This window comes from Corvus hawaiiensis, chromosome 9 (assembly GCF_020740725.1).
Source record: "Corvus hawaiiensis isolate bCorHaw1 chromosome 9, bCorHaw1.pri.cur, whole genome shotgun sequence".
NCBI classification, from domain to species: Eukaryota; Metazoa; Chordata; class Aves; order Passeriformes; family Corvidae; genus Corvus; species Corvus hawaiiensis.
The window spans coordinates 24,435,696-24,573,508 of record NC_063221.1 but is presented as its reverse complement, the minus strand read 5'-3'; the positions used below and the strand labels follow the sequence as shown (position 1 = coordinate 24,573,508).

General features: G+C 48.7%; 8 protein-coding genes and 1 long non-coding RNA gene across 13 annotated transcripts; 5 read left to right on the top strand and 4 right to left on the bottom strand.

Annotated features, from left to right (window-relative positions):
• The first annotated feature begins 12,943 nt into the window (after positions 1 to 12,943).
• On the top strand, positions 12,944 to 39,500 carry DMBX1 (diencephalon/mesencephalon homeobox 1). Its single transcript, XM_048313501.1, is given in 6 exon segments — positions 12,944 to 13,041; positions 13,043 to 13,097; positions 27,252 to 27,417; positions 30,673 to 30,851; positions 32,044 to 32,398; positions 32,849 to 39,500. Coding segments are annotated over 6 exon segments (1,254 nt in total). The 3' UTR covers positions 33,250 to 39,500.
• A 24,423-nt stretch (positions 39,501 to 63,923) lies between these two features.
• LOC125330321 (fatty-acid amide hydrolase 1-like) lies at positions 63,924 to 72,275 on the top strand. The gene is made up of 15 exons (XM_048313340.1): positions 63,924 to 64,121; positions 65,163 to 65,276; positions 65,990 to 66,133; positions 66,436 to 66,569; positions 67,580 to 67,786; positions 68,188 to 68,228; positions 68,774 to 68,898; positions 69,065 to 69,190; positions 69,412 to 69,509; positions 69,874 to 69,973; positions 70,274 to 70,314; positions 70,698 to 70,737; positions 71,283 to 71,391; positions 71,702 to 71,847; positions 71,937 to 72,275. The coding sequence occupies exons 1-15, from the start codon at positions 63,957 to 63,959 to the stop codon at positions 72,063 to 72,065; spliced, it is 1,719 nt and encodes a 572-aa protein (XP_048169297.1). The 5' UTR covers positions 63,924 to 63,956; the 3' UTR covers positions 72,066 to 72,275.
• A 2,482-nt stretch (positions 72,276 to 74,757) lies between these two features.
• On the top strand, positions 74,758 to 86,477 carry LOC125330375 (vitamin D3 hydroxylase-associated protein). The gene is made up of 15 exons (XM_048313423.1): positions 74,758 to 75,268; positions 76,240 to 76,353; positions 76,693 to 76,836; positions 77,184 to 77,317; positions 77,593 to 77,799; positions 78,320 to 78,360; positions 78,955 to 79,079; positions 79,448 to 79,573; positions 80,288 to 80,385; positions 80,866 to 80,965; positions 81,522 to 81,565; positions 82,712 to 82,751; positions 84,856 to 84,964; positions 85,787 to 85,932; positions 86,204 to 86,477. The coding sequence occupies exons 1-15, from the start codon at positions 75,059 to 75,061 to the stop codon at positions 86,330 to 86,332; spliced, it is 1,767 nt and encodes a 588-aa protein (XP_048169380.1). The 5' UTR covers positions 74,758 to 75,058; the 3' UTR covers positions 86,333 to 86,477.
• Positions 86,478 to 91,565: 5,088 nt separating this feature from the next.
• Positions 91,566 to 102,069, top strand: LOC125330134 (vitamin D3 hydroxylase-associated protein-like). Its single transcript, XM_048312997.1, has 16 exons — positions 91,566 to 91,601; positions 92,219 to 92,530; positions 93,864 to 93,977; positions 94,297 to 94,440; positions 95,681 to 95,814; positions 96,198 to 96,404; positions 96,873 to 96,913; positions 97,129 to 97,253; positions 98,381 to 98,506; positions 98,888 to 98,985; positions 99,157 to 99,256; positions 99,357 to 99,400; positions 99,846 to 99,885; positions 100,328 to 100,436; positions 100,694 to 100,839; positions 101,508 to 102,069. Exons 1-16 carry the CDS (start codon positions 91,566 to 91,568, stop codon positions 101,631 to 101,633), a joined length of 1,902 nt encoding a protein of 633 aa, XP_048168954.1. The 3' UTR covers positions 101,634 to 102,069.
• Positions 102,070 to 102,623: 554 nt separating this feature from the next.
• On the bottom strand, positions 102,624 to 106,410 carry NSUN4 (NOP2/Sun RNA methyltransferase 4). The gene is made up of 6 exons (XM_048312996.1): positions 106,261 to 106,410; positions 105,214 to 105,635; positions 104,916 to 105,070; positions 104,595 to 104,749; positions 103,787 to 103,911; positions 102,624 to 103,050 (listed from the first exon to the last, which is right to left on the bottom strand). Exons 1-6 carry the CDS (start codon positions 106,408 to 106,410, stop codon positions 102,777 to 102,779), a joined length of 1,281 nt encoding a protein of 426 aa, XP_048168953.1. The 3' UTR covers positions 102,624 to 102,776.
• A 2,291-nt stretch (positions 106,411 to 108,701) lies between these two features.
• Positions 108,702 to 110,028, bottom strand: LOC125329957 (cytochrome b-c1 complex subunit 6, mitochondrial). Its single transcript, XM_048312532.1, has 4 exons — positions 109,911 to 110,028; positions 109,804 to 109,824; positions 109,401 to 109,562; positions 108,702 to 108,958 (listed from the first exon to the last, which is right to left on the bottom strand). The coding sequence occupies exons 1-4, from the start codon at positions 109,932 to 109,934 to the stop codon at positions 108,926 to 108,928; spliced, it is 240 nt and encodes a 79-aa protein (XP_048168489.1). The 5' UTR covers positions 109,935 to 110,028; the 3' UTR covers positions 108,702 to 108,925.
• A 196-nt stretch (positions 110,029 to 110,224) lies between these two features.
• Positions 110,225 to 118,593, top strand: LRRC41 (leucine rich repeat containing 41). Of its 3 annotated transcripts, XM_048312526.1 has the most exons (10): positions 110,225 to 110,366; positions 110,452 to 110,538; positions 110,860 to 110,930; positions 111,690 to 112,824; positions 113,237 to 113,482; positions 114,359 to 114,523; positions 114,858 to 114,956; positions 115,432 to 115,554; positions 116,431 to 116,506; positions 117,649 to 118,593. In XM_048312526.1, exons 1-10 carry the CDS (start codon positions 110,240 to 110,242, stop codon positions 117,881 to 117,883), a joined length of 2,364 nt encoding a protein of 787 aa, XP_048168483.1. In that variant the 5' UTR covers positions 110,225 to 110,239; the 3' UTR covers positions 117,884 to 118,593. The 3 variants fall into 3 exon arrangements, with proteins under 3 accessions (XP_048168483.1, XP_048168484.1, XP_048168485.1); XM_048312527.1 differs by lacking the exon at positions 114,359 to 114,523; XM_048312528.1 differs by lacking the exon at positions 110,225 to 110,366 and having other exon boundaries at positions 110,528 to 110,614.
• On the bottom strand, positions 117,125 to 117,652 carry LOC125329958. The gene is made up of 2 exons (XR_007205337.1): positions 117,551 to 117,652; positions 117,125 to 117,506 (listed from the first exon to the last, which is right to left on the bottom strand). It is a non-coding gene; the product is annotated as an uncharacterized LOC125329958 (long non-coding RNA).
• On the bottom strand, positions 118,591 to 137,011 carry RAD54L (RAD54 like). 3 transcript variants are annotated; one of them, XM_048312529.1, is made up of 18 exons: positions 136,927 to 137,011; positions 136,717 to 136,806; positions 135,562 to 135,681; positions 134,754 to 134,814; positions 133,061 to 133,196; positions 132,216 to 132,285; positions 129,762 to 130,050; positions 129,215 to 129,339; positions 127,352 to 127,502; positions 126,071 to 126,197; positions 123,875 to 123,949; positions 123,336 to 123,466; positions 123,126 to 123,236; positions 122,858 to 122,981; positions 122,464 to 122,542; positions 122,179 to 122,358; positions 120,594 to 120,757; positions 118,591 to 119,464 (listed from the first exon to the last, which is right to left on the bottom strand). In XM_048312529.1, the coding sequence occupies exons 1-18, from the start codon at positions 136,927 to 136,929 to the stop codon at positions 119,263 to 119,265; spliced, it is 2,238 nt and encodes a 745-aa protein (XP_048168486.1). In that variant the 5' UTR covers positions 136,930 to 137,011; the 3' UTR covers positions 118,591 to 119,262. The 3 variants fall into 3 exon arrangements, with proteins under 3 accessions (XP_048168486.1, XP_048168487.1, XP_048168488.1); XM_048312530.1 differs by lacking the exons at positions 136,717 to 136,806; positions 136,927 to 137,011 and adding an exon at positions 136,495 to 136,515; XM_048312531.1 differs by lacking the exons at positions 132,216 to 132,285; positions 133,061 to 133,196; positions 134,754 to 134,814; ... (1 more) ...; positions 136,717 to 136,806; positions 136,927 to 137,011 and adding an exon at positions 130,550 to 132,209.
• Between the last annotated feature and the right edge of the window lie 802 nt (positions 137,012 to 137,813).

Here is a 137,813-nt window from a genome sequence, read left to right as displayed (position 1 = left end):
CGAATGTCAGACTAGATGTGGTGGATAATGAAAGTTCTTCACACGAGGTGCTGAGATATAAACCAGAGGAAGAAACCAATGGGTTTAACTGGTTTCCTGCAACACCCAGAGAACACAACGGGAGTGAGACAGGCACCTGCTCACTGCAGCGGCTCAAACCAGCAAGGTCCCCAGGGAACCACAGTGGTTCCCCATCATTCCTCCAAGCCCAGCACTTTCCCACATCTGAAGCCAAGCAGCGCTAAGCCTCACACACTTGCTGAGCCCCCAAGTCAAACTGTAACACTTCTACATCCCACAGGGAAGAAAAATTCAACATTTGGTTCATGTTTGGAGTGAAAGCTTGGCCTGGCTGTTTAAGAGCTTGATTTCTCCTCACTACCATATTTACACACACCCATCCTGAAATTAATAAAGAACTATCTTTAATGCAAAGTGGTTTCAGATGTGAGCCACTTCCACGGCCCATTATCAGCATCGTGTTTGTTTTTCCATATTGACCATGTGTGTAATATAATCCTTGTTTATGATAATTGATTTTCCTTGGACTGCCTTCCTGGGAATAATATGCACACTTTTTAACTCTCTCTTTAAAGATCAAATGGCATTTGGGCCTGGTGATTTGAATCTGAGTTGGTCAGAGCATTTAATACAATAAAAGTGAGCTTAAAGGAAAGCAGTTAAACCCTGGATATTTTTCTTACTGCATAGGCTGAAAACCCTTAAATTGAGAGGAAAGTTTGCATCTATTTTCTTGTCGTCTATTTTAAAAGCTGTCAGAGTTGGTTAGTCTCTCTTAAAATTAGTCCTTTGGATCATCTTCTTACTAAAAACAAAATCTGAGCTTTTTTTTTTTTTAAGCGATAGCGGATTAGGGCAAGAAGCTTTGTTTAGCTAAAGCGAGGGATTAGAGGAGATTTGCCCCCATAAAGTTGTGGTTTGATGGTGCTTTTATCCCTGGATGTTGCTAAAGCTGTGTTGCTTCAGGATTAGGAGCATACAAAGAGTCTCCTTGTGCTGTTTCACAGCCAAGAGAAAGACGGGAGGGAGAGGGAGAGACAGGGGAACACATGCAACAGAATTGGGAATTCCTTGGTCACACAAATCTAAAGTTTAAACCCCCTGACACAAACTTTGCTGGACACGTTGTGAATGCGAGATGGCCAGACCTGTAGTGGGAACAGTGGATGCTGCAGTGGAGGGGGTGAGGCCGCCTGAGCCGCCACGTCCCAGGCTCCTGCCATGGATTCTCCTCCAAAATGAGCAAAGTTCAGCTGGGGCTGGCAAGAGAAGAGTGAGGGGAAGGCAAGGCCTCACCATGGCTTGGGCAACATTTCTCCTGAGTGGAACTTGGACCATCATCAGCAAACCCTGGTGAAAGGAAGCCCCAGCACTGCTCCAGACACGCTGGAGCCCAGCACTGGGAGACGAGGGAGTCTCGTTCATTCAAACACCAGCTGGCTGTGTAAGGGAATGGTGATCCTCAGCCTTCCCACCTTTGGGAGATGCTTAAATCTTGGCATGTGCTGGTGAGATGTCCCCATCAGCCAGATCCAGGTCCTCTGCCATGACTCTGGTAGGAAGCAGAATAAACTGGAAAAGCCTCATATAATGATATAATGATATCCCTGCAAAAAAGCTGTAAGTAGAACAGAAATAAATCAACACCAGGCAGCAAGTGATTACGGCACTTCATTTTCCCTGCCAACAGGACTTCCAAGCATTAGAAGACAGACTGTGGGAGTTTCTGGCAGGAGACAGAGAACCTCTAAAACCCTAAGGTTTTACACGTATGGGAGATTTACCCCTACCCAAACCAAAATACAAAGAGGCGTTGCACTTGACAACCCCTCCTGCATGACAAGATCATTTCAAAAGCAGGGACGAGGAGCAAGAAAAAAATAAACCCCAGCTTAAATCCAGCAAGACTCCTGAATGACAACTTATTTCCATCCTATGGCAATTTATATATGTCCCCAGCTCTTTCTTTATTTTGGGGGACATGGGATCATGCCTTGATACGCGTAGCACTTGTAGCAAAGCTGTGAGACTACAGATGTAACACCACATTGGGCTGTAGGGTCTAGAGGATCCTCATGCTCCAAACCCCAGTGTGTGTAACCCTGTGCAGCTGTGCCAGAATGAAAAAAAGAAGTATCCTTGTTTAAATGGAATGAGGGAATCAAGCTCTTCCCTCCAAAACAGGAAATTGCATTTTATTAAAAGACGTAATACCTGTGGATACAAAAATGCTGCTAGCAAGGATTTTCTTGCTATTTTCCAAGTCTGTGAGAGACTTTTCTCTCTCACAGAGATAGTAACAGAGTTCTGTAAACAATGAAACACCTGCAACCGTGAAAAGTCTTGTTTATAGTACAGTAGAAAAATATTTTGACAATGGATGTTTTAGGATTTTAGCCAATCACCCCCAAGGGGTGGCTGATCCTTTGTCCAATTAGACTATGAAGAAAAAAGTCTACAAAGGAGTTTGTAAAATAATTAAATAAAACAATCTTGCTGCACAATTCCCACTGGAATTGTGCTGGATCTTCTCTCCTCCTCCCTACGGCTGCAGGACATGGTAATATACCCTAGGGCATTTTAATAAATACCCATTAAAAAGAAACCCTAAAAATCCCTCTTGTCACAAGCAGACTATTATATCAGATTTTTCTGGAAAATCAAGTGACGCAGAAGATCTTTGACTTTATCAAAGGACATAAAAAGATGATAAATGTTGTAGTCTAAAAGCTGTAGGTCATACACTTGTGCATGAATTTGTACGTGGGCACACAAATATGTACATATGTACTTTTTAAAGCAATCACCTTTGCTCATTTGATACCAAATGGCTGATGGAGAAGTTTTGTTGAAACCAACGGGATGATGAGCAAAACTCTGTTCCATTTTGCTTTCCCCTTTGCTTTGCCATAAAGGGAGAATGGGATGGGAGCAGGACCCTGGGTGGTCTGGCTGACACTGAAGTGACCACATGACAGGGTCCCGCTGCACCAGAAGTTTGCAGAGTGGCCAGAGGTGGTGGGATGGGTGGGAAGTGCATTCCAGGGTGGGTGAAAGGTGTTTGGAGAGATGGCTCTCTGGAGGAAGGGTTTTCCTCATCATTCTTGCTGGTGCCTGGCTGCTCCTCCCCACCTCTCCATGGGGGAATGCCCTTCTCCTTGGCTCACAGGAGGCTAAATAAAGGCCCAGGCTGATGTGGAGTACAGATGTTCAACTGTTTCTTGCACATCTAAAGTCTGTGCTTTTAGCCAAGCAGCCCTGGCCTCCATGGATGGAGCAATGTCACTTGTTCCCCTCTCTGAGTCCATCCTCCCAAGCGCTGGAACATATGGACATTTCAGCCTGAGATTATTGCTTTATTGACTAAGTGCTCTATCAGCTGCAAGAGGAGCCACAAACCTGAAGGATAACAAAGCCTCTGTGGCTGGGAAGAAGAGGCAAAAGCCTCTCTCTCCTCTGCACCAGGCCAGTGGCATTTTCCCTTCCTTGTGGGCCACTTGCCAGCTGCAGAGCACTGTGACTCAGGCACGAACCTCCCTAAACAACAAGCATTTCCTCTCCAACATCTTTGCATCATATGACCTTCAAAACAAATCAGAAGATAAAATAAACACATAAAAGCAGCCAGGGCATTTGGCCTGACTGAACTCCATCAGGGCTGTGGAGCTGGAGGAATGCATTATCAGTTCTGAGCAATTTTTGATTTTTCCCCAGTGTGGGACTGCAGAAGTGGCCTTATTGAAAGGCCAGAATTTGCTTCCATTTCAACCAGTGACAGGTACATTTATATTAAGTTGATTCCCCCTTGAAATTATCCAAGTTTAAAGAATTATCTGTCTGCAAAGGGGGAAAAAGAAAAAAAAGAAAAGAAAACCGTGCACCAGCCGTGGCTGTTCAGGATGATGTTCTGGGTTTGGAAATTACCTATTTAAGTCAATAAATGGGTTAGGAGGCAGAGAAGGAAAGGAAGGTAGAGTTTGGGGTTCTTAATCATAGCTTCGCAGGCTTTAGCTGCTCTCCCACTGTTGAAAAATGTTTCAAAAAGCAAAATAAATGATCTTCTAGTTACTAAAGTATTGATTTTGCCTACATCCAGTAATAAAGAGCAAGTCACCTGTAGGTAAAACTCTTGTAAAATATATTTGATACTATAATAGTCTGGAGATAGAGTTACATGCAGCTGAGAGAGGCAGAGGGATGACAAATCATTTCTAATAAGGTGCTTACCTAACATATTTCATGTCATGTGTTACACAAAACTGAGCAGGGCCCATTTTCCTTTCCCCTCCTCTGTCACCCCCTCAGAGAAACCCACTGAGGTGGGGTGGCACAGGAGATGGCATGGCCTTGGCTGGTGCCCGCAGCCAACACATTCCCAAAACCAGGACCAGTGCAGGGAAATTGGGTTGAAACACCTCCTCCAGCTGCTCAAACAACCCAACACAAGGGCTGGAGCCTCTGGTGCACAAGTGCTGGTGGAGGTGGCCACTGGGCCATGCTCCTGATCCAGGAGGAAAAGTTCCTCTTCCCCAGTCCTCTTATGTCCTTGAAGTTTCTGCTGCAGAAAACCCAGCCAGCCTGGCTGTGTGCCTGGGAGATGGATTTTATCCCCCAGGAAACTTATCTGTCATTTTGCTCAGAGGTAGGAACGAAATAAATGCAGTCATGCATTTGAGCATCCGTTACCGAAGGACTGAACTTAGTGCTAAATGATGTAAATCTAGATAAATATCATTGCTTTTGAATAAATTACTTGGGGTTTACACCAGCAAAATAGCACTGAACTGCATCCAGCCTCACTGCCAGGACAGGCAGAGCCTGCACTAGTGTCCAAGAGATCAATGTTTGGGCTTCTTCCTGAAAAGATGGTTAGGGAGATCCAGCTCCAGGTCTGATCTGCTGGTGAGGGACAAATCCTTGGTCCCTGTGGCAAAGCCCTCCTCTGGTTTTGGTGCTGGGAAGTTGGGATAACCCAACTCTCAGCATAAATCGAGCCTGAGTGCCCACTTAGCTGCAGCCAAGCTGCAAGAGCAATGTCTCTCCTGAGGATAAGGAGAAGCAGCTCTCTGGGGCACAAACCACAGCAGAGAGTGATGGTGGATTCAGAGCACCCCACAGTGCAGAGCTGGACCTTGGCTAATGGAACAGAGAGCTGACACAACAGTGGCTTAAGGGTTCAGAAACATCAGGGTCAGAAATGCCTTCATTGCCCCAAACCTGTTGCACAACTTGTGCCCACACAGGCAGGCCCGTCGTGTTGTTCCCAGAGGATGCAGGTCGTCTTATGGATTTACCTTGTGCTCTTAAAACAAATTAAAAATCCCCTCAGCTGCTGACAGCTGCCCAAATTATGGGGTGCTGCAAAGGGAAGCCAAGCAGAGACTGACTTGCTACTTCACCACCTTTGCTACTCATGTGGGGAGGGTCTCAAGCTAGAAATTTCAGTCTCTCCATGCCAAGCCCATGGGGAGGGCCTGAATTTAAGCAACTTCCTGGAGTTTCTGTTCAGCTTGGATAACACTTCCAGCCCTCCAGCAGCTGAGGAACAGGCTACAGGAGCTGTAACATCCCTATCACAGCCTTCCTCCACATCCACATTTCTTTTCACGAGTCCCATCAGGGTCTGAATAACAAACCAGAGCGCAGTGGACAGGTGGAGAGCTCTTCACCTCTCAAACAAGCAAGGAAAGACTTTTCTGGCAAGGAAACACCGGTCAGAGGAGAGGCAGCATCCCTTCATGCATCGCATGAGTGTGGAGAATATTAAAATTCCAGGCAGACCCAAGCCATAAAGGATGTCTGTGAAGCTGCGTGGGTGGATATGTTCGTGCCAGGTTTCAGTACAACCATTGTAAAACCCCAAAAGAGTATTTCCCCCTAAATTAATCTATGGGTGAGACAGACACCAAAAAAAATCTCCCACCCTTCACAAAGTGATTGGGCAGATCAGGCTTCCATAGTGCCTCCTCCAGCAACAGCAGATGAGCTGAGCCTTCAGCCCATGCTCGAGCTCTCCTAACTACAGGCCTGACTGAAAAGTGGCTTGTTTTCTAATGTTTCACTGCCTTTTGTCGTAAAATACAGAAAAATGTTAAAAAGAAAAAAAAAAATCAGCACAATACAAAGGATGAAGGGTCTGCATTGACTTTAGGTTGTCTTTTCTCCAGCCTCATGGGGAGGAAGAATATTTTTCTCAGAAGATCTCAAAACTAAGGAGCTGCCAGGTCTTTTTGGCCATGTGGTGGCTGATGGAAAAACCTCCCACCCATGCCATGTCCCCCACATGACCTGGGTGATGTCACCTGCCCCCAGCACTCCATCCTCAAAGAACAAGAGATGTTTCATACCCAAACTACAACTGCAACACACCACAGCAGCAGGGTCAACTCAGAACCACCCACATTTCGTCCCTGGTTGGATTTTTTTTCCCAGGCTATTGAGTTACCTGGAGAGTGCCTTCAAATTCCTGATAAAAACCCAAATCTTCTATTAGTGGCATGTTTTTAAAATCACCTCCACTCATTTATATAACCTTTTTCAAGCAAATAATGACATTTCACTGGCTGTAGACTGATGGATAAAAATTGCATGAGGATAAGGAGTAGCTTGGGCACTGAATGGCCCCAGACCAGAATAAAGCCACAGATAAAGGGCTCTGAATCCAACCCAGGTGTTAACACAAAGGCAATTTTTGGTGCATCAAGTCAGAAAATAAAATTAATAACATTTTAAATTAAACAGGAACCCTTCTGACATATTACTGCAAAATCTCGATTTTGCTGGTTCCTTCTAGGCAGTCTGTGAAAAGACAGGAGGAGAGACACCTGTGCCTTTGTGACAGAGCAGAGCAGAAGAGGAGTGTCCCCAAGGCAAGATGGACCCTGAAATCCATTTCTCCCAGGAGGGCAGGGACTCGGCTGAGGGAGGCCTTTCCTCCTGACTCTGCCTCTGCCGGGCACATCACTGCTCTATTTATTTGCCTTTTCTCATCACCTTTCCTGCTTATCTCTTTTGCCCTGGATGCCCTCCTTCATCTGCAGCTCCTGGGCTGGAGAGGGCCCCCTGTTTGGCAGGAGCCTCTGAACACAGCTGGGATTCACTGAATAAATAAATAAGTAGATCTGCCTGTCATAACTATACTTTAAATTCCCTGCACGGGAGAGACTTCCCCTTTACATTCTCTCAGCTAACACTTTTACCAGGAACCACAGGCTGAAAAAATTGATCTTTTTGGCTGTTTTCACCTAATGCTCTTGGTAGATTTGATTCCTTACAGGTATTTTTTTGAAAAATAGGCTAAACTGAGGAATGGCTTATTACAGTTACAAACTGCAGTTAATGGCAAAAAAAAAAAAAAAATTCCTTGGCTGCATTTGAGAGAAGGTTGAGACCAAGGAGGGAATACGAATCATTTTTTACTCAAAAACATAAAACTAGTTATTATCCCAATTAAGAAAAAGCGGAAATGGGAGGAGGAGCTGAGCTTGCTCTATATCTTGTAGTATTCAGCTCACATTCTCCTTGAGGGGCAAAATTATAAACTCACATGCTTCTGCAGCCAAGGTATAAAGTTTAGGTCTAGATGGAAGTGTTCTCTAACTCTTGCCAGAGGAATGAAGGGCTGGATGAAGAATTGGAGGGAGTGTAAGAAAGCAAGCAGGAGAGAGAAGGTGTTGGGTTCCCTTTAAAGCAGGTACCTAAATCTGAGGATTTTTTTTTTAAACCCTCTTTAAGATGAAGGCTCTGCTAATAACATGTCCAGAAGATGGCTCCTGGCAAATTGCTTTGTTATTCTTGTCAAAAAAAAAAGTCCCTTGGAAGCAGTCAATTTTAAACCATATATCAAAATGATTAATTGCCCTTAAATGAGCAGATGTTGAAGTACCCTTGAATGGGGCTAACGCTTTTTGGATTGCAAACATAATGTATTCATGGACTTGGAAAAATATCATTAGGGCTATTAATTAGCTATAAGCACCAAAAGCTTTGGTGACTCCAAGGTGTTCACTTTCTTTTTTTTTTTCATCTTCTTCTTCTTTTTAAGACTTAAGGGGGTACAACTGGTTTTTCTGGAATAAGGTTAGCAGGTTTGTTTTTTTTTTTTGAATGCAGTGCAGGAAACCTTGTCAAGTAGCTCGAATTGGAAAAACTGTAAGAAATACTGGCTGACCTCTAGATATGGGTAGGAACCAGCCCCAGCAGCCAGGACTTAAGGAGGGAGCACTGGTGGGGCAAAGAAAGAGAAAGGAGGGAATAAAAGAAAGAAACCTGACATTGCAGGAGGCTGCTTAGAATATAATTCTGCCCTCAGCCATAGGAAAATGTGCTAAACCGCAAATATTGCATGAAGGTTTGAGTCGATTTGGGGGGGAAAAGGTGCTTTGTGTCCTCTTAATTTGGGGAGAAAGAAACTTTTATTGCATACTTGACCCCAGAGGAAAAAAATATAAATTCCTCTTCCCACTAATCTCACTTTCCTCCAAACCTCCAAGAGCAAAAGGAGAAATGTAGCAAGCTGTGGCTTGAGACTTTTTAGTAACAGAAAATCCTTAACTGTGAGCCAACTGTGAGCCTGTTTTGGTCTCTTTTCAAATACTGCATCGAATATATTTTCAATGAATTCATGAAAAAAAAAAAAAAAAGGAGGCAGAGAAGAGAAAAAAAACTTTTTAAATCTGTTTAAGTTTATAAACAAGATTAAAGAAACAATGTCAAGGGTCTTATGGAAATGGTGATAGTGCCCCTTTAAATAAGAGCAAGTGGAGATTTTCTATATCACTGTGCAGTTTAAATCTTTCTTGATGGACCGGACACTAGTCCTCCTTAAATCCTTCAGAAAGCTGCTTTAAGGAAAAAGGCTGCGAGGAATTTCTTCTCGCTTTAATTGCTTAAGAAACGGTTCCCACAATGAGCTGTGGCCTAGATTTGCCTCTCATTTAAGTTCTGATTTTTAAAAGTTCACAAGTTAATCCCCTTTCGGTCTCACACGAATGCGGTTGGCGTCGGGGACAAAGTACTGGACAATGTCTGGAACATTTCAAACCCCCAAAAGATGCCCCATACCGAAAAAAAAAAAAAAAGAGAGAGCGAGAGAGAAGTGGGGGGGGGATGAAGGGGGGGAACCCCAAAACAATCCAAAACAAAACCAAGCAGCAAAGTGGCCTTGATTTAGTTAAGTAGCTATTTTAAGACCTTGTTGCCATTATAATTTGAGGCAAGTAGAAATGTCTTGCACTGTATTTGCCATAGATCCAGGGGTAAGGAGGTTTGTCAGTGTTCTGAGTTTTCTTCCTTGTTCGTCTTCCAAAGATGGAGCTTTATCTCTCTTTATTCAACCTAAAATTAAATTTTCACTTCTCTAACACAGTTTACTGTCCTGGCAAGAGGTGTTATAAAATTCACCAAAAAAAACCCAAAAAAACCCAAACAACCAAAAAGAAAAAAAAACCACAAAGAGAGAGAAGGAGGGAGTTAATGCATTGGCTGTTTAAAACATAACCAGCCTGGCTTTGATTTTAGTTGTTCTGGAGGAAACAACCACGATTTCTGTGCAAATGCATACACATTATTCTGTGGGGATGGGGATGGGGATGGAGGGGTGTGTGTTCAATACCCGAGATAGGAAAATTGCATGTATTTCTAAATAAAATGAGAAAACCACCATTTTCTTCCAACAGTATCCCCTGATCGTTCCGCTGTTTTGTTGTTTTGTTAGGTTTTTGTTTGGGTTGTTTTTTCCCCACAAAAAAAAAAAAAAAAAAAAAAAAAAGCAGTTTTTCAAATTAAAAGTAGCAGCTGTCCTTCCCGTCATGCAGGTGAGGGGGCTTAGAGCCTACATGGAAACCTGAAATTCACGGTTTACTTAGGAAAGACATAAAAAATGGTCTTTGAAGGGGATTTTTTGGTACATGTATAGACCTAGACAGTTTGCCAAAAATATTACCGTCAATATCACGGAAACTTAAAATGTCGTTTCTAAGTGGCAAACTAATAAATTCCTCCCACCCCGTCTTGAAGTGTGGGATCAAGTCTGGGTGGCAGATTTATTTATTTCCGTATTTCATTTTGTTCTGTGAGGCAAAACTCACAGAGAGAAAAAAATGCCCGATTTCTACCCTCGTCTCGCCCGATTATTATTATTACTATTATTATTATTATTATTTATTGATTGATTTTGGCAGGGGTGAAAAGCACCATTTCTCTCCAAGCCGAGCCGAGGTTTTGTGTCGGACACGGTGGCGGACACAAGTTTGAGGAGCCCGGCGCGGACGGGGAGGCTCGTGGGGGGAGCGGGGGGTTCCTGGGAGGTCCCCCCGCTGCCAACAGCCCCTTCCCGGGGCTCCCTTCCCTCCTCCTGCGCATTCCGCCTCTCTCCCTCGCTTGCCCGCGTTTTGGAGAAGAAACCCCTGTAATCTGGACACGACTGGTGCCGATTCCCTGATGCTTTGCCCCATCGATACCTCGGGGCGGGGGGGAGATGCGATAAATCTGTTCCGCAGACAAACTGGGGTCACTTTTCCGAGCTGCGCTAAATGCGCTGTTTACTCGTTTCTGCGAAGAAGAGCTGAATTAAGCGCAATTATTTATTTATAGGGACTGGTTAAACGGCGGAAATCCCGTCGCTGGAGAGCTCGGGAAGATATTCTGAAGACAGAGGGAAACTCTAATTATTTCTTCGAGGGGAAGGGGGGAATTAAAACAGGCTTTTTCCTCGAAGTCATTGCAAAATCTCCCGTGCTCTCAGCGAGCAGAGAGTCGAGACAATGGTGACATCGCTGTCGGAGGGGTTGGGAATTCGTGCCTGGCTGCAAGCGACAATTCAGAAACAACTGAGAAGACGCGCTGCCCCCACCCCGGGCAGGCACAGCCCCCCGGCACACGGGGAACCCCTTCCCCGCTGCACGGAGCGCAGCAGCCCCGCCAAGTTTGCCGCGTTTGGAGCAGATTTTTGCCCCCCGGGGTTGATGTTTGTGCCCCAGATCCCGCGAGCTACAGGTCCGCGGGGCTGCTCCCAACCAGGTTTTGAGGGGCGAGGAGGGGATTCCAGGGGGGCCGCTGAATTTTGGGAAGCGTCGCCTGCTGGGTCCCCGCCGTCCCCCGTTCCAAATCGTTGTGATTAGCGCGGAAGGGAAGGTGCCGGTGGCAAACTCGGGGGGCGGTGGCAGTGGTGGTGTCCTCTGCACAGTCACCACAGGAAAAGCAAGAAGGGCCACTCCGCGTTGGTTTTGCGCGGTGATGCCCAGGCCAGCCCGGGTTCTGGTCCCTGAAAAACGTCCCCGAAAAGCGATCACGGCGATCAAAGCGCCGAGTTTCGCCCAATCGGTTTCCTGGCCAAAAGCTGGTGGTTGGTTTCGAGGATGTGGGGGGAAGGCACAGGGCGAGGGGTTCTCCTCGCTCCTGAGGGCGAGCGGGACGTCGGTGGAGCGAGGGCAGGAACAGGTTGGAATAGATTTCAATAGGTTCACCCCCTCCTTCTCTTTCCCGAGACGATCATTTGGTACCCCATAACCACTGGTTTAAAAAAGAATAAATATGTATAATAAAAATATATACAAGAAAGTGGCACTTGGAGCCTTCTGGTGTCCCGAGCCAGACCGATCCCTTCTTTTTTTCTTTTGGTCAGAATTTGTTCAAAATATCAAGCTCAAATTAAAAGGTCCTCTCCCCCCCTCTTATTCTTTCTTGTTCCCTTAATTCCTGTCTAAACGGTTTTGCTCTGGGAGAAGAAATCTTTTCTATAGGAGGGAGAGAGGAAAAAAAAAACCTTCAAGAAGAGAAGGGTATTATTGTTTTAATCCTCTTACCCGCAGTCATTTTAAAACAGGGTGTTTTGGAGCCTGAAATGGCGTCTCGTCTCCCAATCCCATCCTAAATCCTCCTGGGCTGGGAGAGAATCTAAAGGCAAGGAACTGGCATCTATTAGCAATCTCTCTAAAGGCTTTAAACTGCTCTTTCTGCTGCGAAGGCATGGCAAAGCTGAAAAGCAAACACAACCACCGCTCCAGTTAGTGAGCTCTGCCAGATAACCAGCCCGGCCGCTGGACGGGAAGATACCTGCGAAAATCCCGCAGAGAGAGTAAAAAGGGAAAGAAAAGGAAATACAAGAAAAGGAAAAGCTGGTTTTCCACTTTTTATATACCGAAGGGGAAAAAAAGTATTTCGGGGGAAAATATAAAAAAAAAAAAAAAAAAATCACGAGCGGGGAGATTCTTGGAGGATGCTCCTTCCTTCCCCGTCGAAGCTCCTCGGGGTCCCCCCTTGCCCGCTGTCCCTCCCTCTGCCTTCCCTGGCTCCCCTGTCCCGGCAGGGCCGCCCGTGGGCTCCCGGCTGCCGCAGCGGAGCTTCCCGGACGGGGCGGGCGGCGAATCCTTCTCCCAACGCTCCTCTGAGCTCCTTCCACGGCTCCTATTTTATCTCTCCGAGTTGTGACCGTGCTCGTGCCCCCAACCCCCCATTTTAAAGAGTAGTCGAGGGGTGCAGCAGGCTAAGCTGGGACAGCGAGACGGCCGGGAGGAGGGTGGAGGACCGCGGTCGCTCTATAATTAAGGTTAGGAGATTATCCCCCACTAGCATCACCACTCAGGGGCCGTCGGGGGAGAAGGAAACTTCAGGGTGTGATCCAGCGTGGTGCTAAGCGGGGGGCGCGGAGAGAGGCACGGCTTCCCTTCCCTGTGCCTTACGGACCCCACCACCCCCCTAGTCCTGGCTCTAGCCCTCCTCCCTCCGCCGGCATCCCGTCCGCGTTCAGGGATTTAATTAGGCGTTTACACCTCGGCTTGGAGTAAATGACTAGTAAGAAATGTTGGGGGGGGGTGGGGGTGTATCAGCAGCCCCGCTTTGATTGACAGGGTGGAGGACCATTGAAAATCTTGCTGGGTAGCTCCCGGGTCGCTATGAAGCTCCTTTTAAAAATCCTTCTCCAATGCTGACTCCCGGTAGATGGCAGCTCCGCCGGGCGCGCAGGCAGCGCGCAGGCAGCGCGGGCGGATGGAGTAGGGCGGGCCGGGGCGCAGCGCCGCGCTCCCACGCGCGTCCCCGCTCCCACGGCGGGCGGAGAGGCTGCCCCACCGCCCCAGGTAAGAACCCCCCCGGGCAGCGCGGGTCCGGGTGGGCTGGGGATGCCGAGCGGGAAAGAAGAGCACTTTGGGGATGGCTTGCGAGGAGGGGGAATCTGTCCGAGGGGGAATGCGCGGCCGGCGGAGGGACCGCTGGCAGGGATGCGCGCACCGCCGAGGAGGAGAAGCCTAGCCCGTGCTCCAGCGCGAATTATGTGGCCTCCTGTGCTTCTTTTTTTTTTTTTTTTTTTTTTTTCCCCTTTTTTTTTTTTCTTTCTTGTTTATTTGGGGTATACCACGCTTAAAAAAAAAATCCAAACCACGGCGAAAAAAAAAAAAAAAATGCAACCCCCCCACTACCAGCTCGGGGCTTCGTTCCCTACTGACTCCAACTCCGAGCCCGCTCCGGTGTGGGTTTAGGCAGCTGGCGGGGATGCGAGGGTTATAACCCGGCTCAGGGAGTGGTGGGGGACGCGCATCCCTCTGTCAGCCGGGCTCCGCAGGAGGAGAGCGCAACTTTCCCCCCATTTACATAATGATGTTTTAGTAAGCTACGCAGCCTGGGGAGAGCTGCCGAGGGCAGAAACACCCCCGAGAGGGGCCGGGAGCAGGGGACGATGGCGATGGCCCCTCTGGGGGTGGCTCCAGGATTGTTTTTTCTTTCTGGTGCGGCTGGAAGTTGACTGCGGAAGGGAGGGCGAGATGCCGGCAGCGCTAGGAAGCCTTTTTAGGACAAATCACACCCCCACATCACCCCGTTGCGAGGTTAGACGGCAAAACGGACGGGGACCCCCCGTAAGGAGCTGGCAGGCCGGTCTTTGCGGCCCCCCCCCTTCGCGTTCTCCCTCTTTAAGGGGTGTATAAATCCCGGACCTGCGCTGTCAGCCCTTCTTGATAAATTAAGGGCTTCGCAGTCGAAACCTATTTACACCTCCATTATAGGGCTAACCAAATGGGGATCCGCATGCATATTTTTACCGCAAGAGATCTCATACATCTCCGCCAGAGTCGCCCCTCGGGCCATAGGATAACAGATAGCGAAGGGGGGTGGGTTGTGCTCCGCCGCGGCCAGCACTTGAGCGGAAAGAAGTCCGTGTCCCCACTCGGTGCTGGCTGCCCGGGGCACCCGGGACCCGTCCCCCTTGCAGAGGGCAAGGAGAGGGCGAGGGTGACCTCCCCGGAAGCCTTGCTGGGGACGGGACACACGGGCTCCTCTAGTCCAAAGCAAGGCCCTCGAGGAAGTTTCTCCTCCGATGGAGATGGGGTTTGACGGCGACACTCGCCGTGCCGGTCCCTTTATCTGGGGAGAGAAGAGGCGAGAAACTCCCTATACGGAGCCATCCTGTCCCCGCGGTCGGCGGCTTTCCCGGCTGTGCTCTCCATTTATTTCCAGGCGGCGACCTTGGGCGCCTGTGGGGGGACCCGGGATAGGTCCTTGGTGTCCCCGAGAGTCGCCTCGGCGAGGCCGTCAGCAGAAAGGAGGGAGGGGGTAACATCCCCCGTTTCCCGGTGGGATTCCCGCACCGAGCGCTGCCCGCTCCCTTTCGAAACGAAACGCGGGTGGAGCGAGGTGGCACCGCAGCCCCAGACCCGAGGAGGGTTCGGCCCAACAGCCCTGCCCCTGGCTGGGGGCTTTGCGGGGTTGTCCCCGCACCCTCTGCTCCAGCCGGCCGCGCTCCGGCTGTGTCCAGCATTCCGGCTCCACTTTCAGCGCCGGGGAAAAGAAATGTCCCCGCTCCGCCTCATCCCGTCCCCTCCGGCGGCCCCCTCCAGTTCCACTTGGTTAGCTCAAGTTTTCCATGTAAATGACAGTAATAAATATCTAATCATGTCCCGCAGCTATCGGCGGCTCGCCGAGCAGCCGGCATTAATGAGACTTCCAGGGGAAGTGGAGGAAAGGAGAGGGGGGGAAAAAAAAAATAAAAAGGAAAGTTTTTCCGCTCTCCCTGAAATGGTTTCTAGAGGCGCGGCCCGGCCGAGGTGACGGGGGGATGCGAGGTGCGGAGCCCCTCGCTCTCCGGAGCGATCCCAACTGTGGGGTCGCGCTCAGGTTCAAACCCGTCCCCTCTAATTAACCCCCTCCCCAAAATCCCAGCAATTCCCCTCGAGGGAGGGGCGAATCCGATCGCATCCCCGGGCTAGGGGCTGCTGTCCCGAAAGCCCCGCGGAGACGCGTGTGCCCATCCCCGCCGTGATTCCCAAACAATTAACGGAGCTGCAGTGAGCTTTGAATGCTGACAGTGGGCCGAGGGGGGAAGGCGGTGGGAAGGCTGCGGCTGAAATTAAACCATGAGAGTTGGATTTGTTCGCCTAACGCTAAACAAATGGACTGATTACCTTCTTTCCAAACGCATCAGTCATACTACATTAAGTAGCAGAGAGCTAATTATCCCAATTAGGAGGCTGATTTATAATTAATGGCTTAGACCAAGTGATAATTGGATGTTAATGGATAACAGTTTTGTCTGAAGTAGCCTCCCGCTTCCCCAAAGGCAGGGCTGGAGGGTTCGGGGTTTATTTACCCTCCCTCACCTCTGCACAGAACACAAAGCAAAAGAGAAGGGAAATCTGCTTTTAGCTGGGTCGGGTGGGACCCTCCTTGGGCTGGGGGAGCCGCTGGTCGCTTCCCAGCCAGCCCAGGGCTCGGCAAGGAGGGCTGCAGGGGTAACCTTCAGCACCCACCTTCCCCAGCTTTTTCATGCAATATCTGCTGCTTTTTTTCCTCTCCTCCCCGAGTCTCCAAGCCTTGGAGAGCTGACCCTGCTGGGTACCTCAGCCACCTACAGGACGTGGGTCGTGTTCTCGATGAAGGGCAAAGGCTGAGCCCCACGGGGTGCCCCAGTGCGGATGAGGCTGTTCCTGTGCCCCGCCTGTCCTAAGGAGAGCAGGATGGGACTCACCCACCAGATGAGAGATTTTACACCCTCCCTGGCCCACACTCCCCATGCAATGGCAGGCAGAGAGTAAATCTGCAGTTTCTCACTGCTCTTTCTCCTGACCACATCTCAGAACTGGCTCGCTGACTGTTCAGCTTCTCCCTTCCATGTTCACTTTTCACCCATGAGTAAGTCGATGCAAGTCAATCCCTCTTCCTTGTTTGCCCCAGCCGGAGAGACTTGGATCTACAACCCTTTGGCTTTTGGATTGTGCTTCTAAGCTCAGTTTTCCCATTCTAACTAAGAACTGTAATGGGCACAAAATTCCTGAAAGGAAAAGTGACTTCAACTCTGAGTTACCCCATGACTGATGAGAGGTTGTATTAAATTATGCCCACATCGTCAATGCAAAAATACACCCAAAATTGTACTGTCAGTACACAGAAAGCCAGTTTAGATGAGCTTTCCAGCTTTTCCTGCTAATTTAGAGATCTTGATGTCTAAATGGGAGATTCTCCTCATGCTCATGCACATGAGCAGGGATCTTACTGCCATATCAGAAGGCACAGCTCTGTTTCACAGAGCTGGTGCAGATGTTGCTTTTCCTTAGTGCCAGTGTCTCTGCCTGCACCGAAGAAACTGAGTCAGAGGAGCTTCCCACAAATCAGAGAGAAGGACAGGCTGGCCAGGCAACTTTTTCACAATATAGTTGTAAAGGGAGTGACTGCAGTGGGTTTTGTTCCCAGTGTCTTTATCCTTTAAAGAATGTTTTGCCGAGAAAGAGGGAAATTGACTGAAAAGGAGCCAGAGCGAAGAGTTCTTTTTCCTCTGTTATTTTTACAACCAGCTCTGACAAAACAAAGGTGCTGCAGAGAAAGTCCAGGACCAAGCTCTTCTGATATAGCTACTTACTGGTTTTACTGGTGATGCTGTGGGTCTTAGCTAGAAGTAGTCAATGTTTTCTAAGATTCCAGTGGTTTTTCAGAGGCATCACAAAATTTAGCTCTTCAAGTGGAAAATGCTTCTGCTGAAGCACTGATGAATGTCAATGGGCCTGAAACCCTTTCAAAAGGTTGAGAGCTGATTTCCACAACTTGTGTCTGAACAGCACATTTATAGCTACCTTGCTTCTTCTGGAAAAACACAGGAGTAGGGAAAATGCTGAAGAACACGGATTCAATAAATCCCAAAATTTCCAATCCTATACAGCTAGTAATAAACTAACCTACTTCGGGGGAATTTCCATCAAAATATGCTGGTTGTGAAGAGGATGGAGAACTCGGAAATGTAGCCAAATAGGAATTAATTCATGGTGCACCAGGGTTAGCCAAACTCCGGGACTTTTCTCGCTAGTTTATTTCACTCTAAGAGTTATTGAAATAGATTTAAAAAAAAAAAAAAAAAAAAAAAAAAAAAAAAGTCCTTTTAACTTCATTAAGTTTTGGATCAGATTTCTTCTGTTTCCTAAAGCAGGTCTGGTGGAATTACAGCTCATGGGAAGGAGAGAGTCTCTGAGGGAGGGCTGGGAGCAGGATGGACCAGCAGTGCTCCGAAGGGAGGGAAATGGGTATTTACACCAGGAGTTGAGGGTAGCTGGCACAGCTCTCTCAGGACCAGCTGTAGCCTCTGTATGGCCAGAGCAGATACTGACTTGAGAAATGGTGCTGTAAAACTGAAAGCGTGAGTGCGATGCTTGGGAACTCCACCTGGATCTTCCAAAGGAAAAGGAACAGTTGCACTGGGGGAGACGAGCTGATGGATCTCGCCAGGGAAAAAATGCTCGAGGGAGCTGTGGAAACCCGATGTCTCCAGCCGTGCTGAGCAGCGGGTGGAGCGAGCAGGGCTCTGCGAGCCCTCGGTGTGTGTGTTAGCCCGAGGTGGGTAAGCGTGCCTCTGCTGCGGGACTCCACATCTCCCCACAAAACCCAGCAGACGTCTAGCAGCTCTGCCTGCTTTACAGCACACAGCTCTTTAGAGCACACATCACCTGCTGGTGGCCAAAATACATTGCTTACCTTGGCAGCCGCACTTCTTTCGGTGTAGGGATCCAAACGCTTACGGGAAAGGAAGCCTTGCATGTACCCGTGGTGCTCCCCAGCCCCTGGCACTGCTGCCACTAACTCCAGTTCGTGGCCCTGTTTTAAGGTGGCACAAATCTTTCCTCCACCCCAGCCCCTCCTTGTAAAAGCCACTGAGCTCGAGCATCTTTTTTAGTGCTAGGATGAAAAATGGTGTTACCACTTGCAAAGAAGAAAAACTTAGAACTTCTGGTTTATTCTTTTAAGGTATTAGAAATCCCCCACAATTGCATGGCTTGTGGAGATGCCTTTCAGGATTTTTTTTTTCCATTTTTGACCAAGGTAGGATTGTCTGTCATTTTGCCTTATAGCTGATTTAAGTCTGAGCAGGAGCAGTTGCCATCATGTGTTTGTGACTGTAAGAATCATCTGCAGCGGCAGAGGCAGGGTCCAGCTGAACTTGCAGGAACATCCTGAGTTCAGGCTCTCAGCTTCTGTTGCTTTTGAATTTTGCTTGCTCTTTATATCTCTCAAAATCACCTTCAAGTAGAATTGCACTTGGCATCATAACCTCACAGCCTTCTATCTAATCACCTAAAAGAGCCCCTAGGAAAGTCCTTTTGTGCCAGCGGGGTTAAACTCCAGCAGTGTGGCAGAAACCACTGCATTTCACAAAGACACGCTGCTCCCCTCCTCGTGTGCGTACCAAACTCTCTCAACTTAACACTCAGAACTTACAGCTTCAACTTTTTACTTTCTACTAGATCAGTAGTGGTGGTGGTGGGTGGAGAAATCACCCTCCCTGCATGCCTCATCCCAGTGCCTGCCCGTGGAGCCCAGCATCTGGGCTGAGGATTGCACTGGGAGTGCCTGGAGCAAGCCCGCATTCCCCTCTGCCAGCCCGGCTTCCAGGCTTGCAGCACCTGGAAGCAGCAGGAATGGAACTGGGAATGTCTTAAACTGCCTCAGCAAATCTTTACAAAGCTCATCTATGCACTTCTTGCAGTGTTTGATCTCCCTTGTTAGGGCTCAGTGCTAGATTGTCAGATCAGTGTCGTGGTTGTGGTGCTCACACAGGTCCTTGTCACTAAAGGTCACAGGCTTAAAAACATATTTTGACACAGAACTGCAGATCCTTGTCTTCTTAATGAGACTGTCATGGGTAAAATCCTCCAGGATATTGCTCCATCTTCCAGGGAAGGGAGATCCCTGAACCAGAAGCCCCAAGAGGCTGCCTTCAAGACGGTCAGTTTGCTCATGGGAACAATCTGCAATCAAATACGCTGCAGGCAAAAGCTGTTTTGGGGGCAGAGAGCAAGCAGCAAGCCATCCTCCTGCTTCCAGCAGCCCTGGGGAAGGGCAGAGTGTGGGGAGTCTGGTTTGGAAAATTCCCTTTGCCAGCATTAGGGAAAACAAAATGCTTTTCAAGAGAGCCTTTTCCACAGAAGTGAGGCAGAGGGCTGAGCAGGTACTTCGGGCTTTTTTCATACAAACACCAAAGATAAACCCTTTAAGCAGCTCGTGAATTCAGTAGTTTGATTGCAGGGTACTTTAAGGTTACTCCAAGTTCTGAATTCAGGGCAGTCCAGAGGCAGAGATGCTGTAAGGTCTGGAGGGGGAAGCAGGTGGGCAGCACAGGAACATGCAAGCCTGGCTGCAGTGGGATGTGACCGCATTCCATATCCACGGATGTGGTGCGTACAGCATCAGTGTTGGCAGAGCTGGGCTGTAGGGTTCAGTTTCCATTCTGGTGTTAATGATAAGAAATCTTAAATGCAAGATTTTTTTGTTGTTGTTGTTGCTGACTGATGTGGAAGCAGAATGTGACGGGAAACCATAGTCAAAGTGATCTTCATATCAAGAGCTTTACCCAGGAAAATGTTCCACTTCAATATAAATTCCAAGAGCTTCTACTGAGGCTTGAGTGCTGCTCCAAAGGGGAGAAGGGAGGTTTGTCCTGGTTTGATCTGTAAGCACTGATTTTCTCGTGTAAATTACTACAAGCGAGGTATTTAGCACCCCAGTGATGTTTAGTAATGGCTCTCCTGGCTGCTGGGCTGCAAGCTGCTGGGCTCCAAGCCCTAAAACTTATCCCTCACTCAAAAGCAGAGACTTGGAGGATGTCTTTATTTTATTTTCTTCATTTTCGACCTAACAAGCCTGCCCTCTGAAGAATTCCTCTGCAAACAGAGGCATTGGAAAGTCTTTTGCCAGGAAGCATCTAATCAATCACTCGCTTCTGTTATCTGGGGCTTTTGGGTGAAAAATGATGATTTCCCAAAAGCCTTAAATAAAAATCACAGCAGCTGATGTGAGTTACCCCTGTCAGCCAGGGCCTGTTACCTCAGCCACTCACAGCCTGCTGTCGAGAGTTCGTAGAGTCCTGCAACAAAACTTCCTTGTCTCAGCAGGATGCTCTGAGGTTTGTTTTATAAAAATGACAAGCCCTCTCACATGCCATTATGTTTCCACTATAAAAAGATGAGCATTACAAACACAGTTTCTGTGCTCATCATCAGCACAGCCTCAAAGAGGCAATTATTTGACAAGGTCTACCCAAAAAATGGTGACGCTGTCCCTGACTGGAAGTATTTCCAGATTTCAGCTGCCAGCAGCCCTCCTGGTTTTAAGAAAAAGATCTCTTTATTTATACCAAGGTCACTAGGAATAGCTGAGTGTGAGCTGCAGGAATTGGTGTAATTGGTCAGGTTTTGCTTTCAGTGGGTTGTGACTTGTTTAACTAGATCCTCTTTAATTAAGATCTCTCTCTGCACTTAGAAATTAACTTCATTTAAATCCAGGGATTTTCACAGGTGTAAAAATATTTCAGGAAGATCAAAAATGCGGAGTCCTGAGGGGTTTTTTTGGGAGCTGTTCTCAATTCCTCATTTCAGTTATGAGGAAAGTCTTTTGGAAGCCTGTTTTTATGGTGCATGCTGCTCTTGGACTTTGACATTTGAATGAGAAACTATGATGTGTTGCAGTATTTCAAATTATTTATATTTCATCCACTACAAAGGTGAAATTGTTTCCTTAGACATTCAGTAATCTCACGTGAGGAACAAAACTGATTTATAACATGTTGGTTATTATCTTACATGATTTTGGGCCTTTATATATCTAAAAGATTTAGGGATATATTAGGAGAAAAAAAAAGAAAGATTGAAGAAAACCTCTTGCTAGGATCATTTATTCATAACCCCCCAGGTATGTAATTCATTTAGTACCAAATACATATAAACCCAATGTCTGTCTATAGAGTGAGCCTGTTTCCCTGGAATGTGAGTTACACAGAGTCAGAGATTTGTTATTTATCTTTCTGATTTGAAGTGTTTCTGAATAAGGAATTAAAGCATAAAATCATAACACAGAACAGCTCCAGGGAAGGTGAGGGGGGATATTCTGTTGTGGTTTTATTTTCAGTGGTGTTTATTGCCAGTGGTAATAAGGGGGAAAGGATGTTGCAGCACAAACCATTTGCTGTTATTCCCTGTTAGTAATGAACAGTGGGTTCCTGTGCTTTGCATAAACACCAACAGTGATTTGTAGCACCTTTGCAGGTGCTCAGGCTGAGGACCACAACTTTTCTTTTACATGACAGGGCTACTCCTATTTTTTTCTGTCACCTGCAGAACCCTGAACACCAATCAAGTGCACCAGATTTCTGTTTCATGCTTGGTTTTTTTTTTAACTGATCCTTTTCTTGTGTGCAAGCTGCGCCTTCCATCAGGGCACACACCCGAGGCTGTGCCGAGCTCTTCCAAACTTTAAATCCATCTGTGGTGAATCTCTTCATAAGCAATGAACTATGGTGTTGAAATTCCCTTCTCAAAGTGACTTTCTGAAGTCCAGATTTGAGGGTTTTTTGTACAGTTTATTCCCCATGTAAAGAAGGCGTCATACACCCTCTACACCATCACCAACCCTCCTGAGCTTTGATAAAGTGCTAAAGAAACACCTCACAGTGCCCACCAGTCAAAAGCAAACTCTGGTATCCTCTTCTTGAAACATCTAGGAATAATTCAGTATTTTTAACTCATAGGTTTTATCACCCCATTCTTCATTATGGCATCTGAGTGTTTTGTGTAGATCAATGAATTTAGTCTCAGTACTTCTTTGAGTTTGACATAACTCACTATATGAAGGGAAAAGAGAAAATGGTCCAAAGCCCCTGCAAAGCTACATGTCCTACATCCAGCCTCAGCGTCATCTCACCTGACAGTGTTTGCTTAAGAAGGGCAAAAGTCTTGTCCTAGGCATTTTTTTGCTTCTACCTCGGAAAACTGGCCAGAATAAGCTATTGAATAAAATTCCTCCATCTCACCTCAGTTTAGATTTGGGGAGCAAAAACAGTGTCTTGGTTTTAGAGCTCCGTCCCTCCAGAGCAGTGCTGGCACAGGGAGCTGCTGTGGATGCCCTAGTTCAGGACAGCTTGGGATGAGGATAAACTTGCCAGCAATGACAGGAGCTCTGTGGCCAGCACAAGGGACCCTTGAGTTTGCAGGATGCAGGGATAGATCCACTTCTCCATGAATGGGTTTTGTCAGTTCTGTAATTTTGCTGAAGACTTTGCGTGTGACTGGCAGGTGAAGCCAGGTACAGATTGATGATGTTTTGATGGGGGGAGTAAAGTGATGAAATGTGGACAGAAAATTGCCCTTATTTCAAATTGTTGGGTGCACTTAATTTAGCTCCAGGCTCCAGGGTGAATTTTGTGATTTTGTTGTGATGGTTTGCTGTTTTGGGGTTTTATTCCCTGATAGAAGGGAAAATATGGATGTTCTCTTGCCACGTACTTCTCAGAAAACTTCAATACCTCATTTTTTAAAATTGTTCTTAGGTCTGTTTCAATTCCACATACACAAGCCACTAGGAACAGGAGTTTTCACCTGCTGAGGAAATGCATGGGTCTCTCTTCGCATCTTCTCTCAGGACAGAATTACATGCAAAATTATACAAAATAGTTACCAGTTAAATAGGGAAACTTAAAGCCTTGTACAAAGCTGAGAATATTAAAACCCAGGGTCAGATCTCCCTTGTTAGGTGTTAGGTGGTGCATGATTAATTGCACCACTCTTGTGCTGGATGACTTGATGGGAACCTGAGGTTTTCAAGGCCAGTGTTGGGAAGGGACGGATGGGAGCCACGCTGGTTGGAGCAGTGCAGCTCTGCTCTGGGATAACGGGGTTCCTGTTTCCAGCTGGTAAATGTGCAAATTGTTTTGCATCAGATTGAACAGCAGCAGCTGAATACAGAGTGGTGGGGGTCGTGGATTAGTCTGGGATGGGCAGAATGCTACATTGCCTGGCCTCAAAGAAATGCAGGAATGGAGAAACCTGGATTTCTCACAGACAGCAGCAGTTAAAGCTAAGGGGAACCCCACGTCCTCTCTGTGCGGCTGGATCCTGGCAGGACACAGCCCCTGCAGTCTGAGAAGTCACAGGCTTGGGAAGAAAAATAGGCACAGCATCCATGAGTCTTCCATAGCAAAAATGTAAGTGAGAGGTAAAAGCCATGGAAGGGTTTTTGACACTGAGGTAGCAATGCCTGGACTGTAAGGACAGGAATGGGAACGCCGGCAGCGTCTGGTGCGGGGCATGGCGAGGAGACCTGACAGCCGGGTGCTGAGAAATGTGGGAAGCAGGGAGAGAGCAGGGCTTGTGATGCCGGGGGTGGGAGAGTCACTGCTGCTGCCCTGAGGGGCCATGCAGGAAGGGACCACCTGCCCCAGGAGGTCTCAGCCCAGGCACTGCATGGCAGCATCCCCGCCCTGTGCTGGGCAAACACTGCAGGACCAGCCCACAGGCTCCCAGCAGGGGCATTCTTCCCTCACCTACTGTTTTCCTGCACCTTTCCTCAGCTTCCATCTCCTTTCTCTGCTGCTCCTAACTCTTCAATGATCTCTGATGCACAAAATCAGGATAAGGATCCTTTCTTTCAGGATGGACCCTACTTTAACCTCCCAGTTTATCCACAGATGCTCAAGCCCATACCCTTCCATAAAGCAGGAGTCCAAACTTTGCTCTCATCCTCCTCCTGGCTGTCGCTGTTCCTGAGGCCCTCCAGCCATGCAGAGACATAAAAGATGCATTTGCAGATTTTGAAAATTAAGACCATCTATACAGCCAGTGGGAAAGGATCAGCTTATTTGGTTGCTTAATGAAATATAAAGATTATTTTAACCAGTGTAAGCACTATTCGACAGCTTGTGAAACACAGCAGTGGCTTGATGAATGGCTTCCTCCATTAAAAAAAATTGCTGCATGATGTCTTTTAAATATTTAATTTATTGGGGTTGGAGTGAGCTCAGAGCTGACAGTTAAACAGGAGCTATTTGTGGTCTCAGTTAACTTTGCTTACCCAGCTGAACCGTCTCGCTCAGTAAATTCCCTCATTTTTTACACTGAATCTGGGATGATACATTTGCTGCACAAGTGAGTAGGAAGTTCTGCCTGTTGTCTGCACTGCAGCGTAAAAGGCAGTTATCACCAAAGCTGTGATGGGCATTGACTCCCATCCTGAGTCCATCCCTATGAAGTCCTTCTCTTTTTTCTTTTTTTCTTTTTTTCTTTTTGATGCACTTTCTTCTAGGCCACCCAAAAATGTTCACATAAAATCATCTTTTAACAATCAAATACGCTGCAATATTCCTGGAGCAAGTGTTTCAGTGGAAACACTGAGCTCCAGACACAACACCACTGGCAGTGTCCTTGGAAGACCGTATAGTATGGGAAAATTCCCCTCCTCTCCCACTTCATTTTTCCTCTAATGTGCCAGCTTGCTGCACAGCTGACCACATGCAAGGGGGATTAGAAAAGAAAAACAGGCATTTCTGTGAGTTGGGAGTCAAAGACACTTGGCCTCCCCCGTATCTTCTGGCAAGGCTGAGCCCCGGTGTGGATTCTCCAGCGTCTGTTAAGGACAGAGGTCTGGCAGCAGCCCAGGGCAGTTAATAGGTTCTGTGTCCTCAAATGGTTTTCACGAAACACGCAGGAACTTAATAAGCTTTGAGACCTCCACCCTGCTGGCCAAAGCTGGTGCAACCAGCCAGCTGGTTCACTAGTGAGCTGGGAGGGGAGGAGGCAGAATGAAGCCGCAAATCTCTGTTTGACTGCCTGTGTTGGCCAGAAAAGCCAGGCCTGCCCTTGTCTGTCACAGCGAGGCAGTGAACAATTTTATTGGATGGGATGATGCTCTTGGGAACAGAACCACACCGAGGATGGGGTGAGGCTGCACCACAGATCAGTCTTTCCCAGGTGATGGCAGATGTCCTCTGTGGCCATGTCAGTGGTATATGTCACTGGGACATGTCCCTCAACACGTGCCACCAGCAGCAAAACTTTGCAGTCCAGGAAAGCAACATCACAGCTGTAATTTCGCTGTGAAGCCCATTGTGAGGAAAATAAATATACATGCCAAAAATCTGTTGGTGTGTGACATCCCTCACCTTGAGCAGAGAACCAGCAAACAATTTTGTCATTGCTTAGATCTTCCCTAAGCTGCGTTAGAGCAGAGCAGAGCTATGGCATTCTTGTATTTTGGTTGGTACCTGAACTAAAAATGTCCATTTTCACAGTTCAGCTTGGAATAGTGGGGAGTGAATGCAGAGAGGGTGAACAGGAAGACACAAAACAGAGGAAGTTGGCATCAGAGTGTGAGTCAGAACTTTGTGGTGTAACCACACCTGGACCTGTCACCCTTCATCAGCTCTCAGGGTTGAAATGATGCAGTGCCAGAGCATGAGGGACTTGGGGAAACAGCAGTGAGGCTGAGCACTAAATTCCCAAATTAGGGATTTATAGTTTACTGCAACCTCTTTGAGAAGACAATCCCAAAACCAGAACTCACGTTCATGAGAGTCATCCCTGAGCTGGCAGAGTGTTTGACCAAACTCCAGCTGCATGTTTCCCTCCCCTGTTCCTGGGCACCACAACGGAGAGAAGCCACAAGATGCCCCACACCCTATGCTACAAAATTCGGCTTCTTTTCCAAGAAACTCCAGCTTGGTCTCTGGCTATGGCACAGGGTCGCTTCATGTTTGTGTTTCTTACATCAAGGTGGAGAGTACAGGAGTTCAGAGCAGGAGGGGCAGTGGGACCAACTCATTTCCCTCTTCAAAGTGAGTCTGAACCTCCATGGTATAAATCATTTACAAGAAAATATAAAGGTCGTTTCTCAGTACAGAAAATACAGCAGATAATTGTTCTTCCAAGTTTTCACTGTTCATTGCATCAAGTTCCTCCTAAAACCATGGGCATTTCTCCTAAAATCATCACCTCCCTCCAGTGTTCAAATTGGTTTCTAAGAGGCTGCCTGAGAAGATGTCTGCTTTCCTTAAGTTAGTCCAACTGACCCTCTTTCCCTGAACGTTTGTTCATTGCACTGGCTTTCCAGACGGTGACTTGCTGATGTAAACGGTGGTTTAAAAAATTTATTTTGTGGCTAATGTTTCACAACTTCCTTTCTGATGTCTTACAAACTGCAGAAACGACGTCCTGGAGGCCCTCAGTCATTTACAACAGGGATGAATGAAGCATTGCTCAGCTTTTGAGATCAATATTAGCTCAGTTTTACAGATGGTCTGTAAGGAAAAAGAGCTTGAAGTTTCATGCAGAGCCCACACTAGAAAAAAAAGCCATTAGTTTTCTGAAATAATTTCCTTGCTATTGAGCTATGAAATGTCGGTATTTATTGCAAACCTTATTCCCTCTTTAGCCATAACATTTTTGGTGCTATTACATTGCAGATTTATTTTCTTTAACACCACATGCTTTTTTTTTTGTTCTTTCCCTGTATCATTTGTGTTTTCTTAAGAAGACCTGTAAGAAAAATGCATAATCAATGGAAACAAATTATAAATTAGTTCAGATGGGGAACATTATTTGACATTCCAGCAATGGGATTACAAAACAGTCTACTGTAGGAAATGATAGGGACAAAATCCCAGCTAACCCTGGGATAGAGCTAGGACAATGCATTAAAAGTCACTGTAATATGATGCGTTGTGGTATGCAAAAAATTAATTTCCCTTATTTCAATCAGCATGAGTAGGATGTATTCAGATTCTGGGCTTTCAGTTTAGAAGCCAGACTGGCGTTGATGGTGCTTTAGGAGATATTTGCATTCCCATCCCTAAACCTGTTGGAGCTGAGGGGTCGGACATGAGCCTTGCATGCAGCACTTTAATTTTGAGCTCAGCATTTCCAAAGCTCTCCTGAGACTCCAGGATGCTGGAACAGCACATCCCTAAGCCCGTTTCTCCTGTGGGTGATGTTTTGCAGGTCTATGTCACCATGCAGCACTATGGAGTGAACGGCTACTCCCTGCACGCCATGAACTCACTGAGTGCCATGTACAACCTCCACCAGCAGGCAGCTCAGCAGGCCCAGCATGCCCCCGACTACCGGCCCTCGGTGCATGCCCTCACCCTGGCAGAGAGACTGGCTGGTAAGAACAACTCATGGCTTTTGCCCTTCCCTGGCACTAAATACCCACCCAAACAAACAAAAAGAAACCACCAAAAAAAATCCCCTTGTTGCTTGCATTGAGTGAAACTCCTCTGGAGTGTGACAGAGCCAAGGGCATGGTGTGCTCTTCAGGACTGGCCCTGTGGCCAAGCTCTGCAGGTGACACCTGACCTCCAATGTTTGCTGGCAGCTTGCTTCAGACTGGCGCCCGATGGCTGAGAAGTGGAGGGAAGAGATGAGATGTGGCCCCACTATATGGGATATAAAAGAGAGATATATGGGATTGAAAAGAGAGAATAAAAAGACACTGAAAGGTGTTATAACAAGTGAACAGAAAGCAGCAAAGAATTTTACAGTCTTGTCAGTAAATAAGGGCAAAATGAACGTGATCACAAAGTAAATTGGATTTCCTGGCTCAGGCACCAGCTCAGGTCTTGCATTCCCTAACAGCCACCTCCTGCCAGCCCAGACCGTGTCTTGCTTCTCCACATTGTCCCTTAATGCAACCAGAAGTTTGAGGAATGTCTTCCCAGGCGGGCAATCCACAAAGGCATGATGATAAAGGTCTTGGACTCTTTGGATCAGTGAGCCACAGCTGGCTGTCACATCTTCATGTCAGCAATATTCCCTTATCCAGCTGCTAATTGTGATCTTCTTAACATGGTTCTCAATGGCCTGTGGGATCTTTGAGGAGGTGCAGGGCAGAGCAGGAGTCACTGTCCTCATCAATAAACAACCAAAGCGGAATTAAGGAGACCTGGACTCTTCTACTGGCTCTGCTGCTGGACTGCAGAGTGATGACAAGAAAGCACTGTCCTTGTCCCAGTCATCCATCCCCTTGTTCCCTGCCCCTTTCAGTATGCAGGTGGTCAGATGGGAGCAGATGGCCCTGAACTCTGCAATGTCCCTTGCAGACCCGGGGTCTCAAGGTGCCCCTTTTCTAGCTGCGAAGATCTCTTGAAAGATGTTTGTGATCTCCTGTATCTTTTAGAGTAGAGCATGGAGGATTTAATGTCTTTGGCCCTAACTAGAGTAAAGCAGAGGAAGATGAAAAAAGAATAAAAAAGCTATTCTCGTATTCTTGACCAGAAGATTCAATTGGTTTCCTGACCTCTTATCTTTAAAATTAATAACCCACCTGGAAGACTTTCGAAACTAAATCCCACAGTCCCCTTGTTTGCTTATCATTGGCTGGGTAGGCATTATACACCTACAAGCTGTTTCCTTTGCAGTTGCCTCACATTCTGTTACTTCTGAATATCTTTCAGTGCAGGTTATAGATCTCATTTGCCTTCCAGGGACAGCCAGAATAAAGCAGCACAAAAGCAAATGACCTTAAGTCAGAAAACAGAGGTTTCTGATTTTAAGTGCAAAGCCTCACCTGCAATTTATATTCTCCTTCTTGCACAAAGCCTGAAAACATAGTTAAAACATTAAAATAATTGCTGGTTGCCTCTTGCTGGAGTGGCCAAACTTAATGCATGAGCTGCTGCCTCAGGGGAGCTGGTAAGTCTAACCTCTACTCTAGAAATTTGGGAATATTCCAGCCTGCAGGTAGGGTGTTTAACCAGTGCCCTTTCTCCTGTTTTCGTGTACTTGAAACACAAATGTTAGCTTTTTAAAATGTTTTGGGGGCAGCTTCAATTTCATCTCTTGTGCTGGAATATCCCTTCTCCTCACCTGGCTGCACTGTGAGCTGTGCCTGGGTGCATCAAGGATGGTCCCTCTGCCTCCAAAGGGGCAGCTTTATCAGCAGCATTTGAACTCCCCAAGGAGCTCCAATACCTCAAACACGAGAGTCTCTTGTATGCAACCAGCACTATATTGTTGAAGACCTTTAGCCTGATCACATCTTTGCCAGGTTGCCAAAACCACGCAGCTCTGGCAATCCCCCAGAAGGGCGCTGCGAGTGCTGACCTAGAATGGAACAGCTGGAAGTTTTGGAAGAGGAATGTTTGAGCGGTGCAAAGCTGATTTGCTACACTCCTTAGCCAGTGGATCTGAGACCTGGCTGTGTGGTGCTGGGGGTGGCCCCGACAGCAGGTTTAGGTTTATTGTTTAGATTCATGTCACGATGCTCGTGACAAAAGCACAAATAAACAGCAGCCAGAGCCTTCATCAGGCTCCGTGCACTGATAGTGCCAGTTTTTCTCCCTGTTCCATTGTTTTCTCGTGTATTCATTACTCTCTTCTACTGGAAGTCACATTCTTAACTGAATTAAAAATGATACCAGACACTGCTCTTTCTGCATTTCCTCTTTGAGAGCAAACCTCTTGCCAGACTGCTTCATACCAGGGCTGTAGCACAGCATGTCCCAACTTGCATAATAAAGGGTAGGTTTTTTTCATTTTCAAGTAACTTATTTTCATTGATTTAAGATCTTTTTACTCCCACGAACTGTTGTGCAATAATAACGCCCCTGGTAAAATAATAAGCCCTTTACTGTTGGCCTCAGATTTTCCCCAGTCTGAATTTCTTCTCTGCTCTCAGTTTTCCAAGCTTGGTTTGCAAAGTCTGACCTTGTGAGTAGCTGCTCTGCTGAGAAGAGCTCAGCACATGAGCTCTGGGCTTGCAACCAGTGGGGCTGGACGTGGCCCTGGCTGGAGTTTCCACCCCAGATGCTGAAGAGTGTCTGTGCTCAGTAAAGGATGTGCTTTAGAGCTAAATGCACAAAAGCACGTGAGCTTAAATGCTGTCTGAACTGGAGCCCAGAACAGCTCTCCAATATCATGCCTTGAAGACTACAGTGAGCTCCACAAAAGACGTTAAAGAAGTACAACAGTGAACGTCCCCGCATCGTTTTTATTTGTGTTTCTTAATGAAAGATACCTATGCCATGGTGGGGTCTGGGCATCTGCATGTCCTGCCACACTGATGTTGAAGCAGATTGAGTTATTTCAACCAAATTCAGCACTGGAGTCTCAACAGCTTCCACAGATGTCACAGAAAGAAATTCTTTCTACAGAAACAGCTTTTAGAATCATAGAATGATGGGGGCTGGAAGTGATCTCAGAGGTCATCTAGTTTTAACCCCTCTGCTATGGTTTTGTCTCTTTGGACACATCAATTAACCAGTAAAATCCATATGTGTGTTTTTATTAGCACTAAAGCAATCGAAAGAACATTTTGTAGTTTTTTCTGATGTTAGCAAGTGCTTTATTCGACTGTCAGCATACAAATTCCAATAATTAAATTGGCCACTTTTCTTGTCTTCCAACGGCTGTACATTTCAAGACATCATTTTGGAGGCACGTTATGGATCCCAGCACCGCAAACAAAGGCGAAGTCGCACGGCCTTCACCGCCCAGCAGCTGGAGGCACTGGAGAAGACCTTCCAGAAGACTCACTATCCAGATGTGGTGATGAGAGAGCGGCTGGCCATGTGCACCAACCTGCCTGAAGCCAGAGTCCAGGTACCGATACCCTGTGGGTTTGCGAGTGGGGATGTTTAAGAGAACATAGCGGGGTTCCCAGAGGGCTGACAACTCCCTTGACCTTTCAGGATTCTTCCAATGGAACCAAAGATTTCGGGGCAGTGAAGTTGTCAAAGGCAGGGGCAGGGAGGATAAAATCATCCAAAGTCACACATCTGCTTAAGTAACTTCAAATCCACGCCCACATTTTTTAAATTTAGGATTGTCTGAAGTGCACAATGGTTTTCATTTGTCCTTTCACATTTCTTTAGGGGAAATTTTAGAAACAGCAACAGAAATCTACTTATTTATTTATTTGCAAGGCTTTTCTGGCTTTCTCAAAAAAGTAGAGACCCAAGTAATTCCAGCTGCTCATTTCCACCAGAGTCAATATTTGTAACGTCTCAGGCCAAGGTTTGTGTTTGCTTCTTGGTTTTTGTTTGCTTTTTTTTTTTAGTTTCAACTTGTGAAATGTTCTAGTTCATAACCTGCTGGTGAAGAGGTTCTTGTCTTTTAAAACGCAAATAGTCTTCATCGGAAAGAGAAAAACTACTGGAAAAAAATTAGTTCTTTGATATAAATATCAAAACATTCTGATCAAAAAGTGGTTTGTTTCCCTATCTAACCAACCAAAGAACATGACCAAGATCTGCAAATATATTTCTTCTAATCCCTGTCTGCTGATTTAGGTTAAAAAATATATGGATTCTCCCCTCCTTTCCTAAATGCAGTTGCCAGACAACAGCCTATGTCAGCAATGACTTACTTTGAGTGCTGCCATCGTAGTTTTGATACACTTACAACCCAATGGTTTTAGAAACGTAACAGACTGTAAGCCAATGTCACTTCATCAGACATTACAGCTGCAAGACGTTCTTTTTGGATGCAGCTGCCTAACCAATTCAGGGGGAAAAAACCTAACAAACCCCAGAAAACACCAGCAGTGGAGTGTCTTAAAGAATCAATATAGAGGCTAGGTATTTTTTAAAGTCTGATTGATACGTTATTTGTAGATGCACTGAAAACAGTCGAGTTCTAAGGTCCAGCAAAGTGGAATAGCCTTTGGGCGCAGTGGGCTTGCAGCACCTCATTACTTGGGGTTCCCCTGAAGCTCCCAGGCGGAATGATGCTGAATTTGGCACTAAGCAAGATTCTCACTGGTTTTTCTCCCCTGCTGCTTGTGGCACTGAAGGTCTGGTTCAAGAACCGGAGAGCCAAATTCCGGAAGAAGCAGCGTAGCCTGCAGAAAGAGCAGCTGCAGAAGCAGAAGGACTGTGAGGGGAGCCACAGTGAGGGAAAGATGGACCCACCAGTGCTGGAGACCCAGGCTCCCACCCCAGACACTGAGAAGGTCCAGAGCCTCCCCAGCGAGGCTGGCACAGACCTCAACCTGACCCTGTCGGAGCAGTCAGCCAGCGAGTCAGCGCCCGAGGACCAGACCGAGAGAGAGGAGGAGTTCAAGAGCACCTTGGATGAGGCCAAAGTGGACAAGAGCCCTGGTGTGGACAGCAAGGCTTTGAACTGCAAGAGAGCGAGCCCAAAAGCAGGTGAGGGGCAGCATCTTGATGGGGGTTGGTGTTAGGACCCCTTTCCAAGGGAGTGCTGGTGATTGGGTATAGTCCCATATTCCCTGTGGAGTGGGTGCTCACAGATAGGCTGCCCACGCTTGTCCTCTTGTCCTCAGCACTGAACAGGCCCCACAGAGGGCAGCATGTCCATTGCTAGAGCACTGAAAGAGCAAAGCCTTCTGCCCCAGTTAGACCTTGGGGAGAACAGTGCCCAGCAGCAGCAGAGAGCTCAGCCCCATTTCTGCACTCTGAGGTGCCAAGTATGGGAAAGGCACACATTTAGCTCTCATGGGCTGTCACACCCCCTCTCATTTGCCCTCCAATGCAAGAGACAAGCCCATGCTGCTGCCCGAACCCTTCTAGGGTGTGAATAAGCACCTGCATGCAGCCTGTAGGAATAACCCCCATCCCCTCTGTCTCCTGCTACAGAGTCTCCCATCAGCGCGACTGTGACGCCTTCATCCAGCAGTGGCCTGGCTCAGACTCACTCCTACTCCTCCTCGCCCCTGAGCCTCTTCCGCCTGCAGGAGCAGTTCCGCCAGCACATGGCAGCCACCAACAACTTGGTCCATTACTCCTCCTTTGAAATGGGGACACCGTCTGCCATGCCCTACTTGGGCATGAACGTCAACATGGCCCCGCTAAGCTCCCTGCACTGTCAGTCCTATTACCAGTCGCTGTCCCACGCTCAGCAGGTCTGGTCCTCCCCCATCCTGCAGGCCTCCAGCTCCCTGCCAAGCCTGAACAGTAAAACCACGAGCATTGAGAACCTGAGGCTCCGGGCGAAGCAGCACGCGGCGTCCCTGGGGCTGGACACCCTCCCCAACTGACTGCCCACGAGAAGATGCACCAGAGGTTGGCACTACACACGGCACTCCTTGGATCCCCACGTGCTCCCACCTCTTCCTGAAGTAAGGTGCTCCCATGCAGGGAAAACTTTGCATTTATTGACGTCTTACTAGCACCATGGTTGCGTCAGACACTGCTACTGGCTTGGTCTTCACTAAATGTTTAATGAGGAAGGGGGAGAAGATCTATGTTTAGACAGATGAACTGTCCTCTGGACTGCCATGAGTTAAGGCTGTGATGTTGAGGAGGAGCCCCCTGTCCTCATCCCCTCAATAAGGTGCCAACTGTGTTATATTCACTTTTTTGTTGTTGTTGTTGCGTTCTTTGGGGGAAGAAAGAGTCCTGCTTTGTCTTGTATATAGTTTATAATGTTGACAGCGCCCATCACCTGTGTGTTACTGTCAGTGTTACAGAACCATGACCTCTTTTGCTTTTATTCCCCTTTCCTTTTCAATTTTAGTAGCTAGTATCAGAGTTACAAATCAGCCATCCTCTCGACCTCAGCTGGTAGCTTGTTGCTCTTCTTGGGTCAGCATCCTAAAGGTGTTCATGGGGAAGAGAAATGATTGTGCACTTCACCTCTCCACTTCTCCCTTCTCTGCTGAAGATAATTTTTTAACAACTGGGAAATGACCTGAAGGTGAATTTCCTGTTTAGGCACTTCCTATAAGGCAAGCATTTTTTGTTTTCTTTTTAATAGCACTTGCTCAAAGACGACAAAATATTGGCCAAATGCTGCTGGCTGGGAGAAAATGAAGGCCGAATTTGCAGGATTATTTTTGATCTATTTTATTTCCTCTTTGATCTTCAATGAAGTGCAAACTTTATTTACAAATTACAGGGTTTTCTTTTTGGTGAGCATTTTGGTCTTACTTTGACTATAGATAATAAAAATTTCGTATGGACTCCTGGTGTGTTCATACACCATTAATTTTATGGTTCTTTGACGAAAAACTTGATGTAAGCTGTGTCTAGAAAAACTCTGATCACCAAATTCTATCCTCGAGCCCTCAGTTCCGAAAGTGGTTATCAAGCAAAAATGTAACAAGTGAAAAATGCTGAACTTCTGGAGGCAAAGCAGGTGTAAGCAGGGGCTTTATATTCTCTGTGGAGCTGAGGGGGGATAGATGAACTTGCCAAAAATGCAGGGTTTGCAAGTAACCAAAATTCACCAACCTCAGAATTGTTGCATTGAACAGTTTCAGTCTCATTTCATTGGAATGACCCATCATTCATCCTTGGGTGGTTTTCCTTGTTGGAAAGGAATGATTCTGCCAGTTTAAATCACTTTTTGGTTGTTGTTTTTTCTTTTTTGCCTAACCAAATAAACATTTTGGACCCACTGCTATTACTCTGAGCATTAGGGAGGGATGATATCCAGATCTAATCTCTAATATCGCCTAGGACCAAAAAAATCCAGAGTGACTCTGGGGCAGGTGGTCTGTTTGTATCCCAGGAGTGTCGACTGCGTGTGTCACTAACAGACTGGGAAGAGCTGTGCTGTCTCTCTGCAAATAATCATAATTGATTTAACATGAAGCATAGACCCATAGCCTGTGGCCCCTCTCACTCCCACCTTGCTTCATGCTGGGGCAACAGCCAGGGGTCAAATTACCTCTTTAAACATGGAAGAAAAGAGTGTTTTCAGCTACATCCATGCTTCTTGAAAAAACATCTAACTCCTGCAAATAGAGATGTAAGAATAGCCAAGTTTGATGGGAAATAGTGCTTTATCCCTCATAAAGCTGTAGCAGGAGCAGACCTCTGGGTGGGGGCAGCTCATCAACCGCACCAGCTTCCAAGGAAAACGGAGTGTCTTCCATAAATATTTCCATTGTGCCAAACACTTCAGTTTGGGGCTTTTCTCTCATGCTTTAGTTTTCCTGACTGTGTCAAATCAGCCCCCGTGACCGGCAGAATTCTCCACTTTGCCAAAACCAAATGTATTTGTAGGAAGCAGATTTTTGGCTGCCGCTTTCAAAGGAGTCTGAATAAATTAAAACCACCAAAGCACATTTACTCTGTCCAAAAAGAAAGTCCCAGCTTTCCTTTTTTGCAGCCTGTCACCCAAACCAAGGACACCCAAACAAAGCTTTAATTTTCCTCCTCCTTCCTCAAAAGGCTCTATTCTCCTATATTTTTTCTGTGCCCTGCTAACCTCTGCGCCTTTATAGGCTGTGGAATTGTTTTACCAGAGCAGAGCAAACACAAATTGAATTAATGCCCCTTCCAATGTTGTTCCCTGGTGCCAGTGAACAAGCGAGGCAATTGGGTGTGAGATCAGATCTACACTTCAGCTCTTTTTTAATTAATAAAAGATGCCCATGAAACTGCAGCTCATGCCAGTGGGTGTTTCAGGCAGAGAGCAGAGGGTTGCAGTCACTCTTGTACCATCCCAGGTAAGACAGGCATCTCTTCTCTGTCCATGGGGCTGGAATAGGAGGCATCAGCTCACAGCAGGGCAGGTACAGCCTTACCATGGAAGGTCAGAACGCATGGATTTATGGCCTGCTCCTGCAAAGTGAGGACAGGGAGCGCAGGAGATAAGCTCACTTGATCCAGCACTAGATTTGCTGTGATCCTCTGGAGGGAGATGAGACCTTCCCCACTGAGCCAAGGAGGGAAACTCTTCCCTGTGCCTCGGTGCAAAAATTCGTTTTAACATTCACAGCCTTCACATGTCTTGACCGACCCTGGAGCCTGACCCCTTTCATCCCTGTGTTATTGCTGATCTCCTTCCTCACAGAGGCTTGGAACTGCTACCAGGGCATCTCTCACACCATTAAAAACCAACATTGAGATGAGGCCAGCACAACTCAGGAAGCAAACTGGGAGAGGAGACATTCGGATCTCCATCAGTCCATAGGGGTGTCGGTTCAGTGCCATCCTCATCTGCCTCTGCAAGGAGCAGCAGCTGACTGAGGCGCAGCTGGTCCTGGACTGGGGCATGTGAATGATTCCCACCTGCAGATTAGTTCTCCCATTCTGAATCAGGATAAAAATATCTAAAATTTAAAAATAAGCAGGGAAAAAAAAATAGATTGTCTTAAATACAGATGAGCCCCTGAAGTGTTTTATGCAACATTTGGGGTTTACCTTGTTACAGTCAAGCTCAAACATCCATGAGGGGAGTGAGCTGGCATGAAAAGCCAGAATTGATCTGGAAATGCAAAGACACATGAATTTAGGCTCACAGCTTGCAAAAGATTAGTAGTCAATTATCTGTCAAAACGGACTCTTTCCTGTATATTGTTTTAAGGTCTCTGAGCTCTTGGGCTATTTTTGACCAATAGAAAATTATGAAAAAACATAGGGAGAAACTCCCCATTCAGTTTAATCCTGTGTATGTATCGGGAAGACTGAAGGGATGGATTCTGCATCATTCCTCTTTGAACTTTGCAAAGCTGGATGTTTCTCCAGGTGGGAAGAACCCCTGCGAATGTCCCGATTTGTGATGTGAGATCTGCTTGTCCCCTTCCCCTCCACCAGCCCCAGCTATTTAAGAAAATGAAGTCACTGATGAGTCTCAGAATCAAAACAGATTGAGGTTCCCTTCTCCTCACTTCTAGATGGAGGTCTGATACTTCTTAACAAACATTTCAGTTGGATATTACACAGCTTCTTCCATCACAGGCATGAAATGCTTGGAGTGTAACACAGAGATCCTACCTCATCAGACAGATGAACGATTACAGGGGAGAAAAAGAGCTACCCATCCCCTCTGGATGCTGTGCCAACCTGGTGCCAGGGCATTGCTGGGACAGCTTCAGCCACAGGGAGATTAAATGTAAAAAGGAAGCAACATTTTGTGTTCTGTGAGGCAGGTGTTCAAGTTGGTTTTTTAATGTATGGAAGGAATGCCAAACAAATGCACAGCATGGCACAGAGGCTGGGAAAAGAATAGGTCCAATCCTTTAAAAACAGTGCTGGAAACTCCGGACAAAGTCTCCCTAGTTCCTGTTTGGAAACAGGTTACAGATCTGGAGATGTCCTCTGCTAGTCTTTTCCCCTTCCTATGGTTTTGTTTACTTTGCCTCTGCTTGGTGAACCAACTCCAGCTCCAAACCTTCCCTAGTGAATTCATAAAGGTTTTATATATGGTCCTTGCAAGATCAAGGCCCAGGAGAAAACCAGTCACAATATTCAGGGCAAAAGTTTGCATTTAAATTTCTTCTACTCTGCAAGAGATGTCTAATTAGTATTAAATTTTTTTAAAAAAATAAAAAAAGGAGATATTTAAACAGTTCAGGAGAAATGCTAAATGAGAAAATATCCAGTAATGATGCTGGGAGACTAAAAGGAAACATTTTTTTTTTCTTTTTTTTGTCTTTTTTTTTTTTGCTAAGAATGGGAAACATCCTTGGTGGTGAATATGGGAATAAAGAGAGGTATGTTTTTTCCCTATATTTCCTCCATGAAAAATCATCATTTGCTGTGTAGGAAACACAAAGAATGCTGCCAAATATGAAAATAACCATCAGCAAGCAGATCCCTCCACATCTCCTTTCTCATTTAGGTATTTCACCATGTGAAGAATTTTAATGTGTTGCCACTGCAGCCAGCCAAAGAGATGCTTGTCTTTGCTGAAGAAATACCAAAGTGGGTGGACACAGAGGAGGAAACTGTAATTATTTCTGTCCCTGTGTTCCACGTGTGCTACTTCCATTGACATGACAATTTTGAGCAACATCAGGATATCTCTGAAGAGTTCATACGTAAAGGATTAAAAAAACCCCTCTAGAAAAGGAATGCAAATTAAAACCCACCATTTTCTATTAGTTTAATTACAGTAGCTATGAAACATAATTCAGTTAAGCTTGAAAAAAGCCAATTACAGAACTTTCCTGCTGGTTTTTACAAGCTGTGTTGATTTTTCTTTTCCTCCCTTCTTAGCCCTCCATGTGCCCCTTGCTGGCTTTTTATGATCTGTTCTAGAGCAGCATAATACATCTCCTGGGGTTTTTTTCTTCTGAGTGAAAACAAGCTATTTCTCTGCGTAGGTCTGCTCTCAGCCCAAATCCATAGTGGAAGGATAAGAAGAGGCTGGTGCAATAAACAGCAAAAAGGAAAACCCCCAAAAATTTCAACAATGCAAGATCAAACAAACAAAAAAAATCCCCTGCTCTGCCGTGCGGCTGCGACCTTCCCACCGTGTTACACAACAGGCCAGCAATGATTAAGGTTCCCTGTTTTCCACAGACTTTGCAGATGCTCTTTGCTTCCCAGCTGCCCAGGCAGCAGCCTCCACATCGTCCCTGGCTTTCCTGGACTCCTGGGGAAGAGATGCACACGCTGAGGTGCCTCCTCTGCATGTGGGTGTCTCCCCTTAACTCAGGCTCTCGTTAATGCCAACGCTGAGCTCGGCCCCAGCGCCTCGTGCAAAGGTCAGGATGTGTCCCAGGACTTGCTGGCTTCAGAGGAACCTGCTGGGGTTTGTAGAGTGAGACCCAGACATGGCACAAAGACAGACCCTCATCACTGCTGTGATGCCAGAGTGGAATTATTGCACCAGCTTCAGTGGAGCAATGCCACGGCTGAGGACAACACCTAAGCCCCACATTAATTTGTAAAGAATATACAATTTTTCATATACTAACCAAAAAAAAAATTCATTTATATTTTTAATAGTCTGGGTTCCAGGCTGGAAGGCCTCTTCAAAATCTCTTTAAGACACACATTAAGCCCGTAGCAAGTTAAATGGTGCAGCTGGTGCCCTATGAATGGCCAAAGCCTTTTCTAACTGCTCTGGCAATTGAGTGGGGCCATCTCATAAGGAAGAACTTTAGATGTGTCTGTGCGATGGAAAATAACTTTTTGGTTTATTTTCTCACACCAGGAGGCAATCAATCTATTCTTTTTTTCCCAGGTTCTGACCCAAGGTGTACAGTTAGCTGCAAAGTGTATCCGTGTTTGTATGTCAAACCCATCTTGCAAAGGAACAAAGGCTTTTAAATTGCAAAAAGGAAATCAAAGTAATATACTGTACAGATTGCTGTAAAATTGAGCTTTAGTGTAAGACCTTGTGCTTTAGAATTCACTATTGAGGAACTCAAATGTGTATCATATTTATTTATTCTGGTAGGTGAAAGGAGAAGAAAACAAAAAGAGTTTATATTCATTTCTGAAAAGCTGCAGCATGATGCTATGTACCGATTGTGCCAGTCCTGCTTTCTGTAAAATTATTGCCTGTTTTCATACTCCGCTAATAAAAAGGAAAAAACATCAAGGAAAATGCATTTTGTGAATCATTCATTAACCTGAGGCTGGGCCAACACGGAAAAAGCTGCACAAAAAGGTGCTGAATAACTGCTTCTTGCTGTTGGGGTCAACATCTCCAGCTGGGGTGGCAGGTGGAAATTCCCCCTTGGCCACAAGGCACCAAAGCAGTGGCTGCAGCATCTCTTGTCACCTTCCTGCACAACCCAGGGAAAAATTCCTGCCTGATGAGGTGATGGTAGGAAAGACCTGACCAGAGAGCACATCTCTAGACAGTGGTGCAGGAGAAGTTTGACCACTCTCAAACGACTGGGGTTTCCATGTGATTTTGAGGATGTTTCTGTGCCTTTGGTGGAAGACCTGTCCCTTTTTCTACACCTAGCCACGGGGGGCTGTGCTCCAGGAGATGGCAGAGAAGCTTCTACAAGCTTGCTGCTCTCCCTCCTTTTCCTTCAGGGTTAGTTTGAACCTAAAAGGTGAAACTACTCCTTGGGCCAGAGGTTGGTACTGATTTCATGGGCTTTTCACTTTGCCTACAGGCCCAGTTTGATGCCTGATGAAGCTGATGGGAAAAAAAAATATTTTTCTGAATTTATCAATATTTTCCTGAAGTCATCTGGTAACAAAGTTCCTTTTAAAAAAAAAAAATCAAATTATTCAATTTCAGAATGTCATCCCCCGTTAATACAATTCCCTAATTTCTGCTCCCAAAAGTAGAAACATTGTAGAGAAAAACACACAGAAATAAAAAGGGGAAAGTAATCTGGCAGGAAATGCAAGTGCATTTGTAACAATGATTAATAACTTTTCAGACATTCTCAAGAAAAGTGACTTTTTCTTAAACCAGGCAGAGAACCAGAACAGTGGGAATGTGGGCAGAGACTGGGAGCATCTCTGCCTGCATAAATATTAGTGCTAATAGTTTTGACCCAATTCCATCAGTGCCTTTGAAGACTGTTTGATCACATGCACCCAAAATATCAGCCAGCCACAGCTGTCCTACACTGCAGCCATTGCTATTTTTTTTATCCACAATAAGGGAAATATTAATCATTAGATCTCCTTTTTCACTGAAGTTACAGGTCTGCTTTGGATATTAAAAACCCTGTGGGTAAGGAGTGTCTGTGACCATCAAGGACACCAAATAGCTCAGTAAATTCCTGCCTTCACAAAGAGGGAAATAAATGGATGAACTATGATCACATCCTTGCATGTGGTCATCTTCAATTAATAATTCTTCCCTCACACAAGGTTGATGAGGTAAAGTCAACCACCAGCTAAAGCTGGAACCCAAACTTGCAGGAAGTTTAATGTGGTGTTTTGTTCTTGAAGACCCTGGCCTAAAGTTATCAGGAGGTTTGTTCCAGAAAAATACAATGTGAGGGGAAAAATAAGATTTGAAAGAGCTCCAGAGCTCAGTATTAACTGCACATGTGGCATTTTGATCCATTTCCATAAGGCATAACATAATATTTGCTAAAGAAGGAGGAGGAGGAAGGGGAAAAAAAAGACCACAGTTAATATTCTCCCTCGGATTCCCCATTTGCTGATTACTCTGCAAGCTGTGTAATTGGGTGTCTCTGGCAATATGATGAAATGTGCCACAAACATCAAAAAACGGTGCTATATTAAATCTGCTTTTCATAATCTCTTCTCATTTCCCAGACCTGAGACATTTTATTCAATTTTTCCTGACTAAGTTGATATGTAAAGCCATATAAACATATCAATGCAAATAAATACATATATATTTTTCAAATGCTCATTGAAATGCACTCATTACAAAGATTTGCATCAAGGCTCTCTCACGACTGGTAGCCAAAGAAACCAATTTCTTTTTAACATTGCATTATTTTTAAGAATAGTTTACAAAGGTACAGGCTACTTCTTTGTACTTCATTAACAAACCAAGCCCTATCTATCATGTTTCAGCCTTATCTTACCTGATTAGAAAATCATTTCCCTATTTGCATTAAAGGCAAAAATCTATGCAAAGTCGCCATAATGTTATTCAAGCCCCAGAACAGCAGTGAAGATCCTATTATACACTGGGGCAGCCTCTGTTTTCCAGAGCTGCAAGTCCAGCAGGGACCATGCTGGTGTTTTATTTTAACCTGCTGCAAGGCACACGACAGAGAAACCCATCTATTAATAATGCCTAAGTGACTTCAATACCTGCAGCTTTTGTCTGTATATCACTTGGGGGTTTTGCTTACATTTTACCTGGTGCCTCCACTATTTGCTGCCCCTTTTTGGATGAAAGCTGGCTTTTAGCTCGACCCTGAGGTGTTCTTCAGCTCCGACCCTCCAGGCTCTGCCACCACCAGGTATGGTCAGACCAGTACCCCCAGGTGAGGATGGGGGATGATGGGGGATGATGGGGGATGATGAATCCCAGCCTCTGCACTGTCAGACTGCAGCCTGTTCTTTCCTTTTGCAGCTGATGGAGGAGAATATTTCCATTCCCATCGTGGCAGGAGAGCATCCCACTCCAGAAATGGTAGGATTGCAACCCTCCTGCACCAGGCTCGCCAGATTAGACACAGAGCCTGGAAGGTGTTTAACTCTCTGACTTCCATAAAAATCAGCAGATGTCAGGGAAAGAGTTATCTCCAAGCCCTGATTAACCCAGGACTCATCCAGGTGGCTCAGCCAAGTCCAGTTAGACCCAGACTCACATCCACGTTGCAGGAATTGGAGCAGGGCGACCCTATTGCCCCCTTGCAGCCCTAACCCTGCTCCTCTTTCACCAACTTGCACTCCAAGTTGTTTTCCCACTGGGAGCAGGGCAGTGCTGGGATGGGCCAAGTCCATGTCTCAACTGTGCTTTTCCTGGAAGCCACCAGAGCAGAGACCACGCTTACAGACCTTGAGCTTCCAGCAGCATCCATTCCGCATGGTTTTCCAAATCACCTTCCCCAAAAGTGCTGAGCAGGGAATGCAGTGGCCTAAAGCAAAGTTAGTTCACTCACACACAGATGCAAAAAGCAAAGTACAGGCTTCCTTCAGCTCAGCTTTCTTTCCAGCACCTTCTCTCTGCATTAGCAAGGTGAAATATCAGCGTTGGACTGCACCGTGTCCACAAGGAAACACAAGGGCAGACTGATGCATGGGAGTGTGAGGTTATTTCAGCAGAACACCCCATCATCAGGAAGCTCAGTTGAGGCTATTCCCAGGCTGACTTTTAATATATTTTCATCTATTTTTGTACAGTGAACTTTACACCACCCCTTATTCCTAAGGCAGCTGCAAGCAGTTTGGTCTGACACGCAATACTTATGCTAATTTCCTGATTATTTCTTTCTTACGGAGTCAATGAATAGGTCATGAGCATCACAAAGGCTCTGTGAGTTAGGCCAAGTGTCCATCTTAGTGGTTTGGTGGCCATGGACAGGAGAGCATCTCTCCAATGACACCATGAAAAGAAGCAGAGAAACACAAAGCAGTTCCAAAGCCGCCTCAAAATCTCCATTCAGGTCTCCACAACTGCCCTGGGAAATGTGAGGAAAACTGAAATACACTGTGCTACCCTGGAAAAACCTGTGCTGATGGATTTTCATGTGTACAGTCTCATTCTTCAGTTAAAAAATGAACTTTCCTATAACAAGATAAATCACTTGCCTGGTGGAAGCAGCTCAGCTCCCTTCAGCTTGGCCTTGTTGAAGGCAAAAAAAATACTCAGAAGTTATTTGTCAGCTTCAGTTTTGCTTCATGTCACCAAAAAAAAAAATCTTGTCTGATACCTCATGTAGTCCAGTCCTCTCTTCCCCAAGGAGAAATGGGAGCTATTTAGTAAAACCTTAGGATTGCCCCATGGAGACCACCAGAGGTGAAACTCTTCCCCCAAGAGATTATCTGCTGTAGAGGGATCCACATGTGGAATTAAGGACATATTTATTGCTGTGTCAAGAGAAGAGAGAAGCACCACATCTTCCTGAACACCAGCCCTGCTTCGCCCCAGCCCTCCCACCCCAGAAACCGTATTTGCCTCACCTCCCCGTAACAGGCACCGTAAAGGAGAAAAAAAAAAGGCCTCTGATCCGCTCTGAAACATGAGATATCTCTCAAACCCTCAATAACATCTTAATTTCCTCTCCTCGCTCTCTGTGCTGGAGATGATTACACAGGCAGGAATGTTTCTGAAGACAAAAAAAAAATTACATTAGTGGGGAACAATAGAGGGGAGACCTGGTGGAGCAGAAGTGAATTAGTTTTGCCTTCAGAGACGCCCACAGAGAAAAGAAAGGTGTCTGAGTGACCTCAAAGTAATTCCTCTGCACACAGAGCTCCTCTAAACAGCTTAACCAAAGAGAGATGAGAGATGTGCTTTTGATTTCAGCCCCATTTCCCAATTTTGTTTGTTTGCTTTGCTTCCACTTGCGTTTTTAAGTCCCTGCACCTCCCAGGACGTTTGCAGGGCTGTTACCTGCAGGAATGTGTCGTCTCTCCATCAGGTCTCAGCACAGCAGTCAGGGGTGGGAGGGGGCTTCACCTCTGCCCACGTTCCTGCAGCTTTCAGAGAGAACAACTGCATTTTCCACATAAAATTTAAGGGCAAATTGACCTGGGGTATCCAAAACCAGCAGGGAGGGCTGCAGGGTAAGCAAGGGAAAACAGGAAAGCAAGGAAAGGAGAAGAGCTAGAGCCTTTCACACAGGGAATCAGGAAGGGCTGACATCCCAAATAGCTAGAATTTTATCTAAATGCCTTTTAGGTCCATTATTACATATTTTTCCCCATTTCACTTCATTTTTAACTTAAAAAAATCCCAAATGCTTCTCTTTAGCACTAAGTAGAACGTTGCTAGCGGAAAATTTTTTTTTGTTTTAATTTCCCAACAATACCTGCAAAAATCTCTGAAAAAAACCAAAAAAAATACAAACCCAAAACCTAAGAACTTGCTTTTCATTCATCTTTACTTGAAAAAAAATGCTGAGGTTAAGCCCTCAAAGCCTGAATCAGGACCTCAGCCTAGGCCTTCCAATTGGCCTTTAAAACATTGCTTTTTGGCACATTTCTGGGGTCACAAGGGGCTCCTACCTCTGAACTTTCAGACTGTCAGGCCAAACAAAAGTGAGCACTGCTCTCTTTTTCTTGAGGGTGAAGTGGAACACACACCAATAACTGGTGTTCAGCATTGAACACTGAAACACTGTACATTGAAAAATCCCTGTGCTGTCATGCTTAACAAATAAATTATCGAGCTGTGTAAGCAGGGCCAGGGATGCTCTTTATTTATTTATTTATTTGTTTGTTTAAGGGGGGGATGGGGGGGAAGAAAGTAGCTTGTCCATAAGTTGCTTGCAAAATGCAAGTGTCAAGCAGTGGGGGGAGGAAAAATCAACAACAAAGGAGCTTAAAGACAAAATATTAAGAATCCCAAATTGTGTGAAAATTGCTTTCTGACAGATATCACCTATTGCAAATGAGACAGAAATACAAGTAATCTTGTAAAATGAAAGCCAAGGACAGACTTGTACCTGCCTTAGATGAATAAGTATCCCATTATCTTGAAGAATGAGGGCCCCAGGCTGTGATTATGCCACTATTGTATTCTAAACAGCATGGTTTGTCAAATGGAATAAATCCTAGCAAAATCAAATTTAAAAAAAAAGGGATCCAATTTGAGGGCCAGCACACGATTTATTATTTTGTTTAATGTCACCCTCTCGATGTTACTGATTATTGGGCAAAAAGTGCCGTGTTTAAGCATGTGTTTAGAGTCTCCTGTCCTCCTTGCAGGCTCCCAGGTGTCCCCCTGAATGACACCCAGTACTGGCCAGCTGTTTGCTGCTGCCGATTGCCACCACCCAGCTCAACAGCCTTAGAATGGCTCTAGATGGCCATGGCCCAGGCCAGCACCATGGGGAAAGAAACTCAGTATTCGGGTTTCTGCTTGGATGAGTCTCGTGGTGACACCGAGGGATGGGGTGAAGAGCACTTTGTGCTGTGCTGGCGGTGGCAAAACAAGCAGGAGCTAAAGGCAGACAGTTGCATCAAAAATTTACAAGGTGAAAGGAAATTTCCCACTGATCTTCTTGTCCTTTATGGATTTGGGATAACAGTCCATCTCCCAGTGTATCTTGAAAAGGTTTCTCCTCTTCCAAAAGTGCCACTTCTTGTTTTATGATGTCTCAAGCTTGATTAACAAAAACGGAAAGGTGGTTAAGAGGACCAAACAGATTATACATGTTACGAGGTGTTCTGTGAAATACTTGATGTTGCTTTACCTGCTTGAGTCACAGGGTGGGACTGGACATGAACCTGCCTCTGCACAAGGTGGAGGCATTGCTGTAAAACTGCCATGATGAGTATTAAGGAGCCAGATCCAGAATCACAGAATCATTTATGTTGGAAAAGGCCTCTAAGATCATTTGGACCAATCATTAACCAAACACTGTCAAGTCCAGCCCTGCTTTGCATTCAGCTGACTTCCAAAAGCTGGAAAAAGTTTCCAAAAGTTGGAAAATTCCTCAGGAAGCTGACCCTGACATCTCCCAGTTGCACTCAGAAGTGGATGTTCAGGAGAAGCTGGTACAACCACAGGCGACTGCAAACGGGAGGGAAGCTCTTGGAAATATTTCTGGGCAGCAGTTTGCTGAGGAAGGAGCATTCCTGTACCCTGGCTCACCTCAGGGAGTTACTGCAATTCCTTGACTTTTCTTTGATGGGGCTCTGATTTCCTCAGCTGTGAGAGGAAGGTAATAACACTGCCTTTAACTGGCATAATCTATTCCCTGTGTATAAACCCTCGAGTTACGTAAAAAACACTGAGCCAGGAGCAGAGTGGGAGATGGAACATGTAAATGATACCTCTGGACACGGACCTCAGAGAACCTTTTGGCCAAACAGCCCTTGTGATGATCCCTCCCCCTCCCATAAACCCTGTCTCCTTGAGTTCTCCATGAACGAGCAGTGGTTGTTCATATTCTGGTACTTTAAAGGACCAAGGGTTTTTGGAAATGTAAGTTTTAAGTGCAAAAATGCAGCAGTTTGTCAGGTCCTCAGGGCAGGAGCTCTTAGGGCTTGAAAGCAGATTGCCCTCACACAACAAGGGCTGATTCTAGCAATGAGTGAGCTGAAAGAGTCTAGGAATAATAGCAAGAAATGATGGATTTAAAGAGTCAAAAATAAAGTGGATATATTTTATTTAGGCAAAGTTACAATTGAAATCAATAAGAACTAGAGAATGTAGCCTTGTAATTTGACTTGAAAACATTATTTGTTAAGGGCTATGAAAAACAGAGGAATTTCAAAAGTCTAATTAATTTTACATCATTTTGTGCAGGCTATTTGAAACTCCTGAACCTCATTGCTTCTGGACATGGGAATGTCACTCAGTCTGTTTCTCTCAAGTTTCATAGTACTGCCAGCCACAAGCATAAAGAAAGTTACTCTCGAGTTTCTAAAATAATTAATGAGGTTTTGTCATGTAGATAAAGGACAACTTGACTCCTGTAGCTGTCAAATTTCTGTAAACCACAAGAGAAAAACTCATTTAAAAGCAGAGGTGTTTTCATATTCCCAGGTCTGCAGCAGCTGGATTCTAACCCCTTGGGCTTTCTCCCCCTCACACGCCAAACTGTGCAAATTCTGGGCAGAGAGTTCCTCTTGCTGGATTTCTACAGCTTCTGCAATGTTCTTGTTCATTAGCAGGTCTCTTGATTAAAGTTTTCCTGGTGCTTTTAATCAGGCAAGGGCTCTAGAAAAACACGAACCCTCATTATAGAATAGCTACCAGTAGTCATGGTCCAGAAGGTTAAAAAGACAGAAGTTGTTCCTTTCCCCAGCTACTTCGAGCAGCCCAGAAATGACATTACCTGCAGGACTTTCTTTTCCAACACAAACCAGAAATGATGGCAAAGTTTCTGTTTGCTTTGTGCAGAACAAGTGAAAAACATTCCACACCCACAGAGTCAAACGAAACCCAGATTTTCCTAAATGAATCTGAATATTTTACCAGAAACACTTCTTTTCTACAGAAGCATACAGATCTGAGAGGGCTCACACGGGTCCAGCCATCATGTTTCAGGTTGGGAAAGGTGAAGACACTGGCCCCTTCAAAATCTTCTCTATCACAGGGTCCTAACCTGCAAAAAGACAAAAGCATTTTCCAGGTGGAAACATCAAAAGCCTGCATGTCCTTAGCCTTCTGAAATGAGCACACAGGGGAATTTAATACTATTTGATTCCATTCCCCAGGAAAGCTCACTGTGTTTGTGTTTTTGTTTTATATGAAAGTAGCTTCAAAACTTTCCAAATTTTTTTCTCTTTCGCAACTATTTTTGCCTCTTGGTTTTCAAAACACGCTTTGAGTTTTCAAAATACACTTTCTGGTTTCCCCCCCCCCCCCCCTCCTTATTTCAAAATTCTTCTGCTTTTCTGGAACTTCTCTTTCCTATCACCTGGAATGTTCAGAATCAAGCCCCAAATATTTCCAATTAAGTTTCCACCAGGACTCCAATTCCACCTTAAAAAAGAAGGAGAAAAGGCAAAAAAACCCCAACAACTAAAATGCCCAGTGAAAGCCATGAAATCCCACAGCAGGAAAAAAAATCAAGAAACTGGGACTTTCAAAAGGGAATATTCTCCCTGTAATATGAAGATTTGCACCTAAAAATCCTCCAGCAGCTATTTCAGCATTAACCACCACTGCTTTTTTTTTCCTGATTTTTCCCAGGCTACGGTGCTGGCTGCCCACGAGCCCTGCAGCAATGCCCTGACCCCCTCTCCCGGTTCCTGCGCCGTGGGGCAATGTTCCCTAGAGCCCACCTCCCCATTCAGGGCCATGATTATGCTTTCCTCACCACACTGAAAGCCCTGTGCAGAGGGGAGGGAAAGAGGGGAGAAGAATCCAAAGGCATTCTGGCACCCTGGCCCGATAAGAAACTTTAGCCCTATTCAGCGACTGACAACCGCTCGTAGAATATGATCTTAATCCTGTTTCTAACATTCTCTCGCCCTTCGGCCGCCCTATTCCAGGCTGTATTCTTCTAACCGTCGCTCCAGCAAATCCCCCAAAGAGAATTACTGGGGGGAGATAAACATCAAAGGGAAATTCAAGAAATCTACAGTAGGTTCACACAGTGGGGGAAAGAGGGGCAGGTGGGGGCTGGTGGAGAGGGCTGTCGCTCCTCTCGCCCTGGTTGCATTCCTCAGGGCTGGCTCTCTGCAGAGTAGTCCCCACAAACCTGCTCTGCAGAGTGCCATTTTTAGGATTTTGGGGGTTTTTTTATCCTGTTTGAGGCTTTTTTTCCCTTGGGAGTAAGAGATTCTGGTCATGCAAAGCTCTGAACACAGTCACCGTGCGTAAAAATGCACCCCTTCCCCAGAGAGGTGCATCACCTAAACGGAGAAGACGGAGGTGGGAAAAGTCGTGGATGTTTTCCTGGTAGGAAGCAGAAATGGGGAGAACCAATGGATTTGCCCAGCAGCACATGAGAAGTCTGCTGTAGAAATGAAACGAGTGAACATTGTTTGGGAGCTCCCAGTAATTCCCGTCAGGCGCAGGAGCCTTCAGCACTCCGAGACACAGTCCCATGGTGCTCCCTAAAGAGCTTCCAGCAGGTTGCCAATGCCAGCTTGGAAGGAGCTTCCATGTGAGCCCATGGGAAGCCATTCATATTTGTCACAAAACTGTGGGTCTCCTCTGGTGTGTAACTTCCAGGACTAAGGAAAAGGTGGGGTTCTGAGGACAGTGCCAGTCTTTCCATCCTGTCTCACTTCAGTCCTCCAGAAATCAGGGCCCTGTTCTCTGCTTTCTGTGCAGCTGGTGAAGAAGAATAAGCTCCTACCATCTCCACCTTCACATGACCAATGTGACACCTGGACCAGACATCCTCCAAAGACCCCTTCTAACCCAAATTACTGCTGTAAATACTGTGATTCAAGAGGAACTGACTTACAACAAGGCACAAAAAAATCTGTTCTTTAAAGATAGCGAAGAAAATTGAGACAGCTAAGTTATCCTCAACACTGCAAAAGTGCCCCTTACTAACTCTCCTGGGATCATTCCTTCCTGCTGGCCCTAGTTCATAGATATGTTCACACAAACTCCATCAGCACTTTCTTCTCAGCCCTTTCCAGCAGCTGTGAAACTTGTGCAAACACAGTCTTGACCTGGTGCTGGCAACAGCCTGGCTCCAGGCTGGAGATGGGTTTGAATTGCTCAGAGGTGCCCTAACCCCACCCAAGCCTGCTCCTCAGTTCCCAAATGCTTAAAAAGAGGTTTTACTCTGGGGGAAGGAAAAAAAAAAAAAAAAAAAAAAAATAGGCTGTTGCAATAAGAGCACTCTGAGACCGTGTAGCAGCTTCCAGGAGGTAAAAATCTGATGAGCTATAAAAGAATAGAGAGACCTAAAAATAGAGCTCCCATCACCCACGCTAAAGGATTAACTTTCTGTTAGGAAACAGGACAGCCTTGACCTTGAGCAAGGCAGAGATGCCTGGCTTGCTACTGTTGTCTCTGCTGCCCCATTACATGTGGTTTGGAGAAAAAGCCTCACATTCTTGGTTCTGGTTTTCCTGTTTGTCAAAGGAGGCTGAATACCCTTGTATGTTTATTGATGCTGTAGATTCACATCTTGTCAGATTTATCCCAAATGTCAAGGGCCTACCTGGACTGCGATGAATCATCATCAGTTAACAGGGTAGGAGCTATGGTGGACTCCTTCCAGCTCTTTTCTCTTGCAATTCTATGTCAAAACCTGTTTTATTTGATGCAGGAAAACATTTAAATATAGAACAGCGATGAAGATATCCACCTTCCAATACTTATTTTGCTTTCTTTTAGCTCATTTTGTGGTTTTGGCATCTCACCTTTGCAGAGAAAGTTGAGGGCGGGGGTAGGTGGGAGAACACACGTTCCTCATTTCCATCACATTCAACAAGAAAGAAGTCACAAAAGAGAGTTCCCTTTCCAGCCTACACAACCCCTGTCACAGATTTTTGGTGTAACTGCTTGATTAAAGCCATACAACACCCATGAGGTACTCTTACAACCACAGACAACCCTGAGAGAGGCCATAGGATATGGGAATGCATCTTCTTTCTGCTCATCTTTGGTTAAACCTGAGATGGAAAAACATGTCTGGTTTTGAGAACCAGTTCAAGAAAGATACGTATTAACTGGAGAGAGTCCAGAGAAAAATAATGAGAATAACTGGAAAACAGCATCCATAAAGAAAAATTAAGATTATTGATGTTTTATGTAAGTTGGAAAGAGACAGCAAAGTGAGTTTCAGATACATGGGTCCTGTAAGTACATAAAGGTCTGTGAGGGCAGGACCTAGTCCCTTTACTGTGTTCTCAAAGAACAGTGCAAGACCCAGGCTTAGAAATACAATCTTTGAATTTTGCTGATCAGAATACATCTAGGGCTTTCTGCTCTGCTAGCATTTCCTAGGTGTCCTGTCTCTCTGGGATACTCTCTCTCCCACGTCATTTGATATGTTGGGAATTGTTATTTACTCCTCACACTTGGTGTGGCCTGAGGACTCCACTATTGCTAGGCTGGTCCCCAAACCTCTTTTTCAGCTTCACAATCTAATCTGTCACCCTGCACATCACAAGCCAAAGGACTTCAGTGAATTGACTCCCCCTTGAAACAGGGAATCCATCCTCCAGTCTAAAGTCTGCCAACTAGGAGGTACCCCCCACCTCACCTTCAGCAAATAATTACTGTGCTTAATTACCCTCTCAGCCCATGTTAATCTCACTATGAGGTCCTGTCTCATCCTAAGGCTCATACCTCCTTCTCGGGTTGCTTGAGATTTCACCCTTGATTGCTGATGGCATCCATGGTCCTGGTGGATATGAAAAGCTCAGATAGATCAGTTGCACAGGGAGGCTTAAGTGTTGCCAAGACCATAATGAAAATTCCTTTCTGTAGAAACTGTGACCCAGACATGAAACCCAACCCTCAGTGGGAGACTTCTGATTTCACAGGAGACAAAAGCCAAGCATGCTAAAAAAATTATCATTCTCTTGGAGAATGGGAATTCATCATTCAGGTGGGAAGTGCTCCATTAGCCTCCATGCACTGGCTTACTTAGGGCTGTTTTTCTTGGGACTTATCTTAAATCAACAGAATGGGTTTGGGAATACTTTGTGTTTGGCTTGTGTGGACAACAGAGCAACCAAAACACTGAGCAGTATTCAGCATCCAAGGCTCCTTTCTTGTATCATCCCAGCAGTGTTTATTTGGACTTGAGGACTAGTTTGCTGAATATTTGGGAGATGGAGTGGTGATGACACGTCACTCACCGAGATGGTGCCACTGGGCAGAGGAAACGATGGGGGGAAGCTCATCCTGTCCATAGGGATGGGGTATCCATCCACCTGGGCCTTGAACTCCATGTGCTGTTTGTCCAGTGGCAACTGCATTCACCAGTCTGCTCTACACGTCCAAGAATCATGTCCATGCCTGGCTTGGTGTCCGGGTGTAGGAGCCCAGATCCAGAACTTCCATCACGTGGAAAAGAGTAAAGATATCTGGGTATATACATTGCTATTTGTTTTCACCCATGGCAACATTAGATTGATTTAGAGTTAATATTCCCACAAAATCCATGCTTAAGGAAAAAAGAGCCCATAGAAATCCTCATGTCCACCCACAAGGGTTACTACGGTTTTTACAGAGAGAAGAAGAAACCAGTCAAGGGACACGGTGGTGCTGTCCCCATATTGGTACAGCAGCTTTGTGTTTTAGAGTCCCAATTCACTTAATTTCCTTGAATTTGTCTCGTGACCTCTCTGCTTTATCCCTCCTCAAGTGGGGCAAGCAGGAATGTGTCCACATTCAAAGTGCCATAGAAATGGGTTACAAATTTGGGCATTCCCTGTGTCCAGAACAAGAGATGTTTCTGTATGGCCAGGCTCAGGACTGATCCTGCACTTTCAGGCTGAGCACCACGTCCATGGCCAGCTGAGTCCCAGGATCGCACCATATCCCTGCTCCCCTTTCCCAGGGAACACAGCTGAAGAGGAGAGTTGGAGGAGCAGGATTTGTGAGCTGCAAAGTGCCCACATGCCACACAATGTGATCACAGCCACAAGGATGTGCTCATGCTGGGGAGGCTCTTGCCCTTTCTCCATGCCAGACCATTGCAAAATCAGCTTCTGGGAGGATTCTGCTTCTCATTTATTTCTCCTGGGTCTGTCCATGCATCCCCCCCATCAGCTTTGCCAAGTTTTAGCTCATTCTGCATTCTGAAAACAGTTCCAATTAAATGGCTTTTCAATCAGTTTGATCACAAGTGCACTTGCCAGAAGTGCGGCATGTCCATGAAATCAGGAATTTCCTGCAGGACAGCTACTCTCTGAAAAAAAAATTTGGATTTTTTCTTGGAAAATGATCAGTTCAAAAACTATTCGGCCTTGTAGCCAACATTTTTCTTTTTATTTCTTCCAGAATTTGGAGCAGATTCTCCCCCTCCCCCTAAAATTTTGTTCTCAACAAAATATTTCATGGATAAAAAACAAACCAAAAGCACTCTGTCCTGGCTCGGAGTTCAAACAGGCAGGAATTTTCACACAGCCCAGACCTGGGGCTTGGAAATACACTGGCTCCTTGACAAAGCCCATTTGGTAAAGTAGTTGAGAGTGCCCACGTTTGTCCAAGGCACACCTCCAACCAGTTTAACACTGGAGAGGCAAACCCAGTTTGAATAATTCCTAATACAGCCCTTTCCAGTAAATATTTATTTTTGTTAGCAGCAACTATGCGAGAGCCATACTTTTGGGGTTGGCTCTTTCCACTTTTCTCAGCTTCTTGAGGGCCAGGTTGTGATTTTATGTGGTTTTTTCCCTCGTTCCACACTCAACAGTCCAGAGGATCGCTGTGATTTATCTGAGCAACAAGGGTGCACCTGGTGGTTACTCCCCAGACCAGATTGCTGTGAGATAGGAGAGCTGGGCTGTGCTCCCCCCCCTGCTCCTGATGAGGAGAGATTAGATGGGGAAGCCTGATAGCCTGGCTCTGGAAGGGAGCAAATGAGCAACCCTAAATACCTTCCTAGACCCGCTGACCGTAAGTCCTTGGCGGTGGCTGGTCCTTGTGGGATAATGCCAGGAATAGGCATATTAAGCACATGAATGTCAAGTCCTAATTCATCTCTCTAATGTTGTACAGTAGCAGGACTGTACACCCCTGCTGTGGTGTAATTTCACGCTGAGGAGTCTGATGGGGCTTCCTGCAGACTGATCCTTTATGGATCAGAAAACTCACTTTCTCTTTGTATTGGAGGGTCCTGAGATTATCTTATTAACCACATCCATGCCAGCTCTTATAAAACACTGGGCTCTGCCTCTTCTGAGGACTCCTTTTCGTGCTGCCTTTCCCCTCCTGTGGGTTCACTTCGCAGAGGTGAAGAACATTAAACCCAAACCTCTACACCAGCAGGTTTCACACTTGCATGAGCAAATGGAATATTTTGCATTTTCTTGGCTCAGGTACAACACTGACCTGGCTTGAACCCTAAATCAGTTTAAGGAGCTTGGTGCATCCACATTAGGGCTCCTGTATCCCCACTTGCAGGTTCTTTTCACCTCTCCTTTCCCCAAAAAAGTCAATGTTTAAACTACTTCAGGGTGATTGCTGGCCCAGAGCAGCAAGTTTGAATGCAGGAGTGGGTTCACCTCAAGTGCTGCCCTCTGTAGGACCTGACCACCTGGAGGAAGGGTTTCTTCTCTTCCACCAGTTAGGATGTCCTTGTGACCTCCGAAGGTGTCAGGCTCTGCACATAGGTCAGGAAAAGGCTGCAGGAGGGAAGGCAGAACTGCACACATTCTCAGACACTCCTCAGGATGTGGGCTTTTCCAATGTGACGAGACAAAAGCCTTCTGCTTTCAACATCAGACCACGGCTGCCTCCCCAAATGATGCCAGAGGGCCACCCCGTAGCCACGTCCCAGCGTGTAACAGGGGATGATAGTTTATAATCTCATTTTCTGGGCTGGCTGCCCTTCTAGTGCCCCTCATGCTCCATGTAAATCATCTGGAGTCTGATTTCTTTGGCTCGCAGGACTGTTCTTTCCTTGTCTGCTTCTAACAGGCTCCTGGCTCAGCAGGGACCTTGTCAGTGAACAGTACCAGGACAGCCCCACAAGAAAAACTTCAATTCAGTCTTGCTTGGACAAAATGCTGCAGCCAGGGCCAGGCTCCCATCCACATGCAGTTCCAGCAGATTGGGGGTGCTCTGGCATGCTCATATCTCCTGTTCAATGTGTGTGCACTTCCCAATCCATTGGCACCATTTCTTGGATCAGGGTTATCCCACTCCTTTTTGCTTCACCTGATGCACTTTAAAAAGGCAGTTCAACAGAGCCTTCAGTGGATTTCAGTTATTTTTATGATATTGTTCCTAGCTGCTCATGTTGTGTCGAGCTGCAGACCTGGTGGCAAGCTTTGGCACCACCAACAGCCTTTTGCAGCTAATGAAAAATAACCTGCATCTTAACTGCAGAAAACAGCATTGCCTGGGTCTTGCCATGGCAAATTATTTAATGGCTCTCCAAGCAAAAAAGTCCTTCCCTGTCTATTGGGCTGTGTACATTCCCTTCCAGCTGTTATCTTGCTGCACTGCTGAGCACCTCAACTTGCAAAGCAGAGCCACAAACTGTCCCATCTTCTATGCAGGGAGGCAGAGTTCCACTTTTTTGTAGAGAAGGGAAAGCCACTGTTGTCACCCCAGCACCTTGCACACAGCCAAAGCATCCTCAGGAGAGCCCAGAGCAGCAGCCCAGCCTGCAGCTGCCTCTGCCACAGCGGTCTGGTCAGAAAAAAGGTATCTGTCAGGGGAATGTTGCTAAGTCAGGGGATGGTTTTAAGAATTTGATCATAGGGTGGTTGGATTTTTTTTTCTAATGCAGAGAGAGTAGTGAAGGATTTGTTGTTTTAATTGCTATATTCTTCTTGTTCTTATTTTATTTTCCCATAAGGGAAGAAACAAACCCTTCTGTTCCACCCCAGCTTCCCTTCACAGCAATATGGCAAATGGACAGCGGTAAGAAACATCATCAAATTCTCCAGCAAGACTGAACTATTCTTTCTTTTCTTTTATCTTTTCCCTTTTTTTTTTTTTTTTTTGCAAACAACCTACTCAAGAAACACCCTGAGGAAAATGTGTTACTTGCTGGCTTGCTGGAACCCTCTATTTCTATATTTCTATTTTAACAATCTGGCAACTCTCTCCTTTGCCCTCATGAGCTGGGTCAGGTTTGGCTTGGGCTTGGGACTTTTATGCTCTTTCCAAATAAGCCTATAAAGGTGATGGGGAAAGGCTTATGAAGGTGACAGGGAAAGGCTTGGGAAGGTGATGGGAAAAGGCTTATGAGGATGATGGAGGAAGGTGTTTGAGGCTGTGTGAGTCCTGAGACCCCACTGGATGGGAAGCAGCTGGCAGCTACGAGGAAGGCTCTGCAGCCACACAAGCAGAGCTGAGGCCAGCAGAGATCACTGTGGGTCACAAGTGAAGCCAGAAGGGAAGTCCCCAAAGGACGTGACAGAGTGATCTGGTGCATGCTGAGCTGCCCACTTGCTGTGGGACTGGAGCAAAAGCCATGGGAGAACTTTCGCCACCCTGTGCTGCTACTGCCCACAGAGCTGCAGCCAGAGCTAAGGGGACAAGCGGGGATGGAGCATCCCTGTGGCACAGACCAGGGAGAGCCTTCATCCTGCAAAGGGGAAGATTTTCAGCCTAAATAAATGCAAAGCCCCCTATTCTGCCTGGCACAGTGGGTTTCCCTGAGACTCAGCCCATGCCTTACTGAAGGACCTTTCCCAATCCACAAGCCGACAGATCCCAGAGCAGAAGGGAGGCCTGTTTGTTTAGACCTATATGGGTTAGGCAGCTCAGACTTTATTCTTGCACTTTGATAGGTTCCTAAATGAAAATCCAATAATATTTTAAGCAGAACGAGTTCCCATGAAAGTCATTTCTAAATCACCCGGCTCATCCTACCTGTCGGCTGGATTCTCCATCCCCACTGGCCTAAGCCTGGTGTAACATCACTGCTGCCAGCTCTTACTCCAGGAGCTGAGTCCGGCCCTGCCGCAGAGAGCAGCGCTGCTGCTGCCTTTAATGAACATGTAAATAGACAGGAGGCTTCAGAGCACAGTAACCCTGCAGTCAGGAAGTTCTCCAAAGCAGCTCGAGAGAAATAATACTTTATTCCTGGTGGTGCAAATAACTGATAGGGACTGGCTAAGAAGGGTTCATGCAAATACTCCTGAATTAAGCTCCGTCTGAAGTTAGAAAGGAAAGATGATAAACACACCCGGCTTTAAAACTGCAAAATATGCTTTGCAGGCATGAAACCGGAGGAGTAACAAAACTATCTGACATCACATTTAACAGCAAAGCATTTCTTATTCTCAGGGATGCAGTTACCTAGAGTCCCACTAAAGAGTCCTACCTATTATTTACATTTCTAAATCTTAAAACCATTAACAAAAGCCACTTAATTCAATTACTTTCCCTGAGCACCAATGTTATTACATTATTGTCACGAAGCCAAGTTTTGGCTCTGGGTTTCTCTTTTTTTTCTTTTTAAATTCATTCCTCTTTTCTCCACGCCGAGTGCCTCCCCGCCACCTCCTCGTCTTTCTCTCCCCCAATGTCATTGTGTAGAACTAATGGGGTAAACTGAAATGGTATCTGTCCTCATTGACAGGTTTATGAGAATTTAATAAAGCGTGGCACGGATAAAATGAGATATTACAAGGCCACACAAAGCTGATTGACTTCTCCACGTCAGCATTTTTATTTGGTTATTTATTTATTTATTTATTTATTTTCAGCACGGGGTGATCTCACCAGTCCTTTGGTGGTGCCGGCTCAGGAGGGATGAGAGGGAAAGGGAAGATACAGGCAATGGGAGGGGCTGATCAGTCCATTGAGGTGCTTGCTGTGAGCACGGGCCATGCTGCTTTGTGGCTTTCCAATGGCTCCAGGAAGATGGCATGGCAGGAGTCACCAAGGGCCTCCCCACGGCACATGCACATCTCTGCCCCTTGAGCCTCCACGGTGATGGGGTGAACTCACCAAAACCAGCTTGGCATGGGCAGGAGTCCCCACCACTGCTCCATCAGGGGGTCTGAATCAGGGCTGTACAGACCCTGCAGAAACACTCGGCATGGACAGGGCTGGGGGTGCACCCCCGTTGTGCACTGTGTGTCCCTGTGGAGGTGACACCTGTGGTGATGCTCAAATGGACCTCCACAGACCGCCTGAGGACCCACCTAGAGCACAGGGATGTTTGCACTGATCAACACAGAGCAATCCCAACCTGCAGAAGGGCCCAGGAGGTCATCACCAAGGAAGCCACTAATCACATCCCTCCAGACACGGTCCTGCCCTGTGCCTCAGTTTCCCCTCCTGCCCAATGCCCACCTTGCTTGTGTAAATGTAAATTGCAGGCCAGCTGGGGGGGTCCTGCACAGATCAAACCTTCCCCCTGGGAAAATCAGTGTGTATATTTAAAGTGTGTTAGCTTCCATCCCAGGACAGAGAGCTGGAAATCTGAGCTGTGCTGTAACTGGCTGGCTGTCTCCCTCTCCTGGCCCGTTCAGAGAGTAGGGATCTCGAAAACGAAAGAGAGCGAAAGGGAGAGGGAGAGGAAGAGGCAAAAGGAAAGAGAAAAGGAAAGGGAAAAGGGAAAAGGAAGAGGAAGATAAAAAGGAAGAAGAAGAGGATAAAGGAAGAGGAAAAGGAAAGGGAAAGAAGGAAACCTCAATGTGTGTATACTTTTACTGCCAGGCAAGGGAAACCCAAAATGCCAGTGGCCAAGGAGGTTTGGATTCAGCCCAGTCACATTCAGAGTCACACAAGGGCTCAGGACCCTGCTATGACTCAGGGCCCTGCTATGACTCAGGGCCCTGCTATGACTCAGGACCCCACTTGAATCCTGACTCCACACTGTGGATTAACATTACTTTTGGGGAACTCTGTCAGGTTTAAACTTGGGGCAGCCCTTGTTAGCCTCAAAACTTGGGCCATGGGGCTTCAAACACAAAGAATACCAAGTGTTTCCCCTTCTCTGCAATGTGCACTCAGGGAGGGTGGAGATGCCCTTATTCATTCAATTCATTCCAATGTCAAGCGCTGGAACAAGCTGCCCAGGGAAGTGGCTGTGTCACAAAACCTGGAGATACTTAGGAAATGTGTAGATGTGGCACTTAGGGACGTGGTTTAGTGGTGTACTTAGCAGGGCTGGGTTAAGGCTTGGAGTCAGGGACACCAGAGGTGCTTTCCAACCCAAACACTTCCGTGGTTGTCCTCGAAAGGGCAGGCAGCCTGCCAGACTTGAGGCACGGTCCTGGCCACAACAAATCGTGGCAGCAGCAGAGCCAACAATTTGCAGGATCAAGTTCTGCAGGGAAGTTCTCCTTAGCAAAAACAACCTGGCCCCGATGGATCAACAGCAGAACTCCCAGCACTTTATAAGAGCACTTAAAACCACCTGACATCAAAGCGCTGCTTCCCACAAAAGCTCCGGGTGTCTCACCACCCAAAGAGCCCAAAAAGGGCTTTTTGCTTCGTACAATACTACAAGTTCAGAGCGTATAACACAGGGTTTAGGACGCTGAAGTCGCCGAGCCGGAGATTCCTGCCAGGCCAGCAGCTCAATCCTGCTCTCTGGTGGCTACATCCGAAAGGCCAAACACATCCAGCAGCGATGTGCCCTCGGTGCAGCAAGGAATGATCCCTGGTGTTCCCCCTGCACTGGAAACGCTCTTTGCTCTTTATTCACTTAGCTCAAGGTTCAGCTCAGAAGGCAGCTGTGCACAAGGAGATGGAGATCATGGAAGGTTTTACGTTCCCCGCTTGAGCAGAGCGTGGGTCCATCACTGCAGGGAGCCCACGGGCTCCATAAAGGGGCTGCAACCCATCACACTTCTCTTAAAAGCCCTTCCAAAGTCTTTGTATCATGGAAAGCATCCTGCTGCTCTGCACACACTGCCCACAATCCCTGCAACAGCCCCTCCTGCAATGCCCCAGCCTGTAAACCTTCCCCCAGTATTGTGTCTCCCTTGGAGGGCCACAGGGTGTGAAGCAAGCTGGGGAGCATTTCTTCTGCATTTCCTCACCCCATCCGTGCTGAGAGGTGCCCATGCTCCCAGCCCCACGGAACGGCAGTACAATGGGCTCTCCCAAAGCACATGGCATGAGCAGATGTCCCCTGGGGACAACACCTCTGCCATTCCCACCGTGACCATCAGTCTCCCAGGGCTGGGCAATGAGTGCCTGTCACCCCAGGATTGGTTTTATCAATTCATCACACCATAAGGAAGCATCCTACAAAGACTGGACTCATCCTTTGATATTCTGAGGAGCATTTAGCCATCTTCTCCATACTGGCTTCACCCTATAAAGTTTTAAGCAGAGATTACCCCCATTCTTCACTCTGTAATGCACAATAAAGAAAAAGTACGGGTGAAACTTGTCCCCCTGCTCACCAGCTTTGCTGCCCTGGCTCTGCTCCCCGCCCCAGCCGAGCTGCTCAGTGTGTAAGTGTATGTAAATCTGTGGCAGTACACACAGCACCCCCATCTCCTGCTCTCCTCCTCTGAGCAGACAGAGTAATTACAGTGCAGCAGTGCCAGCACGAGGCATTTCTGCTGATGAATGCACTCAATCTAAGCACAGTTTTATGTATCATTAATTCCCTTAGCATTCAAAAAAAAAAAACTTTTTTGATGGCAGATAATACTGTAATCACTCACAATTGCCAATAAAATTATCTTCATTGAGCTGTGTAAAACAACTACAGGAGTAATTTTACTCACTTAAAAATTCTTTCTTTTTTTTTTTCCTTATTTATTTTTTAATGCAAAGCTGTTTGGACTCAGACCGCTTTAACACAAACACTGCTAGAAATAAGTCCCCACTCCCTCATTTATATACAAAGGAGCTTTTCAGAGGCTGTTGCTTAAGGTGTCTTCAGCAATCTCAGGGATCTCCCAAAGGGTCCCTTCCATCTTAGGGACCCCTCTGCTATGATGTCTTCAGCTTTTCCTTCACCATGCCACAGCTGCTACATACACAAAGAGCAAGAGACTTGGTGCAAGTGCAAGCCACATGTGCAAGTCATGGTCCTCTCCCAGGGCAGCTCCTCCTCCACTCTGCTGGTGGAGAAAACACGTGAGCACTTCTTAATCTGCTTCAGAACAGAGTCCACAAAGCTGGCACAAACCATGTGTTCAAACTGATTATGGGAACTCACATACTCCGGCTTGAAGCAGATTTGGGATCAACCAGCCCTCGCACTGACAGAGCTCTGGGGCACAGGCAGTGAGGAGCACAAGCACCTTTCCAAGGCAGAAGTGGCTACAAAGTGAACAACAAAAGCATCACTGAGTGAGCAACTTGGTTGAAACATGCAGTTTTCTTGCAGGGACAAAAGAAATCACTCCCACGTGGCACTGCCTCTTGCCCAAGCTGCTGAACCTTCTTGAAGGGGTTTAACTGCAGCTCTGAGAGGAGTTGCTTCACCTTCTTGCAGACCATTGACTAACTCCACTTGAGAGTCAAGAACCTACAAGGAGAGGAGAAACAAAGCAAGAAGGCCTGCTGGCAGTTGTAAATGTAGCTTGAACCTTCTTCAAGAGAGCCAGATCCCAGGAAGCAGGTGACTGGCAGTTGGTGGCAGGAGCAGGTGTTTAATCTCTGGGAAACAGTCTAAAAGCAGTGAGGTGAAATGGAAGAACAGAAGTGTAAAATTCCTCGGTGAATAGTGAACAATCTCTTTTCCTCCTTGGAAGAGTAAATGAAATCAGCTGTGGGAGACCAACAGGAGATGCTGCTTCCCTACAGCACATGGATAAGGCATGGATGCTGGGAGTGCCAGAATCGGATTGCTTCACACAAGAAATATCTGTGTGAGCACACAGCTATTAGTCACTCCAACCTAACCTCTGGCTTGAGGAGTCACAGCATTCCAGATGCCAGGAAACAACACCAAGGAGAATACCGCTGCATATTTGCCGTGCTCTTGGCACTGCTCTGGTGTCAGGTGAACAGGAACTAGCTGGCCCTTCAGCCCCAGCCAGTCTGGCTGACCGTGAGTGATCTGTCACAGATAGAAGAACATGACAACTCTGTGCCCCTCCTTCGGTAACTGCAGGGTTGCAGCATCTCTGGGGTGTGGTGGCACCCACCCAGTCACAGCTCTGTGGACACAGGGATGGGTATGAGCAATGGGGAAAGAAGCCATCAGAGATCCAGGAGATCCTTTCATCCTCCCTTAGCCACAGGCTCCAGCCCTGCCAGGCAGTGGAGGAGGAGCAGGAGTAGGATCAATCCTCAATTCCAGCACTCCAAGATTCAAGCCCCATTTGCAGTAGCATATGGGCGGCCCTACGGATGTAATAGCAGAAAAATGCACTTGCTCATCTGACAAGAACACACCAGTGTCCCAAAAGGACATCAGGGCATCACTTGCCCCACAAGCCAGCAGCTGGCCGCCACCCCAGCCCATGGGGAACAAGACCAGACCCATTTTACCTCTGTTAGCCAGGCCCAGGCACATCCACCGGGACAGGGCATCCCCAGCCACCTCCTGCGTACACTGGCGCTCCACGTCCAGTGCCATCTGCTGGCCCATCTCTGCTGACAGCTGGGCCACAGCACAGACCTGCTGCGTTTTGGGATTTCCCACACCCTGAGTTAACCTCCTGGAGCTGGCTGGCCCCAGCAGAGACCCAAGCCTTACCACTGTCCTGCTTGATGTTTCAACCCCACCTATTCACCCCCACACACTTCCCCGGGAAAGGGGAGAAGGAGAGTCTCCGGCAGCAGCTCCTGGAGGCACAGGTGCTCCAGGCATAATTCTTCTACTATGTTTTCTTCCCTTTCACAAACTGAACTGCAGAAGTTGAAAAAAATGTTCCTGCATGAGACATTTTGAGCAGGATTTAAATTAGGGGGAAGAAGGCTGGAGAAGTAATTTTGTCTTCCACAAGAACTAATTTTACTTCTGTCTCTCCAAAGTTCACCACCTTTCTTGTTCTCATGTTGAAAGACCTCAGTGCACAAGGTTTTACAGCCTGCAAGGGAACAGCCCCATCTTGGCATTGTGCTGCTATGGGGTGAGATGAGTGCAGGAGCCTGGAGCCTACAGGGTGAGAAAGGAGGAAAGGGGAGATAGGGATCACAGTGTATGCTCTTGCCAGCCTGGAGCTTATTACATCCTCCTGACTCATGGGAAGGGCACTCCTGCCAACTCACTCCTCTCTTTTGAATAGACAGCAGTACCCTTGGGAGTTTGCAACCTTGTATAACTCTGTGAGCCCTACAGCCTGAAAAAGGGCAGGGAGAGGGAAGGGAAAAAAGAAGTAAAAGAAAAAAACTGCTGGGAAAACTGCTGTTCTTGCATGTGATTTCCTTGACGCAGACAACAGACAGCTGCATATCCTCAGAGCAAGAAGGCCATCGAGTTCATGCAGGGCTGAGTATTTTTGAGGCTTCAACACCCTTCAGCGAAGAGCCCCAGGACATGGAGTGCATCCAGCACACCCCAGGACATTGTGGATGCACAGCACAGCAGCTCCCTCCGAGGGTGCTGCCAGAGTAGCCCTCAGATGGTGAAGACTGAAATAAATAAAGCCAGTGGCCTGAGAAGTAACGCCAGGAAAATCGAGTCTGGGTGCATCTAGCTCCACCACATTTTCTAGCTCAGCATCTGCCCTGGGGTGGCTTAGGAACAGCACATCCTGCTGGGAAGTGAGAAAACATCCCAGATCCTTCCCAACAGGTTTTTCACAATCCTATGGGCAGTATCTAAAATGGATAGCTTGAAATATTTTCTGACAAACTTTTGGAAGTCGTGGAGGGGTGTTTTTTAAGGACAGACCCCTTGTGGGGCTGGTGATGAAGAAATTATTTTGGCGTTTCCCTCAAAACGGAGTGCAAGGCCGCAGAGCAGGGATGCCAGACATCGCTGTTAGGAGCCGCGGCACTTTGCAAAGCACAGGCACACCCATGCTCTGCCAGTGACAAGTGAACTCCGCTGGGCACAGCCTGCGACATTCATTGTTTCTTTTTCCCACACAGCCGCTTGGCTCCAGGAAATGCACCAGAGCCGGGTACCTTTGGGACTCCCCTCCCGTGCTGCCTCGATCCTCCAAGCCAAGACTGTTCCCAGAGGGGCTGAAAAATTACGGGGAGATCGAACCCTCCCTCGGCGAACGGCAAAACCAAATAAACCTTATCAGATAGAGACCACCCAGCACAGGGAGGGGCGAGCTGTCATCCAGCAGCTTTTCCTGCTCCCGGACCTCCCTCTCCCTGCCCGCGCGGCGCTCGCACGGCAGCAAACCGGTTAAATCCCTGTCCGGCTCGGAATCCCGCCCAGGTTTTGCCTCGCTCTCCCCGCCGGCGGCGGGCGGGTGCCCGTGCCGAGCCGGGCGGGGCCGAGCGGGGTGCGGGGGCTCGGGGTGCCGGGGCTCGGGGTGCCGCTGCCGCAGCCCGGCCATGCGGGTGCCGCTGCCCGCCCTGCTCGGCGGCTCGGCCCTGCTGCTGCTGCTGCTGCGATGGCGGCGGCGCCGGGCGCTCTGGAGGAAGGTGGCGGAGGCGCAGGAGCGGCAGGAGCGCAGCCTGGTGCGGATGGAGGCGGCGGCGCGGCGTTTTCGGGAGCAGGTGAGTGAGTGCCGGCAGCCGCGGCCCCTGCTCCATCCCCGCGGCGGCAGCTCCTCCCCTGGGCCCCCTCCCCGTCGCGTACCCTGTGCCGCCCTCCCTGCGAGGAGCAGCTGCTCGCCCGGCTGTCAGGTGTTCTCCCGGCTCCTTATATGGACCCGCGGGGATTTAGTGTCATTATTTATTTTCCCTACGTCAGTGTGTGCGCGTACACTTGAGCATCGCGGCGATCGCAGGGATGGGGAGGAAACGCTGTCTGGGGCAGCGGGAGACGACCCGTTATCTCGGTAACAGTCCCAGGCAGCGAGGAGGGGAAAATCCCTGTCTGAAAGCTTCCCGGCCCCGTCGCCGGGGAGGAAGGCTCAGGCTGGTTGAGGAGGCAGCAGGAAGAGGCGACAGGCGATGTGTTATCAGCAGAGGCCAAAGTGCAGCCGCGGCTGCAGGCAGGGATGCGGTGGTGCCCCGAGATCCCGGCAGGCAGCCCGGCCGACTCGCTCAGGTTCAGAGTCCAGCTCGAGGCGTGGGGTTTGATGTGTTTTTCATGGTGTTTAGTAGGTGGTGAGGAAAGCTCTGCTGACCCAAAAATGACTAGCCAAGGGGCTCCCTGGTTATTGCACTTCCCTGAGCAAATATCATGGTGGTGCGAGAAGAGCTGGCTCCGGTTCTGGTTTCATTCCTTGATGGAACAATGTTTATAATCATGACACCAACTCCCACTGTAATTCAGCAAGAGCATTGCACTAAGCTGTTCCCCCAGGCCTAGCCATGACCTATCTGAACAAGGCTGCATGAAAGGCTTTAATTTATTCAGCAGGTGCTTGGTGTGACTGGTCTGAACAGGAAGAAAGGCTGAGAAAGCCCAGGCCAGTACTGGCCCTGAGGGTTTCACACTGTGCTCAGTGGTGTCAGGTAGAGCAGGATGTGGTCCTTCAGCGACTAAATGGCAGATATTTTTTGGGTGAGTTACAGAGGGCACCAAGGAGAAAGGAGGAAGCCATCAGCTGAACTAGAGGTGTGACATTGCCTGTTCAACCTTTCCCATAGCATCCTTCTGTGAACATGGTCTCCATCCTCTCTCTGCCATTGCCGGAGCTCTCCAAGAAACTCCGAGATGGCTCCCTCCCTCCGGACCACGTCTTCTATGCCTATGTGGGCAAGGTGAGGAGCAAGGGTGGCGGGGCAGCATCTCACCCACGGTGGGGCTGGCTTTTTTTGGGAGGAGCCTAGCACAAAGTTCAAACCGGGCTCAAATGCTGCTGAGCTGTCGCTGCTCACTGGTACGTGATGGCCCCTTGTGTGGTTTTCTGTGAATGGTTAGAGAGCTGGGCACCTGGCTGCCATAGCTTTCAGCTTGGTTTGGAGGAAGAAGGACCAGCAAGCAGCATCTGCAGAGCCCATACCTTTCTGGGAGAGCCCACCCCTTCCCTAGGGCAGATATGCCTGTAGGGAAGATGCAGAATGCTGTTGTCACCCCTCCATCTCCAAATGGATTGTTAAACCTCAAAAAGTCAGTGTTCATGTTCATTCTCTACTTTTGCCATAAAGTTCTGATCACTTCCTGGGTTCCCTCTTTGGGATTATCATTTGTGCCACCCCAGAAGCTCAAACAAGAGAATAGTGGTATTCATCTGAGCTGAGTACCTCCCTTCATCAAGCACAAGCTGGTGCTATGGCCCCCCTGTGTCCAGAAATAATCTTGGAGTTTGGCATGAAAATGGCTTGAAAAGTATCAGTAAGGGCTGCCCTGATACCGACTGCTTAGATGGGGAGGTGGAAAAGGGGGAAGAGGCAGGTGTCCTCGGCAGAACAGAGGTCATTGTGCAGCACCATGGGCTGTGACTCACCTGTGGGCTTTGCCTGCTTTCCCCAAGGCCCTCCAAATCGCCACAGAAACCAACTGCATCACGGAGTTCCTGCAGGAAAGCGAGACCCAGCTCCGGAAAGCCAAGCTGATGGAGAAGCAAGGTCTGCTCTATGGGGTGCCAGTCAGCATCAAAGACTCCATCGACTGCCAGGTACTGCCAGCACGATTCCGCCTGTATTCCGAAATCCCTGTGGGTTGAAGTTTGGTGGTGGGGGGAGGTTTGACCTCAGCACATGGCTTGACTTTGTCTTAGCTGATGTGGGATGGGCTGCCTGGGCAGGGGAGCCTGTCTCCCATGTGAGCCAACAAAGGGTGTTCAGATTTGCCATCAACATGTGTGTGATGGGTGGGTTGTTTGAGGTGCATGTATGTGCTTAAATGTATAGATAAAAGTACAGAGGTAGGGAGAACTGCAGTCCTCCATCTGAAAACCTCATTGTCCTCTTTTCCCAGGGTCATGATTCCACGTTGGGGTTCATAAAAAACCTCAACAAACCCGCAGCAGAGGACAGCGTGGTGGTGCAGGTGCTCAAGAGACAGGGGGCAATTCCATTTGTCAAAACCAATGTTCCCCAGTCCCTCATCAGGTAGGTGGGTGCTCTGTTCCCTCAGCATAGCAGCAGTGCTCCCTTCCCCTTCTCGAAGGAGGGTTTCTATCTGGTCTCATTCTCATTTCCCACTTCTTTTTATATAACAACACCTGGTCCCCATTCTTTGTGTCTATAAGTTTCACATTGAAAAGTAAACACATTTACACTGAGGATGAAAATTAACTCTAGTTCCACATGAAATAAAGAAGCAGAAGAGGAGGAGGAGAGGAGAGAAACTGTTGCCCTTCTGTCCTATGCTGGGTGGTTTTAAATCACTTTTCTTTTTATCTTTTTTAAAATTAACCTCTCAGAGATGATCCTATTAACTCTAGAGTGCACACACATGTTCATGGAAGGAGAAGCTAGTTAAACTAACAGCCTCAAATTATTCTGCCCCCAAACCTCCTGCTCTATCTGGCAAGACCACTCTTGGTGTCACTGATATGTGGTGAGCTCACATGTGCTCTGCTGGACAGCCAGAGTGTCCCTGCGTCCTGCCAAGTGAGCTCTGGCAGCGCTCCTCTGTGGGTGACCATTGCCCAAACCCTATGAAATGCCTCCCTTAAGGTGATGTGGCAATGACCGACCATAGTTCAAAAAAGCCACACAAAGAGGTTGCCCCGGGGATTATCAGATTTTGCCCCAGCTTCTGAGGAAGTCCAGTGTAAATATCTCTGCAGTTGGCATTTGGCCTGGTCTCAAGCAAGGGCTGAGCTTTGGGTGTCCTGTGACACGCAAGACTGCCTCAACAGGGAGGCTTTCCAGGAGGATTGTGCTGCCAGAGGTTCTCTCTGGGATAGGTTTAATGACACTGAAATTAGCTGTTACTGAGTCCAGAGCATGGGACCACCAGGAAAAGGCTCATGGTCTTCACCACCACAGTAAATGATGTCAGTGTAACAACTAGTGAACTACCTGATTACCTTCTCAAGGTCTTCTAGTAGTGACTAGGCTCCACAGCAGCAGATACCTGCATTCCTCATTGCAATCTCTCTCTCTCTCTTCAGCTATGACTGCAAGAACTTAATCTTTGGTCAGACGTGCAACCCTCTGCTCTACACCAGAACCCCTGGAGGCTCCTCTGGTGGAGAAGGAGCACTTGTAGGAGGTGGTGGGTCCATCTTGGGCATTGGGACAGATGTAGGAGGGAGCCTACGTTTTCCTGCTGCCTTCTGTGGGATCTGTGCAATCAAACCCACTGGGAACAGACTCAGGTACTATGAGAAATGCAGCGATGTCTCTGGGTGACACCCACTCCACCAGCCACTGTGCTGGGATGCTCCTACTCCTGTGGGCCAGGGAAGCTCGGGAGGAACTGGGAAGGGCTGGTTTATCCCTGCCTGGGCATTTTCTGGGGCATCTATGAAGGGAAGCACTGGTTCCCAGAACAGAGATGGGGAGGCCTCTCCAATTGCATGCTAAGGGGATGGTTGTTCCTGACTGACAGGGCCTAAATCTGTCAGGCCTAGGCTGAGTGTCTGTTGGGCTTCCCCTCGGCTCTTCCTTCTGCCAACCTTCACTTCTGCAGTTTTAATTGATACTTGCTACTGCTTAAAGCCTTTCCCTTCAATGAAAACTACTCAGCTGCTGTATTTTGTGTCTCTTTTCTTTACAGCAAAAGAGGAGTAAAAGCTGGAGTCGTTGGGCAGAAGGCAGGTAGGAGTTATGTCTGTCCCGCAGCAGCAGGGCAGTGGTGAGAAGGATCCTCAGCTGGGTATGGAGGACTTTCTCCATAACCTTTAGAGAGAAGCAGGTTCCCTTTCAGGGATTTTTTCAGAGAGCTGCCCCCATACTGTGAATTCTGAGAAACTGAAATGCGCATGAGCTGAGAGGAGCAGTTTGTGTAGCATAAACCACAACACAACCTGTTACCCACAAGGTGTGGCCTTGTCTGTCACTGCTTTGTGGGGGTGGGATTAGCAGTCAAAGGGAGTGTCTGATGTTGTCCTCATGTCATGATTGACAAAGCTTTTTGTTTATTTTTTTTTTAAATCATGAAATGGAGATGCCAGGGCGCATGTTAATGGATAACAGCTCTGGGTCCATAACAATGGACCTGTGGGTGGGAAGACACTTGTGGGTATCCCCTGCCCAATTCTTAAAGAGGAACTGTTGCCAATACTAAATTAAGATAAAACAATGCCAAGAGGTCCTGGTTTTGCAGGACGTACCCTCGAATGCTCTCTTGTGGTCTCTTCCAGTGGCTGCAGCAGTGGGACCACTGGCAAAAGATGTGGAGAGCCTGGCGCTGTGCCTGCGGGCGCTCCTGAGCGAGGACATGTTCAGCCTGGACAGCACAGTGCCGCCCCTCCCCTTCAATGAAGAGGTGGGGACCTACAAGGGGCCAGAGGTCTCTGGGGAGAGCTGCAGGCTGAGAACACCTGACCCGTGGGTGGGCGAGGCAAATGCTGCTCTCCAGACTCGCCCCGTGGTGTGGGTGTGCTGCTGGCTCCGCTGGCACCCTTCCAGCCAGCTTCTCCCTCTCCCTGCAGGTGTATTCCAGCACAAAACCCCTCCGCATTGGCTACTATGAAACCGATTTCTTCACCATGCCCAGCCCGGCCATGAGACGCGCCATCCGCGAGACCAAGCAGCTCTTGGAGGAGGCCGGCCACACGGTAGGGGCCTTGGGGCTGCTTCGACAGGGGGCAAGCCCATCCTGTGTCTTCTGACTCAGCAGTTGTTGCTAAAAGGAAAAACATTGTTTTCAGGGAAGGATGGAGGTTTTCCTGTGGGCTTGTCAGGAAATCCTCAGCCCAGCTCAGCCTGTTTCAAGCCCTCAGTGGCTTGTCCCACACAGTGCCTGTGCCACTGATACCTTCCTCTGTTGTCCTTCCAGCTGGTGCCCTTTGAACTCACAAATGTGGACTGCGTGGTCTTTAACTACTGTGTCAGGGGAATGTTTGCAGATGGAGGCAGATCCTTTGTCAAGAAATTGTAAGTATGGCCTGGAACGGTTTGGTGGGATTGGTGCCTGTCTATAAAAATCCTCCCTAGGGTCTGGCTGGAATCTGGATACAGGTAGCAGACCTAGTGGATGTAGGTATTGGTGGTAGGCACTGGGCAGGGGTTTAAGTGATTCAGCTGCACCTTGGTTCTCTTTGGGATTGTTTCCAGCTTTGGAAGGAGGCTGGGAGCTGATATCCTATAAATGCTGTGAGAATCAAGTGTTGCCCACCAGAATGGAGCAAACCTCTTTTTGTCACCTAGATATGCTGTTCAGAGGGGTTGGCCTGGGAAAAGCTGATCTGCTGTGATTGCTCCCTACCACTGCTCAGCTAAACCCCCCTCTCCCTTTCAGCGAAGGGGAGATGGAGAAAGGCGGCACGGGGCTGCTGTTCTGGCTGGCAAAGGCACCACACTGGCTGAAAACTCTCCTCTCCTGGATTGCCAAACCTTTCGTAAGGTCCATTTCTTTCTAGTGTAGACAGAGTTAAGCTATATGTGGATAACTTGTCTCCCACTGCAGTAAGGCTTTCTCATAAAGAAGTCTCTGGGCATTGCTTCCTGGCTGTGCTCAGACACATCTCCAAACTGGAGTGATGCTATTTCTCTTCCTTCTCTCCCCTCTTTGGGGAAAATCCGCAAGTCCTCCCTGCACACTGAGTAAACAGCTTGTATTTGTCACTGAGCTGTCTCAGAGGACGGAGCTGGGATTCATAGAAATTATTTTCCTTTTTTTTTTACTTTCTCCTGCTCAGGTGCCTCGATTTTCAAGTATCGTAAGAAGCATGAAAGAAAAGTGAGTAAATCTGAGGTTGAGAAAATGTGTGAAGATTTGTTTTGCAGCAGTGTTTGCTACATTATTGGTACTGCTGCAGCTGCACGTGTCTGAGAGAATGCAAAGCAGGAAATGCAAGGGTGGGAGCAAACTGAGAGCAGTTTGTGTCAACACCATAACCCTGCTGGGTTTGGAAAACTGTTTCTAAATTGAGGGTGAGAATGAGAGCAGGGGTCACAGCCTTTTGCTCAGGAAGAGGATGAAGACTGTAGGAATGAAATATGGTGTTTGCTTCAGCACTGGTTAATGCATCCATCATGCCAAGAGGTAGGGACCCCATAAGGCAGAAAGAAGGTGTATACACAGGGAAGGATGCCTTTCATTGGGTTTGTGTTCTTTTACAGCACAGTGGATGAAGTCTGGAGTCTTCATCATGAAATCGAGGTAAAGTATTGCAGTTTGGGGTTAAATAGTTTTTGTTTGATTTCTCTTTGGGAAGGGCCAGATTCAGCACTCACCAAGGTCAGGAGATTTTTGGGTCCCTGGTGATGTAAGGTGGGAACACGTCACTCCTCAACAGATCTCACTTGGGTGTGCAAATTCTCAGCACATTTAAAGGTTAGGACAACATGTAGGCAAGTTCATGATGCTAAATCAGACTGGAATTTTTGACACCTGCATATAAAAATGTAGATCATCAGACTTGCTTTTATTTCCCTTCTGGTTTTCCAAAGACCCATGCCCATGTCCCAAGTCACCATGTGCCCATGCACTCAGTCTTTGCCCACCTCCAGTTTACCAGGGAGAGGGTGCATTGTAAGCTGGGAGGAATATTGTCCAGGCAGCAAAGCACTGCTGGGTTTTAGCAGGATCAGGCCTGATGTAGCCTGTTGGCTGCTCCCAGGGAGGGACCAAGAGCCCAGCTGGACACCCTGGCACCCTGGGACGGTACATCCACCCCACTGACCACCAGCACATTTCCTCCTCAGGACTTTTGCCACCAATTCATTGCCCAGTGGAAAAAGCTGAATCTGGATGTCATGCTGTGTCCCATGCTGGGCCCGGCTCTCGGCATCGGCTACCCTGCAAAGCTCTCAGGTAGGACACCGACAGGGGACCTTTGCTGTGGCACTGTGCCAGTACCCATGAGCAGCCTTCCTCCTCCCCTTGCATCCCCAGGGTGCTGGCCAGCAGTAGGAAGAGCTCAGCTCTCAGGACAGCTGCGGCCCAGCCCACGGGGAGCACCCGGAACACACCCGTGGTGTAATGGGAGCCAAAGGGCGACTTCCATCCCTCAGCCCCTGAGTTCCCAGTACAAGTGCCCCAGTAGCTGGAATCCTGCGTACACAGAGGGGGGTGAAGGCTTTCCCTGCACAGGCTGGCACTGCAAGCTCCCCCTCTCTCCCAGTGGCAGTCAGCTACACCATGCTCTACAACGCCCTGGACTTCCCTGCTGGTGTTGTCCCTGTCACGCTGGTGACGGATGAGGACGAGGAGGAGCTGAAGGGCTACAAGGGATACTATCAGGACTGGTGGGACCGGACCCTGGTGAAGGTGAGTGGTGCCAGGCTCTCCAGGAGCACGAGCTCTCCCATCCCTTCCCCTGGACGTCCCCAAGCCCTCTCCCTCTCTCTGTGCCACAGGCTTTCCGTGGCAGTGTGGGGATGCCCGTGGCCGTGCAGTGCGTGGCCTTGCCGTGGCAGGAGGAGCTGTGCCTGCGCTTCATGAAGGAGGTGGAGACCCTCAGCCTGAAGAAGAACAGTTTCTTCTGAGCCCCGGGTGCTCAGCCGGAGCAGGATTCCAGCTAACACCAGCGTGGGCCATCCTTTGGTGTGGCCCACAGGACTCTTGTTCCTCTCAGTGAGGATGCAGTGATGGCTGGGCTGGCTGCTGGCTTTGGGGGCGAGGGGAAAGCAAAGCGAGCTCTGATGTGGTGGAGCTCTTCCAATCATTGTCCTAATACAGTACTTCTTATTATCTGAGTCAATTATTTCAAGTCTGTGTTTGCGTGTGGGGTTGGGGTGGATTTTAACCACCCCAGGGAAATACAAGAACATGATCTTTCTCTTACAGATGGGGAAACTGGGGTGTGGGGTGTCTTCTGTCCAAGATGCTGAGACTACTACTTGGAGTGCTGTAGAAACAGGGATTTTCCCCTCTGCTCTCAGCTCCCTGAGGATGAAATCTGGCATTTTCCCTAGCACAGACCAGCAGTGAGAAGGGAAAGCTGAGCCTGCGTGCAGACTCTGGCAAGCATGGAGGGAGCTGTGGCCCACTTCCCACAGCATAGGGCTGCTGGCACCCTGCACAGCCTGAAGGAGAGATTATGGAATCACAGAAGAGTTTGGGTTGCAAAGGGCCTTAGAGATCATCTCATTCTAATCCCCTTCCATGGGCAAGGACACCTTCCACTAGACCACATTGCTCAGAGCCCCACCCAGCCAGGTCTTGAACATTGCCAGGAATGAGGCATCCACAGCTTCTCTGGGCAACCTGTGCCAGGACCTCACCACCTCCAAGGAAAGAATTTCTTATATCTTACCTAAATCCACTCCCTTTCAGTTTGAAGCCTGCATTGAGCAGCATGCCAGGGTCAGATGGACAGCAGACAGCCTGCCCTGCACACCTTCTCCTCCCATTTAGCCCATGCCAGGTTTTCCAGCAGGATTTTCCAGCCACTGATGGCCACTGGCGCTGGGATTGGCAGCGGTGGCTGCCCCCAGCAGGTTTCCAAGGGTGTTCCAGAAAGGAATTTCACAATGCTAAAGTGTTTTCCCAATGCAGGGATGTCAAAAGCAGATGGTAACAAAGCTCTGGCAGGATTAATGTTTGGGTTTTTAATGTATTATTGTAGTTTAAACCAGAGCCATGCAAAAGCATGGAGTGTTTTCAAGGGCTGGGATAGTTTATCACAGCCACGGAGAAATCAGCTCCCAAGGACCCCCATTCTTTATCAGCAGGCTTTGAGAACAGGAGGGAGGGAGCTCCAGGCATCCCATGACTGAATGCTATGTAAAGCCAAGCCCAGAAGAGCCTCAGTGGGGTTACAGGTGCTTTCTGCCCACACAGAAAATGCTGGATGGAGTTATATGTTTACTTTAAAATTCAAGCCCGGAGGACTTTTCCCAGGAAAGGCAGTGCCACCTGCACCTCTGCTCCCAGAGCCAAGCACCACTTCACTGTTAGCTTAATCACTCTCTCCCTGGCACAGAGGTGGGCAGGGTGCAGGACTCCAAACCATGCAGCAACCAGTGAACCTGAACCTGTAATTATTCCTCACTGGAAGCCCTGAGCAAAGCTCTCCAGCAAACTCACAACCTTGGGACAGTGCACCAGGCAGGGCCGGAGCTGCTGGGTGGCTCTGGGGACTTGAAGCTGCCACAAGGGCCAGCTGCAGGCTGCTCCCAGCCCAGCCTGGGCAGCAAGAGGTTGGTGTGAATGGCAGCACTGAAGCACTCAAGGCTGGGATGGGGCAGTGAAGACCAGTCAGTGGGGAGAGGTTGGTGACATCCACACTGAGTTGTTTGGTTCATTTTGCTGCCCGCCCTGTCCAAATAGGGAGGATGGTCCTCAGTTTTCCAGTCAGCAGGTTCTCTGCAAGGTTTCACGTCTTCCCCAAGCTTCCTCCCTGCTGCCACGAATAGCCCATGGGACATGTCTGTAACAGGCAAGAAGGTAAAATGATACAGCAGCACGACTGCTGGCTTCTGTCCCCGAGCACGACCTCTCCACCAGAGAGCAATGGTTACCCTGGATGCTCTCCCCTTACAAGCTGTGCTACCCCGCTGCCTGGAGCAGAGCCAGCGTCTCTCCAGATATAGGGGGGTGGCCTTGCCTCTTGGCGATGAGCTCTCAGAGGCATCCCCTGTCCCTTCCCTGTGGGCTTGCAGATGATTGAGAACTGAGAGAAGCTTAATTTTTTCAGCCTCTCCTTTTTGCATTGAGCCACAGGACAGTCCTGGGCAGGGGGAGCACCCATGGCAAGGGGCAGCTGCTAAGACTACATGGTCCAGCTCCTTTGCATTCTGCTGGCTGGAGGATGGGTTAAAAACAGCAGAGCAGACTCTGGATCCATCAGAGGGGATTTCCCAAAAGCGCTCAATCTCTGATTCAGGTTGGAAAATGACTTTTCAAAGGGGCTGGGCTTGAAAATGATACAGAGCAGTCATACTCCTTGAAGGCATCTTCAGATAGTTCCTTCCACACTGCACTTCCAGAGTCACTGTTGCACCTTCATTCTCTTGGTTCTCCTGTGCTCCCACCTCTCCACAGGGGCCGTTTCTCTCCCTGCATGAGGTTCCCCAGGACAAGCAGAACGATATTTCCCAGGCTCACAGGGCTGCAGGTGAGGCTGCCTGAGCAACAGGGATGACAGCTGAGCACCTCTAGTTAATGGGCTTAAGTGTTCATTAACTATTACATGTGGGTATAGCAGGGCTAGCACAGAGCTGGGCTTTGCTGGCACTCAGGTACAGCCACAGCCTCTGGCTGGGGGAGACACAGCCTTGGGGACACCCCAGCCTTGGGGATGCCCCCCAGACTGAGTAAGCTGAGCACACTGCTCTGCAGCCTGACCCACAACGCTGGTCCAGCAGCCAGACCCTTTCAAAGTCCACAGTCTGGAAAGTCCATTCCTGGACTTTGTTAAAGCAACTCTGCTTCAGAGCTGATCCTGCGCAGCAGGCGAGCGCAGAGGCTGCATTCATCAGCCCTCCGACGAGAAGGTGAAAGCCAGGTGTCTGCAGCTGGACCTGAGAGACAAGTCATGACCCAAGAGCGACTGTGGCAGGTCCTGGATCCATCCTGGGCAGACCCTCGCACCCTCTCGGCTCTGCTCTGCAGCTCAGCTGCAGCTGTGGTGCTTCTGAAATGGCTGGGACGGAGGCAGGTCCAGCAGAAGATGGATGAGGCAAGGAGGTCTCGGGATCTGGCCCTGGAGAGGATGGAGAAGGCAGCTCGCAGGCTTAAGCAAGAGGTAGATTTGGGGTATATGTGAGGAAGGGATTATATTTTGGATAACCAGAGAAATGGGGGAGCTCTGATCAGTCCCTCTGTGAATGGTGGCTGGGGCACAGGCACGTTTTGGAGCATCTCCAACCCAATGTTTTTTGAGAGTCATCACTCTCCATTGTCTCAAAAGGCCCTCCCATAAAAGACAGTGTAAATTAAGTATTCCTCAATACAGACACATTGAGGAAATCCTGAGGATGAAAGAAAGATTGGAGCTTGGGACCTTCTCAATCAGATCACCACCTCAAACCTCCCTGTGTCCTTTCTCCTCATCCATCCCTACTGCCAAGCCTTTCCTCTCCCATCCCCTTACCTCTGCCTCTCCATAGGGATCTGTCTGCCCCATCATCCTCAAAGTACAAGAGGGCTTCACGTCCCTCCAACATCTGCACATCAGTGACCAAAAGCTATTTCCTCCTGCCCATGCCCAGGTAAAGAAGCACCTGGATTTGAGGAGGTCAGTCCCTTGGAATTGTCTTAAACCTCTAAGAAATACCTCCTGCTATTCTTTTCTTGGAAGACAGCTTGCAAACAGCCCACACTTTTTTTTCCATGTTAATGATAAATTTCGTAAAACTTTAGCTGGTTAAACTGCTATTCAGTGAGTTGGAGTTAGAAGGGGAGTGAAGGCCTGTAGAAGAGTAAATAGAGACAGGTCAAACCACTCTTACAGGTTCATGCAACTCTCCAATCAAGGTACAGTTTTCTGCCTGTTTTGGTTTTATGAACTAAGACTCAGCAAATTCCCAGTCAGCAAATTCCCCACTCCAGCACACACAGTGCTCTGTGGGAGGTCTGTATGTCTACAGGGCATATCTCCTAAAATTTTCCACTCAAGGTGATGGCTGGGCAGATATTAGAATTGAGTATCTGCAGCCTTAACCAACCTCTTCTGTCTTTTTCCTCCCTCTGTACCCAATTTTCCACCCATTGCAGAACTCAGACACCCAGACCTCACACATCCTCTCGCTGACAATGGTGGAGCTAGTAGAGAAGCTGAAGGCGGGGTCCCTGTCCCCAGAAAGTGTCCTCTACTCCTACATGGACAAAGTGAGTGATACCTCCAGCATGGCAGAGATGCTGCAGGACTCTCCTGCAGTGGGACTTTCAAATTAAAAATCAGCTCGTTTGCTGAGAGAACCAGCAACACTGGGGATTACAATTTGTCAGTACTGTGATGTCTGAAGGGTGGCTTACAGGCAAATATGCATAGGACAGAGATCCAGGGCAGAAAAATATCTCAGAAATAAACATCCAAAGTTTATAGGTAAGAGCTGAATAATAAATGCTGAAGTTTTGAGGAGCTTGAAAATTTAGCTTGAAAACTCAATATGTAATGTCTCCTTCCATCCATTCATCTGTCTTGCTGCTCTTCTCTGTTCTGGAGAGGCTTTGGAGGTGAATCGGGAGGTGAACTGCGTGACAGACTTCATTCATGGATGTGAGGGTCAGCTCCAGGAACTGAAGAAGCAAAAGGAGAAGGGGCTGCTTTATGGCATTCCCATCAGCATCAAGGACCACATTAACTGCAAGGTACAGCCCCAATTCCTCTGCCTTTTGCCTTGGGTCTGGGAGCAGGCCAGGATTTCCCATCCTCATCAGAACTGGCTAAGAATTCCCTCAGACAAGGATGTTCTGGATCCAATATTGTGGGACCAGCAAACCTACCTTTGAAAATTTTGATGAAAATTTTGTTTTCTGCAGAAGTTTCTAGCCCATTCTGATCTGGTTTTCCCTGGGATAGTCAGGTCCTGTTCTGCCTCTGAGAAAAGTTAGGTGGGAACTGTGTCACAAGAGGCATCACGACTTATGTCTGGTTTTGTCACAGCTCCAAACAGCATTTCTCCTGCACCTAAAGAGCTTTGTTTCGCATCCCCAAGGGCCACATCTCCTCCGGAGGGATGGTGAAATTTCTGGGCCAAGTGAAGGAAGAAGACAGCGTCATTGTCCAGGTTCTAAAGCACCAGGGGGCAATCCCCTTTGTGAAAACCAACATCCCGCAGACCATGATAAAGTAATGGCATGTTTGCCTTCATGGGAACACTGTGACACGTGCCTCTCGCCATCCAAGCTAATCACACACGTTAATTGCCTCCTTACTTGGATCTAAAAGGATTTCTCTTGTATTTGATGCCTCTTTCTTCTCTGATTCAGCTGTCTCAACAAATCTACTTCATGCTGATTCTACCTTAATTCCACACCCATCCCTGCACGGGTGCTCTATGCCCTGTGTTTATGGTTTGCAAAGGCACAAGTACCTCACTCACCTGCTGATCTTCCTCTCCCCAGCTATGACTGCAGCAACCTCATCTTTGGCCAGACACTGAACCCTCTCAACCACCAGAAGAGCCCCGGGGGCTCCTCGGGTGGGGAGGGAGCTCTGATTGCGGGGGGAGGCTCCATCCTGGGCATCGGCTCGGATGTGGCCGGCAGCATCCGCCTGCCCTCCAGCTTCTGCGGGCTCTGTGGCCTCAAACCCACAGGCAACAGGATCAGGTACGTGCCCACTTCTGTCCTCTTCTTCCACCCACTGCGGAGGCTGCAAGGTGTCCCCCACAGGGCATCAAACTTGTAGTAGTGCCCATGGTTTCCCCCAGGGTTAAGTTAGCATTGAACTTGCTCTATTAATGACACAAGATGACTTCAATCTGTATGACACCAAAGACTTACTAAGTTTTTAATAGCCCTGGCCAAGAAGCTGAAAGCAAATACTACAGGATGATCTCCTTTTCAGATGTTTCCCAGCCCTTGCTTTGCTTGTAAGAGTTTTCTGTTTATCAGAGGTGGATTGCTCATAGATAAGGAATTAGTTGCAGCAGGGGAAAGAGATGATAAATACTGTCCCTAGCAGCTTCCAGACCATGTAAATCTTCCTCCTAGCCTAGGAAGCGTCAAGTCTTTGCGGGAACTTTTGCCCGTCTAGATTTGACTGAGGGCAAATGGGAAGTTTGCAGCTCAGCGTGGTGACCTGCCTTACAGAGCTGCTGCTAATCTGCTTCTCCCATTATGTTCCCAGCAAACAGGGAGTTGTTTCTCCTCTCATAGGAATGCAGTCAGGTAAGTCCATGATGACATGTTACTACGTCAAACCTCTGCCTCTTACACCTCCTACTATTGAGATGCCAGCAAGGGTGCTTGCTGTGCCCTGTGCCTCATGGCCAGCCGAAGCAGTGACCTACTAAAGCACCCTCCTGTTACGACATTTTGCACCATTTGCTGTGTTCTGGGTTGTGGCCAGTGTTGGCTGAACCTCAGCAGGATGAAATCAATGCAGTGATGGAATGGAACCAGGCAGTGCAACGCCTGTCAGGAGAGGTGTGAGATGTGCATCCCAAAGACCTGGGATGTCTCACTGGAGATGCTGCCAGGAGACTCTGGCAGCCGCAGCTGCCCTCAGGCAGCATTGGCAAGAAGGCTGCAGCCCTCCCTCCTCGTGCCTGCAGAACCCTGGCCCAGGAGGTCATTAGGCTCATTAGGCTGCCTCTGCTCTGACAGATCCTCCCTGCTGGACCTCCTTGCTCGTTACACTCATTCCCCTCATTCCTCACTCCTCTTCCCTGACCTGAAACTCCCCCATGCTGGAGCCCTACCAGTAACTATGAGACAGCAGCAGCCCACCTGGCTGCAGTGACAGCCCCTTTGTGCTCGCAGTGACGGCGATGCTGGGGCCCATGGCGAGGGACGTGGACAGCCTGGCCCTGTGCATGAAGGCGCTGCTCTGCCAGCAGATGTTCCAGCTAGACCCCACCGTGCCCCCCATCCCCTTTGATGAGGAGGTAAGGCTCAGAGGCGCTCCCATGTCTCCATCTGCCCAGCAACAAAGAACGATCTCTGGAGATTCCCATCTGGTTTCATGTCCTGAGATAGCAAAGGATCCAGGGAAACACACATCCTTGTGGACAGGGGACACCCAGCATGAGTGACCCCCAAGGAGCAGCCACACAGCAGGGCTGGCAGGCAGGAGGTGGTGTCGGAAAGACTGTACCAAGGATCAGTGTGTTCTGGACAGCACTGCTTTTCACCAGCCCTCTAGCTCCCACCATTCCCCCAACCCAGGAGAGCTCAGCTGGTGCCTCCCTGAGCCCTGGGAACAGTCCAACCTTGTGCTTCTCCTGGCTGCAAGTCATGGCTCCTCTCCTCGCAGGTTTACACCAGCTCAAAGCCTCTTCGCATCGGGTATTACGAAGGAGATGGTTACTTCCAGCCCTCGCCCAGCATGAAACGGGCTGTCCAGCACACAAGGAAGCTCCTCCAGGATGCAGGGCACACGGTGGGTTTCCATGCCTGTGGTTGCCTGGAGCTGTTACCCTGGTCCTCACAAAGTCTGGACAAATCACTTTCCATCTCCGCTTCTGCTCCCTATAAAAGAGAAAGGCAAATGCAACAGCTTGTTTTCCAAACTGGAGTGACCTTGCTTATATTTCTGGCCTAGCAGATGTGATAATTATGTTCAGATATCTCCAAGTTACCCCAAGCACTGTTTTTTCCATAATGCTTGGTGTTCCTGCAAATATCAAACTCACAACAGTTTCCATGACCCCTCAGCTGTTTACACAGCTTACAGATTTCTTAGTGGGTAAGTGGGAAGGAGGCTGGAGCAGTTGACCCTCCAGGGACTTCTTTTAGCCTACATTTTTCTGTGGTTCCACCAGTGGAGATTTCTATATGGGAGTTGTTCCAGCGATGCAAATTAATTTTAAAAATTGGTGGTTTGAAGTTTCTAAGAATTCTTCTCTAATGTGTGGAGGGAGGAGTGGAGCCTGTGCCAGCTCCCAGTATGTGTTAATGCCTTGGATAGGAAAATGGGAAAGGACAGCAGGCAGATGAAAATGAGGTCTTGCTGTCCTGGAGCAGCAAAGGAAGGTGTACATTTCTCACCACTTCTCACTGATCTCTGGTGACCACTGGTGAGGCAGAGAGGCTCACAGAAGGCTCTGAGTCATTCACCTTTGCTGCCTGTTGGACAGGGATGGTTCTCTTGCAGCTCATTCCCTTTGCCCCGCCCAAGATCGACTACGTGGTGGATGAGCTGTTCACCAGAGGGATTTTCTCGGATGGGGCCGCCCACCTGGTGGACTGCTTGTGAGTAAGCCCCCATTGGGGTGTGGGCTGTGAAACCTGGAACTGTGAGGCCAGTGGCTGCACCCAGAGCATTTCTATCGTGGGTGCAAACCGAGTCATGAGCAGCAGAGGAGCAGTTTCTGGCAGGATGACTTTAGCATGAGCAGCAACCAGTCCTCGTGCACAGGTAACATGGTGGGTGCCCACCCAGCCACTCTCTCACCTCAGCATGCCCAGGGCTGTGCTTTGCACCACTGTAAAGATCTCCAGAGCTTTTATGGCCCTGATGACACAGGCAGTAAAATATTGATTTACCTGTAACTTCTGCAATGAGCATTTCCACCTCAGCATCTCTTGTTCAGTGTTTTCCATTGAAACAGGCAGATTTTGTCTTCTAGCACCACCCCCCCAAGACAAACCCTGCCTTGGGAGCAGCACTGCTGTTGCTATCACTCTGGTACAGGTGACTTGTCCTGACTTTTTCACTCTCCGCCCTTCCAGCAAAGGAGACATCGTGGATCCCAACCTGAAATCCCAGTTCAACACCTACAGGCTTCCTGCTCTAGTGAAAAGGACCTTGGCTATTATTTTGAAGCCCATAGTAAGTGTGTGGGCGTGTCTCACCTGTGTGACATGAAATCTGCAAGGTGGGGAGGTTCTTTGTGCAGGGAGGTAAATTGTACTACCCAGGAATGCTTGGCTGCTTCATGTTAAGTGCCTGATGGGCTTCCTAGGGAAGTATATTTAATCCCTAAACCCAGGCTGAATTTATCAAGTGAGTCTGACAGCCTTTTGTGGCATTTTTGCTTGGGGAGGTTGAAATATGATCCTTTCTCAGGAAACCTGTGAGCATACAGCTCATCCAGCAATGAGCTCCAGGAGAATGGATATCGCTAGCAAGGATCTAAACAGCTTTCCCACATCCGGAAGATGCTCTCCAGGACTAGTAATGTGGTCTAGAGCCTTATTTGTATGGGTTGTTGTGATTAAACATGTAAATTAATGTGGGAGTAAACCCACTTCACTGGAACTGGCCTGTTCTTCAGAGCCACTTCTGCTAGGACAAGACAGATGCCCAAAATGCAGTCGCAGGGTAGCCAGCTATTCCAGCTGCATTGTTGTTGACTAAACCCAAGTTTTTCTCTTCCCTCCTAAAGTACCCACGAATTGCCCGGGACCTCAGCGCTCTCTGTGGAGTGGGGTAAGACACTCTGAGGTAGCTCTGGAGAAAGGGGATGTGCTTGGCTGTGCCCACCCATGCACGCAGGTAGATGCCAGCTGGCTGTGTGTGCAAAGCCCTGCCACGGGGCTGCATGGCACGGGCTGAGCCAGGTGAGTGTGTGCTGCCTCTGCACCAGCTGGGCTCAGCACCGGCTTACCCAGGGCTGTTCAGCCAGAGTTGTTTGAAGAGCTTAGGCATCCTCAGAGTGACAGAGCTGGGATGACTCCATGGAGGTCAGCACAGGGAGATGTGGGTTGTTTTCCCCATCAGGTGGTACCCACAGCACCAAGTGCCAAGTTAATGCAGAGGTCTCTGCTTGCACGTGTGGTGTGGTGTGAGTTACCTGCACCTCCAGAAGAGGCACAGGCACACCAAACTGACAGTGATGCCATGAAGATTTTTGCCTTTTCTTTTATACCCGTTATACCTTTTTACAGCTTCTGTATTCCTAGTGCTTTTTGCCTACATTCTTGGACTTGTTTGTTAAGCTAAGAGACTAAACATTTTAGAAGCTTCGTAGCTAGGGATCAGTGTGCCCCAGACCCCAAGGTCCTCTCCAGAACATATTCTGTAAACCAAGATAGAACCATCCAGGGGAAGGTTCCTTGGGGAGGGGGGGCTCACTTGAACCTCTCATTGGGGAATCTTTGATAGATATGCTAATTAGAAAAGCCTATAATGTTATACCCAATGTTGGGCACACACGCACACACACACGACACACGGAAGAAGAGAGACAGAGACACAGGGAAAGACTCGGTGGGGTACATCTTGATGCATATGACCTGGACGTGTACACCTAAGGATCCTTAAGAATAAATACCAAGGTAAAATCCCTTTTCCCCTTCTAACCGTGTATGCCTCTTGATTTTAAGACCAGGAAAAGGCATCAACAGCAAATGAATTTAGAAGACTGATTTTTATCCAGGTCTTCTGGCATGCTTTAACAAAAGCTCTTTTGATGTACCCGTAAGCATGTGTGCACCAGGGGAATCAGCTGGGTGGTACCATTGCTTGTTCCTAGAAGGGTCATGCAGTTACCATAAAAATGGACTGTCTGGGCATTTTCTTAATTGTTTTCTGTTGCCACAGTCACAAAGCTCATTAATTCTGCCACCTTTCCAGATCTGCCAAAAGCCTCTGGGATCAGCATGGAGCAGTGGCGGTAATGTGACTTTTATCTTATTTTCCTTACTATAGTGAGAGGTTTACAAAGCTTCTAAGCAATTGTTTTGCACTCTGTGATGGACTTGGGGTTGAAAATTATTCATCTTCCTTTGCCCTGCATTGTCTAAACAAAAACAGAATAGGAACAGCCACTAAAGATGAGGCTTCATTTTGTCTTTTCTGCCTCTTGGTGTGAATTCTTCATTTCAGGTATTAGGTGTTATTGTCGTGAGCTAAGGTCATGCTTGAACTATCAAGCAGAGATATTAGGAGTCCAAAATTGTGTTCTTGAACTCTGTGACTTAGGTGGTTTTCTTATGAACTCTTTTGAGATCAGGAACCTCAGACAGGAAGTTTTTTCCTGGACAACTGCATCCAGTGCTGCCGCAAACTGACCAAGTTCCTCTTTTAAACCAATTTAGTTTTATGCTTGCATTTGTTTTTATTGACTGGCTCCTCTCCTCCCTGCTCTGATGGTTGGAAACCTTCATGTTTCCTGTGCTCTTTGTTCCCTTCCAGTTTATCCTCATTTTATTTTTGTCCTTCAGTTTAAATAGCACCTCTCCTCTCTGGTATTTTCCGCTGCCTCCGTCTATTTATAGAGAGTATCCTCTTTCAGCTGGTGTTTTGCAATGCTGAAGAGGCTGTTTTGGTGTCCTCCCACAAGGCAGGATCTGTGTTCCCTGGGACACCCTCACAACCCTCCATGAGGAGAAACATCCCCCCAGTCTGCACCACCAGCCTTTATCAGTGCCAGTCACTCCATGGATGTGCACTCTGGTCTGACAAATTATAGGGCAGAGGAAAAACTCCTAAAAAGCTGCCTGGTCACTGGTGGGAGTGTTTGAAATGAAATGGGCATGGGGTTTTTCTTAAGGTGAAAACAGATTCCTCTTCCACTCCCAAAAAAACCCCCACAGAAAACCAAACCTAACAAGTAAACATAAAAAACCCAAGACAGACAAATCAACAAAAACCACACAAAAAAGAGCCACCATCCAAAAAAAAAAAAAAACCCTCCCAAAGGAAGCCAAAAAGAAAACACTTTAGAAGGTTTGAAGGCTTCAAAGATATTTTGAATTATTGTAGCTCCATGAAACCATATTCACATGTTTTCATCTACTGCAAACAAGAGCTGATTCAAAACTTTTGGCTAGTGACCAGCTTTTCTCTCAGAAAAAAAAATAAAAAAAAAAATCAGGTTAGCTGCAGTGACTGTGTTTCCTGGAAACACATCTCATTTGTTGAACTTTCAGGAGGAAGGATCTCAGAGTGCAGGTGGAAATTGAGGTCAGACTAAAAAATAGCTCCAAGGCCAGATCTTTTGTGAGAGTGCTGGAAGATTCTTGTACAGAAAACTTGCTGTGAAAAGGTTGTGCAGGACAGGGGCTGGGCCATGATGGGACAGACGTGTCCCTGTAGCCAGAAAACGGCTGCAAAAACAACCATACTGTGGTTCCACCCATGTCTGTTTGCTGAGACAAAGTGGGACATCTCTTTGAGCGTGGATTCATTCGTTGCCTGATGTTCAGCACAGCTGTGCCAAACCAGACTACAGGTCTGGGTCTCTCTTGGAGCTGCAGTACAATCCTGAAGCTGTGCCTCCTGCATTGTGGGGGATGTCCTGCCCAAATGTCTCTTGCTGCTTCCTTTCCTTACCTGTATCCTCATGCAGAGTGAAAGAAGGTTTTGTGGAAGTATTTTGGATTCATATCTTCTAATATTTCTACCAGAATAACCAAAGCTTTTAGGAAATGTGACTTTTTAGTCATCTAAACAAACTGCTGTTGCTCTCCACTCAATATAATTCTAAAACAAAGCTGTTCATAGAAAGGACTGGGTTAATACTCAAAGAAATCAGTTCTGAAACACACACCTAGCATTAATGTCTAGGTCTGGGCAGCACATGGTATTCTGACAGGAAACCTAAAAGTAGAAGAATAAAATCCCTTGACCCTTTCAAAGCACAGCTCAGATTTTATCCTTAATATTTTTTTGTTGTATCCAGGAAGGCTTTCTTCTTCCTTTTCCTCTCTGTCAGCATTGATCCACCACTGCTGTCCAGCAGACACCTCTGTCACCTCCTCTGCCTTTCCTTCCAGGCTTACCGCACCGAATTCATTGCCAAATGGAGGGAGCTAAGGCTGGATGTGATCCTTTGTCCCATGCTGGGACCAGCCTTCAACCATGGCTACGCTGGGAAGCTCTTTGGTAACGTCCTCTGAGGAATCCCTGCACACACCCACGGTGGTATCTGTGGGCAGAGCTGCAGCAGGATGCTTGGGTCCCTTGGGCATTCCCCAAACCACGCACGGTGCTCGCTCTCCCCTCTGTGGAAGAAAGCAAAGGAGAGGCCTCTGGGTGGGTCTTCCCACACCCATCCCTCGTCTGAGCTGCAGATGTTTGGATTATTATGGGCAGCAATTAGTGGTCACTCTGTCCCTGTTGTTCAGTGGTGAGTTTTCTCTGTTTTTCTGCTGCAGAAAGCCGCAGAGCTACTCCTGCAGCAGAGAGTGGCAGTGAGGACAGCTGTGGTAAGCTTTGCTACAGGCTCTTGTGGATGCAGCTCTCTCACACTTCCCAAGACCCTGCAAACAGCAGGAAGGCTCATTGCGTGTGACTTGCAGAAAAAGGTGGTTTTTTATAGCTTCCAGCAAACAGTCAGGGTCCTCCATCCCTCTAGCAATGACCTTTTGGGATCCAAAATCCCCACGGTGGTGTTTCATACCTGGACATCAGGAATATCTTGGAGAGATAGCTGGGATTTTTCCCCAGGGATAGATGCAGACTCTGAATTGGTCCCTCCCAGCGCACATCTAATCTCCACACGAGTGACAGGTGAAAGCACAGGTCACTCTCTGCTCCCTGGTATCCAAACATCTCCATCAAAAGTCCCTTTGAGGCAGCACATTTTCAGGGCCTCCTTGGGACCAGCAACTTCAGCCTGTAATTCCTGCAACTCAAGTTATCATCTGAAGGTCTTTGCTGGCCCAGCACATTAAATTTTGCCATTTTGCATGCTCTGTATTCCAGCTGCGACCTCCTACACCAATTTGTACAACGTGTTAAACTTCCCTGCTGGGGTGGTGCCGGTCAGCACTGTCACGAGAGCCGACGAAGAAGAACTGAAGCATTACCGAGGGCACTACGGAGACCCTTGGGACAAGAGGCTGAAAGAGGTCAGCAGGAAAAGACCTTAAGCCTCAGCAGAAGATTATGACTGCCAGAGTGACACCTCTGGGACATTGTCCCAAGGCGTGTCTACATCCCCTAATGAGAGTGGGAGCTTGTTTAGCAGCCCAGTTCACATCCACTGTTTCAGTACCCTGTGGTGCAGCAGGGCTGGTGTTTGTCAGCCTGGGAGCTGTGCCCTCACTTGTCTTCCTCTGCCCTCCCTTCCTGCCATGTCCCGTGCCTGCCCTGACTCAGCACTGTCCTTAACTTTTGCAGGCTGTGGAAGGAGCCGTGGGGCTGCCCGTGGCCGTGCAGTGCGTGGCTCTGCCCTGGCAGGAGGAGCTGTGCCTCCGCTTCATGAAGGAGGTCGAGACTCTTGCCCACGGCACGAAGAGAAATGTGTGATTTCTGGGAGCCAGCCTCCAATGTGATGGCTTTTCATTCCCTGCCCTTCGCTCCATATGAAGCAAAGTAGATAGTAAGCTGAAGACTCTGAACTAATGTTTCAATAAAGTGGCACTAAATTTGCTTTTAAAATAGTCAGCAAAAATCCCGTCTCTGTCTAAATTGTCCTTCATTGTTAAACTGAGTCAAAAAAACAAAAGAAAGGACTGAGAGTTAATGCTGGATCAAAGGGATCCAATAACAACAGTTTCATGACATCTGTTGTATGCTGTGAGACCAAAGAGCTGTTTATTGCGTTATTTTACTTCCAACTGTGGGCAGGAGCAGATATTTGTGGGAGAGTATAACCTGGTAAGTGCAGGATTCCCTCCCTGGCTGTGCCATTGTTTGGCCAAGGGACTTTTTGGCAAAGACTTGCAGTCAGCCCATGGGTTTAAATAGCTGCCAAGAGAGCTCTCCTCCACAAACTTGTCCGCTTCCTGAACTCATTTTCCGTCTAGGTCTCCACACCACCAGAAGTTTAGCTGTGCAGGGAGTAGTGCAAAGCTTAATATTCTCTGTTTAACCATAAGCTGTGAGAAATGTTAACTGGTCTATCACCACTGCTGTTCCTCATTATTTCTTCCAGTTAAGCAATGGGAAGAGATGGGGGTTTATTGCCGACAAACGCTTAGGGAAAACGAGAAAGAATTTCTGTGGCTATGCTTAGGCCATTCCACTCTTGGGTGCTTCCAACAACACTGTGACGATTGTGTGCTGTTTCTTGGCCCATCCTTCACTCTCAAAGTGGAGGAAGAGGCTGGAGGAGAAAGTGGGAGTGGTGAAGGAGATGCTTTGAATAAGCAAGTGTGTGTTGAAACAAGGCACGCTCATTAGCGACGATCATCAGGGTGATTCTTTCCCCAAGCCTGCAGGCAAAGGGAGAGAGGCAAGGGGTGACACTGCCCTTGGTACTCATCTGCCTCCCCGGGGCTGCTCAGGGATGCTGCAGTCACCCAGCTGCCTGCCGTGGCCACCAGCAGGTCTGAGTCACAGAGCGAGCGTGACAGTCACACAGCCTGACTCACCACCCTCTGACCCCAGCGGAGCCGGAGGAAGCTCCATGGCACACCCTGCTCCCAGGAGATGCCCTGCCTCTGCAGGATTGCTGCCGGGGGCACCAGCCACGGAACCCCTGCCTGGGGGGAGCCTGTGGAATGACTGTGACCCTCTCAGGCCAGGAGCAAAGGGTCTTTAGCTGAACTCTCATAGGGAAGATGGGAGCTCTCCATTAAAGTCGTGATCTGCTCAGGTAACGCTCCTGGCTAGATGTGAGCATGCACAGACCTTGTTTTGCAAGGAAAGGACTGTGTCCTTCACTCCTGTATCTCTCCATATCTTTGCAAGGCTGAGCCAGGTGAAAAAGTCCTGTTTCTAAAAGGAATTTCCCTAGGCATACTTGTGCTCTGCATTCCAGCTGCTCCTTGTGGATGGCTCCAGCAGGGATTTGCTGTTCCTCCCGCTCTCCTCTCTCCTGCCTCCAGCTAGTCACTAGATCTCAGGATCCTGCAGCACTTGCTCCCAGACCCAGCAGCCAAAGGGAATTTCTTCCTATGATCCAGTAGATGCTGAAGTAGAGTGCATGGATGCTCCAATAAAGCTCTCCTGGCGCTGAAGTGGATGAAGTGGAGAAGACATGCAAAGAAGAAGGTTGAAAAGGTGTGAGGGAAATAAGATACATGTTTGGACCTGACTTAGGGTCTGCCCAGGAATTTAGAGACCAGGTAAGCTCCTCAACTGGGCAGAGAGCAAAGCATCTTCCTGGGTAAAACTCAGGGCCCTTCTCCAGCCGGGTTGTCCATGACATCAGTTGTCATTGCTGCATAAATGTAGGGGAAAGTGGGGAGGATGATGCTGAGAGCAGTCTGGTGAGCCCAGAGGCTGAAACACTAGCAGAGCAAGGCCTTTAGCAGGGTATAACCTTAAGTTTTCAGGAGAGTTCTTCCCCCAGACCTCCTCCAGGCTGGAGAAGGAATGTCAGCCTCTTCCACACCCACCAGCACAGTGCTGCTGTTTCCAGCCCTGCTGCAGCTCCTTCACCAAGAGCTGTCAGCTCGGGCTGTGCAGCCCTTGCAGACCTGCACCATGTGTTTGCAGAGTGCTTGTCCAGCTGCCTGGCACTGACCAAAGTCCAGGCTTTGCTCTGTCTCAGAGAATTATGTACAAATGCTGCTTGAGCCAAAAGGGCTTTGTTTTTACTAGTTTCTTTCATATTCAGCACAATGTCCTGGAGGCGGTCTTTGATCCTTTTTCCTCCTCCCTCTTTATTTGAATACTTTAAATCTGCCCTCCTTAATCCATCTTCTATTCTGCGGCCAGATAAATAACCAAGCAAAGTTGAGAGATTGAGGTATCAGGAAATCCAGGGTTTTTATTTTGTTTTATTTTATTTTGCAGGACTTTTTCTTTTGTTCGCAGTTCACATTGGTGTGTAGTCACAACACCAGGAGCAAATAAAACTCTCTAGAAGGATTTGCACCAGCAGAACATGAGTGGTTAGAACGGGTCAGTTGTCCGCTTACAGTATCCAAAGCACACAGAGCTCCCTATGTAGCAGGCAGTGGCGGAGAAAATTAGGGATACAAACATTCCCAGGACCCCAGACATTCACTTCAAATAAGTTTCAAGGAAGGTGGAAGTTGAAAAGCTTAAAGCAAATGTTTAAAAGTGGGTGAATTGAAACACCTGAATATAACAAGGCTCACCCTGGAAAAACAAAAACAGCAAGAATTAGGGTTGGTACATCTTTCCCTCTGAAACAGCTGTTTACCCTCCAAGAATCTCAATCTGCTCTTTCTTTCTTTCCTGTTATTGTTCTCCAGCTTCCTACGTTCCCTACTTCCCCACGGGAGACCAGTGAAAGCCCAGTTTGCTGCTGTAAGCTTTGTGCCCAGCCATGGAGCAGCTGGGAACATCCCAGTCCCTCACCCTCAGGGCACTGGAGTCTCAGCTGTCACTCAGTGGGGACAGACCTGTGCAAGACACCAGACATGATGGAAGAAGTAGGGATGCTCCTGGACTCCTGGTGAAGAACTAAGAGCTCTCTGCAGCACCCTTTCTAATCATGTCTCTGTCTTGCTGGACAAGTTCTAAGTAGGATTCATACAACCCACCTGGCTATGGAAAGGCTAAAGGAAAAGAGTGCAATACCCACAAAAGTGGGGAAAATGTGGGAACGGTCAGGAGAGAAAGCAGCCCCTGCTGTCAGAGGTCTGAGGATTGCTATGGGAGTTCTCTGTTCCCATCCTATCGCAGTTTATTCAGGAAAAGCCAGCAGGGTCCTGGGTGAGCAAGGTGAAAAAGAGCTGATAGAGGCAGACCCTCACCTCTCAACTGATGCTCGTGGTATTTGGAAAGGTGCAGCTTAGGCAGTGGCAAGTTTCTTAGCAGCTGTTATGTTCTGTGAGTGCCAGTGGAGCTGGCCTGGAACTGAGGAAAGTGTTATGCTTCCAATGGATATTCCAGGCTGAAATGAGTCAGAAACTGGAGAGTTCCCAGAAAACATTTATTCAGCCCTCTGAGCCAGATTGAACAAGTTCCCTGGAGGGGTCCAGTGCATTTCACTATGATTTCAGTATTTTGTAAAATGTCTAGAATTCTTTCAGAGCAGCATAGTTAATACGCCTCGTTTTGTAAATAATTTTAAAAAGAGCATCAGGGTGTTTGGTTACAAATACATGAACACAAGACACAGATGTCAAGATTCATTCTTTGTCATTTTAATCAAGGCTGACTTAAAAATATTTCTTACCAAATTGGAGAGAAAACAGTTCAGTTATAAAAATTTCTGACAAGACCCAGCCTGCTTGAGAGCTGAACCTGCTGACAGTGAATCAGTGCAGTTTTGCTCTTGCAAGCAAGGATGGTGCAGCTCTTGCTGGGGACACGAGGGGACTCTCTGACTTGGTTTAACTGCCTTTTTCTGGGATGGTCCAAAGTGAAGGACGTGTTGTGGATGCCACAATGAAATCCCAGATCAGAAATCCCACGGGCTGACTCTCCCTTTGAAAAGGGTCATGGTTGTCATCTGAACTCCACTAGTGGGTTTGACCTTGGACCTGGATCAACTCAGGTGACAAAACCAACATGGAGGAGTGAACATCAATCTGCAAGTCAGGCAGGTCTGTCTCCTCTGCTATGGACTTGAAACTGGACTTGGGACATCCCTCTACTTCCCTCCTTTACATTCCCTTGGATTTGTGGCCTTGTGGTGGCAGGAGGAGCCATACCTCGGATTCATGAAGGATGTGGAGATGCTGGCACATTGATAGGAAAAGGGTTTTCCCCAGCAGCATCTGGCCATCTGGAAATGCAGCAGTGCCTGCTGAAAAAGCTGTCCTTTGAAATGCCAAGTCAGTCCGGACACAGCTGTGTCTGTCTCTGTTAAACATTTACCAAGTGTCTAAAGGGCAGGATCAGGGCACAGATCCCAGTGCACAGGCGGGTGTGGGAGGCCAGTGCCCTGACACTTCCCAGCACAGGGAGGAAACCCTCCCACATCTGCTCAGCCCATCACAGAGGTTGCAGTGCTGTCACACAGGCAAAGAACCCACCTCTGCCTCAGGAACTGCTTGCATGGATTCCTGGAGGCTGGATGAGGACTGGGAGAGGGCTGGGCATTGCTACATGCTGACTCTGCTCACATGCACCCTCTGGAAGCTCCTGCTGCAGCCAGCACCATGGAGCAGGAGAAGGATGAGCTGCAGGCGCATCCCCAAGCTGCAGCTCTTGTCACACCAGCAGTGCCATAGCTGAGGGAGCATCCCCCAAGGAAGAGTGCTGCTAGAAGGGACACAGGAAAAGGCCAGCTCAGTTTGTTACCACATTGCTGCCAGCTCCAGAATGTTTCCTTGAGGGCGCCAAAGCCAATTTTGTTCAGAGTCCATAAATTTCTCTAGTTAAGAACTAAGATAAGAACATTCCCAGCTGACACAAATTGTGACAGAAAACAGCAGTGAACTCTTACAAGTGCTAAGAACAGACATGACAATGGAAAACTGAGCACTAGAGGACCACGTAGCCCTGAAGGGAGAAGGCTCTTCATCCTCCTATCCAAATCCAGTTCCACACTCTGCTGGAAGCTTGCAAAGTTTTGTAATGCACAATCCACAGCCGCCTAAACACTTCTCCCAAGGAGGAGACCCACAGGGAGGACCCACCATCCAAAAGCAACAGAGGAGATTGCAGACAGACCATGGCTGATGTTGGCTGGATTGTTGCCTTCAGCTCAGTGTGTGGTTCTTGGTTCTTGTAGTGAGAGGTATCTGTGCTGGAAAGATGTCAGACACTGGCCATTCCAATGTCTGGTGGAAATCGCTTGCTTCTGGCCTGCAAGCCTACGGGATTTTCCACTGCTGAGGCAATACCAGCATGCTTTGTCACAGGGTGGAACAGCCCCTCCTTCTGGTGCCTGAGGACACCACAGCAGTGCCAAAACAGCCTCTGGCCACCAAGGCAGCAGCAGAAGGGGCTTGGTGAGCCCAGGGTACCCCACAGATATGCATCCCCTTGGCATGCCACTCCCCAGCCCTGTGCAGGGAAGACTTCTTATTTCAAGCTGGTTTTCCTCTTCTCCCATTGTCCTCTCAGGCTACACAGGAAATAGGAGAGCAGCTATTCCCTTGCTTCATTTGTTCAGTTGACCCTACGGTCCTCCCCAGTGGAGAACCTCCCACAGCCCAGAAAGCCCCTATAAACCCAACACCCCAATGAACCCAAGGTTCATTGGCCAAACTTTGCATTCTCCATTTAGTGGTTAATCATTTTCACTGCATGCTCCACCTACGGTAGCTTTGCAGGGGTCAGCTTTGGGCTGAACTATCTGAACTATTTGCTGACCCTGAATAGTGGTGCTGGGGGGAGGGATGGGCCTGGGGAGTCAGGGAAGGTCTCCTGCACCTGCCTTGCTTTTCTTCCTCATTCCATCCCTGGAGACCAGAAACACACACGATGGTCCAGCAGCTGCTGAGACAGCTCCTGCCAGAGAGGAAGGTGGACACTTCTGCTGCCCTCGCCCTGCTTGGCGGCTCCGTGGCAGCCCTGGTGCTCTGGAAATGGCGGGGCAAAGAGATGATCCAGAAGAAAATGGAAGAGGCTCGGAGGACCCGAGACGAGGGTATGAAGAAAATGGCAAAGGCTGTCCAGCAGTTCAGGGAGCAGGTAACCCGTCCTTCTGGGGGGTCTGAGTCCCACTGGGGTGTCTGCTGATGTTGTCCTTCAGCTCCTCCGTCCAGCTCATGGCCCCATAGCTTTTATAAGGAGGAGATGTGCCAGCAGCCCTCAACAAGAGGAAAGGGTGCCTTGGGAGAAAGGGAGATCATTGCCCTCCTCAAGCTGGATGAGATGTGATGGGAGCCTACAGCTTGGGCAATGTGAATTACTCACTGAGATGAGGTTTTTGAACAACTCAGGTGATCATGCACGAGAACTTCATTGATGTAAACTCCAGTTCTTTCACGATCTGCAAATGTCTCTTGCCTATAATGTGTAGAAGCAAGAAAGATTTTTCCTCCACTTAACTCTAAGTTTGCACATCTGTTCACAGTCCTACACCTTTGTCTCTAAAACCTGGCCTCTGGATGGCTCTTGGGGTGTCTCCAAAAGAACTTTTGCAGTGTTCCCAGTCAGTGGCACCTCCCATCAGGCTGCCCAGAAGGTGCCTGGTCTAACTTAACACTAATGAAGCACAGGGTTTTCAGTGTCCCCTGGGAGCAACCAGGAGGTGATGTGGGGGTGACTGAGCCAGGCATCCAACCAGCATAGCCCTGAATTCCTACTGCAACTTGCATTTCTAACCATCTTTCCATTCTGCTCCATTCACTTCTGAATACGTACTGGATAAACCAGCTCATGTTTACACAGGTAACATACCTGGAGATAAAGCCTCCAAGTGATACATATCTCTACAGCCTTTTTTCTTAAATATATATCTATATACATATAAATATATGATATAAAACCTCTAAAAACCTGGTGGCACTGAGAACTGCCAGTCTTCTTTACCTGAGTAGGCCACCTGTGAGTCCCTGCTGACTTCCTTGCAGTTTGATGGGCTGGAGCTATTAAATGTTTTTTCTCAGCCTGGGCTGTCCTGCACTGCTTGTACCTGTTCTGAGGGATGAAAGGACAGCCTGAGACTTGTGTACAAGGACTTTGGTACCTCCTGCCCTGGGCAGTGTTTGTTCAGCTGAGGTTATGTTTTGGTCAGTGGGTAAATCCCACTGCGCCAGGAGGAAGGCATTGCCATGTCCTCTGCTGCAGTGGATGGACAAAGCCCTTCTACACCTGGGTTCCTGTGTTTGCATCCTGTTTGTGACATCCAAACTCAGGATAAAATACTTGGCAGCTCAAGGTCTGAGCCCCCACGTGCAGGATCTGCCTTTCCAGCTAGCTCTGTTGATAATGTTGACAAAACTTAACAACCCTATCCTCTGAGCCAAAGGGTAACTGGAGCTGCTGCCCTGGATCCCCCTCATCTTCCCCCTCTCTGCAGGTCCCCAGTGTCCAGACAGATGCCATCCTGTCCCTGCCCCTGCTGGAACTCACTGGAAGACTCCGGGAAGGGTCTCTGTCCCCCAGGACTGTCCTCTACACCTACTTAGAGAAGGTGAGTGTCCATCCACAGTGAGATGGACAAAGCAAATCTTTTACATTCTCCACACCATGGTGTGTGTGCTGGTGGCTGAAAAAGCTCATTGGAGCTGGATTATGACCAGCCTTTAATATAGCAGCTGTTTAGAGAAAAACATGCTGTGTCTCCTAGGTCAGATCCATCACTGGGAGAGTCCTTTGAGATGGCTTGAGCTGGGATGATCTGGGGATAGGGTTATTTGTGCCACATTTTGTAGATCAAGGTAGCTACTGAATGCAGCTGTGTAATGATGCTGTTCTTATCTAACCCCTGTTCCTCCACACATCCAACAAAGGCCCTGGAAGTGACCCAGCAGACAAACTGCTTGCGACACTTTATCCCAGAGTGTGAGGAGCAGCTCCAGGAGATACAACGGCACAAGGAGAAAGGGCTGCTCTACGGCATCCCTGTCAGCATCAAGGATCACATCGGCCACAAGGTTCTTCCCTTTGTGCTTGTGGAGTGTCCCATCGTGGGCTGGACTGGGTGCTGAAGTGGTGGGACACAGGGAATGGGGAAGGGGCCCAATCCCTCCCTGCCTGCACCACAGGAAACCTGTCTGTGTCTGAGGCAGCTGCAGCCCAGGAGGCACTCACTCACTCCCTCAGTCACTCACTCCCTCAGTCACTCACTCACTCACTCACTCACTCACTCCACACCCAGTGGGATGGGGGGAGAGAGAATAGAAAGGCTAAAAGTGAGAAAACTTGTGGGTTGAGATAAAGACAGTTTATTAGGTAAACTGTGAACACAAGAAAAGCAAAACAAGGAATTAATTCACCACGGGCAGGCAGGTGTTCAGCCACCCCCAGGAGAGCAGGGCTCCATCATGTGTGATGGTAACTGGGAAAGGCAAACGCCATCACCTCAAAAATCTCCACAAAATCTCCCCTTCCTTCTTCTTCCCCCAGCTTTATATGCTGAGCATGACTCCATATGGTATGGAATGTCCCTCTGGTCACTTGGGATCAGCTATTCTGGCTGACCCCTCCCAGTTTCTTGTGCACCCCCAGCCTGCTCACTGGTGAGGTGGTACAAGAAGCCCTGTGCAAGCCCTGCTCAGTGATAACAATAACATCCCTGTGTTATCAACACTGTTTATAGCACACAGTCCAAAACACAGCCCTGAAGTAGCTACTGTGAAGAAAATAAACTCTACTCTGGCCAAAAGCAGCACAAACCTCCATCAGCAGATAAAAAACAGGGGTGAATAGTTATAGACACAAATGATTTCTCCTCTGATATGTGACATAGTACAGGCTGCACTAAGGTTGAGGGCTCTAAGCCCAAAGCAAGCCCCAAATACCAAGGCTAACTGAAAAAGAGTCACACTCTGTTTACCTGGGATTATTCCTTCCCTGGACATCCACTGATGGATTCACTTGGACAGCAGGATGCTGGGTTTTCTCCTGAGCGAGTGCACCTGTGGAGTAGGGAGTTGCATTTGGGTCACGGGAGAAAAGGAGCATGGAAAAGAGCAAGGAGAGCTTCAGGAGAAGCTTTAACCCAGCTCTCTGCCAAGGATGGAAGGAGAGGGAGTCCTTGGCCCTTTGAGCAAGAGCTTGCAAGGGAGTGGCTTGGTACCAAACACACAACCCTTGAAGGAACACCGGATGATCCTTCCAAAAGAGCAAGGGAACTGCACTGACCGTGTCCCTTGTCACTTCTCCTCTCTGCAGGGGCACTTGGCGACCTGTGGGCTTGTGCAGTGCCTGGGCACTCTGATGGAGGAAGACAGCGTCCTGGTCAAGGTCCTGAAGAGACAAGGGGCCATCCCATTTGCAATGACCAACGTGCCACAATCCCTCTTCAGGTGACACACATCATTAAAAATCTTCCCTCTGGTTGTGCTTCTGAAGGAAAAACCCAGCCTGTAGGTCCCTGGACAAGCTCCTCCCTGGCTCCTGAGATGTGGCCTGGAGAGTCCCTCTTCCATTATCTGGCAAAAATCTCAACTGAAAGAGCTGTCAGATAAGATTAAGAGGGGAAGAACCTACCATGGGTTAAGAGAAATCAAGTGCACTTGTGCATGGGAGGGAGAGCAGAGGCTCGTGGGAATGAGCCATGTCCTGAGGGACTTATGGGATGGAAGGATGGGGTTGGCTCTGCCACACAGGCTCCCTGCAAGGGAAAGCAAACAAACCCAAGGCATTCAGCCGTCCCTCACAGCCTGTTCCCTGGCTTTTTTCTCTCCAGCTATGACTGCAGCAACCCCATCTTTGGCCAGACCTTGAACCCCCTCAACCACCAGAAGAGCCCTGGGGGCTCCTCAGGCGGGGAGGGAGCTCTGATTGCGGGGGGAGGCTCCATCCTGGGCATCGGCTCCGACGTCGGCGGCAGCATCCGCCTGCCCTCCAGCTTCTGCGGGCTCTGTGGCCTCAAACCCACGGCTGAGAGGCTCAGGTGAGTGCTGGGTCTGCCCTTCCAACCCTCCTCATGGTCAAGCTTGGCCGAAGGGGCAAAGTACTGGGTGAGTACTTGGAGGGAGGAGAAAGAGTGGCTCTTAAAGGGTGGCTTGCTTTGCTCAAAACCTCTCCCAGGAGACAGCATGGCTAGATTTTGTGGGAAATGGGCACATTTTCATTGTAAATCTAGCCTGGAGTTAAAAGTAAAAGGGGGTTAAAGCAGTTAAATAATGCCAAAAGGGAACAATTTTGGTTAAACCAAAACTAAGATTTGTTGGGGTTTAGGTTTGTTTGTTTGTTTTATTTTGGCCAAAAGTTCCTGTTTTGCACTACTCAATTCGAATTTTTGAAATAAGTTCTTTCTGTTTCTGGTCCTGAGCTGGAGACCCCACTATGCTATTCAAACACACTGGGAATATTTCCCCATTACTGAAACGACAATATACTGCTTTTTCTTTTCCCACAGCCTATCTGGAGTGACTGGCCCTATCAATGGCATCCTGGCAGGTACATGAATTATAAATTCATTTTCCCTGGATCCTGTGGAGAGCCTGATATTCTCCTGCAGGCCAGAAGAAAACCTAAGACAACAAAGGCCTGCCTGGAGTCCATCTGAAACACCCCTCACTGCCTGCTCACCCCAGCATGGCTGTGCAGAAGAGTGGGACGGTGTTTGGCACATCCATCTGCTCAGTGTGGGTGTTTGCTCTTGTCCCATCCAGTCCCTTGTGCACTGGGGCCCATGGCGAGGGACGTGGACAGCCTGGCCCTGTGCATGAAGGCGCTGCTGTGCCAGGAGATGTTCCAGCTGGACCCCTCCGTGCCCCCCATCCCCTTCAATGAGGAGGTGAGGCTTTCAGTCAGCGAGCCCTGGTTCCCCCCAGGGTGCTACACACCTTCCTGAAGGGTCCAGTTACCTCTACAATACTGGTTTTCAGTAAAATAGCTCTCTTTGAGGGCACAATTCATAATTCTCATGAAAAAAAAATAGGCAAATCAGTAGTTATCCTGTCTGTCTTCTCAGCTGGAATGCAGCTTATTGAATTGAGAGAATCCAGGAAAGAGTGGGGAAGAAAGCAATACTGGGAGCAAATAGCTGGAGATCTTTAGGGCAAGATGAGACAGGATCAGAAACTGCTGCACAAAATCTCTTAGCTGAGGGCATTTACTTTCCCTCTGCAGCAGAGCAGCTGCAGAAGGTTTTTCCACCTCCATCCTTTGCAGCAGTGGTTGAATGTACTGATTTGAAGTAGCTGGGCTTTTTCTGAAGGGTGGGATGAAGAGGAGTCTGGAAAAAAAGGCAGGGGTAGACATTTGGAAAGGGTACCTATAATTAGCAAACCAGAAAATTAGTCACTCCTTAACATTTGGAGCTCTTGCCCTCTTCTGCAGTGGGTGTCAGCATGGGAGCAGACCTACCCCCAGCAGGGTGGGTGTCACGAATGAATGATTTAGGTCACCTAAAGAATCACCGGCAAAGGCATTGGAATAATCAGGTTTTAACATAAATTTGCAGAAGGGTGACAAAGTTCAATGACAGGGTTCACTCTGTTACTCATTACGAAGATGGAGCATCCAGAGGAAAATCAACTCTGGAATGATTTGCATGGAGCCTGGGGATGCAAAGGACAAGGATGCAAAGGGCAGGGATGACCCTCCCATTGAACCACGAGGTTCAGAAAGGACCCCCTTGCTTTCTGAACTCCTGACAGAGTCTAGGTACAGCTGAGTCCAACCCTAGTCCCAGACTGGCCAACAATTCATATCTGAGTTTAATAGAGAACTACAAGGAGTAGGGGAGACCCTCCCACTGCATCACAAGGTTCAGAGAGGCCCCCCTTGCTTTCTTGATGGAGCATGGATGTGGCTGGATCCAGTCTTGATCCCAGACCTGGTCCATGGTGTATGTCTAAAGGATTTTCACAGCAATCCCATTAGAAATAGGAACGCTAACGTGGTGTCTCCTTGCTCCAGGTGTACTCCAGCTCCACTCCCCTGCGGGTCGGGTACTACGACACTGACGGCTACTTCCCACTGCCCCCCTGCATGAGGAGGGCAGTGAAGGAAACCAGGCATGCTCTGCAGGCAGCTGGGCACCAGGTGAGCACCACCACCCCCTGCTCTTCTCCCCAGGGTGTCCCCAGCCTCGCTCCACGCTGAGGAAATCACCCTTCAGAAACCAGACGCAGCTCCCAAGCCCAGCTGCGGGAAAAATGACCCAGCAGAGGTATGGGATTAGGTTACCCCAGCCACGTAACACCAGGCAGAGACACCCCTGCTTGGGGGAGCAGTGCATCTCATGGGCAACCAGCAGGAATAATCTCATGGGGAGATGGCTGGATGGAAAAGGGTTGAGGCAAGGCTTCTCTTGGCACGTGGAGCCCAGGGAGGTGCTTCTCTGCCTTTGAGGAATATCCACATTTGGGTCTTGGAAACTCTTCACATCCCCAGGCCGCAACATAATCTTGTGTTTTGGTGCAGCTGGTGCCCTTCTCTCCTCCTCGGATCCCCTATGTCATGACTGAACTGTTTTTTAAGACCTTTTTTGCTGATGGAGGCCGTGCCTGGTTGGACGTGTTGTAAGTAGGAGCCCTCTGGCAGCAGGGCTGCCAACACCTGCAGCCCCACTCCGTGAGCACGGCACAAGCACAATGAGCCCAGCTCTCCCACCCCAAACAGGAAACACCCAGGCCTCTGAGAAAGGGCAAACAGCTTCTGTGGCATGACCCCATCCTCTTGTCATCTCTCAGCACAGGAGATATTGTTGATCCAGGCTTGAAACCACAGGTGAATTCCTGCAAGATGCCAAGGCTGGTGAAGAAGCTGCTGGCTCTGCTTCTTAAGCCTCTGGTGAGTCCCTGTCCCTCAGGAGAGGAATGGGGGCTTCCCAGGGTGACACAAGTAACTGCACCCCCACTACATGTCCCTAAGGAACCTCCTGCCTTTCCAGTTTCCCCGCCTGGCTGCCTACCTGAGTGCCTTGGCAGGAATGAGGTAAGATGGCATTGTCCTCATGGATGTCCATGGAAATGGGTGGTACCTTCTCCTCTAGGCATCCATGGCTGGGGGGACGGGATTCACAACAGGCTGTGATCAGCTCTCTGCAGGGGTTGTCCTTCATTGCTGGACATGGCTTCACTGCCTCTAGTGATATCCTGACAGGAATGAGGCATTTGAATGGATAAGGTCATTACAGGAAGCCTGTGGAAGAGATGAGTATTAAATCCAGGCCCATCAGGGAAACCTTCTCTCCAGCACTTCCAGACATTTGCTGCTTAATTGCTTGGCCAGATGCCAAAGGAAACTTTAGGAAGATTGTGAAACCTGTATTGTTTTAAGCAATTGCCAAAATCACCAGGGCTTATCAATCCAGAGGACTATTTAAGCAATTCCTCATCCTCTTAAAGCTTAAAGATGTTGCTATGATTTCCACTTGCAGGTCAGTGAAGGAGATGTGGAATCATCACCATCAAATACAGGTGTGTTTTGAGAACTTTACTCTCTGGCATCATGCCACAAGTTGAGGCTTTGTGGCAAGCACCAGGTCAGAAAGTCATCGGTTTGGAAAGGGATTGTGCAGGGGAGGGATTGCTGGGGAGGAGACAAGATGGAGGGAAATGCACAGAGAAGGGTAGGAATGGGTAGATGGGCTTTCGAGTCAGCCCAGACAGGACTTCATTGGTTGCCTGCAGTGCTCATGCCCAGGCACAATGAAGGCTGTCCTGGGAGTGGGGATGGCTGAAGTGGGACCTTTCAAATTCCTGGCCACGGTCTGGCCACATGCTGTGGAGGCAAACACACACTCCTCTGCCTCATCCCTCAAGCACTGCTGCCTGCTGCTGCCTCCTCAGCTGTGCCTGGAGAGGCTGAGATGCTCCAGGCATGGACATGGCTCCATGGCATCCCCCTCTCCTCGCCCAGGTGTACCGCTCCCAGTTCATCGCCCGGTGGAAGGAACTCCAGCTGGACGTTGTGCTGTGCCCTGTCCTGGGGCCAGCCTTCACCACGGGATACCCTGGGAAACTCCTCAGTAAGTGAGTCTGGGGCCTTCCCAGGAGGGCAGAGAACCACAGTGTCTGAGACTGGAGGGAAACATCCACCACCATGGAGCTTCACTGCCCACCCAAGCATTTTATGGGAATTGGGAAGGAAAAGTAACTCTAAAGAGCTCTCTGAGCAGGTGGAGACAGACACATAGTTCTCAGGGGCTTCAGTGAATATGGAATGTGTAAGTTTGAAGTAAGACAGGAGGCTGTGACTGCCTGCATCCTCTCCTGCTTCTCTCAGCTGCCATCTCCTCCACGATGCTGTACAACGTCTTGAACTTCCCCGCCGGGGTTGTTCCTGTCAGCACCGTGACAGAGGCTGATGAGGAAGAGCTAAAGCTTTACCAAGGATGCTGTGATGACCCCTGGGACCGGACACTGAAACAGGTATGGGAAGTGTGGAGCAGAGACTGCTGATGGAAGCTCAGGTAACAGTTTCAATGATATCAAGGGCTCCTAAATATCTCCATCAACATGGGCACAGGGCAAAAAAATTCGTATCTTTTTTATACACCCTTGCTAATCCCCAAATCCACCTTGAATACACCCCTTGTTTTTTGCCCAAGCCCCCAAATGGTTAAGTGACTAAGCTTTGGGGGGACTAAAGGATCTCCCCCAGGCTGGGTAGGCTGAAGCCAGCAAGGAGCCATGCAGCAAAGCTTCTGGGAGCAGGTCCTTGCAACAGCCACAGCCCACAGCACTGCACTGCACTTTCCCCCTGCTTCATGACGCCTTCAACCAAGCCCAGGCTGTCACTGGAGCATGGATCAGGAATGAGGATGCTGAGGGAAAAGGGATCTGCCTACAAGACAGCTCAAAGCAGAGCTGGCTGGGGTGTGTGCAGGGGAAGGTGTTTCAAACTTGTTACCCTAGATTTGGCAAGCATTTCCATCACAGAAGAGCAAGAACCTTCCCTCTGCCCAGCACATTAACAGGGCTCAAACTCCAACCTCCACACTCTCTGGGATGACTCACAGGCCTAAACCAAGTCCCCAAAATCTGCTGGAGGTCTGAGCCCCCCAGATGACCCCTCACTGCTTGTGCACCCACTACAGGCTGTGTCAGGAGCTGTGGGGCTGCCCGTGGCCGTGCAGTGCGTGGCCTTGCCGTGGCAGGAGGAGCTGTGCCTGCGCTTCATGAAGGAGGTGGAGACCCTCAGCCGTGACAAGAGAGTGGCATAGTCACCATGGTCCCCAAGGAGAAGGGACGGCGCTGCACGACTGCCACCAGCAGTGCAGAGACTACACTGAGGAGGGGAGGAGGAAGGAAACGCCACCTCCTGACCCCTCTCCTTGCCAATAAGGAACCAAGGATGCCCTGCAGGAACTGGCTTAAGATAGGTTCAAACAGTGATAAATCTAGGAGCTGCACCTTCCTGCAGGGATGGCCATGGATGTGGGTTCAGCCCTTCACCCCCATTTCCGTCAGTGCTGCCTCTCACAGCAGGGCGGTGCTGTGAGGGAAGGATTACAGAAATTCAATAGTATTTTCTTGCTGGCACTGGAGTGACTTCATAAGGATGTAACTGTGGGCTGCCCCATGAGGAATACAGCCATGTCCGTCACTTCCCATCACTATTATTTTGCTCATAAAAATAAAAATTTAACTATTAAGCAACTCTTATCATGAGCTCCAGTAATCCTTCACTGAAGGTGATGATTCTATAAACAAAGTCACTACTCAGAATCATACAAACACCTGCCTACTGGACATTAAATGGCATCTAGCATGGGAACATTCACACTTATCCACAGCCTTGCTAGATGTGAGGGACAGCAACAGTCGCTGGCCTCTCCACAGCACCAGATCTCCAGCATCCCAAGCACATTTCCAACCCCACAGGAGGGGCACTCTTAGGAACCTCTGATTTCAGGACCTCAGGCTGCTCTCTCTGAAGGCAGGAGATAAGGAGACACAGATGCAACTCATTTATGCAGACGGTGAGATCCCGGACAGAAAGGCTGAGATCCCCGACAGAAAGGCTGAGATCCCCAGATGGTGTTTGTTAACCCAAACCTGCTCATGTAGGATCAAAGCACACAGGAGGGAGAGAGCAGGGCCATTTATCCTGTCCCACACAGGCAGATAACTAGCTCCCTCTAATAAGACCTCTCTCTTTCCTAGATTAAACACCTCAGTCTCAAACAGATAAATATTCAGGAAACACCACAGCAGGTCTTTCTCATTTATTCCCCATGTCTACAGTAAAAAAGCAGACTTCCTTTGGGACATTTTAGAAAGAAAAATAAATATAAAGCAGTTCTGCTTTCCCTTAAAGATTGGGGTATCTCCTGACAGCAGATGGACAGAGTCTGTCGCCCCTTCTACATCCGACGTAATTTGCAGAAATACATCGGCCCAAAGTTGGCTGTGAGGTGAGGCAGGACAAGCTCCCCGAGCCGGCAGTCTGAGAAGAAGGAAAACGTGTCCTGGAAGAGCGTCCGGAAGTGGCTCAAGTCCTCAACGTGGATACTGATGTTGAACTGGGCTTCTGCAATGTCCAGTGCCCTCTCCACCACACACTCGTTCTGCAGCGGGGACAGGGAGCACGTGGAATACACCACCTCTCCTCCCGGCTTCGCGGCGAGGATCCCAGCCCTGCAGGCAAGGTGAACATATGCGTGGTCACGGGATGAGGAGGTCTCTATGGGACATGGGCATTCCCACCCACCGAAACTGGGAAGCCAACAGGGAACTCATAGGAAGTGACAGACAAACCCCCCTTGAACTCCACAGGCTCGGCAGTCTGGGTCACTGCAACATGAGGAGTGTTTTGGGCCAGGGCAATGAGTCAAACAGATACTTAAATTGATAAAGAATTTAACGTGGGAGAGATGCTTCTGGAGAGCAGCTGGAAGGTGTAATCCTGCAGTCACATTCAAAGGAACGGGATACACATATAGGGGAAGGAATTCTTGCAGTTTAAGTGCTGCCATGGGACTCTCTAATCTGTTTCCTTATTGCCACAGCACACAGTGACAAGCTGTGGCACTTTCCAGCACCTGCCGAGTGCTGGGAGAAGCGGGCACTCAGGAATCCTCCAGGGTGCCAGGACCCAGGAGATCACCACCCAAAACAACTGCACCCATCCTGTTCCTTAGACCCTTCTCCCTATATGCTACAGCTACTGCTGGGGACAGCAGGACACTTGACCTGACCAGGAACACCTGCACTTTCTTACACTTACTGTGATTTGATGTGTTCCAACTACTGCCAGAAAACTACATGTGGTTTCCACATTTCCCAGTTGGGGACAGACAGAGTAAGAAGAGGTTTCAGTGCTGGAGAGCTACTCCCAGCACCCGAGGAACACAACACAACCGAGCTCACTCACATCAGCAGCTGCAGCTGCAGCATGGGCAGCATCTGACGCTCCTTGGTTCGCCTCTTGTGGAAGATGTTGTTGTCCTCCTCCATGGCAGAGTGTCTGTCTGTCGTGCAGGGCACATCCACCAGCACCTGCAGCAGCAGAGGTCCCACCTCAGACTCCTGCCCAGGTCAAGCTCAGCAAATCCCCTCCTGCAGCCAGCCCTGTGCCCACCACCTCCACCCCTGCCAGCAGCTCTCAGTGCCCAAGCAGAGGTGTGCACCACACTGAACTGTCATCATCTGGCTGCTTTGGCATTTTGGGAATGTGCAAAAATGCTGGAAAACATCCTGCACTAACTCGTGTCCTCATTTAATGTCCCTGCTCTGCGTGTGTCCCTGGCAATGTTCCTGCAGCACACACAGGCAGTGCTGCTGCAGTGACGCCTCCCGGAGTACCCAACCCAGCCCCAGGAGTACCCAATGCAACCTCTGGAACACCAAACCCAGCCCCTGGGGCTGGACATAGCTGAGAAGCCAGAATTATCTAATCTTCACATTTAACCCCTTCCAGGTGATGAACAAGAACAAGATTTCTATGGGGGATTACACAGGCAAATAAAGGTACAAGTCTAGATGCACACATGCACCAGATCCTGCAGGAAGGGGTATCAGGTGGAAATCCTACTCTTTATGTGGCTTGGCCTTCTCTCTTTCTCTGCATTTAAGATTATGGAAAACCACACAATTATACAGAAAGATAAGCTGCTGTCTTCCTCAAAAAGAGGAGGGAAGTGAATTGATGGGTTTATCTTCACTGGTTCCCAAACACCTACCTTATGGAAAGTGCCACCTTTCACCTGGTCCCAGTCCCTTCCATCGTAGGACGTGACACTCACAGTATCCCTGACTTCTTTGGGGACATAGCTATGGAGAATCTGGTACAGCCTCTTTGTCCGGGAAACAGAGACGTCGTTGGCTGCCAGGTGCCCTGACAGGACAGAACAGGCACACTGGGAATGTCACTTTTGCAAAACCACACCTGATTCCCAACTCTTGCACACAGAAATTATTAATGGTCAGACACGAATGGGCACAGCACACTGCTCCAGCCCTGTTGTACACACGGAAACAAGGCAATGCCCACCCACACTCACCACAAATCCCAGTCTGCAGCAGAGCCAGACTCTTCCCACCCGGAGCAGCACAGAGGTCGAGGACAAAGTCATCTGGCTGCACGTTGAGCGCCAGGACTGGCAGAAGAGATGCTGCATCCATGAGGTAATAGTCGAGGAGCCCCAGAGCATCTGGCCTGGAAATCATCAGTTTGCGTAACAATAACAAACATTGGAGGGGAAAAGAAAAGAAAAGAGCAGTTGGAAGTGAGGATGGAGACACATGGAAGGAGCCCCTGAGGCTGGCAAAGACAGGGCGGTCTGTCCAGGGGTGTCTCACCGTGCAGGGCGAAAGCGCGTGATGTCGCCCCTGGGGAAGGTGTAACACTTGATTTTGGAGCTGATGGAGGCACTAAACAGTGGCGATGTCTCTGCCTGTGTCATTATTTCTGCCTGCATTACAGTCCTGCCCTCACCAGAGCCCTCCCGGCACCCTCTGGCCGCTTCCCCTGCAGCTCCAACCCGCTGCCATTGCTGCGCCTTTTGGGAGGCCTCAGAAATGAAATCGGTGGCGTTGAGCAGCTCCAGCTCTTGGGGAACGTGGTCAGCAGCAGCGAAGTTGTTGAGGAGGGCCCCGTACTTCTGCTCGCAGAGAAGCCCAGCACGGACCGAGGGCCACAGGGCCCCCAGGTGCAGGCTGTAGCTCGTGTCGAAGTGGTGCAGGGCCAGCCGCGTGGACGCGATGCGGGGGGCCGTGGCAGCCTTGTGGGGAAAAATAAGTGGTGTTAAAAGACAAAATACCTTGATATCCCAGTACCCAGCCCCTCCAGCCAGCCTTCGTGTTTTTCTGGGAGAAGCCAGCACTGGGTTACGTGCTGGCAGAAGTCCATGGGGCCTTTCTGGAGTGTGAGTGTGACAGGACCAGATGGAATGGCATAAATCTGTGACAGGGGGGCTTAAGTTGGGTAACAGGAAAAGGCTTTTCACCCACGGGGTAGCTGGGCACTGAAAGAGGCTCCCCAGGGAAGTGGTCAGAGCACCGAGCCTGTCTGAGTTCAAGAAGCATTTGGACAATGCTCTCAGGCACAGGGTGGGATTGCTGGGGCGTCCTGCGCAGAGCCAGGAGTTGCACACGATGATCCTGATGCATCCCTTCGAACTCAGCATATTCAGTGATTCCAGGATTCTGGGAATGGCCGAATGGGGTCGGGGCCCTGGGTGGGCACGGCTGCACACAGAGCGGCGGCATGGGGGTGCAGCGAGAGGTGAAATGGGGGGCTTAGAGGGGGATTTGCAGTGGGGTGCGAAAGGGTTAGTGGGGAAAAAAGCGGGGTGAGAGCAGCGCCGTGGGGTGCGGGTGCTCTGGTCCCGGCCCGGCCTCGCTCACCCACTTCTCCTTGTGCCGGTGCCGGCGCGGCCCCGCTCCCAGTATCGCTCCCGGTGCCGCTCCCGGTGCCGCTCCCGGTGCCGCTCCCGGTGCCGCTCCCCGCCGCAGCAACGCGGCCGCCGCCCGCCCGCGCCCGCCCAGCGCCGCCATGGCCGCGGCGCCTTCCGGGGCGGGACCGGGGAGCGCTCGGGGCTCCGAGCTGCAAAGGGCTCCGCGCTGCACGGGGCTCCGCGCTGCAAAGGGGCTCCGGGCTGCAAAGGGGCTCCGGGCTCCGCGCTGCAAAGGGGCTCCGGGCTGCACGGGGCTCCGGGCTGCAAAGGGGCTCCGGGCTGCAAAGGGGCTCCGGGCTGCAAAGGGGCTCCGGGCTGCAAAGGGCTCCGAGCTGCAAAGGGCTCCGGGCTGCACGGGGCTCCGCGCTGCAAAGGGGCTCCGGGCTGCAAAGGGGCTCCGGGCTGCACAGGGCTCCGGGCTCCGCGCTGCAAAGGGGCTCCGCGCTGCAAAAGGGCTCCGGGCTGCAAAGGGGCTCCGGGCTGCAAAGGGGCTCCGGGCTGCACGGGGCTCCGGGCTGCAAAGGGGCTCCGGGCTGCACAGGGCTCCGGGCTCCGCGCTGCAAAGGGGCTCCGGGCTGCAAAGGGGCTCCGGGCTGCAAAGGGGCTCCGCGCTGCACAGGGGCTCCGGGCTGCACAGGGCTCCGGGCTGCAAAGGGGCTCCGGGCTGCACGGAGCTCCGGGCTGCACGGGGCTCCGGGCTCCGCGCTGCAAAGGGGCTCCGGGCTGCACGGGGCTCCGCGCTGCAAAGGGGCTCCGGGCTGCAAAGGGCTCCGCGCTGCAAAGGGCTCCGGGCTGCAAAGGGGCTCCGGGCTGCAAAGGGGCTCCGGGCTGCAAAGGGCTCCGCGCTGCAAAGGGGCTCCGGGCTGCAAAGGGGCTCCGGGCTGCAAAGGGCTCCGGGCTGCAAAGGGGCTCCGGGCTGCAAAGGGCTCCGCGCTGCAAAGGGCTCCGGGCTGCACGGGGCTCCGGGCTGCAAAGGGCTCCGCGCTGCAAAGGGCTCCGGGCTGCAAAGGGCTCCGGGCTGCAAAGGGCTCCGGGCTGCAAAGGGGCTCCGCGCTGCAAAGGGCTCCGCGCTGCAAAGGGCTCCGGGCTGCACGGGGCTCCGGGCTGCAAAGGGCTCCGAGCTGCAAAGGGCTCCGGGCTGCAAAGGGCTCCGGGCTGCACGGGGCTCCGGGCTGCAAAGGGCTCCGCGCTGCAAAGGGCTCCGGGCTGCACGGGGCTCCGGGCTGCAAAGGGCTCCGCGCTGCAAAGGGGCTCCGGGCTGCAAAGGGCTCCGCGCTGCAAAGGGCTCCGGGCTGCAAAGGGCTCCGAGCTGCAAAGGGCTCCGGGCTGCACGGGGCTCCGGGCTGCAAAGGGCTCCGCGCTGCAAAGGGGCTCCGGGCTGCAAAGGGCTCCGGGCTGCACGGGGCTCCGGGCTGCACGGGGCTCCGGGCTGCAAAGGGCTCGGAGAGCGTGTCCGTGCCCGCGGCGCGGGGATGAACTGAATGGCCTTTAAGGTCCCTTCCAACCTAAACGTCCTGTGATTGCTGAGCTGGGTTTGGGCATCAGCTGCTGAAAAGGGTCCGGCAACAAACGTGCTTTGCAGCAGAAACGCACAGGCACAGCTGGACCCTGCCCTGTGCCACAGGAGAAAAAACACACACACCAAAACCTGATGGAATTTACATGGTACGCTTACCCTAATAAAAATCCGAAATCCATCAGCAAAAGGACCATGAACCACTACATGGATAAAGAACAGCCAAATTTATAAGGTGGTGGCCTTCATTCCACTTTGAAGAATAGCCAAGAAATTTTCTACCCCGTGAGATATCCTTGTTTTCCTCCTAAACATTCTCTCTCGTGAAAGGAGCAGGCAGAGCACGGACAGGACAGTCCCAGGTGAGAAGAACGGGCTGGTAACTCACACAGAAAGCCTTCAGCTCCCCCCGGTGACCCTGAGCGGGCTTTGAGCAGGTGAACCACCCACACGCGCCTCCACAGCCACGGGGTTGGTTTCCTGGGCAAGAGGGCAGAGCTGGCTGCTGCCAGGAGGCTCTTCCAGCCTCTGGCAGCAGCAGGGGACAGTGAGGGACAGGTGACAGCTTTCCGCTGAGGGTGGGGAGGAACTTTTCTCTCCTAGAAAAGGGTCACTCCCTTCAGTCTAACTTAGTCAGAACATACTGTTTGAACAACACTGGTCTTGAGGGGCTTGGAAATAACCTTTGTGGCTCCAACAGACAAATTCTTCCCCATGGGACTGGCCTGCAGCAGCTGTCCATCACAGCAGCATGAAAAGGATATTCCCACAGGTGAGGAAAACTCTCCCGCCCTTACCTGGGTTCTGACACCCAGCAATTTCATCTTAACCCAGTACGAGTCAAGCACAAGAACTAGGAAATAAACACAGGGCACTTCCACAGGAACTCTCAACGTTTAATATGGAAAATTACAGAACATCAACACGTTTGTGGTTTTTTGCACGGCTGCACATCTTCCAGGAGCACAGAGGCAGTGACAGGCTGCCAGGAAGCCGTTTCGTTCATGCTCAGCATGGAGGATGGACTGCAGGAAGCAGAACTGTGATCCAGGAACCACTGGCACTGGCTGTGGAAGCAGATGGTCAACTATGCCCCCTTTCACTTCAGCTTACTGAAAAGCTTGTGAGCAACCTGCAAAGAGAGAGAGAGCCCTCAGTAACTCATGGTTTAGGGATGGAAATCAGCAGGGTGTCACCACCAGCCTCTTGGTTTTCTGGGCCACCAATGCACACATTCTCACAGCCCCTGGCTCTTGTTCTGCAACAAGTCATTCAAAAAAGTTATTGAGATGCCTTGGAAAGCTTCAGCTCAGGTTAAAAAGGTTTAACTGTAAAATGGCAAATACAAGACTGAAATAGCTGAGTGATTTACTGCACACAATGGGTTTGAGTTACTTAACTGTGTAATAACATACCGAATCCCTGCTAGATCTGTTGTAACAAGGAGGAACCCAACGTTAAACAAGAAAAAGCGACTGAACAACTACCACAGCTCACACTCGACCTGGCAGCACTGTCAGCAGCGTGGCTGAAGGCAGCTCTGCTCACAGCCGCAGCAGGGACGCTGCACTTACACAGTGGTCCCTGGCGTGCAGGAAGTCGAAGAGCTCCTCTGTGCACTGCTCCTCCGTCTCGGAGCGGGAGGACACCCGCGCGTCACACAGCTCCAGCCGCTCCCGCGCCTTCACGCATTTCTCCGTCTGCTCGCAGTGCTCCCGCACCGTGGTCAGGGGGTCCTGCGGACAGGGGGCTGCGGTGAGCACAGGCACACCCGCGCACGCCGCTTCCCCCGAGCCCCAGCGCTTTGAGAGGGAGCCGCGCATCCGCACCGCGCATCCACCCGGCCTCCCCACGGAGCTCTGGGTCGCCGGCACAGCGCGGCCCGGCCCGAGCCCCCCGAGCCTGTTAGTCGGTGCTGACGGCCCCGGGCAGCCGCTCCTGGCAGCTGCGAGTCCCCGCCGCGGCTCCCCGTCTTACCACGAGCTCTTCCTCTTCCTCCTGCAGAAAGAAAAGAGAGCACAGCGTTACCGCCCGCCTGCCCGTCCCGGTGGTCCCGTGCGGGGCCGGTGCCGCCCCGCGCTCACCTCGGGCTCCCCGCGCTGCCCCATCGCGCTCCCGCCGCACAGAAGGACTCGCCAGGGTCACCCGCCGGAAGCGCCGCTGCCCGCGCCGGAAGCGGAAGCGCCCCTCCGCAGGGCGGTGCTGCGGCCCTTCCAAACATGGCAGCCGGCAGCGGCCGCGCGTGTGGCCGCGCCAAGATGGACATTGCTGCGCTCCTTGCCTTTCCTCTCCCTTCTTCCTGTGTGTCTCGGCCTCGGAGCCGGCTCGGCCTGGCTGCCGCCGCCGGCCTCTCCGGTGCCGCTGCTCGACGCGACCTCCTCAACATGGCCGCTCGCTCCCGCCGCCTCCCAAGATGGCGGCGCGGTGCGGGCGGTGCGTGCCCGAGGCGGCCATGGCGGCGGAGCGGCCGCGCAGCCTGTTCGCGCTGAGCGCGGCCGCCGTGAGCCGCAGCATGGCCGCCCTGGAGCGGGACGTCTGGGGTAAGGCGCGGGCGGCGCGGGGCGGCGGGGCGCGGGGTCCGGGCCTGCCCGCACCCTGCCGCCCTCTCCCTCTGGCTCTCCACAGCGCTGCCCGGGCACCTCCTGCGGGGGCTCCTGCCGCTCCTCACTGTCTTCCATCTCGAGCGGGCCGAGGACGCCGCGCGGAGAGCAGGTGACACCGGCGGGGACGGCGACGAACCCGTGGGGACACCCCTGGGCGGGAGGGACGAGCCCCTCAAACTGATGGGGTGAGAAACTGGGGAGATGCTTCCAAACCTGGCGGGAGGAGCCCCAGGGACCCTCAGCTGGAGAGAGGAGCTGCTCTAGGCTGGAAATGGCAGCCCTTAGGCAGAGGGGTCCCAGGGACACCGCCCTGCATCCCACACCCGGGCACGGTCTGCGGCTGTGCCTCCGGCACCCCAGCAAGCCCCGGAGCAGGACACTGGGAGAGGGAGAGGGGTGAAAGCGCCCGGTTGATGCTTCTTCCCCCCAGGCGTCTCGACACAGCCCATCTGGCGCAAGCTGTGGGACGATGTGATGAAAACCAGGCCGCCCAACTCGGAGGTGAGGAAACGCTCTGGTGGGAGAAGGGGCTCGACACGGGTGCCCTGTTTCTGCTGTTTTCCATGAGGTTTTGTTTCTGGCTGCCTCCAAGCAATTCCTGGCGCCTGTTTATGTGTTTGTAGAGCTCTGGACCGAGGTGTGATCCTGGTAATACATTTTGTGAAACGGGGTTCATGAAGGAAGTGTAGTGCACAGCCACACCCTTCATCTCCCCACAGTGAGTTTGTGAAAAGAGCAAATCTGTCTTCAGAGATTATCAGCGAAACAGAGGATAAAAACAGTATCTTATATCATGTTTACACCCATGCTGGCAAAAAAAAATAAGCTGATGTCTTAGAAAGCATGAGAAAAATGAAGAAGACTGAGTTTGGAGAATGGTTTTATGTAGAAAAAATGAAGCAGCTTCATTGCTTCATTATCTTAAAAGAATTATTAACAGACAACTTAATGACAGCTGGTAAAATAGGTGCTCTGGAAGAAAATTGCTGGTGACATGGTTTTTAATAGGCAAAAAAAATGGCCCAGCTCCAAACCAGTGAGTGTTTAAATTAGGCCAGAAGGAGGATGAAGAGAGCAATGGGATTCACTCAGGTTTTCAAGGAATACACTGAGGAAGGATGCTGAGAACTGGAGAGGTGGTCCCAGTGGAGCTAACAGGAGGGGTGACACCAGGTTAGCGTACAGCAATAATTTTACTTTAAAAGAATGAGAAAAATGGATTCTGACTTTCTGTTCCTACACCCTGTTGTTCTATTGCAGAGCATAACCTGCTGGAGGAAGAAGTTCCTTGAAACGTTCTTCTCCAACGTCCTCCACGGTGTCTTGGACGTTTCCTCTGACTGGCGCCTCAACGACCGTCACTTTTCGCCACTGCTCCACAGCTCCCCGCACGTTTCCCAGCTCACCCTCTGCAACATGCTCCAGGGGGCCATGGAACTCACTGCCGAGCACAACCACAAGGTGCTTGAAAACCTGGCTGGCTCCCTGCAGATCCTGAAGTTCCAGCACCTCCTCTCCTGCGACCAGTCTGTGAGGCGCTCGCTGGTTTTGCTCCTTCACCGGCTCATCCACCACGGCTCTGTCAGCCAGGTGTCCATGTGTTCCTGGCCTGTTCCTGACACAGTTCTTCTCGTTCTCATCTTGAGCATGAGCGCTGGGTTTTGGCGCTCAGGAAATGCCCTTGCCTATCACGGCAGCCCGTGTGGCCTTTGCAGAGAGGAGGACAAAGCCCAAAGCCAGGAGTCAGCACAGGAGGGAGCAGAGAGGGGCTGTACTGCTGAGCGGGAGGGGAGCAGTGGTGAGGACCAGAAGGGATCCCCAGAAGAGGCTGAAGCTCACATGAACTCTGTCCTCTCTGACCCCAGAAATCCTCCCGGCTGGCAAAACCCAGCGTGTGAGGAGACAAGCAGCGAGGTGCCCTGTGACCACACCAACATTCAGGGTGGATCTTCCCCTTGTTCCAGCTCAGAGCAGCTGTCCTGTCACCCTGTTCCTCAAAAGACACGCAGACGGCTGAAACCTGCAGTGGGGAGGAAACGTCGCTGCCTCAGACGGAGCAGGGGACGCTATGCTGACCCAGAAGATCTGTATGATTTTGTTTTTACTGTTGCTAGAGAGGATAATTCAGGGTTACTGGACAAAAGCAGGACCACAGAGGGAGAGAACACTGAGAACTGGACTAGTTCCTCCCCAGGATCTCCATGCACTAGCCATGCAGGCTGTAAGAAAAGAGGAGGATCTGCTGGAATCTTTTCTCTGAAAGCTGCTCACCGCTTCCGAAGTGTCTCCACACTGGAATTGTTCTCCATTCCTTTGACTGGGGAGACATGTCGGGCTCTGAGTAACCTGCTGAGCTCCTGGGTGTCTTTAGAAAACCTCATTCTGTCTTACAATGGTCAGTGCTGTGAATAGGGTGTTTCCTTCCAGCGCTGTTCTAATGGTCTGGCTTACTGCTCGGGTTTACCCTGGTTTAATTTTCACTGGAAGGGGAATTTTAGGAGTATTGGTGCCCCATCTTGAGAAAGGTGTTGGGTGAGATGTTTAATGAGTGTGAGGACTTGAGGGAGAGAAGGGGATCCCTCTGCCCCAGAACAGCCTCTGGCTTTGTGCTTAAACGCCCTTCAGAGCGGGCAGAGGGAAGAGCCAGATCTCCATCTCCCACGCACACAGTGTAGCTTAAGGATGCGTGGATAAAGCGGTGTGTGAGTTTAGCCTTAGACTCGGGCTGCCATCGCTGCGGCCCCATCTCTGCGTGTCGGTGTCTGTACACACACAGCTGATACTTTTCTGTACAAATGCTGTTCCAGGCCTGCATGCCAACATCTCCTGCATCCTCTCCGGGCTCCGGGCCCTGTCCCGCCACCCGGAATGCCGCTTCCGTGTGCTGCGTGTGAGCGACATGTTCTCCCACATGCCTTGCATGGAGCTCGTTCGCTGCGTCCTGAGCGCCCTTCCCCAGCTCCACACGCTCTCGGTCAGCTTTGACCTCAAAAACCATCTGGAGGGCAGCAGGCCGGAGGAGAGTCCAAGCTGCAGCGAGGCAGAAATCCCAGGTAGGAATCATCATTCTGAAAGATGGCCAGGACTTGCCAGGCAGGTAGAGCTGTAAAGGCTTGGTACATGCTTCACTCTACACTATTATGGTGGTTTGTTATTAGGCAATTACAGCCTCACCTTTCTGATTTAGATGTTGTTACAGTTTGTCACTTCCAGTCTGAGGTGTTCTGTGGAGCCGGAATCTTGGTGAAAATGTTTTATTGCTGTATCCCAGCCTGCTGCAACAGCAGCTTTGTACAGGGCCAGTCATAACCTGCTACCTGTGACTGTCCATGGGAGTCTATCCCACCAGATCTGTAAATTGACCGGGAGCTTCCACTTTGTCCATCCCCTTAACTGTGAGGCTGTAAGCCTTAGACACACCCTTAAGCAGAAGGAAAGCATCCTTTGATCATCACAGTACCACAGGGGATGGCAAAGCACTGCCCAAGCCTTTGGATTACAGCCTGGGAGCTACAGCAGTGTGTGCTCAGCTCACAGGTCTCCCATCACCCTTATTAGCCCTTGAATTGCCAGAAAAGCAGTGAGCAAAGCCTGAGCGAGTTTGGAGTGGGGTCAGGAAAGACCTGTGCTCTGGGAAGACACTGACTAGTTTGTGCATTCAAGGGTGAGCTTTTCTCAAGCACTGTTGAGCACAGTAGAAATTGGTGGCCCTGTGGTCTGGCAGGAATCCTGAATGAGCTGTAAGTGACTGACATCACCCCAGGTCTGAGTTGCCAGAGCTTCTCAGGGCAGGGCACGTTGCATAGGCAATTTCTACCAACCTAAAGGACAGTGGTGTTGGGCAGACAGGCTTTCTGCTTGCTTTACAACCAGCTACACTGAAGACAGGCACTCCAGAGCAAACTATTTCATTGTTTTTCTTCCCTTAGAAAGCTGCCTGGAGGTGCTGGACATCCGATTCCCCAGGGAACCTCTGCACACCGCATTCCTGCTGCCAGTGCTCAAGGCGTCCAAGTCCCTCCAGCAGCTGTCCCTTGACAGTGCCACACTGCCCTGCCCCCAGGAGCTTGGGCTCCTTTTGGAGGTGCTCAGAGGTACTCTGCTAACCCATGGGCAGCATCACTGGGCACGCACAGTGTGGCTTCCATGCTGTGGTCTTCCATCCTCTAGCATGAAGGCAGCTTACTGGGTCCATTTCTTCAGTGTGGACATCATTGAAGTTTCCAAGAAAAGGAAATGGGTGTCAGCCATCCCATATGCCGTGCTATGTGGATGATCCTGTACAGCATAATGGTTCCTTTTTAATTATCCACAATCCAGCACAAATTACCCACAGTCTAAGCCAGTTTCTGGGTGTTAGCAGGTAGCTGGGTCAGGGTCTTTTTATCCCAAGGATGTGCAGTACCTGAGAATTTGTTTTGGTTTTAGAGTGTACTCCAAATTTGAAGAAACTGAGCTTTCATGATGTGAACCTGGCTGAGCACCAGAGAGAAGTTCTGCTTTTGCTTCAGGATCCCGGCCTGCAAGGTACAGCCAACTCCTGAGTGCTGTTGCTTGGAAAGGTCCTGCAGGTGGCTGCTTTTGGGTGGCTAACATTTAAGGGGGGGATCTTGAGATGTGTAAGGTTTAGCCAAATGTCACAGTCCCTGGAGCAGATCTGCAGGTGTTGTCAGAGTGGGAACGTGCCTGGTTCTTTGTGCCAGTGGAGCAGAGGAGCTGCTGGGCGGCTGGCAAATGCTGCAGGGAAGAATCCGTAGTCTCAGCTATAAAACAAAGATTTTTAACCTGCAGAGCCCATCAGCCTTTAACTGGGTGAGCTGGCAGAGCCACTGGCCTGGGTGTGATCTCTGCTCTCTGCAGAAGTGCTGTTACATGCAATCCACTGCTGGGGGAGCTTTGCTTTTGCATGTGGATTAGGGGCTGGAGCTGTCTGCAGAAAGTAATTATGGAATCATGAAGCACAGGGAGTACTCATATGTACTGTAAATGCATTTCTTCACAGAAATCACGTTTTCCTTCTGCCGGCTGTTTGAAAGCTCTACTGCTGGGTTTTTGTCAGAAATAATCAATACAGTGAAAAGAAATTCGTCGCTGAAGAGCCTCAAACTGCCCGGGAACCGCCTTGGTGTGTACTGGGAGTGTTGCTGTGGGGCCTCAGAGCAGCTCTCTTGGAGGGAACTTCAGGGCTGGAGTCAGGACCATTGAGAGTGCTGAACTTACCACATGCAGGAACAGAGTGGATTTAGTTCACAAAATAAGGAGCACTGGATCCCTTTTTTAAAGGCAGAATTTCAGTTGCATTCAGCAATGTACCAAGGGCCCAGGTAGTGTGCAGGAATTATGGCTGCTCTTCTCTGCAGCAAAAGCAAGTTCCAGCAGGTCTCCAGATTTGACTGAACACTGATCTGCTTCAGACTGTAACAGGAACAGATCCAGCAGCAGATGCACTGCCTCTGATGCAGAGGCACAGATTTTGCCCAAGTTTGGGCAATTTGTGTCTTAACAGTTGTTGGCAGCCACTGGAGGGATGAGAACAAGTAAAGAAGGAGTTTGTGTAAAAGAAGTGGAATTGAACTTACAGAAATTATAGGCTTTTTGGATCACAGGCCAAGTAGAAATGTTTGAGAAATTAATTTCAGATAAATTCTGAGTATTGGTTCCTGTTCTTTTAATGAAGTAAAACAGGAAAGCTTGGGATAACCTGAATACACATAATTTCTAAAAAAAAGCTGCATCTGGACTTCTCAAACAAAACCAGGATTTTTCTAGGGAAACAAACTGCCCTATCAGCAAATGCTTTCATTGCCTCGAACACTGCTCAGGGGGATGAACTCACTTGGTGCCACTAGGGGAACAAACTGAGGGTGCAGAAGTGGCCCCTTTGTGTTCCAATCACATGTTTACAGACTCCTTTTTTGCCCTACAATCCCAGCCCTATGGCCACTTAAATTTTAAGACAGTTTCTTATTTGCATCTAATAGGTGCGTTTCTCCCCTTTCAGGGAATCAGAGGCTGGTTGCCCTTGCAGACATTTTCTCTGAAGATTCCTCCTCTTCTCTCTGCCAGCTGGATGTCAGGTATTCTGCTGCTCTAAACACTGAATTTCTTGTTATTGGAGGGAGAGAGCTGAACTGGGCTCTGACAGCAGGAGAACCTGAGCATGGCTTTGTTCCTTCCTTGAGGGAATGTATGCCCAAGAAAAGCTTAGAGAATACTGCAATGGGCACATACAACCTCAAGGGAGCTCCAGGATCTCTGAGACATTTCACCTTTATAAGGAGTCAGGCTCCATCTTTAAAGCAGCTTTGGTTTGCTGCTTCCTTGGGATTCACCTGCAGGCCTTCCCTGAGCTGTAGTTAGGACTAACTTGCCTACATACTTTTATTCTTGGGCATCAGTGTGAACAGCTCTGTTCCCACTGCCCCTTCATAGCAAGGGAATGCTGTCACTGTTCCTGGCAGATCCTGAAAGTGCCTCTGCATTAGTTTCCTCATCTTTGGGCTTAAGAATGCTGCTCTCTTCTTGATCCTGAATGGCCGTACAGATAGGCAGTAACCTTCATGAAGCACATGGGGGTGGCATTTCTGCAATACTAACAACTGCTTTGCTTGATTCTGCCCCTTCTTTACATCCTAATGGGGCAGGCTGCTCAGAGTACACAGGCTTGACAATTTATGTAACCACGGCCACACTCCTTCAGCAGGCTTGAAGCTTGATTGTTACTGTTCCTCTGACAAGATTTCAGTCCAGCATGCAACTTGATACTTACTTACACATCTCTGCATGGGAATTGACCTTTTAATCTCTTAGAAATACCAGGACCTGACACATGCCCTTCAGATTTTCTCAGCAGGAAGAGAGAAATGATCACTTACTGCTGAGTCTTGCACTGGGACTGGGCAGTTGGGCCAGGCCGCTTGGGTCCAGCAACATTTTAAGGCCACAACTAGGTCTACTTGAGTAGTAGGAGGTCTGGATAATGAGTTTAACTTGGCCCTTGTTACCACCTTGGTTTAAAAAAGTTTCCAGCCCTTCATACTCAGTTTTGTTTTTCATAAGAAACACTCACACTTTATACTGCTGAAGGAAGGTGCATTTTGCCTTGAAACATCCTCAGGTACCTGCACAGGCAGTTACTAGAAGGAGCAGTAATTTAAACTGCTCAAATTATAGCCTAGACTCTTAATGGCTTTCTTTTTCTTCTTCTTTCCCTGGGAAGCTCAAACTGCATCAAACCCGATGGGCTGCTGGAGTTCACAAAGAAGCTGGAAGGCCACATCCAGCAGAGAGGGGGACAGATTCCATTCACACACCTCCGCCTCTTCCAAAATTGGCTGGACCAGGATGCAGAAACAGCCCAGGAGGCGCTGCGGCGTCTCAAAGCCCTGTGCAGTGTAGTCAGTGACTCGTGGGACTCCTCCCAGGCCTTCGCTGACTACATCAGTGTCATGTGAGGGACACAGGAGCAGGAGAAACCCATGAGCTTGAATGAAGCAATTCTGATTTCACAGCACAGGTGGAGGTTTCTTCCCCAGTTCAAGCAGTACAGAGTTGTTCTTTTCACTTTGGTGTTCATTTGAAGAAGGGGTGTGACACTGACATGCCACACCAGACCATGTGGGCCAACAGCTCTATTTCCAGGTGATCTAACCCTTACCATCTTTTTGAGTATTTTAAATGGGACATTCATCAAATGAGCTTCTGAACAAACAGTTGTTTATGTCATTGGGTGTTGCGACAAATTTCATGTTGTTTCAGCTAATGCCTCACCAATAACCATCTCCAGCGTGGGAGAGACTCAAAAGCCATTGGGTTGTGGTCCTTGGAAACCAGGTCTAGGTGATCTTGTTTTTGAGGAGGGGTATTGGACAGTATCACCTGACATCCCTTCCACCTTCATTATTCTGTGATCTGTGAATCTCATGTGAAGAACTCCTTCCTCTACTTAAAGGGAGTAGAAAACAAGCTAACAAAGCCCCCAGCCTTGACCTTTTTCCATTTGGAAAGTTGTACTTTATACCAAAAAAGTTCTTTATGTACCAAGTAGCTTGCTGTTTATTTGCAATCACACTGCCCTTTTCCAGTGTCTGCAGTCATTTTACAGAGGTTTTGAATAGTTTATTTTGTAACATTTTTATAATAAAATTATAATTAAGACCCATAATGTACCAAACTGTGAATTTTATTACTGTCATGTAATGTGATCTCATTAAAACACTGCTAGATCAGGGGATCCTGCCCATAACAAATCAAGTGGTTTTAGAAATGGAGTTACTGGAATAGAGCCTTGCTTGCATGATCTTTCAGGCCAGATGTTCAACATACAAGCTAAAAATTTTTTCCCTTGTACAAAATCCTCTTGTTCCCAAGTAATCAGCAAGGTTCACATTTCACAGCAAAGTGGATCCTGCAAGTTTTGATCAGCAGCTGTAAGCCGGAGCTGTCAAGGAAAAAAACTTGACTGCACATCAAATGCTATAAAACCTGAAGACAAAACCTGGGTGAGTAGAAGGCACAGACACCAAAGGCCTAGAGTGAACCAGTGCTAAATCTGATCAAGCATGGAAGGTCCCGTTATTCCCAGTTCCCATGGGGGTGTTTTTCAGGCACACAATACAACAGGAGAAAAAAAAGCCATGGACTCCTTGCTGCTGCAGTAGACTGAACACTGCCAAGGGCCTTCCAGCCACTCCGAAGCCATACTGTTCTGCTGTCCCACGGCCACACAAAGTCCAGCATGCACAGCTGCCCACTGTCCCTTTCCTTGAAAGGGATCAAAGTGAGGCAGGCTGCCACAGAGCCTGCCCTTGCCCCCACAGGGGACAGTAACCTCTTAGGGAATCCCTCGCTGCTCCTCATGGGAGTGATGATGGAAAGTGAAGGTGACAGCAGCATCCCATGCAGCCTTCAGCACAGAGTCCTGCAGGCCCCGCTTATCGGCGCAGTGGTGCCACTGGGACAGGTCCGAGGTGCAGTCGGAGCCGTCGGGAGGGGGCCGGACCTGGTGCCCGTTCACACAGCGGCGACACTTGATCCTGCAACAAGGGCAGTGCAAGGGCAGTCAGTGCAAGGCTCCTCTGCTGCTTCAGCACAGGGGCTGTTTAAAACTGCAGCCCCGTAACGTTTGGATTAACTCCACTGGAGCTGGATTGTCAGTTTCTGAATTACTACTGCATTTCATTTAAACACACAACTACCTTCCGGTGTGTGTGACAGATAAGGAGTGACTCGCAGTTTGAAAACCTGGGGTTCTGTTTCTAATGGCAGTTGCTCTTCATGTTTGCACATGGTTAAATGGTCCAGCAGGACGCAGAGGAAGTTCAGGAGGAGTTTCTCTTAAAAGGTGTGGGATGTTGCTTAAGGCAAATCTCAAGTGACTGCTGCTGTTAGTATTGCATCAGGACTCCTGAATTCAAAGAGCACACCATGCTCCAAAACACTCCATTCTGGCTCCCACCACAGCCACCACGATGTACTGAGGCTGTTTTGGAGAGGCCCTACTGAGCTGTCACTTCAGGAGACAAAGAGCAGCAGCAGCCCTGCCAGCAAGGGCTGTTGCCATGCAGAATGGATACCTACCCTGAGCTAAGCTTTGAGTCAGCTTAAAACTAATCCCCTTCACTTCTTGCCTGAACTAAGAGTCTTAATTTTCACAGTGAAGCATTTTCCTGCACTCCCTGTCCCCTCTTTCTGGTGGCTATAGTACCACAGGTCTCTGGGCTGGGGGAGAAGGGCAGACAATGGAGAAGAGGATTCTTTTAGTTCCCAGAACAGCTTTATAAATTCTTAGCCAGTGGAGAAGGCCTGGTATGAAAGCAGTTCAGCAGTTAGAGACCACAGACCACCAGGAAGAGAGCAGCAAGGAAGAACCAATAGGCTCCACCAATTTGAACAGTTCTGATCAGTTTTTTCATTAGCTGCAGTATTTCAGTCTCCAAAACGGGCAGCTACAAGATAGTTTGCTCACCTGTCCAACCAGCACAGCTTTTCTAGACAACAAAAAGGGAGGACAGCAAGAAAGTGCTCATGTCTAGGTGGTTAACAGCTTCAGAAGCAGAACCACTTGAGGCTCACTCTCTGGACTTCCTCCTGCTGCCTGGGAAACCCCTGAATTACACGACCAAACTTTTGTTATCCCAGCCATTAGTCATTCAGAATACTCACTTGTCATGGGTGTCACTGGTGGTGGTCTCATTCAGCGTGAAGAGCTCCTTCAGCTCCCCAAGTGAGAAATGCCTTTCTACATCCTGCTCTTCATCCACCACGCAGCTGCTCAGGGCCTTCTTGTGGGTCTGGCGCTGGAATATCTTCTCCTCTATGGTCCCTGTCTACAGGTGAGTCAGAGATGAAGCACAGTTGGAACACTGGTGTTAAAGCAGCACTACACTGGGAAGGTGTCACAGATCAAACAGCACTAAGATGTCAGGATCACTCAGTGCCTCGCCAGTACAGGTAACAGGCAAGTTTTAGTAGCTGCACTCCAACCACGTCTGTTTTATTGCAGATCTAACCCAACTCTGCTTGTCTTTCCCTGTGGCTACAGAAGTGGATCCAGTGGAGATATGGATGAGGAAGAGGTGGAACTGCCACTCGTGGCTAAAGGTCACACACTGCACCAGGTTGTGCTGACAAGAAGGAAGGGAAAGGAGCTGAGCAGCTACAGCTGCTCCCTGACAAAAAATCCCAACCACAATCTCCCCAAGAAGCAGCAACAAGGTCTAGCCCTGGGTGACACCATCAGCACTATTTGCTGGTTCACCCACACACGGATCAATCACATCCTGTCTGGAGGGAGATGTCTGCTTCTAGAGCAGATGTGCAGAAAGCTCAGTATGCTACATTTCTAAGGCAAAAAATCTAAGAGCAACATGTCTGTTTTGCAAACGAATGTGTACCAAGGAGCGGGGTGATTAGTCATGATTTGCAGACTGATTTCCTGTTTCTAAAAGCAAAGGAGCTCCCTGCTTCCAAGTGCAGCCAGGTCAGAGAAGAACTCCATTAAGAAAAGATGGGCAAAGAATGTCTGTTTTCTCAAAGTAAAAATAATAATTGACCACGGAACCCAAACTTACACAAAAAAAAGAACCAAAACCAAAAACCACATACAAAAAAAACCACCCAACAACTTCCCCCTCCCAAACAAAACAAAAAAATCCCACAGTCTGAACTAAAGAGAGAGAGGTGAACAAGGGCAGAGAGGGGACACTTCTAAGCAGTAATCACTACTGGCACTGCTGGACAAACTGTTAGAGCAGCCTGAAAAGATTAGTCTCCTTCATGGTTTTCCTCTACAGAGCAGCTATCCCACCTGCTCACTGGCAGCTCATCCCAAATGCTGCTGGTAATTCCAGGAATGTACTTGCTGTTTCCTAAGTACACGTACACCAAACTGAAACAGACTGCAGCCTGGCTGAAAAACAGCAACTTCTGCATCAGCCACCCCATGAAATTAAAGAAGTCAGATGCCTAAATGACTTCAAAGGAACATCTTATCTGCAAAGCCACAGTTGTTTCTATTTCTCAGAAGCCAGCCACTGCTAGAAACCAAGGGCTGCAGTAATGACCCTCCAGCTAGAACCTTCATGGTTTTCCATGGCAACACATCTAAGGGCAGGAAGCAATTAAGTTCCAATCAATTCTGGTCACCAACACAAAAGAGTTCTTTCCCTTCTGGCCCCAGTCAGAGCAGCTGCAGTCTGGGCTGGCACCCAGAGCTCCATGCTGAGGAGGGGAGAGGAGTTTGCCTCACCGAAAGCAGTCGGTAGATGTAGCACATCTTCTTCTGGCCATCCCGCCACACGCGAGCCATGGCCTGCTCGTCGTTGGCAGGGTTCCAGTCAGGGTCGAACATCACCAGTCTGTTGGCCCCAATCAGGTTCAAACCACAGCCACCTGCTTTGCTGCTTAACATGAAGATGAACTCGGGGCTCTGCAAAAAGGCAGGCTTGGATTAGAGCACAGAGGCAGCCATGCTTTTACTCACAGCACTCGGAACTGGCAGGAGAGCTGCTCCCATCTGGCAGGTTCTCCTCACCGAGGGGCTGTTGAATCGCTCCACGATCTTTGCTCTCTTTTTAATGGACATGGTGCCGTCCAGGCGGACATACAAATACCTGGAACAGACAGCATTTACTACAATCAGACTGCTGCTATCTTTAGAGCATCCTACTTAAAACAGAAAAATCTGTCACCATCGGCCTTATAACAACAGAATGGGCTTTAGAAACGTTAGCAGAGGGCCAGAGACTTTCTGCTGAGTGACCCCAGGAGACAAAGCACTAGCCACATTAGTTCCAGTTCAGGAACACCTGAGCTACAAGACATCACAAGTTCCTGCTGATAGAAAGTGTAGAAATAGCCAGTTCTTTTACAGCATAGGCCACAAGTCAAATCTAGCAGGATTAAACCAGCAAAACCCAAAGACAAACCTTCTGTTCCTGCAGAGCTTTTCAAATAGATCCAGTGTCTGAGTGTAGTTAGACACTAAAACCACCTTGTCATTACTGGTGCTTTTGGTAACAGCAAGGATGTAATCCAAAACCAGCATCTTGCCTGGATAAAAAGGAAAGAAAGAAAAAGCTAGAGCAGAATTCCCAAATTCCAGATCTTGTAGGGGGCACTTGGTAAGATGTTAAATACAGTCCCATGGTTGCCTGTATTAAGGAAGCACATCTGTACTCCTGAGTTCCACAGTACCTGAAAGCTGGGGCTCCACAGATTTGGTGCTGTAGCCAGCAGGGAACAAGTCCAGGGCTCCCATAAATCCTTCTTCCTCTTCCACACACTTATCATAGATAAGAGCAGGATCTGGAGAATAAACAGAGCTCAGAGACTGTGGTGTGCACAAGAGAGACCCAAAAAAGTTCCACCAACAGTGCAAAACCCAAACCCAAGTGAACAACTCACGATTACAGAGCTTCTTCAAGGAAGTGATGGAAGAGAGAGATGAAACACTGATTTTGCCCTCCTTCAGCTCCTCCACTGGCTTGGCTTGCTTCAGGAAGTTCTTGTACAGCTCAGTCTGCAAAGGTGTCAGTCTGAAACACAACAAGAGCTCTGCAGCCCCAGTCTGCAGCCAAACAAAAACCCATCCTGCTCAATCTACACAGTTCCTTTCAGCTCAGCTTTTTTAGCTACAGCACAGACAGCTTAGAGCCCCCAAGGCTGCTGGTAGAGCACTGCTATCTGCCAGAGCTGGAAGAGAAGCTTGCAGAGACTGCACAGCCCAGGGCTCTGCCCTACACAGCTGCCCAGAGCTCACCAGCTGGCTGGCAGAACCACCAGTTGTGGGCTGTGGCTTCAGGAGGAAAAGCAACATTGCCAATGCCTACAACATCATTCCTAGAGGGAAGCAGTCACCACGAGAATGGAAGGGCTTTTTGCAATTTTTCAGTCCTTCCTACAGCTTCCACTATTTCCCAGACACAGCAGATGCTTTTTGGTACCTGCAGCAGACCACCTGTTCAATCTTCACTGGCAGGTATTTGGACAGGATGTCTGAAGTTCTCCGAATTAAGCACCTGCAGGGAGAGACATTACCATCAGATGCTTGGATGACTCTGTTTTATCACTACTATTCCTCAAGTGGTCAACACACAGTCCCTCTGATGTCTTCTCTCCATGGGTCTGTGACTGTCCAACACATGGCAGAGGCCAGACACCCACCACCCACATGTATTACAGAGCCTCATATAACCCCCTGTCTTTGCAAGGCTTCCAAACGTGGTTCATGAGATTTGGAGGGATCAGACATGATTCCACCTACAGAGCTCAGTCACAAGAGAATCTCTGCTCTTCCTTAGACTACCAACAGCATTTGCAATTTGAGCTACAACAGACCAGCAGCATGGACAGCAAACAAGGACAGGAATCAACCACCACAAACTGGGGGCATAACCCAAAGTACAGGCAGGCAACTCCCCATTTAATAAATCAGTAGCCATCCTTGGCCAAGATGGGCTCATTGCCTGGCCCAGGATTCCAGAAAAGGACATATCCTTTGGGGCTCTGGAAATGCCCCATGAAGCAGTTTTTGCCACACTTCGGGAAGGTGGAATGGACTAGAAAAAGTGCTGAGCTGAGACAGAGTAAAAGGTGCAGAAACCCAGTTCTGCCAGGAAGCATCAAAAATATGTTACAAAACCTATAGAAGAAAGACAGCAGGGATATATGACAACCCCAAAATCAGTCAAAGGCTGGTAAATAAAGGAATAATCTGGTCTCTGAACCCATAAGCAGAAGGATGAAAAGTAATAGGCTTAAACTGCAGTAAGGAAGATTTATGTTACACATTAAGAGCATTTTCTAACTGCAAAGAGAGCGATGCCCTGGAAAAGGTGTCCTAGGAAAATTGCAAGGTCTTCAGTGCTGGGTGGGGATTAAGAGATGGTCTAGGTCTAACACCTTCTACCTTAGGACAGCAAGACTGATTAGATGCCTTCTCCAGCACCCTTCCAGCCTTACATCCATGATTCTATATGTCTTTGCATCACTGTCCCATTTGCAATTCCTACCAAATTCAACAGATTCATCTGCTACTACTTTTGTGCCTTGTCTTCCCTATTTGTCTATCACGACTGTTGCACAGTAAAGGGAAGGACACAGACCTCAACAGAGCCAGGCACAGGCATTCCTGAACACACTTTTACACCCATTTTCCATCAACTATAAAAAGAAATAAATGCACTTCAAGAAAGAATAAGCTTTTCTCCTCCCAACCTTTCCTTTTCCTTAGGCTTCTGCAAGCTGATCTGAGTCAAGGTCAGGACTGTCTCTATGGAGTGACTATACTCAGTGTGAAATTTAATTTACCATGACCATAAACTGCAGGATTGTATTTGTGATGGCTGAAAAAGATCAGATTAAAAAAACCAAAACAAAACCAACCAAACAAAAACCACCAAACCAAACCCACAAACAAAAAATCAGATAAAGAACTGAAGACACCAACAGTGCTGAGAATTCAAGTCTTTTCTAGAACGTTCTTAGAGACAGCCAAGCAATTGCCAGCAGATGTGGATAAATTGGTTGTATTCATGAAAAAAACACCAGGTTAAAACAAATACCACAAATCAACCAAAGATAAATAAGACAGCGCTTCACATGACAGAGGTGCTTCTTGAGGATCAGAAGTCCCATCTCTGACACTTATAGTCTCCTATCAGCCCTACACAGCCAACACAACTATTAAAGTGTTAGCTGGACTCTATTGTGACTTGGGCAATCAACAGCACAACTGAGTGACATTCCTTATTCTCCTTCTGCTACTCAGCATCTGGGCTGGATGGATCTCAAGTCTGATCCAGCCCAAACTTGTAGTTATCTTAAAATAAATAAAAGGATGCTGCCTGATTATTCAGATCCCAGGAGAAAACAGAAACATAGGAGTCAAATAATAATTCAGTACCTGAGAGTACTGCTTGGGGGTGACTGCAGCTGACTGTGCCATGTCAGTACCATTTAGCAGACAAAAGCTCCATGCTATGTGGATTTCTTAGGCAATAAATACTTGCACAATCACTTGCTGAATAGATGTAACAGGCAAGAGAATTCATTACAGCTACTGTAATTTGGAAAGATAGCAGGGCTTATGCAAAGGGCTTATGCAAAAGCCTTGCAAAGAGAAGAGGGATGAAGTTCACCTGTTCACAATACTGATCAGCTCTTTAAGCCTCTCTTCTCCCTTGTGTCGCTCAGCTTCACTTGCATCTGCATCTCTTCCTTTCAAGATGGGCATTTCAAAATGTCTTTTAAATTCCTGTGCAGTTCCTGTATAAAACAGAAGTGAAAAGGTGACAACTACTACCAAAGAACCTTTGATCAGCATCCCACAGCCCCAGTTATCACTCCCCAAGCACAGAGCCCAGCAGATAAAACAAACCCTCATCCCATCCATAAGATTGTTTTTCTTTCTAGCCAGGAAAGACTCCAACAAGGCAGGCAAATCAGTACAACAGAGAATCATTTTGTACTCCAACAACAGTGCAAAGCCAACAGTTACATGATTTTACTTCAACAGTTAGGCACATACTGCTTTTGCTCACATTCCAGTCATACTTTTATTCCCAGATTTTGTCCTTGCAAACAACAGCACAGGCATTATCTGTGCCTGCTCTAAAATTATCTGTAATCAGTTGCTTATTACTGGCCACAGGCTGAAAGTGGGAAAAACACCTACTGAGTACATGCAGCTTTGCTGCAGTAGTTACACCATTAACCTCATCTCACAAAGCACGAGCTGCAAGTACAGGGAGAGTCATCTTGCCCAAAGTACAGGTCAAGGGGGCCAGGTGAAATCCCATCAGCTTCCTGTAATAACTACCCAAATTTGAAGCACATGAGAAAAGCAGATGTAGAACATGTACTATCCCATTCCATCCTTTCCTTGAGAACTCCTGGGGGCAGAACAGCTGAACGGAAAAGATTAAGCCCAAATTCTGCTTGCAAGACTAAGAATCTGATGAATTATGTTTAACTAGAGTTGTGCATGCACTGGAATTAATGAGAAGCCTCTTGGACTGAATGCCCAACAACCTGAGACAATCATGGGTGACGAGTTACAGCAACAAAGAAATCATTTACAGTAGTACTCAGTTTCACATTTTTATTTTACTCTGATTCCCCTTCCAAAACACCTGTTAAACTGGTGTACTTTGCTTTACAACCTTGTTGAAACAGATCAGATGATACACGGCCTCTAGAACAGGGCACCCTGACCTAGGCTTTCTGGTTACAAAGAGGAAGAGACTAAGTCTCATAGAATCACAGAATGGTTTGAGGTGGAAAAGACCTTGGAGATCATCTAGTTCCAAGCCCCTGACATGACTTTTCACCAACGTCTCAGTTGCTGCTTTTGCTGGCATTGAGAGAAGCCTGGCCAGCACCTGCCCCTCCCTCACATCTTCCACACATTGATCTCTTACCCAGGATGCCCGAATTGACGAAGTGCACCAGGCTGAAATACTCTAGCAGGTCGTTCTGAATGGGGGTGCCTGAGATAAGGACTCGTCGAGGTGTGTTTAAGCTGTTGAGAGCCTGGTAAGTTTGGTTTTCTGAGTTCTTCAGTCTATGGCCCTTTGAAAAACAGAGAAGAGGAATAAGGCTGATAAATCCAGTGGCCCTGTTAGGAAGCAGCTTGGAGAGCCTCATCAGCACTGATAAAAAGCATCTCACCACTTTTCCCATTCCGGGTAGTGGAGTAAGTCTTGCAACAGACTTGTTTCAAAGACAAGGATCTAGTGCAAAACCTGAAGCCATTATGTGAGGGAACAAGACATTACAAGCTTCCAAGACCAGGAATATCTGAGCTCCACCCAGACAAGAAAGTCTACTATGAAAGTAACAACCATCGCACAGTATAACTCTAGGAACTGTTTCCTATTCAAAGATGGGAATGTTTTCAGCTATCAACACAAGCACTGAACTCTGGACCAGTAAAACTGCTCCACCCAAGGTCAAGATCACAAGCCTCTCGGACCACCTATGTAGAGGATTGCCAGACCTTTGCACACTAATAAAGAGAGATTCTTCACCTCTTACAGGGGTAATCTGAATACAGGTGCAATTTCTCATGCCTGGGAAGAGAAACTTTATTAGCATCTGAGTGCTGTGTAGGATAAAGCACAAGTGATAAGAGGCTTTTTACGAGTGCCAGACAGCACCAGAGGTATTTATTGGAAATATACAGAAGCCACATGGCCAAGGATGTGGGTTCCCAGACTCCCTAGGTGCTGGTCCCATCCCAGGGGCACTGAGAGGTGGGGGCAGTCACAGACTGGCAGATAAAAGGTTTATGGGAGCTACATTTCTGGGGATACTCGCTCTGTTTAAGCCTCTCTCTGGCAATTACAAAGCCAAACCACTGGGTGGCACCGCCATTTAATTAATCCTCTCAACCCCTGCCAGGCCCCAGCTTGATCGTTTCAAGGAGGCAGAGGACACTTCCAAAGCATCTCTGGCTCTCACTGCCTATAACCACAAGTAGGGAATGACAAATGAAAAAACAACTCAATTTTGGCCATGTGAAAGCAGAGCTTGACAACAAAAGCTTTGCAAAGCTCGATCCAGTGCGCAGGGAGTCAAGCCAGCCCCGTCTCCTCTTGAACAAGCAGCATGAGTAACTCCTCACCCAGCTCTCCTACCTCTGCTCCAGGCATGAGAGTACAGAGAGAGGAAGAAGGTCGTGCCATGGGAGCATCCTTCAAACTCACCCACAAGCACAGAATGCCAGATATAATGGCTGACAACACTACTCACAAGAGCATGCTGAATCACAGAATTATTTAGGCTGCGAGAGACCTCAGAAGCCTCCAGTCCAACCTCTTGCTCCAAAAAGAGACAGGTTAAAAATTACTGTGCAGAACATGAGGCCAGGCCAAACAGGAAGTACTTCCCACTTTAACAAAGACACACAGCAATGAATGAAAACCAGTAAGCCAGGGCACTACCCAACAGAGTCAGAGACAGGCATGGACCTCCTTTCTGGTACATATTTCACATGGAGAGGGCCCTAGTAGTAGGACCTATCAGACACCTACAAGTGGACACAGTTACCACCAACTGGATTTTCTTCATATCTTGGCTCATGAAGACACCATCTCCCATTTCACACTCACAACAGTATGGTTGATTTTATTACTTAGAACCTCTGAAACACCTGAATGGGTGCTGTCCACAGCCACATCTTATTTCCCACTGTCCAGTCGCCTTTTAAGAAAGCAGATCCAGTCTCACCCAGATGTTGAGAAAATACCAGGAATGGATTCTCCTTAAAGGTGCCCCCATACCTCATCACATATGACCAGCCCAACACTGCCCTTCTGCAGCACCTCGGCGTGGAGTCGGAAGGTTTCATAGGAGATAATCAGGATGGGTGAAGGCACTCGCAGGCCACGCTGGTTCATAAAGCCAACTGCAGATGGGAAGGGAACAAAGGAAAAAAAAAAAAAGAAGGATGAGGAAAACGGGTCAAACAATCAAATATTTTGTCTTAAAAATCTAGGAAAACCCTTCCATCCATATATACCCATTCTTCCTTCCCCAAAACTGTTCCCATTTCCATGGCCCTTCTGCCTCCTTTCCTGCCTTCCAGCTGGAGCAAAATAAGAGCACTGGGACTACTATAATACCTGACTAGATTTGGATTATGCCAAAAGATCAACTATTACCAAACATGCAAGGGTCTGATCTAAACATGTAAGTGGAGAGACAGCCATCAGTGTGCAGAGATCCAGTGACTGCACAGAGATGTTCACATGAGCTGCTGCAGGCTTCTTCCAATGCAAGATTTTGACCTCAACCAGCCCAACGCACAGATTGCAAACATTTCTGTACCTAGTTTACGGTCAATCTCTTCTTTGGAGCCTCCATCAATGGCCAGTGGCTGGATCCTTCCCCCCAGCCATTTCTCTACTTCATTGTACCAGTTTCTCACCAGGCTGGAGGGAGACACCACCACGGCTTTCTCGATTTCGGGCTTGCAGTCCGGGCTTTGCCGGAGAAGCGTCCACATGAGTGTGATGCACTGGAGAGTTTTGCCCAGCCCCATTTCGTCTGCCATGATACAGCCATGGCTCCCAGGGATCCGCCGGCTCGTCACACAGTCCCAGAGGAATTTAACTCCCTGCCAAAAAATTGTTCTCTCAGAGCAGGATGGGGACATCAGCAAAGTGACAATTTCATTACCACAATGCACAGGACCAATAGCACAACAAACAGCAGATCTGTGTAGCACACACATCCCTGGGGACATGCAGTGTTCTAATGAGACAGAGGGAAATCACCCGAGGCACAGCTAGAACGCCACCACATCTGGAGTGGAACAGCATTACCGGTGCCAACATGTACCTCATAACATGCATAAAACCTCAGTACATTTTATTTGTACAATTATAACGAGCTTCCTAACATGAATTCCCAGAAATTTCTACCCTTGGCTGCATTAGACAGGGTCTGGCCATGAACTAACATGCATTAATCATGCAAAGAGGTTTATCATCTTAACAACACCCAATCAGGTAATTTTAAAGAATCAGAGTGAGTAGAGTTGTTTCTGCTGCCCGATTAATTCCCAAAATACCATCATCAGCCTTCATCACTTCTGCTTAGAAGCAGTGACTCACCTGGGGGCTCAAGGTCCAAAGCAGATTTAGCTTTAGAGAAGACACAGGGCTGAGGTTATAACCCACGTCACATGGTGGGAGAAGAGCTCAGCCCTGCATTAGGCTCTGACACATCACTGAGACAGATAAAGGGGGGGGAAGGGGGGGAAGGGCAAAAAAAAGAGAAAGACAAACTGCAAAATGTTCATGTAGCATGTGATGACAAGAGAGTCAGAGAAAACCAGGGCATTGTGCTGGGAAGGTACAAGCTACCTGCATTGTGCCAACGGAGCAGGGAGTGTGGGACACAAGCTAAACACAGCTGTAAGGACTCACTCCTCTCTACTCCACTATTTAGGACTTGAAGATGGAGCACCTTGACTTGCACTTTCAAGTTCTTTTCCTTCTCTCTTTCTTAGGCCTTTAGTTACAGGTTAATGGAATTTATTTAAGCCAGTTGAACATACATGAAGTTCATTACTGGCTACATGACTTCATTTGGCTGCAGAACCAGCACCTGGGCAAAAGTCACAATAAAGTTGGAGCAGAGCTGTACTACCATTTAGGAGCATCAGCTGAATAAAGCAGCATAGGAATCTTAGCAGGCAGAGACCTATTAATCAGACTAGAGCAGAAACTGCTTTATCATCGATATTTACCTGGCAAAAAAAAGCGTGCCTAGGACACCAACATAACTTTGATTACTTGACAAAAGCACTAGCAGGCAGTAGCTTACCCAAAACCAGAGTGCCTCCAGCTATGTAGCCAGAGATGAGCGTAACACTGAGACACAGGTTCAGTACCAAATCCAAGATAAAACTACAAGCCACGAGCAGCCTACAATGCTCTCAGACCCATCTGAAGATCTCCCGAGCAGGGAGACATCCAGCTTGACCTGCTTAGCCTGCAAGATCAGCAATCACAGCTTCCATCTGTGCTGCCTCCAGGCTTAAATGATAATATACTGCATCTCGGATGAACTTCGAGCTGTCCAGAAGCCTATATCAGATATTTGGAGAGTTGTACCCACTGCTGCCATATTATAATGTCGCACATATTTACAACATAAAATGTTTTTTGGCAGTCTCCACTATCGAATTTCAAGTCTGCATAGGTCAGGGACAGCTCACACCTACCAAGAGCAGCCTCCAAACAAAGCACACTGAAGTAGGAACCTACTCTCCACTTTGCTGGGAACCATGGTACCAGAAATTGGAGCCTCAGTGCTTCCCGGCTCAGGGACTTGCAGATCCAGTCAATTCTGCTGAGCAGTAAAATGGTGGTGGACAGTCTGCCCTGCCTGACTCAAGACTGGGCTGCAAAATAGTTTATTGCAACTATGTCCCATCACCTTCCACACCAAATTCCACCCAGCAGAGCTACATCTCCAGACTTCAAGGTAAGTAAAGGCAGGACTTTCAGCCCTGACTCTTTGCTTGAAAAGGGACAGGGAGTATCAGCAGCATTCAGGCCTCTCAGAGGATGCTTAAAACAAATGTTTCACTTTGTATTTACAACAGACTGGAGTCTGTTAGACTGTCAGTCTGTGAGGTCTATGCAAACCTGTTACAACTCCAGCAGAAGAACTGCGGCTTTTTGAAATGGACCAAATCCTCCAGCCACATCCTCAGGTCCCAGTGGAAAACTTAACTTCTCTCTGACCTTTAGGTCCTAGTGGAAAACTTACTTCTCTCTGATGGGGTCGTAAAACACGGCTGAGGACAGGATCCACCACAACATGGACAGGTGCCTTGTCCCTGCAGGAGGCAGTCAAGAAAGAAGAGAGTGTGATTAAGGAATTCGGCACATGTTTAGGTTTTGTTAAATCTCACTGTTATACTGAGGACTCCCCTGTGGCACAGGCGAAGCAACTTCAAACAAGAAAGTGAAAAATGGATTAATTCAGCTTTGAGAATCAAGTTAGAGACCGACCCACAGTCTAAAACATCAGTGAAACCATGTATGTGGGCTGTGGTTAAAACAAGGGTAGAATGTGGTTCCGAGACACAGTTAAAAAGTCAGTATTATTTTTCTTGCTTCTGTAACAATATTGTAATTGCATTTCTGGAGAGAGAAAACCCCCTCTCTGTCCATGAAGATCCAGTTGACAGCCTTTTTAAGTTATAACAATAGCACAAAAGAAACCACCTCAGAATAAAAACCAGTAGGCAGCCTAACATTTGTCAGTCATGTCCCTTTGCTTGTCCTTAGATGCTGATGTTTCCTGACACACGTCTAAGCCATGATATTTTCTAAGCAACTTCTCCGTATGTGTATGCTCATTCCCTGCAACAGGTTTAAATTTTTGATGCATGAGAGATGGAAAAGTCAGTGAAAGAACCCGAACAATCCAGCATGGGTACATTCCTTCTTTGATTGTAACCACACCTGAACCAATCCAGGCAGAATACTTGGAATCAAACTCCCCCTTGATGTTCAGACCCCAGCTCAAACACATTTGGGAGAAAAGCACATAAACCCACACCCAGAAAGAAGCCAGAGCTACAGCATTCATGCCAGGTGATGACTCACTTGTCTATTTTCAGCTGGTCATGGGCACTCAGCACCGGGGGCTCATACAGAACCAGAGCTCCATCCTCAAATGGGTCATGGAGAGGACTCCTCACTCCCGCCCGTTTGACACCCAGCGAGCGCAAGCCCAGGGGCCCTGAAAGCAAACAAAGGCACAACTCAAACAACAACATCTTCCTGGAAGCAAGCAGAGCCTTGCAGCAGAGTCTGATTACACTTAGGAACAGTGAATTAATTGGGTGCTGGAGTGGAGGTGCACGCACAGCTGGTGCAGACAGCAAACCTAAGCAGGGCCATTGTCTGGCAGCACTCTGGAAGCACACAGTGGGAAGCTCAGAGGCAGGAAAAAACAGAACGAATGAACAAAGATGGAGCAATGGCACTGGTTGTTCTAGATTTTTGAAAGCCAAGGAGGGTTCCAGAATGTACATCTCAACAGCTCAACAAATACACTCCTACATATAGAATAAGCTGGGTGAAATCTTCTTTTGGGGTCACCTAACCCAGTCTTAGCCAGTTGTATCTTTGATGCAAGGTCAGGAATTGATCTTTAACAGTGACAAAATTCTACAGTATCACAGTCAACATCATATTGTCACTACCTATTCTGGGGTATTATTTTCTCTCTGCTGAGCAATAGTAGATGTTTGGCCTTGGAGCCAATTTCTGTGAAAAGTAGAAACCAAGCATGAGTCCCTTTCCCTAGTACTGTATTTTGATGTCACAGTTTTGAAATGGAGATGAACACAACAACCTACATAGAAATCCCTTTTCCCATCAAAACTCAGGCAACTGTGCTCCCAGGATTGATTTTGCTTGAAAAAGATTCAATCAGTCTATTTGTCCATTGTTTGCTAAAGCTCCTTGCAAAACAGAAGTGTATCACAAGCTGAGGCAGCAGTGCACACACAACAAGAAAGAAAGCACAAGAAACGGCCACTTTTCCCAATTAAGAGACTGAGGTAACAGCCACAGAAAGCCGCTTTGCCAGTTACAGTTCTGTTTGAGCCTCCTGACAAATCCGCTTCTCCAGAAGCGAGCTTTGCCAAACTCTTTTGGGGCTTGTCATTCCATATTCAGTGGCTGCTTAAAAACATTTTTATAACAAAAGTTTGAGTGAAACTGGTTGATCTGCATTCGTGTTTTTAAGCTGGAGGGTGAAGGGGAAGCAGGGGACATGAAAAGGCCCATTTGTTTCCGAGATCTTATGTTTCACTGATTCAAACCAGCTGACGCTTTGAACTTCAAAATGATCTTGTTTTGAAGATCACCTTGAGGCTGAACACACCAGGCCAAGCAGAAATAAAACTGGCACATACAATCTTTTTCACCTCAGCCTTCTGTCTGTTAGCATCATTATTTAAATGATAAACCTTCGTGGCTTGGAATTCATTTTGCTTTTGTATTTGTGATATGGTGTAAAATCTCCTGGCAGTACATCAAATACATAGCAGTAAGACTACAAAATCCAATTCTGAAATGTAGGATTATCCAAACTAAACACTAGTAAGAAATATGAAGACTTTGCTAATATGCCAGTATTTTTCTTTCAAAATTAAGTCAGGACTTCTGGAACATATGCATCAGTGCAAAAAATAACAATAATCCCCACAGATATATTTGACAGGCCTAAGCATCATCTGTTTTAATCAAGTCAGCCAACATAGACAATCCTTAAACCTCCTCATCTTACCTTTATAATTTGGAATGGGGACTTTGAAGGGTTTGGACAAAATGCTGCGGATAAAAGCCTCCTAGGAATCCAGAAAAAAAACACATTTCAGAAGTCTGAAATCAGAGATTGCTCAAGAGAGCAATTCCAGGACATTTTTTGAGAACTCAGTTTTGCCAAGTACTTGGAGTCCCTCTATTTAATCTACTCAAGCTTCAACTCCAACTACTTTCAAGACTATCCAAAAGGAAGAAAGTAACAATCCAGCACAATTTCCTCCACCAGTTCTGCTTTTCAAAACTGTTTTCCTTTGGGTTTTCTAATACATGAAATTGATTTTTCATAGCTCCCATCTCCCTAAATCCACTGGTTTTATTCACTTCTTTAAAAGCTATTGCTTTCCCCTGCCTTGGTAATTCAGTCAGGCAACTCATTTCCTGTAAAGGAGCTGGGTTACCATTGCAGGAACATCCGTGCTGGATCAGCAAGCACCCAGCCAGTCCAGCATCTGGTCTCCAGTAGTGGAAGCCCAGAGAGAACCAGGCAGGCACACAGCATTTGACCCACCTGGTTGGAAAGCAACTCACATCTCTGGGCACTGTCCTTCACCAGGGCCCCATGGAACAACCTCACCCAGGACTTCACTATAGGAAGTTCTGCCCCCACACCTCCATCAATATTGAAGGATTGGAGCTGGCAAAAAGCCTCTCCAAAAGACTTTGTGTGTGCGTGGCACTTCCATAACACCTCTGATTAAATGGGGCCATGGAGGCACTTGGACTTGGTTGCTGAGTGAGCTCTGTGTGTGCCAGCAGCAACCCCCACTCACGTGCTGACTGCTGTCCAGGCAGTGGGGTCTGTTGGTCAGCTGAGCCAAGGGTTTGCGGAAGGGCGACCTGTAGCATTCTCCACTCTCCGTCTCACTGGCTGCCTTCTGCCTCTTCCGGCTCTGGAAAACAGAATCGCAACTGAACAACTCAGGGGCAGCTGGGGAGAGCAGAAGATGCTCTGCTGTCACACTCAGTAAGCACCAAAGCACACACTCCATCGCCCAGGCAGCCGAGCAGCTCTGAGCCCACACAGCCATCACTCACCCCTGCTGCCAAAGGGCTCACACAGCAACGCCACCAAGGTCACTGCGCCCTAAAGTTTAATTTATATGAAGCTTAAAATATTCTCCTAGTTAAGAAAATAACTACCACCTTCTAACCTGTAAAAGGGCAGGCTTGTCCACACTAAGATTTGTCCTGTCACCCAAAAAAAGCAGAATTAAGAAAAGGAAAGGTCAGTAGCATGGAACAAACGACATCAAAGTCCCCAGAGGCTCCATGGCACCTGGTGTTATGCAGGTGAAAGGCCTCGCACTGAACCCTACATTTCAAACACTTAGAAAAGCATGAAAATAAATGTCAATGATCTGTTTCCTGATTTAACACAGTCCTCTTCAGCGTGAAGCATGGTTTCAACCACCCGCTGGCACAGAAAAATGGATTTGACACAGAAAACATTAGGTGAGACTCTTTGACCTGTGTGACATAAAACATAACTGTACACTAGGATTAGGGCTGGGACTAGTGGCTAAACGAGGTCTTTACTGTTTCTTACAGATAATCGGTGAAATTGATCCTCCCGTGTCCTGTTACAAAAAGATGCAACATTCTGTCTTAAACATTGACCTATTCCTAGTTACCCAGTCACCCTTCCTTTCACACGGCACTCGGAAGCTCTCACAGGAAGAAGTTTTCCCGCAACCACGACGCACCACCTGTACCCAACGAAGTTCTTCCACCAACCACACGCCGAGACACAAAGTTTTACGGCAGCATAAACCGGGGGCCTGATGCCAAGAGGATGAGGGAAGGCTCAGGCACCAGGGAGTGACTCGGATGCAGCCCCGCCCCGCATCCCCCTGCCCACGGCTGCGGGGTCACACGGGGCCGAGAACACGCACACACCGAGCCACGTCCCGGGGCCCCTCGCTCACCGTCGGGGGTCGCCAGTCCTCCTCCTCCTCTTCCTCATCTTCATCGCCCGCCTTCCTCTTGGCCAGCTGGCTGGGGGCGAGGCTCCTCCTCTGCAACAGAGACACAACACACACACATAGAGTGAGGGGCCGGGAGGTTCCCAGCACAGACACCTCCCTTCCTCCCCCCCCTCGGTCCGGTCCCGTCCGGTGCCCCTGCCCCACACCCACCATCGCCTCACGGGAGCGCGCGGACGCGGTAACAGCCCGCGCTAACGGCCCGCGCGCGCCGCCGGCGGGAAAAGCGCCGGGCCCGCTCCGCCCCCCCCGCCACAGGCGTGGCCAAGCGAGCACCGAGCCGCATCGACCCGCTCGGGGCTCTGCGGAGGGAAAAAAGAAAAAGAAAAAGAAAAAAAGAAAAAGAAAAAGAAAAAGAAAAAAGGAAGGGAGGGAAGGAGGAAAGGGGTCACGGCAAAGACATACACTCCACTGCTTTATATATATATATATATAGATATATGTGTGTGTGTGTATATATGTATCAATAAGAGGCTTGAGATTTATCATTAATTTCTGTGTCAAGCAGAGCTGTTCAGAGGGGGACTGGGAGAGAAAATGGAAAAAAAAAGAAAAAGAAAGTGGGGTTGTTTGGTTTTTTTTCTTTCCAAAGAAAGATCCTGCCAGGTCTGTTCCCTTCACACAAGGGTAGCGCTGGCCTACAGAAGTTGTGCCACAGGAGAGTCAGGGTGTAGGGAAATCAGTCCAAAGGAATATGCAATTAAGCCATTTCTTTCAGCTCTTCAGCAGCTCGGGTGCTGGCAGGGAGATGAAGGGAGCTGTCTCCACACAAAGGTGTGAAGATGAGAGTGTGGGCGTGGCTGCAGAGAATCCTGGCAGCAGGAATTACAGCCCTGGGTGTTCTGATGAGCAGGTGGGTGACCCTTGGCACCTGGGAAAGAGCAGTGCAGAGGGAGAAGCTGTCCCTTTACAATTTTGTCTCAATTTGGCACAGTTGTACGCTATTTTGCGAGCTTACCTGTTCTGACAGGTTTGCCTTTACCTATATTTTATGTGACATTATGGCTGACCCAAAATCTCTGCATATGGGCCAGCATAGT

Excerpts from the sequence above, each read along its gene's own strand:
- LOC125330321 (XM_048313340.1), top strand. The coding sequence starts at position 63,957 with ATGCGGGTGCCGCTGCCCGCCCTGCTCGGCGGCTCGGCCCTGCTGCTG. Across the intron at positions 68,899-69,064 it reads CCCTCCCCTTCAATGAAGAG|GTGTATTCCAGCACAAAACC; the intron begins GTGGGGACCTAC and ends CTCTCCCTGCAG. Across the intron at positions 71,392-71,701 it reads CTACCCTGCAAAGCTCTCAG|TGGCAGTCAGCTACACCATG; the intron begins GTAGGACACCGA and ends CCTCTCTCCCAG.
- LOC125330375 (XM_048313423.1), top strand. The coding sequence starts at position 75,059 with ATGACCCAAGAGCGACTGTGGCAGGTCCTGGATCCATCCTGGGCAGAC. Across the intron at positions 76,354-76,692 it reads TCTACTCCTACATGGACAAA|GCTTTGGAGGTGAATCGGGA; the intron begins GTGAGTGATACC and ends TGTTCTGGAGAG. Across the intron at positions 80,386-80,865 it reads GCCCACCTGGTGGACTGCTT|CAAAGGAGACATCGTGGATC; the intron begins GTGAGTAAGCCC and ends CCGCCCTTCCAG.
- LOC125330134 (XM_048312997.1), top strand. The coding sequence starts at position 91,566 with ATGGCTGATGTTGGCTGGATTGTTGCCTTCAGCTCA. Across the intron at positions 94,441-95,680 it reads AGGATCACATCGGCCACAAG|GGGCACTTGGCGACCTGTGG; the intron begins GTTCTTCCCTTT and ends TCCTCTCTGCAG. Across the intron at positions 96,405-96,872 it reads CCCACGGCTGAGAGGCTCAG|CCTATCTGGAGTGACTGGCC; the intron begins GTGAGTGCTGGG and ends CTTTTCCCACAG.
- NSUN4 (XM_048312996.1), bottom strand. The coding sequence starts at position 106,410 with ATGGCGGCGCTGGGCGGGCGCGGGCGGGCGGCGGCCGCGTTGCTGCGG. Across the intron at positions 105,071-105,213 it reads ACGCGCTTTCGCCCTGCACG|GCCAGATGCTCTGGGGCTCC; the intron begins GTGAGACACCCC and ends GATGATTTCCAG. Across the intron at positions 103,051-103,786 it reads CTGCAGCTGCAGCTGCTGAT|GGCTGGGATCCTCGCCGCGA; the intron begins GTGAGTGAGCTC and ends CCTTGCCTGCAG.
- LOC125329957 (XM_048312532.1), bottom strand. The coding sequence starts at position 109,934 with ATGGGGCAGCGCGGGGAGCCCGAG. Across the intron at positions 109,825-109,910 it reads GGCAGCGCGGGGAGCCCGAG|GAGGAAGAGGAAGAGCTCGT; the intron begins GTGAGCGCGGGG and ends TTCTTTCTGCAG. Across the intron at positions 108,959-109,400 it reads TGCACGCCAGGGACCACTGT|GTTGCTCACAAGCTTTTCAG; the intron begins GTAAGTGCAGCG and ends CTCTCTTTGCAG.
- LRRC41 (XM_048312526.1), top strand. The coding sequence starts at position 110,240 with ATGGCGGCGCGGTGCGGGCGGTGCGTGCCCGAGGCGGCCATGGCGGCG. Across the intron at positions 110,367-110,451 it reads CCTGGAGCGGGACGTCTGGG|CGCTGCCCGGGCACCTCCTG; the intron begins GTAAGGCGCGGG and ends GGCTCTCCACAG. Across the intron at positions 115,555-116,430 it reads ACTGCCCGGGAACCGCCTTG|GGAATCAGAGGCTGGTTGCC; the intron begins GTGTGTACTGGG and ends CTCCCCTTTCAG.
- RAD54L (XM_048312529.1), bottom strand. Across the intron at positions 129,340-129,761 it reads AGAGATTGACCGTAAACTAG|TTGGCTTTATGAACCAGCGT; the intron begins GTACAGAAATGT and ends TCCCATCTGCAG. Across the intron at positions 123,467-123,874 it reads GAACAGGTGGTCTGCTGCAG|ACTGACACCTTTGCAGACTG; the intron begins GTACCAAAAAGC and ends GTTGTGTTTCAG.